Source organism: Helianthus annuus, chromosome 17 (assembly GCF_002127325.2).
Source record: "Helianthus annuus cultivar XRQ/B chromosome 17, HanXRQr2.0-SUNRISE, whole genome shotgun sequence".
NCBI classification, from domain to species: Eukaryota; Viridiplantae; Streptophyta; class Magnoliopsida; order Asterales; family Asteraceae; genus Helianthus; species Helianthus annuus.
In genome coordinates this window covers 90,896,358-91,040,536 of record NC_035449.2, presented here as the reverse complement: position 1 = coordinate 91,040,536, position 144,179 = coordinate 90,896,358, and the positions used below count along the sequence as shown (strand labels likewise).

Genomic DNA, 144,179 nt, shown 5'->3' with positions numbered 1-144,179 from the left:
ATTTTATTAAAAATCATTTTCCAGACTGCAATCAGATTGATTATTTTCTGACTGCAGCCCACGAAATAATTCACTAAAAAATTCATTGTAAGTCGGATTGACGAAATTCCAGTGGGACAATTACTACGACATCAGTATCCATCTACAGTACCAGTTACATGATCTAACTCTACACAGAACTCAAGTTACGACAGAAAACAGAACGTATATTTTCAGCAGAAAAATGCAGCTCTAGCTGCTGTTACGGAATGACACTTTAAAAATAGTAAACGAAGTCCAAAAATTACGATTCCAGTGCCATTAGAACCGTATTTCATAATACATAAATCTAGGCTTCAGAAAATGCATTTTTCGTTAAGTTATGATCTGGTTACAGCCAGTTAAAGGCGGCTGGAAATGCAGATCAGCAAGCTGTTTTCAGACTTTTAACATTATAAAATGTGTTCGATTGATCCCATAAACATGTTTAGCGGTCACAATAATACTTACAGCAGATTATCGCTTATATACTTCAGATTTATCATGCATTAACATATTTCATCATCCTTTTTAACACTACTTTACCATATGCTAGATGATGTTCAAGATTTGTTTATGTTCATTAGAGTTCTACCTTTTTGATCTTTAAACATCATTAACCACACAACAATCATGTAAAATGCAAGGATCTAAGTGCTTACCACTAGCACAAGGCTAGGGGAGTTCGAGTGTAGAAAAGTGGTGGATAAAAGAAAACGAGAGCAGTCCTTCAACTTGCGAGTGCACCAAGCTTCGTTGTTCACCTTCTTGCACCTTTGAGTATATGAAAAATGGCTTGAAGGGAACTTGATGGTGGGTGTATGGTGGTGTGTGATGGCTGCCGAAAATGGGGAAGAGGGGAGAGGAAGATGGTTGTTTGGTGTTGTGTTGGAAGTGAGAGATTGGTTAACTTGTTAACTTATGAACTTACTTATAGACCAACTAATCACTATGAACCATCATGTAATATGCTTTCAAGATATTAGACAAAGCTCAATAAAAAAATCAAGAAATTAGAGGTGTGTCCCCCCACATGTAACCGTAATGGGGGGGGGGGTAGGTCTAGTTGGGTTCTAACTAGATACTTAGTGATTTGGTTGGATTTCATAGGTTTAGTTAGTGTGATATGTTGTGTAATATAATGTAAGGTGTGTTAGGGTGTTCGGGGACCATAACTAGCCAGAAATAATAAAATAATGTGTGTGGTAAAATTTCAGTGTCCCGGGTAATGTCCGGTTGAACACCGTTCCGTTAAAGTGTTTAATTAATCCGTAAAGTGTCTTTTATGTATATTTTTGTAACACTTTTAATTTTTAACACTTAGGAAATTATAACGAACTATTTAGTGATTTTTCTGCATACTACTAGTATGTTAACAAGCACATGTAAGCATAACACAGATATCAGAAAGCAGTTAAGTAATTCCACACAGTCGTCAAGCACTTTCATTATCAATAATAAATTGTACAGAATACATGGAATTTTGAGGGTTGTCACAGATATGACAGGTATTTCAAAGGATATTATAACACACAAGCTTGGTATTGACAGGTCATTCAATCCTGTCCAACAGAAAAGAAGGAAATTCGCTCCAGAACGAAATATGATTATTCAAGAAGAAGTAGAAAGGTTATTGAAGTCCAAAATGATCAGAGAGGTCAAGTTTCCAAGGTGGCTAGCAAATGTAGTGGTGGTACAGAAGAAAAATGGGAAATGGAGAGTCTGTGTAGACTACACAGACTTTAATAAAGCTTGTCCTAAGGACCCATTTCCTCTTCCTCATATTGATTCAATGGTGGATGCTACTGCCGGCCATGAGATGTTAACCTTTATGGATGCATCCTCAGGATTCCAGCAGATCCAGATGGATCCTTCAGACCAGGAGGATACTGTCTTCATGACACCAACAGGTATTTATTGTTACACAGCTATTCCCTTTGGTTTGAAAAATGCAGGTGCAACATATCAAAGATTGGTAAACATGATGTTCAAAGATAAACTGGGGGACACTATGGAGGTGTACATAGATACATGGTAGTAAAATCTAAGAAGGCTGAGGATCATCTCCAGGATATCAACGGAGCATTTGATATCCTGGATCAGTATAACATGAAGCTAAATCCTGCCAAGTGCCATTTTGGAGTGGGGGCAGGAAGGTTTCTAGGTTATATGGTGACTAAAAGAGGGATAGAAGCAAGCCCAAAATAGATCAAAGCCATCCTGGACATCAAATCACCTTCCAACATGAAAGATGTACAAAGATTGACAGGCAGAGTAGCAGCATTAAGCAGATTTATTCAAAGATCCTCGGAAAAATGCAAGGAGTTTTATGATATCCTGAAGAAGAATAAGAAGTTCGAATGGGGGGAGAAGCATGAAGCAACCTTGCAGGATTTGAAGTAGTATCTCTCAACCGCACCTCTACTAATGAAGCCTGAGGATGGTGAACCATTATCCCTATATCTTGCAGTATCATACAATGCAGTAAGTGATGTCCTAGTAAAGGATCATGAAGGTCAGCAATATCCTGTCTACTATGTCAGCAAAAGTTTGTTAGATGCTGAAACTAGATATTCTCATCTAGAAAAAATAATATTAGCCTTAGTTATGGCACAAACAAAGCTTAGACATTACTTTGAAATACATAGGATTCATGTTAAAACCAACTATACTGTTAAAAATGTGCTTAGAAAACTTGAGATGTCAGGAAGAATGGCTAAGTGGTCGGTAAAGTTAAGTGCCTATGATCTAGTATATGAACCTAGAAATGCCATAAAGTCTCAGGCTTTAGCTGACTTTGTGGTTTCAGTAGTGATATTCAAAATGAAGTAGACCTAGAAGTTCAACAACTAGGACAAACCTCATAATCCTGGACATTATATACTGATGGTGCATCTAATGTTAGAGGAGTAGGATTGGGTATACTACTAAAATCGCCACAGGGGGACATATTACCCCAGGCTATTAGATGTGAATTTCCTGCCACTAATAATGAAGCAGAATATGAGGCTTTGATTGCAGGATTAGAATTGGCTAAAAACATGAATATTAAAAGTTTGCAAGTATATGTTGATTCCTTGTTAAATACTAATCATTTTAATGGCTCCTATGCAGTTAAAGGTGAGAAGTTAATTGAATATCTCGATATTCTCAAAAAATTAGCAGGATATTTCGATGTTTTTACACTTGAACAGGTACCAAGGGAAGATAATGCTGAAGCAGATGCTTTGGCAAACCTAGGATCATCAGTCAGAATACCTAAGGGAATCCAAGTACCGATACTTCACATCCTATATCCTGTCGTGGATCTGTACAACGCTCAGGATAAGGAGGTAACCAACTTTCAGGATCATGGTCATGATCCTGACGAGAATATCAAATCCTGGATGACTCCAATCATAAGATATCTCAAGGAAGGACACATCCCTAAAGATAAAAATCCTAAGGCATTTAGAATGAATGTATCACGATTCACCATTATAAATAATATTTTGTACAAGAAATCTCTTGCAGGACCATACCTGAGATGCTTGGAAGATCCTGAAGCTACAACAGTGCTCCAGGATATTCATGAAGGGGATTGCGGTAATCACACTGGGGGCAGGTCATTATTCTCAAAGGTATTGAGAACAGGATACTATTGGCCAACAATGAAGAAAGATGCTGCAGAATACGCTCGAAGATGTGATGCATGCCAAAGGCACAACAACATATTGCATCAACCAGCTGAACCATTATATCCTATAGCTTCCCCTTGGCCATTCATGAAGCGGGGGATGGACATAGTAGGAAAGTTGCCAAAAGCTCAAGGAGGAAATGACCTTATGCTAGCAATGACTGACTATTTTTCTAAATGGGTTGAAGCTGAAGCATTTGTCCAAGTTAGAGACCAAGAAGCAGTATCCTTCATAAAGAGGAATATCCTGACCAGATTTGGAGTACCAGCTGAGATAATCTGTGACAATGGTTCTTAGTTCATATGTAAGAGGACTACTGACTTTTGCAAGAGTTGGGGAATCAAAATGATCACATATACTCCAGTACATCCTCAAGCAAATGGACAGGCTGAATCCTCAAACAAGATAATTGTCAACAACTTGAAGAAGAGGTTAGGAGCTAAGAAAGGAAGATGGGCAGAAGAATTACCCTTTGTTTTGTGGGCTGATAGAACAACGGTAAAAAATGCAACTGGCCAAACCCCGTTTTCCTTGGTATTCGGAACAGAAGCAGTGATCCCAACAGAAATGGTGATACCTACGGCGAGATCTATCCTCTAGGATCCTGAGCAGAATCCTAAAGCTTTATGCCAGGAATTAGACACTGTAGACGAAACAAGAGATGTAGCAAGGCTAAGGATGGCAGCATATCAACAGAGGATATCCAGAGCATATAACAAGAATATAAGGACTAGAAGGTTTCAGGTTGGAGATTGGGTATTAAGGAAGGCTTTTCAAAATACTACTAACCCTGCCAATGGAAAGTTAGCCCCAAAGTGGGAAGGACCCTATGAGATTGAATCAGAATCGGGAAAAGGAGCATACCGACTCAAGAATATGGAGGGGGATATGCTACCAAGATCCTGGAATGCTATACACCTAAAGCTCTATTTCAAGTGAGTTTAGAATTTAATTTCTAACTCAGGATGGCATGAATTCTATCTCTTTTAAATATGTTTGAATTTATTCTTTTGAATCCAATACTGACTTAAGCATCGGAGGGGTGTTAGCCAGGCTAACAACTACCTTAGTTTAAGGTTGTTTTGCAGAATATGTTTCAGGATATACCTCCAGGATATACACTCAGGATAATCCGAAAGATTAAAGGAATGGCCCCCTCTCTCACGTTTAAGGGATCCTGATCCCTTCATAGGTTTAAAGGTATTCACCTTTCTCTCGAATTGGGTTTAAACACCCCGCCTGGAGCGCAAGTTATCCAGGGATAGTTCAAGATAGCGGGACCAGTCCATGTAAAAGTGGCTGACAATTTCGTTATTGTTGGCTATATCCTGGATCCTAAAGGTATATGAGGATTAATCACCCTCTCTCACGAAAGGGTATTTTCATACTCTCTAAGGTTTAAGGGTTTTCACCTTTCTACGTCTTGGAGTTTATACACTCCCGCCTGTAGCGCATGAAAATCAGGGTTTATCCCCAGGATATTAAGGGTTTATCCCCAGGATATTCAGGATTTGTCTACGGAAAAACTAGAGTATAACTATGTTTGCATATGATGAACACAGGGGACATACGTCATACAATTTAAAGGATGGATTCAAACTTATGCATGTGCACTAGGGACATTCTTATGATGGGAAATTGGAGTTAACTCTTTAGGAACCTCTGGTATGATCTCTCCTTTTTATTTCGATAACTTGAGTTTTATAAGTTGTGTGGCAGTATCCTGAGCAGGATATCTCTCAGGATACTCTTACAATATGTTCCCAAGAATGTTCAGACAAAACTGTTTTTGTAAATAAAATTTATGCAGCAAAGGTACAACAACAGAAATAAAGCCAAAAGAAGGTTATATTATTAACATATCAAAAGTTGTGCTTTTGGTTTCACCTCAAACCAAGGTCCATCCACCAAAAGCATGATTAGTTCCTTACCATATTTACTTAACAGTTGAAGGTTTTGTCTCAAACCAAGACCCATCCACCTCCAATTGTTATATTGTCAAAAAATAAAGCATACTAACATTGATGACCAAGGGTTTCATCCTGAAACTCAGGATCCCTCCACCTTTGGCCATCATATTGTTCAAGTGCAGAAAACTAAAATGTAGGAAAAATAAATTGTTTTGGGGATTACAAACCAACATTCAAATTTAAAAAAGTGGGCTCCGGCCTAGGCATCAACATCCATCATCGCCCACTTGAATGCCCTCACACAGCGGCATCTTCACCAGCCTTCTCCACCTTCTCCACCTTCTCAGCTTCAGCATCCTGAGCAGCATCCTCACCAGCATCCGCCCCAGCATTCTTCTTCTCTTCAGCCTTGTCCACCACCTCTGCTGACTTAGAGGATTCACCAGGCTCAGCAGGATCTGGCACAACTTTGCCTCCGAGCTCCATCAGCTTTGCCACCCAGGATTCAACCGGCCAGGCTGGGCATTCAAGGCCTGTCTCCTTGGCCTCATAAGCCATCTTAATACAAGCTTGTAGCAGGGAGACGACGGCAGAGGCTTTGATCCCTTCCCGGAAAGAGACCATGGCCTGTTCATGCTCCATTTGGATGGTAGCCAGCTTAATCTCAGCGTCCTGGGTGACCTTCTTCAGCTTGTCCTCGTAATACCGTGTCTTCGCTTCAGCAATGGCGCCTTGGTCAGCAACGGTAGTTTCAAGCTGTTTGATCCTGGCTTCATGGAATGCGGCTGTACCACAAGCTTCAGTGTAGAGATGAAGCAGATGCTGGAGACCCTATAAGTCAAAATTCAGATATGAGTCAATATTTACTAACCAGGATATCCTGTCAGGATATTCTATCAAGATATGTGTACAAGATATAGTATCAGGATATTACCTTGTAGAGGAAGGATGTCATCGGCTCTAAGGAGTCATTGAAGCTGAGTTCATCATAGGAGAACCCTTCAGAACCTAGGGTGCTAACTTCAGAACCTTTCCTCTTCTTGGCGGTGGAAGTATGAGCCCTCAGGTTGGGCTTAGGAGCCGGGAGCGGTTTGGAGCTGGTAGTAGCATGAGCCTCTTTCTTGACGTTGACTGGAGTAGGGTAGCTGTCAAGCTCATCAAGATCCAAGAGGATTGGAACTTTGCTAGAATCTGCATACAGGGAGTAAAACTCTTTCCTAAATACTTCAAATAAAAACATGTATGTAGGATATCGTACAGGATCCTTACCAAACATGTTTGCACTGGAAAGTGGACTTGGAGATGGTGGAAATGGATTGAAACTTCTTTCAGCTTTTGGTGGTAGTCTGATAGCGTCAATTCAACCATTTCACCAGATAATCCGCTCCACCAGGGATTGAATCTCTTTTTACAAAGAAGAACTTGGATTTCCATTCCTCTTCGTTCATGCTGGCTCGGAGAATCAGTGGGTCGCTGGAAGTGGAATAAAACAAGAATCGACAAGAGCCGTGACATCTAAGCCGGTATGCTAAAGGGAGGTCATGGACGGAAAGATCAGGGATATGGTTCTTCTTGATTTGATCAAGAACAGACAGGACCCGCCAAAGCATCGCCATTGTTGACTAAAAGAGATTTTGGTAAGGTTTAAAAACTCGGTGATAAAGTCCGAGAAAGGAAACTGCAATCCTAAGGTAAAGGGAAAGGCATTAAAACATAACCACTCGTCGGAAACCATGTCCGACCGGATTTCCCGGTCAAACGGCTAGAACACCGTCCTTTTCAGGAAGATGCCGGAGGATTTGAGAGCCGACAAGTGGGCACTATCGAAGGTGCACATTTCCTTCTCCGGATCTTGGAGAATATTCTGGTTGATGAACGTGGGAGCAGAGTCACCGGAGCTCGATCTTGTTTGTCTTGCCATATGGTGCCGGAATATGGAACAGGTGGGAGGATGAAGATGAAGATGAGAGAGAAAATATTTACCTTTTTTCTCTTCGGTAATGGTTAAAAGAGGATGAGGATGAGAAGTTATAGGGAGGTAATGAGTAATTATAGACTAAGCGGTTACAAGCGGTCACATCAACGTCTAATCTCTTAATTGCCTCGTTATTCGTAAAAAATATAACCGTTAGTACCAGGATACTAAATGGTAACATTTTTTGGGGACAATAGTTATGGGTGAAATTCTGAGCCCATATCCTGGGTAATATCTTAAGTTATATCTTGGTTGTATGATATATGCTCATGTCCGGGATGCTCATTCAGGATATTGGTAACATCCTGGATGGTATCCTGAGGATCACTAATGGATTATGTGCAGGAATATGAGTCCAAGCTCGTAACGTTCATGAGGACCCTTTCCCGGGAAGACTCGGACTAAGTCGTTCAAAAGAAGACGTTGAAGCCGCTTTACTCGGTCCATAATGTTAACTATGGAATATTCGGAGGCATCCCCCGTTTCTAGGAATTTTTGTTTGTATTTCTTAGTTATAAATAGGTGGATAAATCAGATCGAATAGGACACAACAACACTCACTGCTCTCTCACACTTTAACTCTCTCGCAAATCACACTTTCACAAAAAGCATTATAACACTTAGCGATCTGAACAATATCCTGCACTGTATCCTGACGTTTGAAGTAATAAGAAGAACAAGGCAGATGCGATTGTCAGCTCCTAAGGTTTTGTGCCGACGATCTAGATTGATCAAGGGCTTTCCTCGTATATCTCGTGTCACCCCCTTTACTTTTCGCTCATTGTTTAATCATAGATATAGCTCGATATCCTGAGCTATATCCTAAAACTGTTTTTACAAACAAGTTAACAATCATATTTCCGATACACTTTCTTAGCACACTACCTCACTTAACTAATTTGTTCACTAAACTGCTGTTAGGGGAGGATTTTCCAAAGATCAGTGATCCTTAATTGCTGTTGGGTTTAGTGATCCTCACTTCTGTCTGAATTAGTGATCCTCAGAAGTATTGCAGGATCAGGATCATGGATCATCATAAGGATCCTTATACTAACGATTGTCTACTTTAAATATGATGTTGTTTTGAAGGAGTACGAGCTTGGACTTGGTCTTGGCGATATTCCTGGAGCATATTCCATATTTATTCCGCACGTGCATGGCTGAAATGGACGTTGTGGAGGTCGTGGAAGACTTGCACCAAATGCGGCATGTTTGTTAGCTTAGATATTTTCCATTTTTAATGGGGATAGCGAGCTAAATAGAAACACTTGGCTATTTTTAGCTTAACGCACACACTCGTAACTGCTCTCACCAGCTCTTAACAATTCACTTGGCGATTACACACTTTTGTGCACATTACACTATAGTGATCCTTGTAATTAGCTCGCTATCATCCGAAGTTGTAATAGACTTCTTTTTTAATCTGAGTTGGATCGGTAGTTTCCATCACCCGAGGTTTTTTATGCCGGAGATCATTCATTGATCAAGGGCTTTTTCCTCGTATAAATCTCTGTGTCACTTGTTCATTATATGTCAGAGTGATCCTTAATATTGTTCATTGATTCAAGCATCATACCTCACAACAGAAAGTTTGGTTGCATTATCGTTGCTTGATTTTTGACAAAAACAGTTTAGCGCCCACCGTGGGGCAATTGGTGCTTCATTCCTAAGGAATTCTTGTTTTTGTGATCATTTCGGTTCGTTACAACCAAGCGGATGGCTTCTTCAGCGAAGAACACTTCAAGTGCAATGTCTGCGGTCAATTCATCCCAGGGCATTCCACCTTTGCCTCCACCACCTTCTAGATCCCAGAAGAATGCTGAGAAGAAACCGACTCCTATTTTCTCAAAACCTCCAACTTCTTCTGCATCTTATACTCCTACTACTAGTGATCTTTTTATTTTAATTTTGCAGATGAAGGATCACATTCAGCAGCAGGATAAGACTAACGAAAGGATTCTCAGAGAAATTGGAGATATCAAGAAACAGAAGAGATCGACAGAGGATCATTCCCCGTTGATGCCCAGATCTTTGAATTTCGACACTCCGGTCATTACATCTCAGCACTCTGCAGCTCCAGATGTCCAATACTTCGGTGGAAAAAGAGGAATGCACTACGGATCCTCAGCAACATCTCAGACCTTAGGATCCTGTTTTCAACCAGCAGGATCCTTCTCTCAGCATCAAGGATCCTTCGTCAGCTCAGGAGGATACGTGGGGACGCAGCAGGTTCAAGGATCCTCTCAGGTTCAAGGATCCTCTCAGGTTCAAGGATCCTCCTTTCAGCCTCAAGGATCCTCTCAGGTTTTCGGATCCATGGAAGTTCTGATGTCCATCAAGAAGACTTCATCCCAATGCAAACCATTGCTTCTTCTGGTCCTTCAATCATACTAGAACCTCGACAATATGGATTCACATCCGGGATTCCAAGCTTGAATCCACTGGGAGGTAACACTTTCAATAATTCTTATACCACTAACCATGGCCTTATGCAGGATACAGGTATCAATCAAGCTATAGCTAGAGAGTTACAAAAGCTTAAGGATATGATTTCCAGTGTTCCAGGGGTGGTTAAGCCTATTCCTAAAATTGCAGATGGGAGCCATAAGATATCCCGTTTTGCACCACCTATTTGTGATGCTGAGATACCCAAGAGGTTCCAAATACCAACCATGAAGTTATACGATGGCTCCACAGATCCTGAAGAACACATAGCTCAATACAGAGAAAGGATTGAGATTAACCCCATCCCAGAAAGGTTAAAGGAAGCATGTCTATGCAAAGGATTTGGATCCACACTCACAGGATCAGCTCTTAAATGGCTGCTAAGTCTTCCCCCTACTCTATTACTTCATTTGCTAATCTAGTTAACTTGTTTAATAACCAATTCTTGTAGTAGAAAGTTTGAACGATTAACTACTGATTTGTATAGGATAACACATGGTCAAAATGAATCACTTAGAGATTATATCACTAAGTTTAGTAAGGAATCCTTAGATATCCCTAACTTGGATATAGCTACGGCTGTAGAAGCCTTTAAAATGGGTTTGCTTAGGGATTCATTATTCTATGATGATCTAGTTATAACCCCATGCAGGAATCTCGGTGAAGTAAGAACCAGGGCCCTTAGGTTCATCCGATTAGAGGATGACAAAAGGATCCTGGAAAGATTAGCAGGATCCTCAAAACAGGAAAAGCAAGGATCCTCTTTCAAGAACAACAAGTTCGAATCCTACAACAAGTCTGATAACCAGAATGTGCATGTAGTGGAACAGGAAGAGGATGATGAGGATTATCCTCCAATCTCTGAATACTATTTTTCTGTTGATAATAATGAATTGATTCTTGCAATACAGAATTTAGGTGAGAAAGTTAGGTGGCCAAGAAAAAGTGATAAACCAGTTGCTACAAAAGACAAGTCAAAATGGTGTGCTTATCACGAGGATTTTGGGCATCTCACTGAAGAGTGTATTGCACTTAGAAAAGAAATTGGTTACTTGTTAAGCAAGGGGCACTTAAAGGAACTTTTGGGACGAAAGAAGTCGAGAACCCAGGATCCTGAAAGGATCCCGGAGAAAGCTCCAACTCCTCCAGTAGATGCACAAGTTATAAACTTCATATCTGGAGGATCAGACATTTGTGGTACTTCCTTTTCAGCAGCTAAAAGACATGCCAAAGAAACCAAGATGGACAATGGAGACAGACCCATTCGAACATCCAGTGTTACCAAGGATAAAGTCATAAATTTTGATGAGGATGATCGTGTTGACATTTAGGATCCTCATCATGACGGTCTTGTTATTACTCTTTTTATTTCTAACCATTTTGTTCGCAGGATCCTTATAGATGGAGGAAGCTCTGTGAACATAATCCAGCTTGATGTCCATAAGAAGATGAATATTCCTGAATCCGATATCATACGAAGATCCTCAGTGCTTGTGGGATTCAGTGGGGAGACCAAGAATACTCTGGGGGACATCAAACTCCCAATCTATATTGAAGGATTACATTCATGTCAAAAATTTTGTGTTATAGGTTGCTTATCATGTTGTAACGTTATCCTTGGCAGGCCATGGATACATGACATGAAGGCAGTCCCATCTACCTATCATCAGTGTGTAAAGCTTCTTAGTCCATGGGGGGTGGTAAAAATTGAGAGTGATCAGCAAGAGGCTAAGAACTGCTACACATCATCAATGAAGCCAGCCTCAAGACCAAGGGAGCAATAGCAATTAAAGTATCCTTCAAGAGATGTCTTGGAGGCAAGTGAACAGGATTTGAAAGAAATCCTCATGGATACTGATGATCTTGAATCCAAGATCTTCATAGGATCAGGGATCCTTAGCGACATTAAACAGGAGTTGATATCCTTCCTTAAAAGAAGAAAAACTACCTTTGCCTGGAAACATGAGGATATGATAGGTATATCTAAAGATATAATTACTCATAAACTTGGCATTAACAGGTCATTCAAGCCAATTCATCAAAAAAGGAGGAAATTTGCACCAGAAGAAATGCCATTATCCAGGAAGAGGTAGATAAACTACTTCGGGCATGTATGATAAGAGAGGTTAAGTATCCAAGATGGTTAGCCAATGTGGTTGTTGTTCAAAAGAAAAATGGAAAGTGGAGGGTATGTGTCGATTTTACTGATTTAAACAAGGCATGTCCCAAGGATCCTTTCCCATTACCCCACATTGACTCCATGGTGGATGCTACCGCGGGTCATGAACTGTTAACTTTTATGAATGCTTCATCTGGATTTCAACAAATTCAGATGGAACCATCTGATCAAGAGGATACAGCCTTTATGACCCCAACGGGTATATATTGGTATATTGTTATGCCATTTGGACTAAGAAATGCAGGTGCTATTTATCAAAGGCTAGTCAATATGATGTTCAAGGATCAAATTGGACACACTATGGAAGTCTATATAGATGACATGGTGGTTAAGTTTAAAAAAGCTGAGGATCACCTTAGAGACTTGGAGGAAGCATTCAATATCCTTGATAAATTTAATATGAAACTAAATCCTTCCAAGTGTCATTTTGGTGTTAAAGCAGGTAAATTCTTAGGCTATATGGTGACTAAAAGGGGCATTGAAGCAAGTCCAGAGCAAATCAAGGCTATTGTGAATATCAAATCTCCTGCCAATGCTAAGGATGTGCAAAGATTGACAGGAAGGATCGCAGCCTTAAACAGGTTCATATCCAAGTCCTCAGAAAAGTGCAAGGAATTTTATGACATTCTGAGGAAAAACAAGAAATTCGAATGGACTGAGAAGCATGAAAGTGCCCTTAAAGCTCTTAAGGATTACCTATCCTCAGCCCCCGCCTAGATGAAACCAGAAAAAGGGGATGTATTATCCTTATACTTAGCGGTATCCTCAAAAGCAGTAAGTGCGGTCCTTGTTAAGGATCACCAAGGTACACAACATCCTGTTTATTATGTAAGTAAGAGTTTGCTTGATGCTGAATCCAGGTATTCACATTTAGAAAAACTTATCCTTACTTTGATTATGGCATCCACTAAATTAAGACATTATTTTGAAACTCATGCTATTATTGTTAAGACTAATTTTCCAATTAAGAATGTTCTCAGGAAACCTAAAATGTCAGGAAGGATGGCTAAGTGGGCAGTGAAACTCATTGCTTATGATATAAGATATGAGCCTAGAACAGCCATTAAATCCCAAGCCTTAGCTGACTTTGTGGCAGATTTCAGTAGTGACTTGCAAAGGGAGGCTGAATTAGAAGTTCAACAGCTAGAGGAAACTAAGGATCCTTGGATACTCTACACTGATGGAGCATCTAATGTTAAAGGAACAGGACTTGGAATACTACTAAATCGCCACAGGGGGACATAATACCCCACTCTATAGCTTGTGAGTTTCAAACTACTAACAATGAGGCTGAATATGAAGCCTTGATAGCTGGTTTGCAAATTGCTAAGCATATGAGGATCAGGTTTCTTGAGGTACATGTAGATTCATTATTAATCACTAATCACTTTAATGGATCCTATGCTGTTAAAGGTGAAAAACTAATCAAATACTTAGAGATAGTCAAAGAATTGGCACTCTCTTTTGTTTCCTTTAGTTTGACACAGGTACCAAGGGAAGAGAATGCAGAGGCTGATGCATTGGCTAATCTAGGATCATCCTTGAAGATCCCGGAGGATATAAGGATTCCTATTATCCATATCCTGACCCCTGCTATCGAGGATCATGTAGTTATAGAGATAGGAGAGGATTCTGCAATCATCCTAGTGATGATACTTAATCTCATTCAGGATCATGGATCCTCCCAATCATGAGATACATACAACGTGGAGATATTCCTACAGGAGAAAACCCTAGTTAAGGTATCTCAATTTACAATATTGAATGATATGTTGTATAAACGATCTCTTGCAGGACCATATCTAAGATGCATTGAGGATCCTGAAATCCAAGAAGTCCTAAAGGATTTCCATGAAGGAGATTGTGGAAATCACACTGGGGGCAGGGCATTATTCTCAAGGATCCTGAGGACAGGATACTATTGGCCAAGTTTGAAGAAGGATGCTGTGGAATATGCCAAGAAGTGTGATTCTTGCCAGAGACATAGTAATATCCTTCACCATCCAGCAGAGCTTTTGCATCCTATATCCTCTTCTTGGCCATTTATGAGATGGGGAATGGATATAGTTGGTAAGCTTCCTAAGGCACCCGGTGGAAAAGTATTCATGCTTGCTATGACTGATTACTTCTCCAAGTGGATAGAGGCTGAAGCCTTTGCTCAAGTCAGAGAAAAGGAAGTTATATCCTTTATTAAAAGAAACATTATTACTTGATTTGGTATTCCTTCTGGAATTGTTTGTGATAATGGATCCCAATTTATTGGGAACAGAACTACTAACTTTTGTGACAGCTGGGGGATTAAGATGATAACATCAACACTAGTCCACCCACAAGCTAATGGTCAAGCAGAATCATCCAACAAGATCATCATCAACAACTTGAAAACGAAGCTTGGATCCAAGAAAGGAAAATGGGCAGAAGAACTACCTTATGTATTATGGGCTGATAGGACAACTCCCAAGAATGCTACTGGCCAAATGTGACACCTGTGTCACTGTGACCGTCAAACAAATGCCAAACCAATGAAATTTTGTATTTCATACTTGGGAATTGTGAAAATATGTGTATCATTTGCACATATCAATTCTTGTTCGATTTCGGGCTTTAAGTCGCTTTCTGGAAGGTTATACACGATCTGATGCGTAAATATAACCAGTTTAATGCAACAAACACTCTGGAATAGTGACATAGGCTTAACATACCTTAAATAACCTTTACATAACTTAGAAATAAGTTTTGGATGGTTTGGTATGCCGAAATCAAGTTTATTCGATCGCAGGGACTATTTGTGTCAAACTGCGAAACTATACCGATTCGTATGGTGTCGAACAGTCCGGAACTTGATCATAAGTTAAACATACCATATATAACCTAAATATGGCTTAGAAATAAGCTTTGATAGGTTCGGTGTGTGAAAACATGCTTATATGATCTTACAGGGACTAAAAGTGTCATAAACGGCGTAAGTTTGCATTTTCGCGCATATCTTACGTTCTGGACACATCTGGACATCCAAATTTTTTGTAAACACTAAAATATTTTTGTTTTAGTGATCGCCATGCAAAAATTCTATTCGTCGCTTAATTTGGATCGTTTTCGCGTCCGTTCGAGTTTCGTCGTAAATAACCGAACAACGTGACCGTACGACCAAACGAACCGACATCCGAGATATTTTTGAGCATGTTTTGAGTCCCCTATGCTTTAACTTCATTTTAGAGCCTTGAAATGAGGTTAACGGGGTTTAAACACATCGAAAAAGGCTTTAAACACGTGCAGGGACCATTTCTGTCAATTTTGAAACTTTGCTGAACCAAATACATGCTAGCGTAGCGCGAGCCCTAAGGCCTATGCCCTAGCGCTACGCGAGCGCCTCATCTGGGCAGAAAGTGTGTTTTCAGCATCTGTTTGCAAATTCAGGGGCTGTTTTGGTAAATTCTTGGTGTGTTGAGCAAGTTTAAGTGTTCTCCAAGGCTTTGCACCTGCTCCTAACACTTGTATGGATGAGATTTATTCCTTAATGGCTAAACAAAACACTTGTTGTGATCCTATGAACTTCCCTCAAGTATAAATAGCCAACACTTTCATTGTTTCATTTGCTCATTCCTCATTTCCTCTCTTCACATCTGCTTTGGAGCTCTCTCTCAAGCATTTGGGACTTGTCTTCTTTGTAGAAAAGATAGCAAGGACTATTGTGAGCCTTCTTTCATTCTTTTTCTTGCTTTTTCCTTATATAGTGCAGAAAGTCAAACAGTTTGGCCAACAGTTTGACTTTCGGTTTTGACCATCAATTGGTCAAGTCAAAGTTCAATTGAACTTTGAAACGTGATTGTAATCACGATAGTTATAATCCTTCGCAGTTATAGCTGCTGATTACCACGTTAGCTAGTTGTAGTGTCGAGTCAAAGTTTCGGTCAAAATGCGTTTTAGCACGCATTTTGCCTCGGAACTATTTTAGGGTATCAAAACACTTTGTTTTGATACCAAATCAGTAGGTTAGACATGTTTTGACATGTCTAACACGACACTATTAGTTTGTGCTTGTTTAGGGTCGTGAGGTAAGCGGTCTAAACCACCGATTAGCCTTTCGAACCCGACCCGTTTGGTCGATCTTTAGGATCCGACCAAGCTTAGTTAGTGATCATAGTTGCATAGGGAATAACCACTGAGGTTATACCTTATGATCACATAGGATTGGTTAGTCATTTGCTTGTTAGCTTGTATGCCCATAGGAAATGACCAAAATGCCCTTTTGAAGCTAAAATCCGTATTTTTGCCTATGTGAACATATTTTTGACAAGTAATCTGATTTAGTAACATGTTTAGGGATAATTGGGCATGTAAGACTTGGCATAGCACATAGTTAACCATCCGAACATAGTTTTACGCTAACGACGCCTTATAGTAGCTTATGTTACCATAACGTGTCGAAACGGGTCAAAAGCACTTAGATAGGCCTTTCAATCAGAATGTAGGGTCTATTAAATCATACCATATGAGTTCAATTACTGATTTGATTTATAGAACCTCATTCTATCCTATCTCCCGATTTAGGTCCGGTTATTTATATAGTTACCTATATAGGGTGCCGTTTGATTCCCTAATCACTCTAGCTTTGCTTGGTTGTTGTTCAAGACTTCTAAGCACCCTCAGGTGAGTACATAGTCCCCTCTTTTACTGTTTTCAAACTGTTTTGGGGTGGAACACATGTGCCTACTTGATACTTTCATGTTTCCCATGTTTTTATATCATATACTTACTATGTTCAATAGTACATTATTAGTACACGATTTCATTGTGTTTTGCTATGTATGTTCACGTAACATGCTAGCACATTGATTTCCATATACTACATTTTGTCGCATATGCTCATCCAGCATATGGACACATTGTTTTACATTTTGAACCTTTGTAACCATATGATCATTTGAACCGTTGTAACCATTTGATCATATGAACCGTTGGTAACCATTTGACTATGTGAACCGTTAGTAACCATTGATTATGTGAACCGTTTATAACCGTTGACTAGATGATCCGTTGGATTATGTGAACCGTTTGTAACCATTTGACTATGTGAACCGTTAGTGACTATTTGACTATGTGAACCGTTTGTAACCGTTGATTGACACGAACTGTTTGAATCTGTTTGAACCGTTGGGTTAGGGAAGTGATTAGGTAACGGGGCGGGTATAATGTGTTAAAAGCATGGTGGATACGCCGCTGGTACTTCCTATATATAAGTGCTTTTAATACATTATATATCGTTGCGTTATCTAGATCACTTGGGCAATGGTAAACAAAACAAAGTTGTAATACAAGGTTTTCCAACAATATATTATACTATTCGAGTTTTATTCCATAAACGATTTACAAATCTGGATTTAATTAAACAAATGTTTTGGGGTTAAGAATCATGGCTACGAGATTTTTATAAAATATAACCAATTTGATTTGAGTTGGTTATTTATGTCGCAATACTATACTTTTCAAAACAAGGTTTTTAAATAAGTATTGCAATATGTAAAACGAGCCATGAATCTGAAACTCATACAAAACCTATGTACTCGCCGGCATTTTTATGCTGACGTACCTATTTTCACATGTGTTTCAGGTACATTAGTTGATGGCATTTGATGATGATATTGGTGTATTCTCACATAGGAATGGACAAGGCCTTAGCGACTTTAAAACTTGGAGGATAATAGTTGTATTTATCTAATTTGTATCAAAACATTTAGTTCAATAATTCAATAAAACGAAACTATTTATTCCATGGTTGTGAAACAATGATTCTGTTACAACACTCCCCGACGTTTTCGCCACGTTTTGTTGTTTTACATGGTCGGGGTGTGACAGAAAAGTTGGTATCAGAGCCAATGGTTATAGGGAATTAGGTTATTAGTAATGCTTTGACCTAGACTATAACCTTCCTAGGACCCTAACGCGAGTTTACTTGCGTTAGTCATAAAACAATACCGTCACTTATCCTTAAGTGACAACCACAATAAGAACATAAATTGATCTGCCTTGAAAACTAATCATCTGTTCTAGGATGATTTATTATAAGGTTTTGAACCCTTCCAGTTTGACTCAAATTTGGCTTAGTGCCTTTTGAGTTTTCAAACTCGTCAAAGTTTGGGTCTAAATAATGTGAACACGTGCAAACTGGAAGAGTGGATGCTTGTACCCTGGGTCTTCTGTCTAAGGCTAGAGTGTTCGTACAAATCCGCAGTATCGGACCAGTCACTCTTACCTGGGAACTCTTGGGGTGAGTGTCCACTTATAGGCGAGCATGTCTTCGCGATACATTATATTGACCCGCTTACTTTGATTAGTCACTGTCTCATTTGTTTGCCTTTGGTAACAAACAAATGGTCACAATCTTCATGTGTTGTCATTCTCTTTTGGCTATCTTTTGCTTGTTTCCTCCTATGCCTTCCATTGTCTTCAAGATGCCTCTTCATCGCAACAACACCCAAATGTCCGAACCAGGTGCTGCAACTACCCAGTAAGTAGGCGTCGTACTCCAGAGGACCGTTGTTTTAGCTATCACCATGACTCGCCTCAGGGATGAAGCCGTATAAGGGAACTGCTCCTTGGTGCAATCAATGCTACCGTCATCACCCAAACCAAATACCTTGTTTCAAGTGTACCCACGGTGGACGATGGGGACATTTGGTTAACATCTGCCGCTTTGCGATCCAAAGCAAAGTTGTTACCAATCCTGCTGCTACTCAACCTTCAAATTCTGCTTCATATGTCGCCTTGGCATATCTAGTGCCTCAACCTCATGAACTTTCTACCTTGTGTATCGACGTAAGCACGCCTAGTGCAAGGTGTCGGAACACCTCTCGTTACACAAATTCCAAAATCCATGTAGGATCTTTCTATCCTCATAATTAGATCCTTGTGGATGGGTATCGTTCATCGGAGCCCTTAATTGAATTCTTTGTATGATTCAATACGTACATTACAATTCAATAAGGACAAAGCCGAATTCCTATTAAGATTTTCCTATCTTCATAGATAGATTCTTGAAAATGATTAAAGTGCCAAATGAAATCCACGGATTGGATTCCTGGTATGCTTTAAGTATCCGCGTTCAAAGATAACAATTTAAAGGCCAAATTAAACAATTATGTGATTATATGCTTATGTTCTCCCTTTTATGTTTTTGTGATCCAATTTTGTTATCCAAATCCTCGTAGAATCTTCCATATCTTCGTATAAGGGATTCATAGTAGGATATCCAAAGGTACTGTCTTAAATCCTTAATGGACTTCTACGTTGGAGTTGAGTCCCTTGGGTTATGAAGTACTATTCCATAATTAGACCCCTTGAGTGGTCTAGTTAAACAGATTGATCCAAAATTCTGGTTAGGAATATCATGTGATGATATAGCTGAAAAGACTCCTTGAGTGGTCTAATTAAAGAGATCTTTTGTTGATCTAATTAAAAGGACCCTATGGTAGTCTAGCCACACTCATCACAAGTTTGATTTTTCTTCCCCTACACATTATGAAATGAACTGTGCAGACTGTGCAAGGAATTACGTAATTATGGAGGCCTACATAATTATGGAATTTAGTGCACAGAAACCACAGCGAGTTTTGTCATGTGCCTTGAGTGAACCTTGTTCATTTCCAATTCTGATGAAGCACCCGTTGAAGAAAAATGAACTAGCTACTCATTTTTCACTTCTGAAAGAATATCCGTTGATGGAAATGAATATCCGTTTGTTTAATCCTTCATTTCCGTTCTGATGAAGAATCCGTTGAAGAAAATGGATCAACCATTCATTTTCGCTTCTGAAGAATATCCGTTGATGGAAATGAATATCCGTTTGTTTAATCCTTCATTTCCGTTCTGATGAAGAATCCGTTGAAGAAAATGGATCAACCATTCATTTTCGCTTCTGAAGAATATCCGTTGATGGAAATGAATATCAGTTTGTTTAATCCTTCATTTCCGTTCTGATGAAGAATCCGTTGAGGAAAATGGATCATCCATTCATTTTCGCTTCTGAAGAATATCCGTTGAAGGAAATGAATATCCGTTTGAATATCCTTTTCATTTCTGTTCTGATGAAGAATCCGTTGAGGAAAATGGATCATCCATTCATTTTCGCTTCTGAAGAATATCCGTTGAAGGAAATGAATATCCGTTTGAATATCCTTTTCATTTCTGAATCTGAGGAAGCATCTGTTGAAAATGGATCATCCATTCATTTTCGCTTCTGAAGAATATCCGTTGAAGGAAATGAATATCCGTCTGATTATCCTTTTCATTTCCGTTTCTGAGGAAACATCTGTTGAAAATGACTCCGTCTGTTCATTTTCGTTTCTGAAGAATGTCCGTTAAGGAAATGATAGGATTATGCTTTGCATATCTCTAGGGGTTATTTGACACAAAGTCACAGACAGACTCCTACGAATAAATTTCGGGACGAAATTTCCTAAAGTAGGGGAGACTGTGACACCTGTGTCACTGTGACCGTCAAACAAATGCCAAACCAATGAAATTTTGTATTTCATACTTGGGAATTGTGAAAATATGTGTATCATTTGCACATATCAATTCTTGTTCGATTTCGGGCTTTAAGTCGCTTTCTGGAAGGTTATACACGATCTGATGCGTAAATATAACCAGTTTAATGCAACAAACACTCCGGAATAGTGACATAGGCTTAACATACCTTAAATAACCTTTACATAACTTAGAAATAAGTTTTGGATGGTTTGGTATGCCGAAATCAAGTTTATTCGATCGTAGGGACTATTTGTGTCAAACTGCGAAACTATACCGATTCGTATGGTGTCGAACAGTCCGGAACTTGATCATAAGTTAAACATACCATATATAACCTAAATATGGCTTAGAAATAAGCTTTGATAGGTTCGGTGTGTGAAAACATGCTTATATGATCTTACAGGGACTAAAAGTGTCATAAACGGCGTAAGTTTGCATTTTCGCGCATATCTTACGTTCTGGACACATCTGGACATCCAAATTTTTTGTACACACTAAAATATTTTTGTTTTAGTGATCGCCATGCAAAAATTCCATTCGTCGCTTAATTTGGATCGTTTTCGCGTCCGTTCGAGTTTTGTCGTAAATAACCGAACAACGTGACCGTACGACCAAACGAACCGACATCCGAGATATTTTTGAGCATGTTTTGAGTCCCCTATGCTTTAACTTCATTTTAGAGCCTTGAAATGAGGTTAACGGGGTTTAAACGCATCGAAAAAGGCTTTAAACACGTGCAGGGACCATTTCTGTCAATTTTGAAACTTTGCTGAACCTAATACATGCTAGCGTAGCGCGAGCCCTAAGGCCTATGCCCTAGCGCTACGCGAGCGCCTCATCTGGGCAGAAAGTGTGTTTTCAGCATCTGTTTGCAAATTCAGGGGCTGTTTTGGTAAATTCTTGGTGTGTTGAGCAAGTTTAAGTGTTCTCCAAGGCTTTGCACCTGCTCCTAACACTTGTATGGATGAGATTTATTCCTTAATGGCTAAACAAAACACTTGTTGTGATCCTATGAACTTCCCTCAAGTATAAATAGCCAACACTTTCATTGTTTCATTTGCTCATTCCTCATTTCCTCTCTTCACATCTGCTTTGGAGCTCTCTCTCAAGCATTTGGGACTTGTCTTCTTTGTAGAAAAGATAGCAAGGACTATTGTGAGCCTTCTTTCATTCTTTTTCTTGCTTTTTCCTTATATAGTGCAGAAAGTCAAACAGTTTGGCCAACAGTTTGACTTTCGGTTTTGACCATCAATTGGTCAAGTCAAAGTTCAATTGAACTTTGAAACGTGATTGTAATCACGATAGTTATAATCCTTCGCGGTTATAGCTGCTGATTACCACGTTAGCTAGTTGTAGTGTCGAGTCAAAGTTTCGGTCAAAATGCGTTTTAGCACGCATTTTGCCTCGGAACTATTTTAGGGTATCAAAACACTTTGTTTTGATACCAAATCAGTAGGTTAGACATGTTTTGACATGTCTAACACGACACTATTAGTTTGTGCTTGTTTAGGGTCGTGAGGTAAGCGGTCTAAACCACCGCTTAGCCTTTCGAACCCGACCCGTTTGGTCGATCTTTAGGATCCGACCAAGCTTAGTTAGTGATCATAGTTGCATAGGGAATAACCACTGAGGTTATACCTTATGATCACATAGGATTGGTTAGTCATTTGCTTGTTAGCTTGTATGCCCATAGGAAATGACCAAAATGCCCTTTTGAAGCTAAAATCCGTATTTTTGCCTATGTGAACATATTTTTGACAAGTAATCTGATTTAGTAACATGTTTAGGGATAATTGGGCATGTAAGACTTGGCATAGCACATAGTTAACCATCCGAACATAGTTTTACGCTAACGACGCCTTATAGTAGCTTATGTTACCATAACGTGTCGAAACGGGTCAAAAGCACTTAGATAGGCCTTTCAATCAGAATGTAGGGTCTATTAAATCATACCATATGAGTTCAATTACTGATTTGATTTATAGAACCTCATTCTATCCTATCTCCCGATTTAGGTCCGGTTATTTATATAGTTACCTATATAGGGTGCCGTTTGATTCCCTAATCACTCTAGCTTTGCTTGGTTGTTGTTCAAGACTTCTAAGCACCCTCAGGTGAGTACATAGTCCCCTCTTTTACTGTTTTCAAACTGTTTTGGGGTGGAACACATGTGCCTACTTGATACTTTCATGTTTCCCATGTTTTTATATCATATACTTACTATGTTCAATAGTACATTATTAGTACACGATTTCATTGTGTTTTGCTATGTATGTTCACGTAACATGCTAGCACATTGATTTCCATATACTACATTTTGTCGCATATGCTCATCCAGCATATGGACACATTGTTTTACATTTTGAACCTTTGTAACCATATGATCATTTGAACCGTTGTAACCATTTGATCATATGAACCGTTGGTAACCATTTGACTATGTGAACCGTTAGTAACCATTGATTATGTGAACCGTTTATAACCGTTGACTAGATGATCCGTTGGATTATGTGAACCGTTTGTAACCATTTGACTATGTGAACCGTTAGTGACTATTTTGTCACACCCCCAAAATCCACACGCGGAGTATCACCGCTTGGGAGCGTGACTGACCAGGACCAAGCCACCAATCATATAGAACATTGTATAAAGTAAAAGTAATTGCAGTATAATTCAGAACAAATCCATATGAAAGGTGTTTCCAAAACATAAGCCAGTTATCAATGTTTAGCGGAAGCGTATATATAAAAATATCCAATGTAAAAGTGTATCAAGTATCATATGGGTTCCATATGATGTTCACGATCCAAGTCCACAACGACCGCGCCTCCAGTGCAAGCTCCCAGTACCTAACGATCTGCGAGGCATGTAAAGGAAAGGATCAACAAAATAGTTGAGCGAGTTCACAGTACGTAAATGCGTAATAGTAAGTAACGGGTGGCTCTACCGGGCCAATAGTAAGTTATACAGGTGGGGGCTTCCCATGTTAAGTGACCACTAGACTATTCGTATTATGACCACGTAGGTGTTATCCCAACCTACGGAAGAAGTAAGTAATGCGTACACGTATGTCTTACGTGCGTATCCTTTGTATCGAGGATAGTAATTTGCATATGACCACGTAGGTGTTATCCCAACCTACGGAAGAAGTAAGTAATGCGTACACGTATGTCTTACGTGCGTATCCTTTGTATCGAGGATAGTAATTGGCATCTGACCACGTAGGTGTTATCCCAACCTACGGAACCACGTAGGTGTTTTCCAACCTACGGAACCGTCCTGACATCCGAGGACTATGATAGGTGATAGTCTAGGAAAAGCGTAGTGTATGTACGTTATTAGTTTATCATCAAGCCTTTAACCCATTCCCACAACCCGGGAATCCCATGCCTTAGTAAGAGTGTGAACTCACCTTGGTTTGCTCGGTATGCTAGGTTATGTACTCACAAGTAATTAATCACGTCCGAGATTAAGGATGATCAACAAAAGGGATTTGGCTTCGGATGTGAGGGTCTGCCGTCACACACACAAGGAGCTAGGGTTGAAGAATGACAGCCGGTTACGTGCTTTTACGTATAAATACGTATTACAGAAATGGGCCAAGCCCATCTGAAAGACTGGGCCGAAGGATAAAGTCCCTGGGTCGAAGGATATGTTTCGGGATCCTTCGAACCGACAGTTGATCCTTCGAATCGAAGGATATCCTTCGTGATCCTTCGATCTGCATGTCAAGTTTCGAGTTCTATACTAAGTGTTTTTAATAATAATAATTCTAATATTATATTCTACCAAGTAATCACATATAGGCAACATGACAATACGTTTCATTAAAAACACCACGCGTACAATTCAAGTTCCCAACCCAAGCAACTAAGCAGTCAAAGTCAACGCGCATTTAATGCGAAAGCGAAAGTCAGAAACTCGAGTTGTCACATTATCCCCAACTAATTGGAAATTTCGTCCCGAAATTTGGTATGCACTCACTGAGGAAGCTAGGTAAGCTGTATCGTTTACTGGTTTTCCTGGGGTGTCACATCATCCCCCCGTTGATTTGGAATTTCGTCCCGAAATTCAGTAGTAGTAGCTTCAGCCTCAGTAGTGGTTGTATTGGTTTCGAATAACTGGGGTACTTTTCTGTCATCTAATCCTCGCGTTCCCAGGTGTACTCTGGGCCACGTCGGGAGTTCCAACGAACTCGAACAAGAGGGATTCTCTTGTGTTTGAGGACCTTCACATCCCGGTCCGTGATTTCAAGTGGTTCCTCGACGAACTGCAACCGCTCGTCGATAGTGAGTTCCTTAAAAGGAACTATAAGGGTCTCATCTGATAGGCATTTCTTCAGATTCGACACGTGAAATACATTGTGAACTGCACCGAGTTCAGGAGGTAGGTTCAACTTGTAGGCTACCTTGCCAATCTTTTCTGTAATTTCGAATGGTCCGACGTACCGCGGATTTAGTTTGCCCCGTTTGCCAAAACGTACCACACCCTTCCAGGGTGAAACTTTCAATAAAACCCGGTCCCCGACCTCAAATTCCAATGGCTTTCTACGCTTGTCCGCGTAGGCTTTCTGACGGTCGCGTGCTGCCGCCATGCGTTGTCGTATCTGTGCAATCTTTTCTGTGGCGTCCACTACAATCTCTGGACCCGTAATTTGACTATCCCCCACCTCTGCCCAACAGAGAGGTGACCGGCATTTACGTCCGTACAATGCCTCAAATGGAGCGGCTTGAATGCTGGTATGGTAACTGTTATTGTACGAGAACTCCACCAAAGGGAGATGCTTTTCCCAGCCGTTGCCGAAATCGATAACACACGCCCTAAGCATGTCTTCAAGTGTTTGGATCGTACGCTCAGACTGTCCATCCGTCTGAGGGTGATAGGTTGTGCTCATGTCTAGCCGTGAGCCAAAAGATTTATGCATTGCTTGCCATAGTTCCGACGTGAATCGTGCATCGCGATCCGAAATGATAGAATTTGACACTCCGTGCCTTGAAACAACTTCTTTCATGTAGATGTCTGCTAGGGTAGAAAACTTATCCGTTTCTTTGATTGCCAAGAAGTGAGCAGACTTTGTGAGTCGATCAACTATGACCCATATTGTATCGTTTCCATGCTGAGATCTGGGTAAACCCGTGACGAAATCCATGGAAATTTCTTCCCATTTCCATTGAGGTATCTTAGGCTGCTGAAGTAAGCCAGCTGGTTTCTGATATTCAACCTTGACTCTCGCACCGGTCAAGCATTTTCCACGTACGTAGCGATGTGGGCCTTCATGCTAGGCCAGCAATAAGTAGTTCTGATGTAGTGATACATCTTGTCCGACCCTAGATGTACCGAGTAGCGAGACTTGTGAGCTTCATCCGTTACAAGTTCGCGTAGACCGTCGTAAAGTGGGACCCAAATACGCCCCGTTAGATGGTAGGCGCCGTCTGCCTTCTGTTCCATCTGTTGTCGTGAGTCGCGTAAGGCTTCAGCCTTGACGTTTTCAGGCTTCAGTGCTTCTATCTGAGCAGCTCGTATCTGTGCTGGAGGACTAGACTGAATCGTAAGCTGTAGCGCTCGCACGCGCTTAGGTAGAGTGTCCTTCCGACTGAGGGCGTCTGCCACAACATTGACTTTGTCTGGATGGTACATGATGGCGTATTCGTAGTCGCTAAGTAGTTCAACCCATCGTCGTTGACGCATGTTCAAATCCTTCTGCTTAAGGATATGCTCGAGACTCCTGTGATCGGTGTAAATCGTGCACCTGGTACCGTACAGGTAGTGTCGCCATATCTTAAGCGCGAAAACAATAGCTCCCAGCTCTAAATCGTGCGTCGTATAGTTCCGTTCATGAACCTTGAGTTGTCGCGAAGCGTAGGCAATAACCTTATCACGCTGCATGGCGTCACAATAAACCACGAAGTCATCTGTGCCCTCTGGCAATGAGAGAATAGGTGCGTTGCAAAGCCTATCCTTTAAGTACTGAAAAGCGGTTTCCTGAGAATCTCCCCAACGGTAGGTGACACCTTCCTGTGTCAGCATTGTAAGCGGCTGCGCGATCTTGAAGAAGTCTTTGATAAATCACCTGTAGTAACCCGCCAAACCCAAGAATTGGCGTACCTCTGTTGGTGTACGCGGTGCTGGTCTGTTCCTGATCGAATCTATCTTGGATGGATCGACATGGATCGCATCCCTGTTCACTACATGGCCTAAGGAGTGGACTTCACGTATCCAGAAGTCGCATTTAGAAAACTTGGCGTACGTTTGCTCCTTCCGAAAAGTTCCAAGATAAGACGTAAGTGTTGCTCATGTTCTTCCTGACTCTTGGAGTAGATCAGAATGTCGTCGATGGAGACAAGGACAATTTGTCCAGGTAGGGTTTGCACACCCTGTTCATAAGGTCCATAAATACGGCAGGTGCGCTCAATAATATCAAACCATTCATCATATCAAACATAAAGTATAGTAGTTAGAATAGTTCATAAAACCCAACATGATTAATGTTCAAACCAAACTTTGTTTGAGTAGCGTAAACATAATAATAAAAATCCAAGACAAGTTATGAGTTCAATTAGCGTTCATTGCGTCTCCTCCTCCTAACATGAAAACTCGACCTCTTGCCTCGTTGCCATTGTTATTGTTGTTTCCCCCGTTGTTGTTGTTATTGTTCCCGTTGCCCTGATTGTTGTTGTTGTTGTTCTGGTTCCTGTTTAGCTGCGGGCAGTGTCTCTTGATGTGACCTTCAGCACCACAATTATAGCACCCCTTGTTGCCCTGTTGCTGATTCTGCTGAGCGTGTGGCTGCTGCTGACCCTGGTTCTGGTTCGCAGGACGAGGGCTCCTGCAGTCTTTGGCCTCATGACCCATCTTGAGGCATCTTTGACAACGACCTCTGTTACACTGGCCGCTGTGGTGCCTGTTGCAGTTGTTACATTTCGGAAGATTTCCCCGATATCCTCCCTGTTTGTGACTACCCGAAGAGTGCTGACTGGGGCTTTGATAACCTTCAGTCTTTCGTTGCTGAGCCTGGGACTGGACTGACGCTGATGCTTTACTTGAATCCCCCTCCCATTTTCGCTTATTGTCACTGGGAGTAGCAGTAGTAGCAGACGTAGTAGCAGTAGCAGTAGCGCTGATGCGCTTAGGCAGGCGATTCTGATCCACGGCCTGATCTGTGATGCGATGAGCGAGACGCTGGATCTCCTGGATGTTGTCGAGGTTAGCTGAGGTAACATGGCTCTGAATTTCTGGAGCCAAACCTTTGAGATACAACTCGATACGCTTGTATGGAGGGTCCACCATAGTTGGACACAGCACGGCCAGCTCATTTGACCGTTTAGTATACGCTTCAATCTCTGATCCAACCATTTTCAGATTATACAGCTCGTCTTCCAACTTGTGAATATCTTCACGTGTACAATACTCTCTCTTGATAAGTTCTTTGAATTCGTTCCAGGGTGTGGCGTTAGCAGCTGCCAACCCGAATATCTGCACTTGCGCGTTCCACCAAGTTAACGCGATTCCCTCTAGGGTACCGGTAGCGTATTTCACCCTGCGTTCCTCAGGGCATTCACACATTTCGAATACTGATTCTAGCTTCTCGAACCAGTGAAGGAGTCCAACTGCTCCTTCTGTGCCGCTAAACGTGCTGGGACGGCATTCCATAAAGTTCTTGAATGTGCAGGCAGGTTGTTGCTGAGCGGGTTGACCTATTGTGTACGAATAGGGCAAAGTTAAATACAAGAATTAATGTAGGATCTAAAGATCCTAGTGCCTATACTGCAGGGTATACTACCTGCTTGGGCGGCTGCAACTGCCGCAGCAACGAGAGCCTCTAGCTGGGCTTGAGTCATGGTAATTCGTGCGGCCATTGATCTTCAAATCAAAGGCAACGTAAGTAAGAAAAAGGGTTCGCGAGTAGTGCGATGACAGAAGAGTGTAGGCACGTAAGTGTTCTCAAGCAATAACAAGTTGTGAGCAAGGTAATGTAAGCATACTACGAGCAAAGTTCTATGCAAATTCTAGCATGTAGGCAATAAACATAAACCTTATTACCTAGGAAGTTGAGTCTTGCACGTGGAGCGAAGCGTCGTTGTGGATCGTTGAGAGCACTGTTCTGGTTATAGTCTGGTTTTAATAAAAACGTTTTTCCATATTAAAACCAAGTTCTCTATAACCAATGGCTCTGATACCAATCTGTCACACCCCCAAAATCCACACGCGGAGTATCACCGCTTGGGAGCGTGACTGACCAGGACCAAGCCACCAATCATATAGAACATTGTATAAAGTAAAAGTAATTGCAGTATAATTCAGAACAAATCCATATGAAAGGTGTTTCCAAAACATAAGCCAGTTATCAATGTTTAGCGGAAGCGTATATATAAAAATATCCAATGTAAAAGTGTATCAAGTATCATATGGGTTCCATATGATGTTCACGATCCAAGTCCACAACGACCGCGCCTCCAGTGCAAGCTCCCAGTACCTAACGATCTGCGAGGCATGTAAAGGAAAGGATCAACAAAATAGTTGAGCGAGTTCACAGTACGTAAATGCGTAATAGTAAGTAACGGGTGGCTCTACCGGGCCAATAGTAAGTTATACAGGTGGGGGCTTCCCATGTTAAGTGACCACTAGACTATTCGTATTATGACCACGTAGGTGTTATCCCAACCTACGGAAGAAGTAAGTAATGCGTACACGTATGTCTTACGTGCGTATCCTTTGTATCGAGGATAGTAATTTGCATATGACCACGTAGGTGTTATCCCAACCTACGGAAGAAGTAAGTAATGCGTACACGTATGTCTTACGTGCGTATCCTTTGTATCGAGGATAGTAATTGGCATCTGACCACGTAGGTGTTATCCCAACCTACGGAACCACGTAGGTGTTTTCCAACCTACGGAACCGTCCTGACATCCGAGGACTATGATAGGTGATAGTCTAGGAAAAGCGTAGTGTATGTACGTTATTAGTTTATCATCAAGCCTTTAACCCATTCCCACAACCCGGGAATCCCATGCCTTAGTAAGAGTGTGAACTCACCTTGGTTTGCTCGGTATGCTAGGTTATGTACTCACAAGTAATTAATCACGTCCGAGATTAAGGATGATCAACAAAAGGGATTTGGCTTCGGATGTGAGGGTCTGCCGTCACACACACAAGGAGCTAGGGTTGAAGAATGACAGCCGGTTACGTGCTTTTACGTATAAATACGTATTACAGAAATGGGCCAAGCCCATCTGAAAGACTGGGCCGAAGGATAAAGTCCCTGGGTCGAAGGATATGTTTCGGGATCCTTCGAACCGACAGTTGATCCTTCGAATCGAAGGATATCCTTCGTGATCCTTCGATCTGCATGTCAAGTTTCGAGTTCTATACTAAGTGTTTTTAATAATAATAATTCTAATATTATATTCTACCAAGTAATCACATATAGGCAACATGACAATACGTTTCATTAAAAACACCACGCGTACAATTCAAGTTCCCAACCCAAGCAACTAAGCAGTCAAAGTCAACGCGCATTTAATGCGAAAGCGAAAGTCAGAAACTCGAGTTGTCACATTATCCCCAACTAATTGGAAATTTCGTCCCGAAATTTGGTATGCACTCACTGAGGAAGCTAGGTAAGCTGTATCGTTTACTGGTTCTCCTGGGGTGTCACATATTTGACTATGTGAACCGTTTGTAACCGTTGATTGACACGAACTGTTTGAATCTGTTTGAACCGTTGGGTTAGGGAAGTGATTAGGTAACGGGGCGGGTATAATGTGTTAAAAGCATGGTGGATACGCCGCTGGTACTTCCTATATATAAGTGCTTTTAATACATTATATATCGTTGCGTTATCTAGATCACTTGGGCAATGGTAAACAAAACAAAGTTGTAATACAAGGTTTTCCAACAATATATTATACTATTCGAGTTTTATTCCATAAACGATTTACAAATCTGGATTTAATTAAACAAATGTTTTGGGGTTAAGAATCATGGCTACGAGATTTTTATAAAATATAACCAATTTGATTTGAGTTGGTTATTTATGTCGCAATACTATACTTTTCAAAACAAGGTTTTTAAATAAGTATTGCAATATGTAAAACGAGCCATGAATCTGAAACTCATACAAAACCTATGTACTCGCCGGCATTTTTATGCTGACGTACCTATTTTCACATGTGTTTCAGGTACATTAGTTGATGGCATTTGATGATGATATTGGTGTATTCTCACATAGGAATGGACAAGGCCTTAGCGACTTTAAAACTTGGAGGATAATAGTTGTATTTATCTAATTTGTATCAAAACATTTAGTTCAATAATTCAATAAAACGAAACTATTTATTCCATGGTTGTGAAACAATGATTCTGTTACAACACTCCCCGACGTTTCCGCCACGTTTTGTTGTTTTACGTGGTCGGGGTGTGACACCAAACTCCATGTTCCTTGGTATTTGGGGGCAGAATCAGTGATCCCTACAGAGATGGTGGTTCCAACTGCAAGAACAAGCATTCGTGATCCTGAAGAGAATGCTGAAAACTTGGTTCAAGACTTGGATACTATAGAAGAAATCAGGGATTTGGCAAGGATAAGGATGGCCAGTTATCAACAAAGGATGGCTGGAGCTTACAACAAAAATGTCAGGATCAGGAAATTCCAAGTTGGTGATATGGTGCTAAGGAAAGCATTTCAGAATACCACCAATCCTACTGATGGAAAGTTGGCACCAAAGTGGGAAGGCCCTTATTTGATTGAAGCTGAGGCAGGAAATGGGGCATATCGATTGCTAACAATGGAAGGTGATTTGCTACCAAGAGCTTGGAATGCTGTCCATTTGAAGAAATACTTCATGTGACAAGGATCCATAATCCTCACATGACAAGTATCCTTGAAGGATCCTTACAGAACAGATGATCCTCATTTTGGTAACATTCTAATCTCAAACTATTTCATTCTTTTATTCTCTTATATAAGGATAAGGATCCTGCATCCTTTATCATCCTTTCACTTGATTCTGAGTTTTGAAGGTTCAGGTATCCTTAACAAAGGACTGATTATCCACAGAAGTATCCAGTTATTTGGGCTTGACCCCAGTTATTTGGGCTTGACCCAAGTTATTTGGGCTTGACCCCAGTTTGGGCATGTCCCTAGTATCGCTAGTAGCGCACGATAATCCTGCTATAGTTCATGGCAATGGGACCAGTACTCGCTTTAGGGGCTGACAATTTCATTGTACTGGCTGTATCCGGGATCCTACGTATAATGGTAGACGTACCATACATCCGTTCCTAAGGTTTCTAACGTTTTCACGTTAGCTAAGGTTTTGGCATTTTCATGTCACTAAGTTTGGATAGTCGCCAGTGAGGGCCATACTCCAGTTTCCACACGATCCTTTGGGCTTGTCCCTAGTTATCCTTTGGGCTTGTCCCCAGTTATTCTTTGGGCTTGTCCCCAGTTATCCTTTGGGCTTGTCCCCAGTTATCCTTTGGGCTTATCCCCAGTATATTGGGCTTATCCCCAGAATTGTTGGGCTTGTCCCCAGTTACTAACTCTTATCTTATATTGGCTTTGTCCCAAGTTATATCCTATTTCTGGTGTTTGGAGACAAACGACCAAGGATCCTTGATCCTCATCTTCTAATAAGGTTTGTCTTTTGGTTATCCTGATTATAATGTTAAAGGTTAGGATCCTAACTTGGATTCTCAGGTATGATCCTTAACTATTTTGATTTTATTCATTATTCATTTAAATAACCCTTATACTTTGACAACTGAACTTATGATCCTTAACATATACTACTTTTCGGAACTTTTCGATTATAGGATATTTGATCCTGGATCATATCCTAAAATTCTTAATCTTAATTTGTTTAACTTTTCTTATTCAAACAAATGTATATCACAACAATTGAAAACGAAAGGATACATAAGGATAACAACACAGGATAAGCTAAAAAGTTAAAGTTATTTTATTCACAAAACGTTAAACCCTTTAAGGTTGTCAAAATTGCCAACCCACGTTTCTACCAGCAAAACGTGGCCTGTCCACATGGGTTAGCAAAGGGTGTCCATTGTTTACGGGTCTTTGTAGTGCAGGAAATAAAAGATGGAAGGGTAACGAGTGGCTTCATCCCCCAAACAGAGGATCCATCCACCACCCATTATCCTGCCTATTGTTCAAGGATCCATGATCCTTCACCCTAGCAACTATTGTCTAAAGTTATTACAGACCAACCATTGTTCAATGAAAACATCATAACCAAAAAATCACTACCAACTTAAAAAATGGGCTCCAGCTATGTCTAGAAGTGTCCATCATCGCCCATCCTTGCAGCTTACACCTTTGCCAGCTCCACTTGCCTCTCCACCCTGATCCTTGCCACTGCCACCAGCCTCGATTGCTAAAACCTCTTCAGCCTCTTCTTCATCATCCAGCTCAGCCAGCCTAGCCTTCCAGCCCTCAATGTCCCAGTTGCTTATGTCAAAGTCAGGATCCCGAGCTTCTTGGGCCATCTGCAGCTTGATCTTATACATAGCAATGGCAGCGGAGACTTTAGCACCCTCCATGAGCTCGTGTTTCTCATAGTCAGCATTGATCAGAACTTTAGCCGTCTGGGTTTTGGCATCATTGAGGTCTTTTTCAAGAGAAGCAATCTTGTGATCCTTGAGCACCGCAACTTGTTGAAGGTCCGAGTATTTCTCTTCCAGCTCTTCAACATTCCCAACGTAGTCCTCGATTTCTGCAAAGGAGACAGTGCAAAGTTCAGGATCACGTGATCCTCAAGTGAGCTGGATAATTAAGCTAAGTCAATGATGCTTACCTCATTAAAGTACTCAAGGAACTGATGATGGAGCAGAGGCAAGCCTTGTAGATTGTCAGCCTCAGAGGTCTTCCTTTTCTTGCCACCCTTGCCTTTAGAACTGGTTGCCTTGGGGATCGCGACAGTTGGGCTGGCAGCAAGCTTCTTTTTTGAGGATCGGACAGTGTCAAGGTCAGTGACCCTAAATTTGGAGGCAGATCTTGAAGATTTTCCAGCACCTACACATTCAAAACAGATAAGTATCCTTATTCTATTCTTATTTAAGCATTTAATTACATATAAACACGGATACTTACTCGACATAGTGACAGAACCTGAGGATACTTCTTGAGAATCCTGGGTGTTTGCTTTGAATGATCCTATTGCAGGATCAAGTCTTCGGAAAGCAGCAAGCCTTTCCTTTGTTGCAGGTGTCTTGAAGAGATGTGAAACAGAAACAGCTACACAAAAGAAATTGAAACGTGTTAGTGATCCTGATCAGAAGCAAACTCATCCGGTGATCCTTCTAAGGATCCTCTATCCTACCATGAGTGGTCCATTTTCTAGGCAGATCCTTTCCATCAGGGATAGAATCCCTGCTGACAAAGAAGAATCGCCGTTTCCAGTTGGTGTCATTCTTAGTGTCTTTGAAGATGGGATGTTCTTCACCAGGTTTATGTTTGAGTAGATATCGGTGAGACCCATGGCTTACGAGGTCGTACATCTCTACAAGCTCCGACATTCCCAGATCAATACCTTGTTGCTTAATGATCCTTTCAAGGGTTATCAAGACCCTTCAGATCATAGGCATTACCTGGATGTAGGAGATGCCAGTGAGAGAGAAGAAGGATTGGGTGAAATCTGGAAAGGGGTATGTGTATCCTATTGTGAATGGGGTGACCGGAAAAGGTACCCAGGTTTCAGAAACGAGATTACTTAGAACGGTGGGATCAAATGGTTTGAAAATGGTATTCGCCGGAAAACAATGGCGGATTCTGTCTATCTGTGGATCGGTGAAGCAGCAACGTTTTTTTGCAGAATCTTTTATGATCCCTTGGCTTTTCAAGGGGCTGTCCTTCTTGTGATCCTTAGCCGGTGAGGATCTTAGCATCATCTTGATTAATGACGGTGGTGAAGAAGAGAAACAGAGTGAGAAGATGAAGAGAGAAAGGAAAGAGAAGTACCTGATCAAGTCTTCAAATGAGGATTTAAAGAGGAAACGCACGAATTTAAATGTTCTCTAACCCTTATCTCTAACTTCAATTTATAATGATGATTTTGCAAGATAGTCACCTCAGTGATCCTCAATTGTTGTTGGGTTTAGTGATCCTCACTTCTGTCTGAATTAGTGATCCTCAGAAGTATTGCAGGATCAGGATCATGGATCATCAGAAGGATCCTTATACTAACGATTGTCTGCTTTGAATATGATGTTGTTTTGCAGGAGTACGAGCTTGGACTTGGTCTTGGCGATATTCCTGGAGCATATTCCATATTTATTCCGCACGTGCATGGCTGAAATGGACATTGTGGAGGTCGTGGAAGACTTGCACCAAATGCGGAATGTTTGTTAGCTTAAATATTTTCCATTTTTAAAGGGGATAGCGAGCTAAATAGAAACACTTGGCTATTTTTAGCTTAACACACACACTCGTAACTGCTCTCACCAGCTCTTGACAATTCACTTAGTGATTACACACTTTTGTGCACATTACACTATGGTGATCCTAGTAATTAGCTCGCTATCATCCGAAGTTGTAATACATTTCTTGTTTAATCTGAGTTGGTGATCGGTAGTTTCCATCACCCGAGGTTTTTTATGCCGGAGATCATTCATTGATCAAGGGCTTTTTCCTCGTATAAATCTCTATGTCACTTGTTCATTATATTTCAGAGTGATCCTTAATATTGTTCATTGATTCAAGCATCATACCTCACAACAGAAAGTTTGGTTGCATTATCATTGCTTGATTTTAGACCAAAACCATTGCTTAGGTAATTTTTGACCAAAACACTTAGGATTCGGGATGCTTGGGCTTGCAGTCAGCTCCTTTTTGAGAGACCTTGAGGAGGCGAATTCATTAAGATCACTTACGCTGAACCTGGAAGCAGACTTTGAGGATTTGCCAGCACCTACAGATACAAAACATAGATAAGTATTCATACCTTATATCTATTTAAACATTTATTTACACATAGATATGGATACTTACTTGACATCATGTAGGAACCGGAGGAGATTTCTTGAGAATCCTTTGTTTTGGCTTGAAATGTTATGATTGCAGGGTCAAGCTTCCAAAAAGCTTTAATCCTCTCTTGGGTAGCAGGTGATTCTTGAATATGTGACAGAGTTATTGCTGCAAAGACAAAGAGAAGGGTCAGTTATCCTTAACAGAAAAAGAATCCTACTATGGTCCTGGTCCAAGGATCCCATATCCTACCCTGGGTGATCCACTTTTTAGGGAGGCCATTCCCGTTCGGGATGGAGTTCCTCTTTACAAAGAAGAACTGGTTTCTCCATTTGGAGTCATTTTTGGTGGTTTTCAGAATTGGATTAGCCTTACCAGGTTTGTGCTTGAAAAGAAAATGATGAGAACCATGGCTGACAAGATTATACAACTGACTCAACTTAGATAGGCCTATTTCAACACCCTCCTGCTCAATGATGTTTTCAAGTGTGTAGAAGACTCTCCACATCATGGGCATGGCTTGTATATAGCACATATCGGTGAGTGTGAAGAATGCTTGTGTTAGAACAGGAAAAGGATAATTGAACCCTATCAGAAAAGGGGTTGCCGGGAAAGTGATCCAGGCATCAGAGACGCAATCACTCTTCATGGAAGAGTCAAAGGGTCTAAAGATGGTTCCTTCCGGGAAGCAATGACGTATCCGATCAATCTCGGGATCGGTGAAACGACAAAGTTCCAGTGAAGGATTTTTTGTTACACCCTGGCTCTTTAGGGGGCTCTCCTTCTTAGGATCCTTAGCATGGGAGGATCGAAGATTCATCTTGGCCATGGGATTTTGAAGAAGCAGAGAATCGGAAGAAGAAAATTTAGAGAGAAGGAAAAAGAGATACCAGTTGAGGTCTTCGAATAAAGATTTAAAGGAAGAAAGTCTAGAATTTAAATGCAAAATATCATTCCTATCTCTATCCTATTTATAATCATTGTTTGTTGCAGGGATGACCCTCGCTGACGTAAGCCTCGCAACGGCTATATCTCCAAGTAACGACTAGTCCGAATTTCATTCAAACATTACTATCTAATTGGATATCAACTAGTCATGTTTGGGGGCAATTGTTAGGGATAGAATTTTATAGCCTATGGATCACGGATCCTCAAGTGTAGCATGGATCACGGATCCTCAGTTCAGTTTGAATTAAGGATCCTCAGGAGACGCTGCGGGAATAAGGATCCATGATCCTCATTATTATTCTAACTTAACAATTGTTTCCATCACCTTTTGGGTTGTTTTGCAGGTATGTTTCGAAGAAGACTTATTCCATGTGAGATTCCAGGGGAATATGCTCTACATTTTTAACGTGTGCACGAGCTAGTGACCGTTAGTGGTGATCGTGGGTGATGGGCTGATTTTTTGGATAGTTAGTTAGGATATTTTTAGCTAAGATTAAAGGGGTATTGAGCTTATTTTTAAAAACACTTTTGCACTCTGATTTACGTACAGCACTTCTGCTACTCCCTCTCGAACGCACACACTAGAACTCATTATATCAAACTCAATACTTCCGAAGTTGTAAACTTGTTTGATTAATATACTTGATAGTTATAGTTTTCACTATCCGAGGTTTTTTATGCTGGAGATCATTCTTTGATCAAGGGCTTTTTCCTCGTATAAATCCTCGTGTTCATCGTTTATTCCATTCATACATTGCTCACACATTTGATCATTTAACCAAGCATCACACCTCACAAAATCGGATTTGGTTGCATTATCCTTGTGTGATTTTTGACCAAAACACTTACCAGAAACAAATTAGTGGCAATCCATACGTGTCTTTATTCATGCTTTATTTCTTAAATTGAACCTACAAGTATTGATGTTGCTCTTAAGGAACAAGGATGGGTGGATTCTATGCATGAGGAGCTAAATCAGTTTGAGAAGCTAGGAGTGTGGAAGTGACGTGCAGTCGTAGGTACACGCAAATTTAATCCGAATAACAACTATAGATAGTGGTAAGAGGGTATCGAACTCAGGGAGTATGTGGAAAGTATGTCGATTGTATAGCTTTGTAATTAAACTACAATTACCTAAAATGCAGAAATTAAAATTCAAGATTTGATTGTTTTGGTTTTAATAACTAAAATTAACTAATTAAATTGCAAATCAAAGACCGTAGTTTGTAAACAGATTAGGAACAAGCGACCATCCTAAATTTCCAGTTTGCTATGGACAATTGTGTTTAAATTCACTAGAAAGAATCACATAGACATGATTCTTGTGTAATTGTTTGTTGTGATAAAAGGGAACTAAGTACTCGGATTATGACAATGCGAGGTTGTTACCCGATAACCAATTGACTAATATCCAACCCTAATCCCTCCCGTGATATCTCGATTGTCAACGACACCAAGAACGTACGGTTTAGAATATGAGTATAAGATCAATCAACAATTTACAATCAAACATCCACACACCATAATAAACAAACAAACATTGCAAGTCTATTATTCTAGAAATACGAATCCAAACACAAAAGTCTTAAACAAACCTTCAATTCAGGATGATCACCATGAGTTTAGCCACACATAGCTCGGTGAATCATCACAGCACAAAGTTCAATGTTCATACGGATCGAAAACACAAACGAAATGTTTAGATAATGTTTACAACCAAGCAAGATCACCAAAAACCGCCCCTAGCAAGTTCCAAAAACGTCCAATGATGAGAATAATGAAAAGACACCCTCAAAACTGCATAAATGATGGCAGTTACATTTTTTCCGTCAGTTCCACCGTAAATTACGGTATCACCGTAATTTACGGTGATCTTCAAATTGTTACGGCACGAACAGACTGCTTTACGGTGGAAGCAAAAGTGGATTTCGGGTCCACCGTAAATTACGGTGGGACCGTAATTTACGGTGGCAGCCTGAGTTTGGTGCTTTGTTCATCCTTTGCTCCGCATCCTCAACCCGTTCAACTTGTAAGCCTTCAAAGCTGCACTTTTCCTCCATTTGAACTGCCAAACCGTACCTGAGACAAAGACAACAGTAGTTATCTAATTCAAGATAATTACACACATAAATGAGGGATAAACTTGTCTTTTAGCCTCGCAATGGGTTGTCCAATGGACCACCCGTCACATCCCCACACTTAACCGTTGCTTGTCCCAAAGCAACTCATCAAATCAGTTTCTAAACAAGTGATCAATGTAAACCAAGCAAAACAAGCAATCTTTTTACTAACCCCTTTTTAACACCCAACCAATGCACCCCTCTCTAAATCTCTCCTCTCGGCTACAATTGAATACTAGCAAAGATAAGCTAGACACACAATAGGCAAACGGGTGGTTGCACAATCATAGGCTTGTACCTAAATCAATCATTCTCCTAACAAGTGCCAAACATGAATGCAAATCAAAGGGACTTCAAGGTTGTAACGTGGCTAGGTGTATAGGTAGGAATTGGGATATATATGAAGTAGCGAAAATTTGGCCCGGTCTTTTTGTTACACAAATAAACAAAATAACAACTACCAAACTAACTACTAAATACAAGACAACTAACATCCTTTCTTTTCATTTTTCATATATTTTTTTTTCTTTTTTTTTCTATTTTTTCTTTTCTGATTTTTCTGTTTTTTTTTTTTTTTTAGCAATAACCATGCAATAAAGCATCACATATCTACATCACATCACTACAACTACTACTAAAACTAAAAGACCGGGTCAAATTGGGCAAATTTTTAGGTAAGTAGCTAGGGGTAGCAAATGATAGGCTTTTAGGCACAAAATTGGGCAACTAAATGTCCAAACCCCCGCCCCTCTCACTACCATGCTCATATATAAAACTTATGAGGTCCAACCCCCCAAATCCCACATTCGCTCACACCAACGACGAGGCTACCTAAATGACCTTATCCTTTCTACATTCATGTCTAACTAAGGACTCAAATCGCATTCAAGCACAAGTTCTAACGCACCCCCACCCGTAGCCACTCTCATCAAAGATAAGCATTATTTATATACAAATGTGGCTACAATTCTCACCAAGAATGAAAAAGGTATCAAGGGTTGCCGGTGCACCATTTGGGGTTAATTTAGGGTGTTCAAATTTTCACATCGTTTCGCTTGGCTCACAATTTTTCAAAAATCTTCAAAAAATTCCCCCCATCCCCACACTTGGGATACATTGACCCCAAAGTATGGCTTTAGGAGGCTTTGATCACTAAAATCATTCAACATCACAAAAAGCTTCTTCACTCAAACCCCAAATTTCTTTTTGGATTTTTTCATTTTATAATTTTTTTTTATGTTTTTCTTCTCTTTTAAAAAAAAAAAAAAAAAAACATGACACCACCAACAAACACCAACCCAATAAAACAACACAATCATACACCACCCAACCGAAAACAAAAGAAAACAAACTAACACATATGCATAAAAATATACAAAAGAGGAACACAACCTTACTAATAGTAGCGCGGTCCTGGAGGTCCAAAGATGGAAGACATCATGTCGTTCCATTCTCCAAATGCAAAAGAGCCGCTACTACTACTTCCTCCTTGTTGTTGTTGGGCTCCCTCTTGTTGCCTTGGGTCAATCCATTGTGAGTGGTGGATCAGCGGGGTTGGATACGAAACACTACCGTCATACGGTGGTAGAGACGCATAATCCACATGTTGTGGATCCACAACCACCGGCCGCCCGGCATGATAAGCAGCGTGCATCCTCCTCTCTTGATCGTCAAAATACCGATTATTCGTTTCCACCTCTTGGGAATACGCAAAGGTGCGGTTCCATGCCTAATTACGATCAAAATTTTGCTTCAAAGAACGCTCAATACTTGCACTATTCCTCGTATTTTGATCATACAACGTCCTCTCCGCCCCCGACCACGTATCAAACACGGATGCCGGAGGCCGTTGATTCGCAATCACTTCTTGCATTGTGCCTTCGTAAGCCCATCCCGGCACATAAGATTGCTGCGTATAATCATAGAACGCACCACCAAAACCTCCACCATGACCCCCTTGGCCCACATTCAAATTCACACCGCCTTGCGGTTGCTCCTCATAATCTTCATCCCCACTTGGGATTTCCGCTTCACTCTCGGGTTCATCCTCTTCACCCGGTAACAAATCTCTCGCATTCGCCTTAAGAGCTCTCCATCTTTGACCCTCGGATTTTAACTTGTGATACCGCTCCGATTGGGTATATGTCCAACCACTTCCCACTTTGTCTAACGTAAACGGTTGGTGCCTCTTCGTTACCCCTCGATCCTCCGACGTAAGAGCTTTCTGTTGTTTCATCAACCCCGTGATGATCCTACAATATGGGACAATGTCCCTGCCATATTTGTTTCGGCTGATCCACAGGTGGTGCATGATGAGATAGCGTATCGGAAAACGTGGAGACCCATGCATTAGCGAATAGAGAACAGGTACCTCCGGGAATCTCACCTGTTCCTTATCTCCTCTGCGCGGTATCACATTCAACAAACAAATAGCTAGCAACAGCTTTGCTTCGATTCTCAAATTTTTCCGGTACAAAATACCACTGTATGTACCGGGTAAAAATATTGCTGCCAACATATCATTCCATCGAACATGTTTCTCCGGTTTAAGCAGGAGGTCATTGAGAGTGGGAACCATGTAATCACGAGCCGGGAGACTGTCATACTTCCCGAGCTTCTTCAATGTGTCAAATGACATCTCCACCGGTACCCCGTGCACCTCACCAATCAACTTCATCTGTGATGGCTTGTTAAAATTGTGACATTTCAAGGTCGCCATCCATTCTTATTGTGACATTTCAAGGTCGCCATCCATTCTTGTATCTCAGTCATAAACAAGTTGCTTTTGTCTTAATCAAAACATTTAAGCGCCGATTCCCATCCTAGCGCTCGAACTTTATCAAACACCCCAAATTGTTGGAACTCCACTTCCCGAACCTCTCGTTCACAAATGAAGGCCGCTGCCTTGTTCTTGAGCTTATTCATTCTATCATGATATAATGTTGGCTGCCACTCCTCGGGTTGATCATCCAGAGGACCCGAATCCCATATCGGCTTATCATGTGGATCCAACTCCATTTCTTCTTCACTCCCACTCTCACTTTCACTTATCCGACCCACATATCGCCTTTTTCGCGGTTGTTTTTCCACTTGTTTGCCTTTCCCTTTCGATGATGACGAACTGGATCCCGCTTTTTCTTTTGTCTTAACCATTTTCCTACACACATGAGAACAAACAACACAAGCAAACAAAACAAAATCAGGCTCCTTTCTCCAAAACATCCCCACACTTGCTTGTTACTATGGTTGTAGATGTTAGTGAACTACAATGTATAAGTTTTTCAAAAATTTGGGCATGGTGTCTCTACAATGTAGAGATCCTCACAAGTTCACTACTTTACTAACCATCCTACATCTACAACCATAATCATGTCCAAGAACAGGTAACAAATAACGCTATGAACAAGCAAGTGGGTATGAACAAACATCAACAATAACCTCAATCTTCACAATGCATCATCAAAATACACAAATTAAACTTCCATACCTTGTTTTGAAGATGCACAAGTGCTTGTGAAACAAAAACTCCAAAAACCCCCAAAAATTTTCGGACTAGGGTTTGGAATTCGGACTCAAAAACAGCGTTTTCTTGTAAATCTCTTGTCAAAATCAGAAACTACGTGAAAAATTAGTCAAGATAGACTCCGATTTCATTTAGTTTGGACAAGAATTGATGGAGCTATGGAGGTTTGAAGGTTGGGGAAGAAGATGGCTTGTGGGTCTTGAGAGAGATGAAGATGGATGGTGATAGATAGAATAGAATTGTGTGGTTAGGGTAAGATTCACGTGACCAGATATGTTTGCGTTTTATTATATTTTTTTATATATATATATGCGAAACCCCGAACGACTGATCAAACTTTTCTGCGCACCGTAACTTACGGTCCCACCGCAAGTTACGGTGGACCCTGAACCTCAATTCTTTCACCGTAAAACAGTAGTGAAATACCGTAAAGCTCAAAAAATTTCAACACTCACCGTAAATTATGGCCATACCGTAATTTACGGTACACACTGTAATTTACAGTACACACTGGGCATCTGAGGTTTCACAAAAATTAAATTTTTGAGGTGAATTTTTTTATATTTTTTAATTTTTTCGATTTTTTTATGTTTTTTAATTTTTTCAAAAACTTGTAAAAATCACCCTACCCCCTCAAAAAGTCCCGTGTTGTCCTCAACACAATGTTAGAGTAGTTCGTGACCCGAACGTCCCCACACTTGTTTCAAACACGGATTTCGAGGAAATTCGGCAATTGTGCAAACTATACAAAACAAACAAAACAAAACACTACTATGTACACTACCAAACCTGGGCCTCTCATGGTTGTTCCTCATCGACCGGGCGCAAGATGTAGCCCGCTTTGTCAAGCTCCAAGTTGTTGATGTCGTTCCCCTCCAAGTATGGTTTAAGCGGCGACCGTTCACCGTTTGTTGTTTCAACGTTTGCTCGTCTTGGATGTCTACATCACCAAATCTCCCAACTCTCCGAATGACATACGGGCCCATCCATTTGCTTTTGAGCTTGCCCGCGAACATCTTCAATCTTGAGTTATACAACCAAACTTTTTGCCCCACTTCAAATGTTTTCTTTCTCAATTTCGCATCATGCACCTTCTTGAGTTTATCTTTATAGGCCGATGCACATTCGTACGCCTCATCCCGAATCTCTTCTATTTCGCTTAATTGCAACTTCCTCAACTTCCCCACCTCGTCATAATCCACGTTAAGCGTCTTAATTGTCTAATGTGCTCTATGCGCCAACTCCATTGGCAAGTGACAACCCTTACCATACACCATCCGGTAAGGCGTTGTGCCAATAGGAGTCTTGTAGGACGTTCGGTATGCCCATAACGCATCATCTAACTTACTCGACCAATCCTTCCTATCTGTTCTTACCGTCTTCATGAGGATCTCTTTGATTTGACGGTTGGACACTTCAACTTGTCCACTTGTTTGCGGATGGTAAGGTGTGGCAATTCGGTGATTCACGCTATATCTCTTCAATAGTTTCCCAAAGTTGAAGTTCTTGAAATGCGAACCACCATCACTTATAATAACCCGCGGGATTCCAAAGCGAGAAAAGATGTTGGATTGAACAAATTTACAAATAACCGAATGGTCGTTTGTTCGTGTTGCAATAGCTTCAATCCACTTCGAGACATAATCCACCGCTACCAAAATGTATAGGAAGCCATTCGAATTCGGGAAGGGACCCATAAAATCTATACCCCATACATCAAATATCTCAACAACCAAGATTGGTTGTAACGGCATCTCATCCCTCTTCGATATACTCCCCATTTTTTGACAATTTATACAATTTCTAGCAAACTCACATGCATCCTTGAAAATGGTGGGCCAATAAAACCCACATGAAAGAACCCGATAGCCTGTTTTGTGCCCACTAAAATGACCCCCACATGCGGACGAATGGGCATGGGTCAAAATTTCCAACACTTCCGTTTCAGGCACACACCTTCGTATAACTTGATCCGGTCCAATCTTGAAGAGATCCGGTTCATCCCAAATGTATTGCTTTACTTGGACCATGAATTGTTGTCGACGCTTTTTGGTCCAATGACTTGGAATGGCACCCGTGGCTAAATAGTTGACATAATGAGCATACCACGGTGCAACGAAAGTGGAAACGGCTAAAAGTTGCTCGTCGGGAAAACTTTCATTGATTTCACTCACATCATCGGTTCCTTCCACCGGAATCCGAGACAAATGATCCGCAACTACATTCTCACTACCCTTTTTGTCTCGGATTTCTAGATCGAACTCTTGTAACAATAAGACCCACCGAATCGAACAAGGCTTCGCGTCCTTTTTCTCCATCAAGTACCGGACCGCGCTATGATCCGAATAAACCACCACTTTGCTTCCCCAAATATACGAGCGAAACTTATCCAAAGCATACACCACCACTAATAATTCCTTCTCGGTGGTGGTGTAGTTAAGTTGCGCTTCGGATAATGTTTTGCTTGCATAGTAAATAACCACCGGTTTCTTGTCAACCCGTTGACCCAAAACTGCACCAATAGTGATGTCGCTCGCATCACACATTATCTCGAGCGGCTTTGACCAATCTGGTGGTTGCAAAATAGGAGCCTTGACCAAGTGTTCCTTCAAAACAGTGAAAGCTTGCATACATTCGTTAGTAAAATCAAACGGGACATCTTTTAATAACATGTTGCATAAGGGTTTTGTGATAACACTAAAACCCTTAATGAAACGTCTATAAAATCCCGCGTGTCCCAAGAACGACCTTACACCTTTAACATTTTTCGGAGGTGGCAAAGATGATATTACCCGTATTTTTGCCTTATCCACCTCCATCCCCCTTTCAGAAATCACATGACCCAACACAATGCCCTCTTGCACCATGAAATGACTTTTCTCCCAACTTAGCACTAAATTTTTCTCAACACATCTTTTTAACACTTTTTGTAATTCGTTGAGACAAGCATCAAAACTAGTGCCAAAAATGGAGAAGTCATCCATGAATACTTCGAGCGACTCTCCAACCATGTCCAAGAAAATGCTCATCATACATCGTTGGAAGGTTGCCGGAGCATTGCACAAGCCAAATGGCATTCGCCTAAAGGCAAAGGTGCCATATGGACAAGTGAAGGTGGTCTTGTGTTGGTCATCCGGGTGTATGGCGATTTGATTGTAACCCGAATACCCATCTAAAACACAATAGTATTTTTGACCCGATAGTTTTTCAATAATTTGATCAATGAATGGTAGCGGGAAATGATCCTTAGAAGTGGCGGCATTCAATTTTCGGTAGTCAATAAATACACGCCACCCGGTAACCGGTCGGGTGGCAATTTGTTCACCACTTTCATCCTTGACTACTTGAATGCCGGCCTTCTTAGGCACAACTTGGGTGGGACTCACCCAAGCACTATCCGAAATCGGATAAATAATTCCCGCATCCAACCATTTAATTACCTCTTTTTTAACTACCTCCCGTAGGTTCGGATTCAATCGCCTTTGAGCCTCTCGTGTCGGCTTTGCATCTTCAGTGGTAATGATCTTATGCATGACAATGGATGGACTAATTCCTTTGAGGTCGGCAATCGTCCATCCAATAGCTCCCTTGTTCTCTTTTAAAACCGCCAACAATGCTTGCTCTTGTGCTAACTCCAAATTAGAGGAAATAATGACCGGTAAAGTGTCATTATCCCCTAAAAACACATACTTCAAGTGGCTAGGCAAGTCTTTGAGCTCCAACTTTGGCGGTTCCTCTAATGATGGTTTCGTACCCGAATCGATCTCCACCGGTAAACCTTCGAACTGGTGGGTCCATGGCGGTCTACCTTCTTTCAACGCCATCGCATCTTGCTTTTCCTCTTCAACCCGGAGTGCATAAGCATGTACCTGTTCAGAAAAATCACACAGGCAAATATCCAAACCATCCTCCTCCTACTCATGCGGGTTGCATCCATCAACTATATCTGCCATGAAACACTCATCAACACCATTAGCATTAGAATTGTTAGTAAAAACTTTCAAACGCATTTTTCTATTTCCAAAAGCCATGTCAACTGTACCAAATCTACAATCGATAATAGCATGTGCGGTGCTCAAAAATGGCCGACCCAAAATTATATTTTGTTGTTGCTTAGGGTCCGCCGATGAGTAATCCAAGACTAAAAAGTCAACCGGGTAATAAAACTCATCAATTTTTACAATTACATTTTGAACCATACCCCGAGGTAGCTTATGAGACAAATCGGCCAAAACAACCGTTGTCTCCACCCTTGCCAACGGACCAAAGTCATATTGGTCATATAAGCCCCCCGGTAGAATGCTAACCCCGGCTCCAAGATCTAGCAATGCCTTAGCCATTTGAAAATTACCAACTTGTATATTAATCAATAGCGTGCCCGGATCTTGGAGCTTAGGAGGAAGCTCCCCATTCAAAACCGCACTCACTTGCCCGGTTAAATCCACCCGCTTAGGCACTTTCTTCTTATTTTGCCTTTTTTGTGTACATAATTCTTTTAAAAATTTTGCATAGGCGGGGACTTGTTTTATTGCATCGAGGAGTGGGAGACTTATTTTCACTTGTTTAAACATGTACCACATCTCTTCTTTTTGAGGACCTCTTGACACAATAAAATTTTTCTTTCTCGGGTCAAGTAAGGCCGATGGAAACGGGACTTGACTCGGTTCACCTTCAACTTTTTCATTCTTTTCGTTTTCACCCAACCCCGGTTTTTTAACAATTGTTTCTTTTGGTTTAACTGGTGAAACTTCATCATCACTTTCATTACCCGTGACATCCTCAACTACCCCCTCAACCAATTCGGGTGACAAATTGGCTTTGAACTCTTTTCCACTTCTTAAAACACTAACATGATTAATATTAACATTACCTCGTGACGAACCATGTGAAGGGTTTACCTTAATGTCGCTTGGAAGTTGACCCTTACTTTTCTTCAATTCGGCCACGTCGGTTGCTAATTGACCCATTTGGGTTGTTAGTGATTGGATGCTTTTGTCACGAACCTCATCCTTTTGCATTCGAACTTCATCGAGTTGGTTCCGTTTTTGCATCTCCATTTGCATGCTCTTTAGCATCTCCATCATCTCGTTTCCACCCGAAGACCCCCCTTGTTCTTGACCCGTTTGGTATTGTTTTTGATAGCCTTGGTTGTTTCCGCCTCGGTATCCACCTTGGTTATTGTAAGATTGGCGTGACCCAAAGTTACCTTGGCTACCTTGAAAGTTCGGGTTGGCTTGATTTGAATGGTTCCCATACTGAAAATTCGGGTGATTCCTCAACCCGGGGTGGTAGGTATTAGAGTTCATGTTGTTGTAATTCCTACCACCTCCTCCTTGACCTTGACCTTGAACCGCATGGACCTCTTCGTATTGCCCTTCCAACATCCCTTGGCAATTTTCAGCCGCGTGACCTATTTCATTACACAAAGCACAAACATCATAAATTTGGTTAGTAGTTTGAACATTGCCGTCATCTATGGCGTGCACTTGAGGTCGGGCAATGGCCGGTCGGGCTCTTCTTGAGGCTTGAGCTTTCCTCTTTGATGTAGTTGCCATGCTTTCCAAGAACTCCCAATCATCGTTCTCATAATTTGTACCAAAAGTCCCACCGGTAATGGACATAAGATCACGTGCATCTTCGGCACTTAACCCCTCGTGAAAGGCATTCATCAACTCCCACAATTCAATTCCATGGTGAGGGCAATTCTTTATCATCATATTGAAGCGTTCAAACGCCTCGTGAAACATCTCACCATGTTGTTGTTGGAAGCTTCTCAACCCCTTTCTTGCATCGTTGGTCTTTTGGGCGGTGTAAAACTCATCCAAGAAAGTTTGTTGCATCTCCCCCCATGTATATATGGATGCCGAGGGTAACGTGTAAAACCATTTCTTCGCCTTATCTTCCAAAGAAAATTGGAACAAAACCAATTTAATATCGTCGGCCGAAAACCCTTGACTCCCAAGAGTGTTGCAAATCGAGTCATAAGCCTCTATATGAAAGTAAGGCTCCTCCGTTGCCAACCCCTTGTACTTTGGTAAACTTTGCAAAGAGTTGGTCCTTACTTTAAATGTTCGCCCTTGATCATTATGAGGAATGACTACCGGTGAAGGGTTTTGAGTGATTACCGGCCGAAAATGTGCTTCGATGCCCCTCACATTTTCTCTAAGGTGTCTCCTTGGTACACCAAACCTACCCCTTGGGCGAATAGGACCCATTGGCCTTGGTATATGCCCTTGTGGTGCATTTGGTTGTTGAAATTGCTGTTACAGCATCGGTGGGCGTTCAATTGGCCTTTGAAATTGTTGGACATTTGGTTGTACATTTTGTGGCCGAATTTGTTGCAACGGGATAGGATGTTGCATTGGTGGCCCTTGTGGTCTTGGCCGAATGTGTTGTGGTACGAGTTGTTGTTGTTGTGCCATTCCACCAACACTTGCCATCCCTTGAGATTGACTTTGAACATATCCAACTTCTCCTTGATCACCATAACCCCCGTAAAAATACCCATCCTCATCATAACCCTCAAATTCTTCAAACCCTTCATCATACCCATCTCCTTGAATTCCTGACGATTGCCCAAATGGAATGTTTGAATATTGAAAACCCGCTTGATTCGATGGTCTAAATGTTGAAGCATGAACAATCGTTGAGTTTGGTCCTATGGTATGACCTGAATATGATGGACCCGCACCCGGAAAGAAATGGGATAATGGTGGTATAGTAGTAGAAGGGTTAAATGTGATGGTTGGTTCTTCTTGGGTAGTAATGAGTTGTGTGGTGTTGGTTGATGTAACATTTTGGATTGTAATGGGTTCGGTAATGTTTGGTGGAAGGGTGGTATTTGGTGATGGTTGTGTAGAAGTAGGTATAAATGATGAGGTTGTTTGACCCGTTGTAGGTGGAATTTGTGAATCGGCCATGATGTTTCTTGGTGTAATGGGTGAAGTGGGTGAACCAATGATTCGGTTTTCTCGTAATAAAACCCTGTTTTGCTTTAGCGTTCTTTCGATTTCCGGATCAAATGACAATGGTGACGCTTTGTGAGAGCCTCTAGTATGCATGCACCTGTAGAACCTACACACTAAACACACCAGTGTAAACCCGAAAATAACAAAACAAAACTAATAAACTGACACACGTTGCGCACTACTCCCCGGCAAAGGCGCCAAAATTTGACGTGCAGTCGTAGGTACACGCAAATTTAATCCCAAAAACAACTATAGATAGTGGTAAGAGGGTATCGAACTCAGGGAGTATGTGGAAAGTATGTCGATTGTATAGCTTTGTAATTAAACTACAATTACCTAAAATGCAGAAATTAAAATATAAGATTTGATTGTTTTGGTTTTAATAACTAAAATTAACTAATTAAATTGCAAATCAAAGACCGTAGTTTGTAAACAGATTAGGAACAAGCGACCATCCTAAATTTCCAGTTTGCTATGGACAATTGTGTTTAAATTCACTAGAAAGAATCACATAGACATGATTCTTGTGTAATTGTTTGTTGTGATAAAAGGGAACTAAGTACTCGGATTATGACAATGCGAGGTTGTTACCCGATGGTACGTGCGCGACTGTACATATTTTTACAACGAAATTACACACGAATTGGTTTTAAATTTATAAAAGTGATTATTACTTTTACATCAAAACACACACGAAAGGGCAAGTGTACCCCGTCATATATGTAGTAAAGTATCGGTAAGAACCAAGTATCGATCCACGGAAATGGGCGGAGAAATAATACTAGACCTTTGTCACTAAATTACCAGTAAAAACATACGTTGTTTTGGTTTTAATTAATCTAAAGTAAGCATAAATAAATACTTATAAAACATAGTAGATTATATATAAATAGCCTTGCTTAATACACAACCAAAGCATGTCAACTAAGTCAGTTTTGGCACTAGAAGCATTCGGTCAATTTTCCATTTTAAGACAATTAGTATCCCTTTCGGGAATCCTAACATGACAATCATTCGGAAAGTTAAAACGATAAACACACTTTAACCACCTAAAATTGTTCTTTAACGTGCAATTGATAAATGTCTACAAAAATCTCCTAAAAATAAGTTAGTCATCCATTAGGAGTTTTCTAACCTCACATAATCAAGGAAAGCAACACCGATAAACACAATGCAACCACCGAGACAAGCATAAACTAGATTAAATCACAACCGAGTTCATTTTACAAATCTTGCACATAAATTCACCAAGATAGCAATTTTGGCCGAAACTACTAACTAAGCTAACAAATCATGGCAAGAATTCGTAACAACACCATCTAACCCGTTAGAGTCCTTCCGTGAAGGCAAGCTTTCTTGATTAACAATAATTACATTTTATTAAACCACTAACCCGTTAGAGTATCATGGTGCCCACATTTTAACCAAGTTAAGCTAGTTAACCAAATTAAAAGTTTACTAATACATGATTAAATAAGCTTCATTTTTCAACTATCTTACCTAACCAAGCACCAATCATCCAACACAATTACTTATAATCAAGAAATCAATATCAATAACAAGGTTGCAAACTAATCATCAAAGATAATCATAGAAAACACTTCAAAATGTCATTAGAAACATAGATTGACATACTATAGCTATAATCAAGCAAGGGATTGTTGTGTTTTTGCCCAAAGGCTTACATTAATACATAATAATCAGTCTAGATGCTTGAAACATAACAAAATTATGGAAAGATTTGAGAAACCAAACCATAAACAAGCATAAGAATGAGAATCTGGATAGTAAATGAGCAAAACCGGGCAATGTGGCTTGAATCCGAGTGAAAGCAGCAGCCTTCGGAGCCTCAAAATCGCCTGCAGAGCTCCCAAAATGTCCAGAGTTACTACTAAAATGGTTCTGTTCTGTTTAAATGCTTTTCCGAAGTTGCACGGCCGTTCTCCCGATCGCACGACCGTGCACTTTAAGCATTATTGGTGGTGGGCCACCGTACTGCATGACGTCACGGGCATTCCACATTTGGCACGAGCGTTCCACACCGGCATTTTGTTGCACGCCTTGACTTGTGGTCGTTCAGCTCCGAGGTGTTCCTGGGATGTCGGATACGCACGATCGTTCTTGATCGGGAACGGTCGTTCCCGATATCGGGCTTGCCTTCAGTGCCTTGCACGGTGAGTTGCACGCCTGGTTCACTGCCGGGTCTTCTTGGTTTGTCGGATATGCACGGTCGTGCATATGGCCGCATGACCGTGCCAAACGCCCAGGTCAGTTTACTTCACAGAATCTTCGCAGCCTTGTCGTTTTGTCCGGAAAGTCCTCGTTTTCGCTATCATCTTGTCTGGTATGCTGTTTTAGGCCTATAAACAAAAATGACTAAGTATCCGAATGACGGTTTTACGGCCGAAAACGCATAAAATGGGGGTAAAACGGGGGACTAAAATATGTGTAAATTAGCGAATATCAAATCTCCCCACACTTGAACCTTGCTTGTCCTCAAGCAAGCAGAACTAAAAAGCAATAAAAGACGGAAAGAAACAAGTACGATAATTTACACACTATTTTATTGAAAACTACTATAAACGGTTAGCCGGTTTGTCGAAAGACATCATCAAAAGACTCAAACCCAACAAGCATATGCAATTAACAAGCGACAACCAAAAAGCCGTGACTTCACATTTAATTGACTCACATGCTAATCTTCACACGACTCACAATGTTCACACACTCGGTTTTATTTATGAAACATACATAAAATGTGTATGTGTAAACACTCAACGCCTAGTCAATGAAACATGCAATATCATAAGCTTGTCATAAGATCTCGTCTCCACCAACTAACATGCAAATAAGTGTAAATCAAGAGGTCTTTACGGGTTGTAACGTTAGGCTTGGGCGAAGGGTATGGAAGTAGACATTTAAAGTGGCGAAAATGGTTAAAACTCGGTTTTAGCGTTTAACTAGCAAGAACATAATACAACTATACATACAAACGCCTTAAAAAGGCGACTAAAGCGCAATCGAGCTTATCAATGAAATTTTAACATTTAAGCATTCAAAATTGCTCGATTTCTATCAACTTCACCCTATTTTAGGGTGTTTTATTTTCTGGGTTGTGTTTGTTTGTTTGTTTTTTTTTATATATATATAAATAATTATACAATAAACCGAAACAAATGCTAGTTAAATGATTATTTTGTCCGAGTTTCAACACTAAAAAGGGTTTAAAAACATACAAAGGCTAAATTTGGCTAAGTGGGCGATAATGTGGGTAAACAAAGGTAAACGGGAAGGCTCGACATGGTTAATCCTAAAGGGTAATATAAGGTGAACGGAAAGCACAACACAAAGAACAATGCTTACAACAAAAGGGGTAATCTAAGTGCCTCTATCACTTTTACACAAATTCACAAGTTCATGGTTTTAACAAGCATACTAGTGACAAGTTCTATATTACACATAACATCCGGCTCACTCCTATATCCGAAATGAACAAATATATAACAATAGGCTCAAATATGCTCACGTAACGGATGGAATGGGTAAAAGTGTGAAAACTATCATGCAAGTCTTTCTTTGTTTGTCACGCTTTCCGGTTTCTTTTTTCAAAAATATTTTGCTTGTCGAGTTTTTATCAAGTCCGATGCTTTCTAAAACACAATCAACCTGATTATTTACTAAAATATATACAAAATACAGGTATTTTTGAATGATTTTTCTGATTTTTGATTTTTTTTTTATGAGGACAAACAAAGTTAACAAAGTTAACCCCCTCCCCACACTTGAACTTCGCATTGTCCCCAATGCGAAACCCGAAATATAGAGAAAAAGGATAATAATACTCCCCTCAAGATGATATCTGATGAATCGAGGCTTCCAAAGCTGCGTCTGTCATGTGCCCCGGTCAAAGACTTGATAGCCACAATCTGCAAATATGTCATATGGTACAGCGCAATAGAACAGTAACAGAATAAACCCAAATAAACCATAATGTACATAAATACTACTAGTCCAAACAAAGACACAACATAAAGTAAAGAGTTTTAAAATACAATACAATCCGAGGGTGTTCGAAATAGTATGCAAAAAGAACACCCGAAATAACAAGTACTAATAATAACCATAAAAACCACCAAGGGAAATCACCACCAACTCCTACTCGTCATCGCCGTCATCGTCTCTCGTGAAGGATGGGCCCGCACCACCATAACCAGGTGGGTTCCACGGTGGGAACTGTGGAGGGTGCTGGAAGTAGTCGGGATATGCATGGTGCATCTCCCCGAATAAGTACGAAAACCCGGCACTCACCCCCTGGTATAAGCTCTCCTGGCTCTGCCTCAACTGATCCTGCGTGGCCCTGAGCTGATCCTGACTAGCCCGGATCTGGTCCTGGCTGGTCCTAATCTGATCGATGTACGCACCATGTTGTTCCTGCGTGACACGCATCTGCTGGAACTGCTGATAAAACTCAGGCCAGTCCTGGTGCTGATAGAACTCATGGTGCTGCGGCTGGTGTGGCGGTGTGTGTGGTTGGTGTTGTTCATGCATCTCTACATCTTCTTCCTCTTCCTCTGCTGGGAGCGGGGGTAACGGGTCCCAGACCTCGTTATTCAGCCCCCTCAACCTATCCCCGTGATCAGTCTCGACAATAACCCCCATCGCCTTCAGCGACCTGATGTCAACATGCACTCTCTCAGTAATCAGGGTGAGACTCTGAAGTACCTCGTCAGTCATGAGGTGTTCGTTGTATGCAAGTTCGGTCACATATTGACCGCCATGTATCTGACTGTTAGGGGTCCTTCCTGAGCTCTTCACAAAGTATTCAGCCATACGCGCCGCTAAATTAATTGGCGCCTTCTCCACCAATGCATACAAAAAAATCAAATCAGGTGTTGGACAGTTACCAAGACTGTCCATGCGCCCGCATATGGTGTGGCTAAACACATGGTGCATCACTCGCACCAGAGGGTCTCTAAGTCGTGAGGCCTTTGACATCCTTGGGTTGTATGGGTCCCCAACAGCATTTGCAGCCCAAAACTCATCCCTTGCTGCATCAGACGGGAAAGTGAACTACTCTGTGAAGACACTGGCATCATCCATGTCTTCCCTAGTGTAAATACCGAGTCTCCTTCCCAGACGACCAACCGACCACCGGTGCCATTTACCACACAATCGGAAAGCTATCCGCTCCTTGTGGCGGAATTTGGGTCTTCGCGCAGCAACTGGTTTTTCATAAGCATATGATGCAAAGAACTCTATGGTAAGCTCCAAGTACACGGGTCGGTTGCAACCGACCAGATTTATAAGTGGACGACTCATCATATTTTCTAAACGGTCGTATTGATTAAGTTCTTGCATAACTTCCCAATCAAGCCATCTAGGGACTCCGAATTGCCCCCTCCGGGCCCATAACTCGTCTCTTTTAGGAATGCACAAAGCTTCACGCTCGTTGTTAGGATCGAACTGTAGGAAGGGATGATCCATCTGTAACGGGAAACATTGTTAGAAAGACAGAAACAGGAGAAAATGGAATTGAAAACAGCCGAGCAGCAAATTATGAAGCTTCTGTCCAACTGATCTGGGCATCCGGCACGGGCGTGCGGCGACATGCACGGTCGTGCATCACCGACGAAGTGCACCATCTGCCCAGCAAACTCGGAATCGCATGGCGTGCGAACATCGGAACGACCGTGCAATTCCGAACCAACATCAGAAACAGTGAACACCCGGAAAGGCACGACCGTTCCATACACGAACGACCGTGCAACGCCGATTCTGCAGTATTTCGAACCCCTGATCTAATAACAGCCTGATTTTTCGCAAATTTCAACAAGTATTGGGCTAACAGGGGTCGGAATCACAATCGGGTGTTCACGATACTTGGATTCAACAAAGGTTAGGGTTTCGATTTGTTTATGAAGAGAACCCTAATAAATCCCTTGTTGAATCGGAGGAAATCTACCTAGAAAGCGAGAAAACAAGAAATCTAACACTAGAGACGTACCGTGCGAAGTTGGGTGCGAGACCGTGCGAAAAATCGTGCGATTTGGTGTAAAACCCGCTCTGGAACGGCTGCAGTTGCTAGGGTTCGCGAATGAGGGGTTTTGCAGCAGATGAAGGTATATATAATGTGCAAAATGACAAAAATGCCCTCAGCCTGCCGCACGGTCGTTCGCCGTTTGGCACGGTCGTGCGAATCCGATGACTCTCATTTTCCTCGGTGATGCACCGAGGGTGCGACCCACCGTGCCGGAACCTCGAAAACGCACGGTCGTGCGAATCCTGGCACGGGCGTGCATCAGCTGCAGATCAGAATTTTCTGCAGAAGCTATTTCAGAAGCTATTTCCAGCAACTGTTTTGGCCGTTTTTCGCCATTTTTTCGACACACCAACTGTTCTAACAATGTTGCAACATAGAACCCTCGCTCGGCACGAATAGAAACTGTACAAACTATCGGAAACTACCTAACTAACCTAAATTACGCTAAAACTATAAAAACATAAAAATGGACAATTTTGCCCCTATAGCGCCAAAGACGCTCCTGCTACATTTTTGTCGGCGAGTCAGTAGCGTAGACTCATGCTAAATTTTTGTCGACGAGTCGATAGCAAGACTCCAAGCTAAAACTAGAAAATAAATCCTAAATGACTAAACTACCCCTAAAGCGCAAAATACGCTCTTGCTGCATTTTTGATCCACGAGTCAGCAGCGTAGACTCTCTCCTCCCCACACTTATGATGTGTGCGGGGTTTGGAGCTCAATGACCTCCATCACCGACTCTGTCGGCCCGGCAACGTATAACTTCAAACGGTGCCCATTTACTTTGAAAATAACGCCGTCCGCGTTCTCTATTGCAACAGTCCCATACGGAAATACCTCTTTAACCGTGTATGGGCCTGTCCAACGTGAATGGAGCTTTCCGGGAAATAAGCTTCTTGCCGTCAGCCATGATGATGTGTCCTTCGTCGGCTGGGCCCTCTGTCTTAGCGGATACCACCTGCTCGTCCACAGCTGTTGCGAGTTGCAGCGCAACCGCACGGGATCTCTAATGAAGACGTCTCCTCAGATCACACTCGGGTTCGTCTGAAGGCTCAGCAGCGTCGGGAGCGGGGGTTGAGGACACGAAAAATTGATCGACAAGAATATTATATTATTATTATAATAAGGCTGTTTTTTTTTTTTTTGCTGAAATGAAACAGAATATTTGTAAAAATGGGCTGAAAATTTTATAAAAATCTGAAAATGGGCCGAAATTTTTATAAAAATTAAAGCAATGAAAAATAATCGAATCGGCTAGTTTAAAAACGATTTTTAAGAGCCGAAAATTCAACGAATAAATGAATAAATAAATCCGGATTAGAACAAATAAAAAGAATAAAAATTTACAAGTGTACAAAAGAATCACGAAAATGAATAAATTGAATTAAAAGCAAGAAATATTAACAAATAAATCAACAAATAAACAATCACGAAAATATACACAAATATTAACAAGTATATACACCGATAACACAATGACTCGGGTCGTTCCTAAAACTCGCCATTCCCCGGCAGCGGCGCCAAAAACTTGGTACGTGCGCGACTGTACATATTTTTACAATGAAATTACACACGAATTGGTTTTAAATTTATAAAAGTGATTATTACTTTTACATCAAAACACACACGAAAGGGCAAGTGTACCCCGTCATATATGTAGTAAAGTATCGGTAAGAACCAAGTATCGATCCACGGAAATGGGCGGAGAAATAATACTAGACCTTTGTCACTAAATTACCGGTAAAAACATACGTTGTTTTGGTTTTAATTAATCTAAAGTAAGCATAAATAAATACTTATAAAACATAGTAGATTATATATAAATAGCCTTGCTTAATACACAACCAAAGCATGTCAACTAAGTCAGTTTTGGCACTAGAAGCATTCGGTCAATTTTCCATTTTAAGACAATTAGTATCCCTTTCGGGAATCCTAACATGACAATCATTCGGAAAGTTAAAACGATAAACACACTTTAACCACCTAAAATTGTTCTTTAACGTGCAATTGATAAATGTCTACAAAAATCTCCTAAAAATAAGTTAGTCATCCGTTAGGAGTTTTCTAACCTCACTTAATCAAGGAAAGCAACACCGATAAACACAATGCAACCACCGAGACAAGCATAAACTAGATTAAATCACAACCGAGTTCATTTTACAAATCTTGCACATAAATTCACCAAGATAGCAATTTTGGCCGAAACTACTAACTAAGCTAACAAATCATGGCAAGAATTCGTAACAACACCATCTAACCCGTTAGAGTCCTTCCGTGAAGGCAAGCTTTCTTGATTAACAATAATTACATTTTATTAAACCACTAACCCGTTAGAGTATCATGGTGCCCACATTTTAACCAAGTTAAGCTAGTTAACCAAATTAAAAGTTTACTAATACATGATTAAATAAGCTTCATTTTTCAACTATCTTACCTAACCAAGCACCAATCATCCAACACAATTACTTATAATCAAGAAATCAATATCAATAACAAGGTTGCAAACTAATCATCAAAGATAATCATAGAAAACACTTCAAAATGTCATTAGAAACATAGATTGACATACTATAGCTATAATCAAGCAAGGGATTGTTGTGTTTTTGCCCAAAGGCTTACATTAATACATAATAATCAGTCTAGATGCTTGAAACATAACAAAATTATGGAAAGATTTGAGAAACCAAACCATAAACAAGCATAAGAATGAGAATCTGGATAGTAAATGAGCAAAACCGGGCAATGTGGCTTGAATCCGAGTGAAAGCAGCAGCCTTCGGAGCCTCAAAATCGCCTGCAGAGCTCCCAAAATGTCCAGAGTTACTACTAAAATGGTTCTGTTCTGTTTAAATGCTTTTCCGAAGTTGCACGGCCGTTCTCCCGATCGCACGACCGTGCACTTTAAGCATTATTGGTGGTGGGCCACCGTACTGCATGACGTCACAGATCGTTGACTAGTCTTCGGTCACGCACGGGCATTCCACATTTGGCACGAGCGTTCCACACCGGCATTTTGTTGCACGCCTTGACTTGTGGTCGTTCAGCTCCGAGGTGTTCCTGGGATGTCGGATACGCACGATCGTTCTTGATCGGGAACGGTCGTTCCCGATATCGGGCTTGCCTTCAGTGCCTTGCACGGTGAGTTGCACGCCTGGTTCACTGCCGGGTCTTCTTGGTTTGTCGGATATGCACGGTCGTGCATATGGCCGCATGACCGTGCCAAACGCCCAGGTTAGTTTACTTCACAGAATCTTCGCAGCCTTGTCGTTTTATCCGGAAAGTCCTCGTTTTCGCTATCATCTTGTCTGGTATGCTGTTTTAGGCCTGTAAACAAAAATGTAGATAACTAAGTATCCGAATGACGGTTTTACGGCTGAAAACGCATAAAATGGGGGTAAAACGGGGGACTAAAATATGTGTAAATTAGCGAATATCACCCGATAACCAATTGACTAATATCCAACCCTAATCCCTCCCGTGATATCTCGATTGTCAACGACACCAAGAACGTACGGTTTAGAATATGAGTATAACATCAATCAACAATTTACAATCAAACATCCACACACCATAATAAACAAACAAACATTGCAAGTCTATTATTCTAGAAATACGAATCCAAACACAAAAGTCTTAAACAAACCTTCAATTCAGGATGATCACCATGAGTTTAGCCACACATAGCTCGGTGAATCATCATAGCAAAAAGTTCAATGTTCATACGGATCGAAAACACAAACGAAATGTTTAGATAATGTTTACAACCAATCAAGATCACCAAAACCGCCCCTAGCAAGTTCCAAAAACGTCCAATGATGAGAATAATGAAAAGACACCCTCAAAACTGCAGAAATGATGGCAGATACATTTTTTCCGTCAGTTCCACCGTAAATTACGGTATCACCGTAATTTACGGTGATCTTCAAATTGTTACGGCACGAACAGACTGCTTTACAGTGGAAGCAAAAGTGGATTTCATGTCCACCGTAAATTACGGTGGGACCGTAATTTACGGTGGCAGCCTGAGTTTGGTGCTTTGTTCATCCTTTGCTCCGCATCCTCAACCCGTTCAACTTGTAAGCCTTCAAAGCTGCACTTTTCCTCCATTTGAACTGCCAAACCGTACCTGAGACATAGACAACAGTAGTTATCTAATTCAAGATAATTACACACATAAATGAGGGATAAACTTGTCTTTTAGCCTCGCAAAGGGTTGTCCAATGGACCACCCGTCAGGAAGCTGGTGTCGTTGCCTAAAGGAAAACGATCTTTGGGAACTCGTTGGGCATATCGAAATAAACAAGATGATACGAGAATTATTGTTCGAAATAAGGCTCGATTGGTGGTTCAAGGGTTCAGACAAATTGAAGGGTTGGATTATGATGAAGTGTATGCTCCTGTTGCACGTCTTGAAGCCATTCACATTTTTCTAGCATATGCATCCTACATGGGATTCACCGTATATCAAATGGATGTCAAGACTACATTCTTATACGGAATGGTGAAAGAGGAAATCTATGTTGAACAACCCCCAGGTTTCGTGGATCATGAGAAAGAGGGATATGCCTACAAGCTGGACAAGACATTGTGTGGGTTGCACCAAGCTCCACGTGCTTGGTATGCCACCTTCACATAGCATCTGTTAGCTCACGGTTATACTCGGGGTAACATTAATCAGAGGCTATTTATTAAAAGAGTTGCATAGGATTTTATCCTTGTTTAAATCTATGTTGATGACATCATCTTTGGATTGAAAAATGAGTTCATGTGTAACGAATTTGAAGAGATAATGAAAAAGAAGTTTGAGATGAGTTTTTTTGGAGAGATGACAATGTTTCTAGGTTTGCAAGTTCGTTAAAGCTTAAAAGGAATTTTGATCCATCAAGGAAAATATGTGACTGATGTTCTTGCTAAATTCAAGCTTTCAGATTCAAAGCTAATGGATTCACCAATTGTAGAAAAACCACTGTTAAAATCTTTTTGAAAAAAGAGAGTAGGTTTTGTGGTTGTCTCGGTCCTTTTTTCACATAGAAAACAAATGGCTTTTCAATGTGTCGGTTAAAATTATGTTGATTGTCAGGTTTATGAGTCTAGATCATATGTTTCTTTAAGTTGCGGGATAGTAGGCTTGACTGAGTTGTTTTTTTTTTTTAATAAAATGGTTAGGGTGCCTAGGATAGTGGATCAAGATGGATAGCTCATTGATTGTGCATTTTTCAGTATTGGTAGCCTTTATTTTCAAATGATAGTGAGTTTTGAGCCTTGAGGTACTATAAAGATATTCACGGTTTTGTTTCATACGTGATTGCACGACTTTCTTCCATGATTTTAGACTTGTGCGTTTTGATACATTTTGAGACCTTGGGCTAGGATTTTACATAGATATGATAGAGGCATTAGGATTACCGAATTTGGTTTAGCCTTTTTATGTGTTTTGTTTTGACCCGTTTCACCTATTTCCCTTAGAAACCACTTTAATCGAATTGTGTTAGTTATGTGTATAGTATGTGTTTATTGTGAAAAATCTGCATAAAAAGTTAGCAGACGTGAAAAAACAATGAAGAGAAAAAAAAATAAAAGTTTTGGGTCAAATGACCAAAGTGTTTGAGTTATTGACTGTTTATCCGGTTTATCATATATATTTTTTTCTTTTTAACCAACTATTCCCAACAAAACAACCTACCTTTACCCATACCTACCCGTTAAAGCCCTCTTGATCAGTATTGAGTTTTAAGCAATTAGGTGGAGATTTAATTGACGTACTAGTTTATAATAATTTTGTTTCATAGTTCGGTTTTGAGAGACTCACTCCATATATTCAACCGAGAGATGAGTGATATTGTGAGAGGTGTTGGCATTGCATATTTGATTGCTTGATTAGGTAGGCATTGTTTTTAAAATTGCAATATTTTGATTGGTCAACCTTTTGAATGATGTAACTCTTCTGAAACGCTGTGCTTAATGATTTTGTAACCGACTTTTGATTGTGTTTGAGACCTTGCATTTTTTATAAGTGTTGGAGTTGGATATGTTGCTTTGGATTTTGCTTAGGGACAAGCAAAAGGTTAGGTGTGGGGATATTTGATGTGTTGCAAAACACCATCATTTATCTATGTATTTTGTATAATAATTCAATTGTTTTTGAGTCGTTTTACTAGGTTTCATTGTATATTTGATTTGTTTATGTAAATGCAGGTCCTGGAAAGAAAATAAACCAAGAACGAGTTGAAATAATCAAGATTTGAAGAAGTCACGGGATAGCATGTTGAAAAGGATTTTTTTTTAAAAGAACTGCAGTTCAAGACCCTTTGCGGACCGCAAGGGGGGGAGCCATACGGTCTGCAAGGACCTTGGCGGTGAAAAAAGAAACGAGGTCCCTTGCGGACCGCAAGGCCTTCACCATACGATCCGCAAGACATGTGAAAATAGGAAAAAAATATGTTTTAAACCCTATCAGCTGTAGGGCTTCATATATTTGCAAACTAGATTAACCACAATAGTTCTAAGGCTATTTTGGAGCTTTTCTTGAAGATCACAAGGCATAGGATTGAAGCTTGGAGCGCTAAGTGTTTGGTTTTACACTTGTTTATCCATTGTTTCACCATATAATTTATGTTTTTCAGTCTTTTGATTACTTTCTTTGACATGTTTTATGAATTGTTGAACTTGAAACTTGGGTTTGATTCGTTAATGAACATGATTAGCTAAACCTTTATGCTACCTAGGTCATATAGATGATTATTTTGTGATTTATGACTTTCGGTTATAAGTTTAGCTTAATATTTTGGTAAAATATCTTTGTGTTGATGATGATGATGATGATGAGTATGAATACTACTAGTACTCGAATTGCATAATTGTTACGTTTCGTGTTTTCTGTAATTTGTCAATCTGGTAGTTTAAAATGTATGGGTTTACATGATTTTTCCATGGACTTCGTGTTAATGGTTTAATCTAGAGGTGTCTTGTCTTAGATAACCCTATTAGCAACCGTGTGAGTCTTTGAATTTAGTGTTTAGCCACTCTTGAGACCGGGAGGAGATTGAGTGTCAGTTTGTCTAGCTAGGTCTGAGGTTTTGGGTAAAGGTGAGATCGGGAGGTGATCCTTGCTTATTTGCCTTAGTTTCCCTAGCAAACTCGAGTAATTGTCAACAACCTTAGATTATGCCTTCATACTTTAGGGTGTGTTGTGATTAGCGAGACCGGGAGAGAGCGAGTCATTTGAGTACCTTAACATTCCCTAGTGAGGTGAGACCGGGGGTGATCCAAACTAGTAACCGGTATTTTATACGTCCCTTAGGATTGTCCGATAGGTGTTAGTGAGATCAGAAGGTGATCTGTTACTCTTTAGGGCTTTCTTAAGTCAATCGTATTTAAGGAACCCGGTAGCCATTCTATTGTCCAATTCCAAGAGTTGTTTTCCATCATATTTGTTTTTCTTTCCATTAGTCCAAGTTTGTTGTTTTGCTTTGGTTGTCTAGTTGTTTTATTTACTTTTTAGTTTAAAAACCATTTTTCTCAAAACAAAACAAAATTATTAGGCTAGGGGTCGATAGAGGTCTAGTATCAAAAGTCGTTTTTGTTATGTCCACGGTTCGATACTCGGACTTACTTGTTTTACTACTTACGTCCGGTACACTTCCGTGTGGTTTAACGAGTTTTTTCTATTTTTAAAATTTGTTTGAATTTAATTAATATATATTTCACACATCAAAGGCTCCAACGCCGGATCGTCTCACCTAGCACTAATGCCTAGCAACACAAGAAGCACGAAGCTTTAGCAATAATTCCTACACAAGCTCGGAGGATTCAGGCTCCTTATCATTAAGGGTTTCATCAAATTTACGACAGGAAGTTTCGAAAAGGATAAGCATTTAAGAGACAAAAAAGAACCTATCTTTCCAGGCAATGGTACGACCAACGGTGCCATTTATTAAAGCAATTTCACACAGGTTTTCCTAACCGTAAACCAGTTCCCTTTCTTGGAAAGATAAAAGAAACGACAAAACATTTTCAAAGAGCACGACAAGTGATCTCAAAATGCATAATACGAGTGACACATACGGGGACTAACTAACCAAGAGATAATTAGTAATATCTAAGAACCTCTAAGAAAAAGTTGGTAAATGGATAGCGCATACTAGATCGTTCTAAAATACAGGTATAGAGGACAATCTTACTTGAAGGACACTTGTTTGCAGTAACTCTTTCAGGGACAATCGGTTCAAAAGACGAATCGATCCTATGATTAGTGCAAAACTAATCGACATCCGATTGTGGAAGTTTTGAAATTTAATCGCAATATCATCCTTAGCATTGGTAGCCATAACAAGCTAAAAGGAGGAAAGACTTACCGATTTATAAGATGCAAAAGTATCGCCAGAAAAATAAAGACCATCGGATTGACCATAGGGTTTTGAAGAGAAAATTGGGAGAAGATGAATGATTTAGGGCAGTTACACGGTTATATAGAAGTGCCTTTAAATTCAAATTTTGAATCCCCACATTTTTAGGGACATGTGGAAGGATGGGATTAAATCGTCGACAACTGGAAGCATAGGGCAATGATACCACTCCCTACTGCAACGTCCCATCAGTTATGTCACAGCTATCCAACGCAAGTTGCATGTGAAAGTGGCATGGGAAAACAAGGACAACGAAGATACAAGGGGCACAATGATAAAATATGAAAACTTTTTACACTACACTTTTTACACCTATACGGCTCCAAGCTAGTAACTTCTCACAACAAGCTTCTAGCTGCTCTGGCAGACAAAAAAATGCTCCTAGCTTATATATTCCCCATATTTATCTAACAGCTTCTAGTATCACCAAGAAAGCCGCTAGAATAAATATGCTATAGCTCCAAGCTAGGCAAAGATGCTTATAACTTCTTCATATGGTCCTAAACATTTCTTCCAACAAGAGAAAGGCAGGACACATACTCCGAACCAACTAAGCCTCTTTCAAAACTAGAATTTACTGAGTCACAAACACCTATTCTTACACCATAGATACTTATGACTATGAGGCTGATGACGTGGGTGGCCGAAAACTCCCACTCAGCGAAGTTGGAAGCAGTTACCCGAATGACCAGCAAGCAACTGGAAGCTCGGTTATTGTGCACTTAACAAGTCCCAAGGGTACAAAGTCAAACCGATGAGACTTTATCCAATAGTGTGCAAAAGCAATCTAGAGACACACAATGTAGACTTTCGCCAAAGAGGCAAGACAACCCACACAAACAACATCTCAAAGGATAAGACTTACCTAATCTGGAAGATATGTTATCGAGGAAGCTTCCTCAAAGGCTGAGAACTATGCCTATATAAAGGAGTCTTCCCACAAATCAAAAGGTATTTTGATCACTACTCTCTCTCTCTCTCTCTCTCTCTCTCTCTCTCTAAACTACACACACTCTCTTATTCTCTTTAAGCTTTTTAAATACCGAGAACTCTTTACTTATTCTCACGCCGGAGTCCAAACGTCGGAGGCCACCTCCTGCATTAAGACTAACATGCTTCTTTGTCCGTAGATATATACCATACTATTGTTGTTTAACACCCGTAAACCAATGAAGAAGGGGGAAGAGCGTGGAGATTGAAGAGGAGTGTTTGTGTTATGTCCACACTTTTGGAATATTCTTATACGTGACACTTTGAAGAAGTGAGTCCATGACAATATTTTCATAAGATATTACGGTGGCGGCCATGTTATATCAATAAGGAGAGGACTAAAGAGCGACTCTTTTCTTTTTATCAACTTTAAAAAAAGGGATTTTTACATATTTCCCCCTATTAAGAAGCCTTATTACATATTTACCCAAACCATAATATCAATTACATATTTCCCCTTTTTAAGAGATATTACCTCTTTACCCTTTGTAACTCATTTTCTAAAATAAAAAAGCATCAGACCCTTCCTTCTCCCCTTCGACTGATCTGTTTCACAACGCCAATGACAAGACAATCTGGATCCCCTTCGAGGCAATCCGGTTCACAACGGCAATCAACGAAATAAATAATTGAAAGACGATGGAAGACAAGGCAACCCCTTCGACGCAATCCGGTTCATGACGGCCGCCACATAAAACCAAATCAGCGATTTTCATTCAACACTAATAGTTTAATGCTAATGTGGAATTTACTAATGAGCAGGTTAAGTTTGTTGCTATCCTCTGTTATTCAAATCAATTAATACTTGACATCAATTTCATGGTGGCCGATGAACAAGTCAAAATCAAAATTCTTATGTACATGGCCAACATAAACCCAGCTTCCATTTTTCGTCAACTTATACTTGGAAACCACAGTTTGAAATCAATTTCTTTTGCAGTATTGTTTTAGTTGCCGGCGGTTGTGAGTCGTGGTAGGCTCCGGCAAAATTGAAGAAGAAACACAATTTATAATTTTAAATAAGTTGAGTAAGGGTAAAATAGTAATAAATGAGAACAATTTTAATGAAATGGGTAAAGATGTAATATATATAGTTTAATAAGGGGAAATATGTAATATATATAGTTTAGCTAGGGGAAATATGTAATTGATTTTAAGAATTGGGTATATATGTAATAATTGATCTTAAGAAGGGGATATATGTAAATGACCCTTAAAAAAAAAAGCAATGTTAACTCTACGAAAACATAAATCTAATTGGGTTTATATAACACCCGCATACTATTCAATCTCAATGCTCCTATTCGAATTTTAAACATATTAAAATAAACTAGATAAACTTAAACTTGAACATATAAATTTAGGTTCAAACTCTAATAATTAGTTTCACTATTATCTAGATCGCCCCTCGAGATCGATCTAACCACCCAAGGCTCAATTTGATGATGCTTATTACTTTTAACATTACAATTGTGATTAAAAATTGTGAATATTAACTTTAACATAGGATTCAAAATCTACACATATCACAAGGATCATTCTTGTATTAATTTTTATAATACTATACTATTGTAATGATCAATCTAATTGTTGTTATACAGCTATAAAAAGTTATATTTCTTTTTTGAATGGCAAACGGAACCTTCATTAAAAAAAACGTAGTCCACAAAAACAAAACAAAAAACAGAAAGTTCCCAGCCAGGAGCTGGATATTCACAAAACAGAAAATAGAAAAATACAACTCAACCCAGCTTTAAAAGATTACGTTGAAATCCCACCATTCCTGTTTTGTTATCGAGCCGTGTTTTGACCTCAGCTTGACTCCAAGATAAGTATAAAAAGTTATATACTTTAGAAATATGCTATGGACACCACCCATTTCACACACTATCGTTTTACAATTTGAAATTAAGTTATAAGAATCTATCGAATCTGGAGAAAAGTAATATATATATATATATTTTTTAAAAGCAGACAGTTAAGAACACTGATAAAGGAACGAGTAAATGTAATCTTTCAATCGGGTATTAAATGTTTCCATGGAACGGTAAATGTATTGCTTTTATTGGGCGGCACCTACTACCCATGTGCCACTAATAACTGTTATCCTTTGCCATAACAAATTAATTTTTGTCATACACAATCTATAAGCTTAATGTACAGGCCATTATAACATACAGCTTTAAATCTCACAAATTTTGATGTTAAGAAGCCACAAGTGTGGGGACACTAAATTATACAACTACTTATTAAGCTGGTCTCAAGTAGAACACACTACTAAAGTGTTTAGCAGCAAAACACATAGAGATAGTGAGAAAATATGGAGTTGAAAGTGGAGGTAGGATGTGTGGAGGATGTGACCATGTCCGAGCCGGTGAGCCCAACCGGGCAGTACTTCAACAGTTCGGTACTTTCGATTTCGATCATTTGCATCTTGGAGTTTGAGAACCCCATTGATGACTCTTCAAGCCTTGCACTCATTAACAATGTCTTTCTTCCCATCAACCCTCGTTTCTCTTCCATTATGGTAATCTAAACTTTCTACTACTAACACTACTCTAGCATATGTTTGCAGACATTTCTATTATAAATAGCTAAAGAATCTGTAAAGATATGACCCAAAATGTTTTTGTTGTGAAGATTTTTGATAACTTATTGATCTTGATTTCAAACCCATTTTCAGCTTACGCGTGTCTCGTTTTCCAGGAGATTAAGCTTATAATCTCTCTTTCCTTTTCCATGTTTATTTTGTGGTGCATGGGTTGTGTTTTTTGGTAGGCATGAGAGAAGTACCAGTTAGTGACCAACAAAATAAAAAAAAAAAATTGTAATTAATTGAAATATATCCATATATGGTTTATTATTACTTTTAAATCCATGTGATAGTGGAATGACTTCATGATTATCCCTTTTGCATTTAGTAAACTACAAAAATGATTTTCATTAAGTAATGCTATAGGTACAGTTCTCCTCCGAGCACACTAGCATGCTTGTAACATTATACGGACCCGTATAAGGTTATATGGCTTTCTTAACTTTTGTAGTCTACGAACTTGTCACATCTGTTAGCGTTCATAAAGTTATACAACCCGTATAACCTTTTATGACTCATATGCTAGGTCAGTCATAAGGCCATATGATGTGTCAGTATAACACTCACACGGCCGCATAAACACCTCATACAACTCGTATGAGTTATATGTCCTATATGATATGTTAGTATATATTGATAATTTGTCATTCGTATGTGTATAGGCTCTTATTATTTATTTTGTGCCTCTTGCTTAATCATTTAAAATGAAAATAACATATATGATATTGTTGATTGTATGAACAGGTTAAAGATGGGGAAGGGGGCAAGCTCTGGAAGAGAGTTGAAGTGAAGGGGGAAGACCATATCAAAGTCCCAGTTTTTCCAGAAGGATTATCACCAGAATCTTATGATCATTATTTCAATGATTACCTATCAAAAATAGCAATGGATCCACTCCCACAAACAAGGCCATTGTGGGAAATTCATGTTTTCAAGTACCCAACAAGCAATGCATCTGGAAGCCTTATTTTCAAGCTTCACCATGCACTTGGTGATGGTTTCTCTCTTATGGGTGCTCTTCTGTCATGTCTACAAAGAGCAGATAACCCTTCTCTCCCCTTAACTTTCCCAAACTTCCAAAAATCCCCTAAGCAAGATAGCGAAATTAAGAGCTTAATGAGTGTTGTACCACATGCCTTATGTGGTGCGTTAAACACCGTTTTGGATTTCGGTTGGAGCCTTTTGAAAAGTAGTTTCTTGGAAGATAATCAGACGCCAATACGATCCGGCAAAGAAGGGGTCGAGTTTCGGCCAATAAATATAATGACAATGACATTCTCTTTAGATCAAATTAAGAAAATCAAGACCAGCCTTCAAGTGGTATGAATCTACTACCTTTGCAATTATTTTTATAGATGTTGAGTCCTTTTCACTCAATGAAAAAAAAATTTCCACAACATTTAAATTTTTTTTTTTATTTGGTTACTATTCTACAAAGTTACCCTATTTAGACATAGGTTTGGGTATTCTATGTTTTTTTATTTCAAAGTTAATCTAATCTAAGGGATACCTTATCATTTAATGTAATGAAGACATCCTTCACTGAATAGTGGAACACTAACATATAATTTTAATTAACAACTTTCTTATAGTGTCATTATAAACAGCAATGGGAAAAGTTTATTTAAGATCGTTCTCATCATATCCGATCAGTAGCTATCAGATGATATATTGAAAAGTATTAAAACGACCATTATTAGGTGTTCTTCGGATTTGGTCTCTGACACATATTAACAGTTCCTGTATCATATCCAACCTATATGCAGATGATATATATATGTGTGTCAGTGTGTGTGTGTTTATGCATCGCGTATTTATCTTTTATTCTGTGTTTGTAGATGAGTAATTATACATGTTACAGCATGTATATAAATATATGCCTATTACATTACAACTAATGTTTAATACATAACTAATGTTCGTTTAATCTAGCTTATAGCTTTAATTTTGTCATGTATATTTTCATTTATTTGCTTGGCATATATATATTTCATGGTATTGATCAATCATATGTCTTAAGTCTGTAGTTACTAGATTCGATATAACAAAACAAATAAGGAGTTGAGATTGATATTAGATTGGATGATTATATGATCTTTCAGATACGAATTTGTATGAAAACTAAGGCAGGTTTGAAATGGAGGGTTACACGTTAGAGCGGTAGATGGGTGACAAAATCGAAAGAATGCTCAAAAGTGATAACTTAGATAAGTGACAAAAACTTAAATATAGGTTTACAAAGTTCGAACACACCAACCATATTTTGATAAGACATACTATGTAGGGTTTGAGTTATGTCATGTTTGTTCTATAAATGTTAATGTTCGAAGTAGTGTGTTTTATTTCATAGTTAGTTGTTTTCTTATATAAGTGTATTTAGTTGTTTTCTTATATAAGTAAGTAAAATACATGGTATGTAGAGTTTCTGAGGTTATCTTTTGACCAAGAGTCTCTGTCTCACTGTTTCAGCTGTCTCATTGTTTTATCTATCTGTGAATTATTACATTAAAAAAAGCCAAACCAACAAAATATCAGGCCCAGATCATTAAATGCAATTTATTGCCATCTACCACATTATTTAGTGCATGGCCAATACTGCACCATACCACGGAGCATTTTTATAGGAAATTAAGAAAATAGTACCTTAAGAAAGAAATCTAAGACAATATTATCTAGGTATATTTCAAAAGCAATCTATTAGGACAGGGGTGGATCTAGGTCACTTTTGTGGGTTCTCAGAAACCCATTCGGTTTAGAAAAAACGGGAAAATTTAGTGAGAACCTCAGTATGATTTAGAAGAAAATAGTGAAAATCTACCAAAAGAAACCTAGTGAAAAAAGTTCTTAGATCCGCATCCGCCACTGTATTTGTATTAGGAAATTTAATATGATTTAAACGCTGAATGGTTTAATACATTAGCATATTCTTGGTATCGGTGGGAGCCACGGTGATCGTACGTTTGTACCAATTCAATGATGGCATAAATGTTTATTGGTTGTGTGCATATATTCACGCACCTACCAAATTGATAATATATGTACGTGCTTAGATTAGAGGACAAGGGGCGGTGCGTGATAGCACCCTTATACATGCCGAATTCTCCTCTTGAACGCGTTATACCTACCGCCACTCCAAGTGTCACGCGTGATAACATAACGTAAACCCGATTTCGTTATTTTCTTCACGCGGCGTGACGGTTTTTTTTGAGGGTAATTGTTGGTTGGGGGGAAATTGTTGGGTGTGGTGGTGAGTGATGACCATTGCCACTAAAAAAGGTTGTGGGTGATGGAAAAATGGTTGATGAGATGACGGAACTTTATTGGGTGCTTGTGAGTGATAGAATTTTATTACTAGTGACCACCCCCACCCCCTTATATATAAATATATATATATATTTTTTTTTTCTAGAATGGCATCGATTTACAAGGGCTAATAGGGGCTGGACCAAAGTCCAACAAGTCCGTTGGAGCCCATGTGTAGATTATACATATAACACGAATGCTAAAAGTTGTTCAATATAATAATACTTATCTATATGTATACATAAATACTTGTGAATCAAATTTTCATGGTGAATCAAGTTCTGTTTTAACCTTAGTTACAACACCGCGTAAATGATTTTCGTCCATATCCAAACGATTCTAATCACTAATTCGTTGTTCAACAGACGATAAACGATGTAATTACTGGAATAATTTTCCTGGGGACCAGATTATATATGGAAGAAACATGTGAAGAAGCAAAAAATGCAACGTCCACAGCATTGGTGTTGCTCAACACAAGATCTATTGGTGGTTACAAGTCGGTGAATGAGATGGTTCAAAATCAGGAAGCTCAAATTCAGTGGGGAAACCAGTTTGGTTTCTTGCATGTCTCATTGCCCAAGCTACACCAATACGATCAGCGTTTAAATCCTCTAAAATTTGTTCAAGAAACACAAAATATCATCAAGAAAAAGAGAAATTCATCGGCTGTTTATCTCACTGGAATGCTACTTGAATCTGTGAGAAAATATAGAGGTCCAGAGGTAATCATATACTTTATTACAAATTTATAGTTAACCCTCTCTAATTGAAATTCAGTTAGACTAAAATATTGTGATGATTCATATATAGGCAACAGCTGAATACATTCACAACACGTTGAGGAATTCAAGCATGACCGTGTCAAACTTGATCGGGCCAGTTGAAAAGATGACCCTCGCGAATCAACCCGTTAAAGGCTTGTATTTTATGGTGGTCAATGTTCCACAGGTATCATTGTTTACTATGAACTAATAACAGACAGATACACAAACCCTATTTGCTTGATAATTAGGGGTCACCATGTTGCATTACTCAAACTAACACGACTAGAACAAATATTCACAAAATTTGCAACCGCTTAGTTTCTATCACAAATCAGTGGAAAAAATGTACGAGATAATAGAGTAAATGTTTTTTGATGCTAACTATTTTACAGAGTCTTACGGTGACTATAATGAGTTACATGGACCAGCTGAGGGTTGCTGTTGGAAGTGAGAAAGGGCTCATAGATCCAGCAAAGTTCAGGAAATGTACTGAGAAGGCTTTCAATATAATGTACACTACTGCAGTTATGGCTAAATGACGTGAAAGTTCATATAATAGTCCTCATCCTTGCATCACACAATTCAAACCGAACAAGACAGCATAAACCATAATGAATTTAGCCAATAAAACAATGACATGTCTTGTAGATGTCAGTATAATTAATAATTTTACTTACAACTTACCCCTTTGATGATCTATATCATTTTTACCAGACGATCAAGTCTAGATTATTTACAACTTATTGTTTGATGATCTTGTATCATTTTACTAGATGATCTTAGCTAGATTATTTCAGTAATCATTTATCATTGATTGTAAAAGCTTCATCCAGATTGATGATTTTGCTTATCTTTGAAGTAATAAACTATATTTTGTGATTCTTTCTGGAACGTACTTTATGTTTCTCTATATAGAAATAAATTAGCAAATGCAAGAATGGCATCGCAGAAGCTAACTTTTTTACTATATATTCTTTTCCTACCAACAAATTTATTTATTTATTACATATATATTTATGACCAGACAGTACTCAGTACCATTTTGTACTAATAGTTGTACATAAAATAAATTATTTTATAAAGGATAATTTTTTAATATTGATGTTTTTTTTAACAATACAATTTTAGGACTCCTTAAGTAAACATGTCAACTATCATCTTTGCAACCAACTTTCAAAACTAAGGGCGTTTGGTTCGCTGGAATTCAATGGAATTGAAGGGAATTGGAATTTGAATTCTATCTCTTAAGATGTTTGGTTTATAGAATTTGATGGAATTGAAATCCCAATTCCAATCTTCATGTGTTTGGTTGACAATGTAATTGGAATTGGAATTAGGCATGAATTCCTTTAAATTCCTTTAACTAAAGGAATTCAAAATCCTTCCTATATGTGAAGGAATTAAAGTAATTCATTGGAATCTTTGACCGTTTCGACCCATACTTGTTTCGATCCAAACCGTATCGACCCGTACCGTTTCGACGCGTACAGTTTTGACTCGTACCGTTTCGACGCGAACGTTTTTGACCCGTAACGCTTCGACGCGAACGGTTTTGACCTGTACCGTTTCGAATCGAACCGTTTCGACCCGTATCGACCTGTACCGTTTCGACCCGTACCGTTTCGACCCGAACTGGTGGTTGTGGGTGCCGGGGTGATGGATTCCAATTCATTTCACTAGTACAAAAATGAACAAAGGATGCTATGGGTGTTTTCAAAAGATGCGGTTGGTAAGTTGAAACCGCATCTTTTGATTCATCTAACAAAGTCATGTATTCTTTTAAAAAAAAACATGGCCCAAAAGATGCGGTTCTAATGTAACCGCATCTTTTACATCTTTTAATTTCGCAAAAGATGCGGTTCTAATTTAATCGTATTTTTAGCATCTTTCAATTTCGCCCATAAAATGCGGTTTTAATGTAACCGCATTTTTTACATTCTAGTGAATGAATCTACATCCACTGACTCATTCAAAATTAATTCAATCTATAAAGTCTCCATGACAACTTGACTTTTATATACATAAACTCTAACTACCATTTTAACCTTAATATAAACTAGGACAATGTTAGACAGAAAACCCTTATTTAGGTAGAAAACTCTGGAAACCCAAATCTCCCCCCATTTTTACCCAACCTCCCGACATTTTTTTTTATTTTTTTGAAAAAAATTACACATGTAATATACATGTTTTAGAGTGTTTTGGGCCAAAAAAAAACAAAAAAGTGCCGAAGGGATTTTTTTAAAAAAAATAAACAAATTTCAGTGCCTAACATGTGTTAGGCAAAAAAGACAGAAATTGCTGAATTTTTTTTTCTTAAATTATACCTTCGGCGCTTTTTTGATTTTTTTGGCCCAAAAGTCTTAAAAACATGTATATTACATGTGTTATTTTTTTCAAAAAAAAAAATGTCGGGAGGTTGGGTTTTATAGGGTTTTTTATATAGATAGGGTTTTCTATATAGCCCAACCCATATAAACTATTTATAATATATACAAATAGAGTGACATATATCTTAAATATTTATTTTTAAAAAATAAGATATTGATAATATTTTGGCTACACACATAGTCAAAGGGATAGGAGAAAGAATTCAAAATTTTGAAAATCATCATCTTCTTCCATCTTCTTCCTTTAATATCTGAAACAAACATTTCATATTTTTCATATCTTTTTTCTTTAATACTTGAAGAAACGAAGGCTCGTCAAATTTTTATCATCTTCTTCGTTTTATCTTATGTATACATTAAACTAAAGGTATTATTTCATTTATTGAAATTTTATTTTAGTTTTATTGAATATATTTTGTTATATTTAGGTGAAGGTCGAATTTTACAAGTTTTTTTAGACATCTCATTCAATCATCAAGCAACGGTACGAAATTTTAACTTTATGTGGTTATTTGTTATGTGTATATATATTTGTGTGAATACCTTAGATGGGTCGTAAGTCGTGTTGCATGTTAGGTCAAACGACTCATCTATAGAGCAACAGGAGCCTACACTGATACCAAATAATGTTGCCAGGAAACCAAACACTAGAGCTACATGTGAAATAAAACAAACATTTCATATTTTTCATAAGTCGTGTTGCCAGGGATGAGATAGATGACATGTCAATTTTTATTGGGTATGATAACGTCTCTAATTCTCTTAACTTGGTGTGGTTCTTATAGGAAAGTAACCCTAATAAGATAAACAAAAAGTATTTGTAAAGCGTAACTAAGAATCCAAAATAGTATATAAAATTATGATTGGAATAACAGGAAAAAGTTTTAAACATCTGTGAAGCATGATAAAGAAACCAAAATAGTCAATAAAGTTATCATAAGAGAATAATATCCCCGCAAACTAAAAGCGAGAACAGCTTTAGTATAGCTTCAAATTGAACCGTTTCGACTCGAACCATTTCGACCAGTACCGTTTCGAATCGAACCGCTTCGACCAGAACCGTTTCGACCCGAACTGGTGGTTGTGGGTGTCGGGATGATGGATTCCAATTCATTTGATAACCAAACACAACAAAAATGGAATTGAGATTACAATTCCATCAATTTCCAATTCCAATTGGAATGTTTAAATTCCAAATCCAATTCCTTCAAATTCTAATTACTATACAAATTCCAATTCCAATGTCAAATCAATCCGCGAACCAAACGCCCCCTAACACCTTTAATATTTGTACCATCACTTTGACTTTTCAATACTACAAAATCTCGTTCCATATACCGACCACAACGTCATTTGAATACTACAAATCTCCTTCCAAATATCGACGGCAACACCATTTACATATATTAAGTGCCAGTGTTTAGGAACAATGAAAATACACCATTTTGAACCAATGAAAATACGTCATTAGTCCATAACCGCTTGTATCTCTAAAACACTGTCGCCTCTAGTACTGTTTTGGCTATGTAACAATGAGAACTCTCTCTTGAATATTATGAGAGGAATGTATTGATTATATACCAAATTACATTACAATGAAATACGAAAGATAATAACAATATTTTGACTATACATAAATGAGGGAGATATTATAGGCATGATAGTTGTAATTCTAATATTAGCTTTTATCCCCCCGCAAGCGCACAGGCGGTGGACATACACGAAGCAGGTCTCGAAAATGTTCGAACTGTGGACGTGGTAAACTCTTAGTGAAAATGTCCACGACTTGAAGCTTGGTAGGAACAAACTTAGTGTGGAGCTTCCCTGACAGAACTAGCTCTCGAACAAAATAGTAGTATGAATCAATATCCTTTGCTCTTTTATGAGACACCGGATTGAGACATGAATAATGCACTTCGATTGTCACATAAGAGAGTTAGACGTGAAGCAGGTAAAGCATGAAGTTCCTTCAAAAGATGAGTTATCCAAACAATCTCAGCTGCAGCATTAGCCATTGCACGATACTCTGACTCACATCTCGATCTGGAAACCGTTGGTTGTTTCTTTGCACTCCATGATACAAGGTTGCCGCCTAAAAAATAGAATAAGCGTATGTTGACCTCCGAGTTTCAATGCATCGCGCCCAATCCGTATCAGAATACCCCAATATAGTTGATGACTTAGGACGAGTGAACACATGACCATGAGAAAGAGTTCCCTTAACATAGCGAAGGATCCGTTTAACCAATTGGAAACGATGTTCAGTCGGAGCATGAAGGTGTTGACAAGCTTGGTTTACGGCATAGGTGAGGTCCGATCTAGTGATTGTGAGGTATTGAAGAGCGCCGACTAAGGAACGGTAATGGGTAGGATCGGAGTAGGGAGGACCAATAGAAGTGAAGGTATCTGTGGTCGACAAAGGAGTTGGGACAGGTTTAGCATGGTTCAAACCGGCTCGAGTGAGAATGCCGTTGGCATATTGTCACACCCCTTTCTAAGGCGTAAGTACGAGGTGTGATCTGAAAGGTTCTCATTGCATACGAATAGTAAATATACTACATGATTGTAAAATAACTCCATATTGCTATATTGCTATTGATAGTTTATCAACCAAATCAAAAGTTAAGTTTAAGTTTACAACATGACATAAGATAATTGTTTGAAAAAGTCTACAACATCATTTCAAAAACAAATATCGAGGTTTGTTCATTATATCTCCGTAGAAGTACGAGGTGTGATCTGAAAGGTTCTCATTGCATACGAATAGTAAATATACTACATGATTGTAAAATAACTCCATATTGCTATATTGCTATTGATAGTTTATCAACCAAATCAAAAGTTAAGTTTAAGTTTACAACATGACATAAGATAATTGTTTTGAAAAAGTCTACAAACAAATCCTACAAAAGTGGCAACGGAGCATCGACACATAAATTCTTGAAAAAAAAGACCATCTTGAGTAAGGAGACCGCGCATACATCCATTTAGTTACCTACCTGAAATACATGTAAGTTTTGTAAAATCGTCAACAAAAGTTGGTGTGAATTCATGCAGTTTTCATATAGAATGTTTGTATACTTGGATGGAAACATGGTATGTAATTTGTAAAACGTATCTATCTGTAAACTGTGCCCTGTAAATGTAAATGTATGGAATACGTGATCGCTAATGTTTCGCGAGGAAATTAACATATGTCACGACATAGGAATCATCCAAACCATAGGCATTTTTCGGTCGATTTACGACTCGAGACACAAAAGAACTCTAGGTAATTTTGATAAATTTGAAGAGTAATTTTGATTCACTTTTAAAATAATTTTGTTACAGAGTAATTTTGATACATTTGTAAACTAATTTTGATAATTACTCTACAAGATCAAAATTACTATATAATAAGAACATTTTATAAAATTACTCTACAAGATCAAAATTACTCTACAGGATTATTTGTAGAGTAATTTTGATAATTACTAGTAATTTGAAAATGTCATCGCGTTTTTTCAGCAAAACCTTCAGTTTGTACGTTTTGTATGTTAAAATTGTTTGTATTTTATCTTTTGTCAAAAACTTAAACGAGTGTGACAGTATCCATGGTCCATGGGTTTAAATGAGAATACAAATCAAACCCCACATGGTGTGGTCCAATTCTAGAAATAGGTTGCGGCATTAACCACTTATTAATATTGGTATTTAATTAAAGTGTATAAGATTGATATAGATAGTTGAAGTAATTGTTTTGCAACAGTTGAAAATAGTTCTGAAAGGACTTTTTTTAACTCTAAAATTCAAATATCGATACCAAGCTAACTAAAAACAAAGAAATGTTTACACAAGGATCGTGTTACTTGCATGGTGTCCCGCATTTATAATATTCTTGCGAAAGTAACAAAACTTCAAAAGTTTGAATATGGGTAAATTTACATATGAGTAAAATGCTCGGATAGTTAGTGACGGAGTTTAACCAAAAGTTTCGAGGGGGCATAAAGTGACGGGACCCAATTTTTTTTTCCTTCGGGTCAGGTCAGGTTGGCTATTCGATTCAAGTCGGGTCAAATAATAATAATTTCAAATAAAACAAAGTGTATATTTACCAAACTACCCATTAGGGGTGTGCAATAACCGAACCGTTAACCAAAACAGAACCGAAAACCGACAAAACCGAACCGAAATTAACGGAAACCGAATTAACCGAAAGTCGGTTAACGGATATTTTTTAACCATCGGTTAACCGAAATTAACCGAACCGAATCATTTATTTTTTTATATATTTCTAGCTTTTATACCTCTATTTCATGTATTTCATGTAATAATACATCTATTTCAATTATTTATGTATTCATTTTATTTATTTATACCTTCATTTTATTTATTTATACCTCCATTTTATGTATTTAAACATCTATTCATGCATTTATACCTCCATTTCATTTATTTATACGTTCATTTCATGTATTAATACATCATTTTCATGTATTTATACCTCTATTACATGTATTTCTAAGCAAAAAATTTTGCCCTTGTTTGAATTGGTTATTAACCGAAAATAATATTTTGGATATACAATTTAGGGAAAATAATTGGGGGGGGGGGGGGATCCTATATAATTTTAAAGTTTTCGGACAAAAAATCGAAAGTTATACACTTCTAACCAAAACATTGGGCTGGGCGGGTGCACCCCCGGGCACCCACTATACTTTGCCCCTGCGGATCGTCCCTGTGATTTTGTAGAATAACACCTACAGTCCCTAACTTTTGGAAATTACACCGGTGCTCCCTGGGGTTTGGCAGTTGTTACTCGGATAGTCACTAGAGAGGATGTCCGTTAGTTTTCTTCGTTAACTACATATAAATTGACCAACATGCCCTTAGTATTAAACTAAGTGGGCCCCACCTTTATTTACATATAAACACCCCAACCCCACCCCACCCTTTCCCTTCTCTTCTTCTTCCTTAGATATGACCTGGCCAATCAAAAACCCAAACAAAAAAACTACTAGCAATGTTATTATCAAAATCCAAACACAAAAACTACTAACAATACTTAATCATTAATTAAAATCCAAACGATAAATCAAAATCGAATGGAGACATTATAGAATTAGGTTCAAACATCGTAACCAAAAGGCATTTTGAAGCCATTTAAAGTTGATATTCAACACTATTAATAGTTCAATTTGAAACACAAAAGACGATGACCCACGATGATGACTGGTTAAAAGGAAATCAGGGGGTGAAATCAAGAGACTTTGACGGTGGCTTTCGCAGCCATCCACGTTGTTCATTACTCTCACAGCTGTGACGCCTGCAACCACTGATTACAATAGGTTGGTTTTGGTTGAAGTTCCGGACTACAATCGATTGAAACTCACCATAAAATCTGGATTATAGAATCTGGATTATAGACATTATTGAAACCCACCATAAAGCCAACGAGGACATCTCAAGGTTTATTTCGGCACACTCGATGTAAGTCGATCAACGCTTGTTTTGTGGATTCACCTTAGATCGGAGATAGTAGCGCAAACGCACGACGACACATTCAGCCTCCGGTGAATATCTAGCGAGGATGGTGGTTATGGTGAAGGATCCAGCGCACGGTGCACGACAGTGGTTGTGGTGGAGGGTGAGTGATGGTGCAGCGGTATTGTGTTCAGACTTCAAAGAGAAAGAAGAGAGAAGGGGGAAGGGGTTTCGACATTGGGGCCCACTTAATTTAATACTAAGGGCATGTTGGTCATTTTACATAGAGTTAACAGAGAAAACTAACGGACATTTACCCTAAGCAGTGGCGGAGCTTGACTAAAATTTTCGAGGGGGCGTAAAGTGATGAGACCCAAATTTTTTTTTCCTATCGTTATGTTTCGGGTCGGGTCGGTTATCGATTCGGGTCAGGTCAAATAATAATAGTTCCAAATAAAATTAAAAAAATTCATTCATTCAAAGGACCCGCTCTTACACATAAAAACTTGCGATTAAGTTTATTGTGTGGTGGATAATTTATGGTTAAACAAATAAGAGTTAAAATATATTTACAAAACTACCTATCACTTATATACAAAGTGGTAACAAACTTTACTTTAATTTATATATTGTATAAATATTTAGGATATATAAAGTGGTAACAAACTTTACTTTAATTTATATATCATATAAATATTTAGGAAAAATAATTGTGGGAAGCGATCCTATATAATTTTTAAAATTTCTGGACGAAAAATCGGAACATATACACTTCTAACCGAAACATTGGGGTAGGCGAGTACACCCTCGGGCACCAACTAACCTTCGCCTCTGACCCTAAGGACTATCGGAGTAACAAACTGTCAAACCACAGGGAGCACCGATGTATTTCCAAAGTTGGGGACTATAGGTGTTATTTTACAAAACCACAAGGACTATTGAGCAAAAATATATAGAAACATAGATAAAAACAAGAATGTCGTAAGTGCTTTAGTAATCAACTAGTGAAATTCCCACATGAGTTGAGGCAAGAATTCATTCGATATCAATTCGTTATAGTTGGTATAACAATTGAAGAGAAAACACAAAAAATATAGTTATGATCATTTGTCAAAAAGGATGTAAATATGTGTTTTACATCGATCCTATTGAGTAAAAATATATTGGAACATAGATAAAAATAAGAATGTCGTAAGTGCATATATACTCAGAGTTTTACAAAACATTTTATTTTAAAAGTTATAAAAGAAACATAAAATATGCTGAAAAGTAATTATGATAAAAAAATAACATGTTTGTGTTTCGTCCACATGTACATTACTATTCACAACATGGTTTTGAATAAAAATTGTATCAAGATGCACGTAAATTAAAATAAGCACGCCACAACATTGTTGTAGTTTAAAAACTATAACCAAAACTAAAATGCATAACAAAATAATACGTTTATGGTTTGATTACTTATGTATTGTGAGTTTACATTTTAGGTATACATAGTATTTTACGACATAAGGTATTTTTGTTTTCTGTATGATGTGATAATATTGTCAAAGGGGGCAAACTTGATATACAAAGTTCCCGCATGCGTGAAATCCATATATGTTGTGGTAACTTGGACATGATATTCTTGCACTGAATTTATGTAAAAGTCTCTTTTCACCACTTGTACCCGTGACCTCTATAACACAAGGATCATAAAACGAAATTACAAAATATGGAGAATTATAAAACGTCTAGACAGCATGTAATATTAATGACAGCATTAGTCAAAGTTTTAAATGGTTATCTAGACTCTAGAGAACGGAATAATTTTATATAAACTCATACATTCACAATGTGAAAATGAAAAAGCTAAGGGCATTGCAAGAAAGGACCGAAATGGAGTTGAAGATCAAGAAACTTGGGCCAGAAGAAGTAGACATGTCGGAGCCGGTTAGCCCGACTGGCCAGTATTTCAGCATTCCTCCTTCGGTCTGTATCATCGCGGTGTTTGAGTTTGAGAATCCAGTTGATGACTCGATCAACTTCGAAGGTTTAATTATGGACACCATTCCCCGCGTCAATCCTCGATTCACTTCAATTATGGTAAACTTTATCTAGTCCCATTACAATCATCTCTCTCTGTAATCAGGATAAGCATAGTGCTCTCCTCTTCTGGTGAGGCTACAAAACGAGCCACTAACCAAAAGATTGAGTAACATCGTGTATGGATACTGCTATAATTGAATGGCACTAAAAAACTGATTTCAGGAACATATATCATATATGGACGATCTTCTGAATCTATATTCTTCCCACCTTAATCATGTTTGGCATTAAAAAGCCACATTGATGAATGATAGATACAGGGGCAAGTATTGGAGATTTGAAAACAAGAATTTCTGTCTAGTATATATGGAAAAAAATAGAGCCAAATATACGAAAATTCTTAACTATATTATCTTTCATAATTATTTTATAACTCTTTGTTTTTTAGTAGACATAATATCTAACCTATTTAATTTCTTATAATTTCTTATATGATTTTTTAACAATCTTCTGTAAATTTTACTGATCGTAGTAATTTTACATAAGTTTTAGTAATTCACTACTAGAAAACTGGGTATTTGCGACCGCATTTTTTGTCGCAAAACGATCGCAGTTGCCCTATTGCGACTGTTTTTCGACCGGAAATGTGATCGGAAATACACCCGTCGCAATTGCTCTAATGCGACTAAGTTACGACCGCTACTTCCTTTTGCGACTGCGGTTTTGCGACTATAAGAGCGGTCGCAAATATTGCGACTGTTTCTGGTTTTGTGGGACTTTGTTTGCGACAGTCTAGTTGCGACCGTTTTGCGACTGCTAACCTTTTACAAACTGCGACTGTTTTGCGACTGCTAACCTTTTACAAACTGCGACTGTTTTGCGACTGCTAACCTTTTACAAACTTCGACCGTTTTGCGACCGCTTGCTATGCGACCTTCTTGCGATCGTTTGCTTTTTACAAACTTGCGACTGTTTTGCGGTCGCAAAATGATCTGTATTTATTTTTTTAGCTTTTTTAGCTCTTTCTATTTGTACCTGCTTATAATATCATATTTTTTAAAATTTAAGCATTTCTAGAATTTTCAAAATTATATAAAGCATTCCACTTAAAACATCAAATTAAATACATGAGTTCTCCGAACAAAATACATATCCAAAATAAAGTGCTTATAACCAACTCGATGATTAGACGTTTTGATACCTAATTTTTAGCATCGTTCAACATTTGTCATCCTTCCGTTCAACCTTTCTTTCTCTTCTTTTTCTTTCACCATCTCTTGTATGATCATGTTCAACCTTTCCATCTAAATACAACCAATGCAAAGTGTTAAGATTCAATAAAACCACACACAACCTTTAAAACAAAAGTCAAATTGCTCTTTCAGAGATGGATCACCTATTTAATTAAAAATAAATAAATCATAAACCCACACACAACCTTTAAACAAAAGTGTTTTGAAATAAACAAGATTCACTAAACTAAATTCCTTTTATAAATTGAATTAAAAAATAGATGACAAGCTGCATAGGCAAAATACGTGATGTATAACCATTACAATCCGAAACTCTAGTTGTAAGTTTTGTGGACAACAATCCATTCCTAATATCTCCGACTACTATCCTATTGACTTTCATTCTATTCTTTTTCATCACTTGAGCCTGCCCGACATTCGAATAGCCTGTCAAGGGCTAGATTTATTTAATTAGGCCTGCTTTTGAGTCCAATATCTACTATTCACTAAACCACACAAATTCTGGGCCCAGGCTTGTCTACACACCCCGATACATGTAGATGACCACTTTATATTATTTATCAATTAAACAATAAAAAGTTATTTAATTTTTGAAGTTAAACCTTGAAGTCGCAGCTATGAGTGCATCATTTTATGATCTAAAGTTGATCCTCTCAACAACCTGCATGCATAACCAAATATATAATTAATGTCAAATAAGACTAAAAAGTAAATATTAATCAAATAATTATCCATATATGCTGAAAAAAAATTAGGAGATTTAATCCATTAGAAATACACTTTGAGCAACTTTTGGTCCGTGACCCGTTTGACCCGTTCTGCCCATATCCATTATAACTAACCTTTTTGTTTGACCCATTAGTGACAAGCGTCACCTATATTACCCCATACATCACTATACACACTATGAAAATGCATATCCATATATAACCATTAATGACAAGGGGGTGTGCAGTATTGTTGTTTTAGTCGTGAACCCCAAAGGAACCACATCCTATATGTCTCTTGCTTTAACTTCATGACTATAATATTTTAAAATACTTTACTATTTATCAATCCATCTTTTAATGTTAAAATAAAGCCGCAAAGAAAACATCATCTATGCTCCTTGAAAACAATTGTTGCCAAAGAAAACATCTTTTAATAGTGATTTATTTACTCGTGCTTAGATGATTAAACTACAATTGTTGCCAAAAAGAAAACAAAAAAAAAAAACACTTATGCACCTTGAAAAATGGAATCAAGCCTGAGGATCTTATTTCATAATTTTATTGAAACTTTATATATGATTGAAATATAAAGATGGACCAAATGCTTGATATATAAGGAAAAAAAGTGCAATGTGCAAAGTAAACTGTCTCCACTAGTTCTAGAAAATAAAGCATGAGATTGAAGCATTAAAAGTAACCAAATAACCAACCCTATATATGAGATTGAGCTGTATAAAAGTTTAGTATTGAAAGTTAAATCTGAGCTGTAAAGGTTGCAGTTATCTAAGTTCATTAGTGTATTGTGTATGTTATGATCTTAACTTGTTGTAAATTAAAGGTTTCAAGCATCTTCAATGTTCAATATCATTATGATTTGATTATTCTAAAAGAAACACCTCATAACTCATACTACATAGTATAGAATTAGGTCAAATCTTCATAAAGAAAATAAATCATATCAAATCCAAACATCTCAAAACATAACTTCCTAATCCTCTATCTAAACAGAACTAGTAACTATTTGTTCAGCAATTTAAGTGTAACACTTTAATTAAAGCATAAACCCCAATCTCAGCTCAAATTACATCAATTTCCTATAATCTTCAACTTCATACTAATGAAATGAACAACAATCACCAAAATTAGGTCAAACTTGAGTTATCTACAGCTAAACCTCACAAAAAGTGTAACGAAATCATATAAAAGCAGAGTAAAACAATCATAAATAAAATGACGGTGAAATCATACCTCATCCTTTCGATGTTCCATGCTAATCAAATCTTATCAATTGCAACCACTCGCTGAATTCAAATTGACCTAACCGGAATCCTAATCAATCCAAAATTCATCAAATCAAAATGCAGCAGCATTCACAACAACATGATTCCGAACTAAATTGGCTCTAAAATCGCAGAATTAACTATAGTGTCGGCTTCAATCACGTATTCGGATTCTTCATCCATACATTAAACCTAATTTTAATATCGTACTGGCACTATTTATTAAAGGATATGAAGAGAAAAATTGACCTAATCGAATGTCGCCGGAATCCTGCACTTGTGATCAGGTCGATCGGTGAGAGGAGCGGCTACAACATTTGTGATCAAACTGAAATCGAGAAAATGGGAACGAGGTGAACGACGGAAATCGCTGATCTAGGGTTTATGTAGAACGACGGAGTCGCTGATCTGTTTTTATTGCTGTTATATTGGATTAAGCAAAGGGTTTTGTGGATTTCAATTATTCTTCCTGTTTTATTATTATTATTATTATTATTATTATTATTATTATTATTATTATTATTATTATTATTATTAATTATTAATTGATTTAAAACGCATCCGCTTTTTTTATTGTTGATCGATTAAGGTGCAAAACTATTTTCTATCATTCAACTAAAAAAATTGAAAAAAAACCTTAATCGAAGTAAATAACTTTTTATGTTTTATTTATTATTAGTTGGAAGTCCGCGCATTGTTGCGGGAAAAAACACTTTTAGGCTAACTGGAATGTATTTGGTGTTGACTTGATTAGACTATGCATCAAGTCAATTAGAAGGATAAGAAAGCAAGCCAGATTGCTTGTTAAACTATGCATCAAGTCGGATTTTTACTAAATAGAATCCACAAATCAGTGTTATTGTAGGAAATCCATGGGTTCAAGTTTAGGTTTAGTCTAAACGGTTTCTGGACTTGGGTCAATTTTTGGGCCAACCATGTACACATTTTGATAAATGGGACGTGCTCGGGTTAACTTGGCGGGTTAGCAGTGATCCGTTTGTTTATATAAACTTTTAAATATGTGTGTATATATATATTTCTTGTATATGCGACTGCTTTAGACAGTCGCAACTTTTGTTTTTTTATCTATATCTTCTATTTGTGACCGTTTTAAATAGTTGCAACTTATGTATATCTCTTTAGACGGTCACAAATTTTGCTTTTTACTATCTATTTCTTGTATTTGCGGCCTTAGATGATCGCAACTTTTGCTTTTTTATATATCTCTTACTTGCGACCGCTTAAACGGTTGCAACTTTTACCGTTTTATATATTTCTCGTATTCGCGACTGCTTTATACAGTCGCAACATTTGTTTGTTTAGTTTTCTCGCATTTGCGACTGCTAAACGGTCGTAACTTTCGTTTTTTTTTATTTTTGCTAGTATTTGCGACCGTTTTCCGACCATTATTAACTTATTTGCGACTTCAAAATGTTGTCGCAAATTTGCGACGTTTTTGCGACTGAGTCTGGGTTTGTCTGTAATTTTGCAACAATTTTGATTTTGGTCGCAAACTGGTTGCTAATTTTCCGACCGTCTTAGGTAGGTCACAAACTTTAGTCGCAATTGCCTAATTTTCTAGTAGTGATTTTACAGTGATTCTATCTCATTATTATAAACTAGTTGTAAGACCCGTGTGAATACACGGGTATGTTTAATAACGATCGAAATCAAATACTAAAAAACATATTATAATATATCATTTAAATTCTTTGCGTTTAGTTAGATATCTTTATAAAACGATATTAAAGACGGTATGTGTTAGTGTACATGTTTAATATAGAAATAAACTAAGTAGTTTATAATGCGCAAAGTTTTTAGCTACATCTATATGTAAAATATGATGTGAAATTATTTAATGAATTCACATTCGCATTATAGTTATGAATTGACAACAACATCAGGCATATAAGTCATAAGTTGAGCTACAAAACATTCAGAAACAAAAGTCCTCTGTCACTGTTTCAAGCCAAATATTGACCTTGAAAACATATCTGCAAGTGGCGCTGAATTTTTTGATCTCAATACCCAACCTACCTGAAATTGACAATTATTATCCCGTAAGTTTCAAAACCACATTGAAAAATCATATATAACAACCTAAGTTTCGAGATGTATTAAGGAAAACCGTTACCTGAAATGTAAACGGAAAGAATGTGATGGCTCAATGATGGTTGCTGTCATTAGGTGCATTGAGACCTAACGTCAAGAATTTAATGGCTTAAGTATAATTATAAGCTTATTAACCGAATGAGACCAAATTAATTTAAAATTTAACCTTATGATAACCAAAAGGCAATCTTTGTATAATCTGAAACATAAGTCATCCTTGAAGATGGGTCATCAGCCAAATCAAATAATAAAAAACAGATTATATCCGTGCATGAAAAACAAAATGGATAAATTTAGGGAAAATGGGTTTGAAAAATGATAACCCAACAGTAGAGGATCTCATTCTACATCTCCGATAAATGCAAGGTTGTTCTCAAATAATGGTTCCAAGATATTTGAAAACCAACAAAGATTGACAAATGTTAACAGTACTGCTTCTGTGGACATTTGTCGGTCTTCAAACATCTAGGAAGCATTATTTCAAAACACCCCTGAATTTATCGAGGCTGTAGAATGAGATCCTCAAATACTGGGTTATCATCTTTCAATCACATTTTCACTAAATTAATCAAACTTGTTTTTCATACCTCATCGAGTCAACCTATTCGCCTGCAAACAGATGGAGCTTGAAGTATAAGATGTACTTAATTATATGGCACCGGATTTTCACTGATTCAAGAATCTCAACATCAGCTGACAACTTTGAACCAATTTACAAACATCTTAATACCAATCCATAATTCAGATTATTAACTTTTGAATGCACTAACCAGTTTTTCCTGAAGAATTGTTGTTTGGTCTGTGTGATGTGGTGTCAATTGTACTGTTATTCCGCTTCTTGGTTGTATTAACACGTTAAAATCTTAAAACATAAAAGCAAACAAAATGCTCCAAAAAAAAAAAAACAAAACACAAGTAGCTAGTTATATGCTTACCAAACTTGAAATGTTACACTCTTGCCTCCACATGTGTACACCGGTTTGCTGCTTATCAAACTAACCATCATCGTAATCAGCAAATTGCTATTATCATCAAAACACGTTTAAGTGAGAAGTAAACTGAATGAAAAACAAACAAAGATCATTGAATCTATATACAATCCATCCAGACTTGCCTGTGTGTTGAATTAACCAGTGATTGTTTATGTAAGCTGTTGCTGTTGGCTTCATGATCATCGTTTTTGACATGCCCTATGGTTCTGGTGGTGAGTTCTACGGGTGATTCTCGTGTATCAGCCAACCAAAATAATTAAAAAACAAATCAAACACTACAACAAAACGAAAATCATTACCACAAACAAAACGAATAAAAAAAGATGAAACCTTTATCAAACTACAAATTCTTGAAATTCCCAATCACGACTAAAAACAAACATACCAAGAGCATCTTCAGGGATGGAAAAAGTACCTTATCTTTCTGATTGAACAACAATCGAGAATTGAGAGTAACCACCTGATCTGTAGGAGACAGTTACTTCGAACTTAACATCTTCACAGTCACTTTGTATCAATGGCCACATGAACCAAGTTACAAACGATGATTCAACCAAATTCACAGTAAACTGGCCACACAAACACCTGTAAAACAAAACATATAAATTGGTTACAAACGTCAATTTATATAACCGATCTACAAATGAATATTTGGAAAACTTACCAGCGTCATCACATACAGCTAAATAGGCATCTCAGACCAACCAAACTCCATTTTCTTGTATAGATGTAACAACAATTATACACGATCCCTTTTCAAGAAATAGAGAGTTGATAAGATTACTTCTGATGTGCATTAAATGGCCAAACAACTCCCCATGCATTTTTCAAATTAATAACAAATAAAAAACAGATTATATATACATAATATTATAAAAAATTCGCAATTATGACATCAGCGGAACCAATGTGGCATACCTAATATAATGACACGTAGGCAAATTACCAGTCGCTTCTAAGCTCCTTCAATGTGGCATAGCTAATATATATCACCACTCTGGGAGCAGCGCCAACCATAGAATTCTTGGAAAACAACATAGTTTTAGTCTCAGGTGAGAACCATCTCATCAACATCATTGACTGAATATCACTTGCAATCTAAAAAACGTTGTCTTATGTGACAGCGATGGTATAATCATCGACCAAACATGGATTACAGTGAAATCTACCTAGCACAGCCGCCAACGGCAGCCGGCAACGATGCTTTATATGTTGCAACAATAGGCCAGATCTCACCATCGTAACCTCAGATGACAAAATCATCTTCATCGATCTGAGTAGAGACGTTTAAGTTGTTTTGTGCATTAAATGTACCTGTGAGAAGTAATAAAATATCCATCTCTCTCTTTCTTCTTGACACTTTAATCTACAAAATCATTATATACAATATTATGCCACATAGTCCATGCTGATCATATTATAAATACAATTTAATCAAAATAATATTGTATATAATAACAGTACCTCGGTAGTAACATCACATGCAATGGATCTAATTGACCAAGAACTGTTGGTAAAATCACCAGAGCCACACGACCACATGTAAAACAAAACACAGGAATCAGGTCTAAACGTCAATTTATATGACCAATATACAAACAAAAAATTGAAAATCTTACCGGCGTCCTCACCGTGTCGGCGAAGGTCATTCATGGTGAAGTTGCAAAACATTTATATTGTCAGAATGCCAAGCTCAGATTGTGCATAAAGATGACAACACCATGGCTGCAAGAGAGGTTGCATGAACAACTGCCAACCTACGACCTTGTCATACCATAATGCTATCTTCATTCAATTTTTACTCAGATCTACAAAATCATCATAGCCTCGCGTATATTCGGGCAGACGTTTCCTTCATCATAGTTTTAGACTTAGGTGAGAAGCATCTCATCAACATCATTGACTGAATATCCGTTAGGTGACATCGATCTAATTATCATCAACCAAACATCGATTACACCCAACGCTACCTAGAACAGCCGCGAACGGCAGCCAGCAACGATTAAGGCATGTTGCAACAACACGCCAGATCTCGCCATCATAGCCTCAAATGACAAAAGCATCTAAGGTGATCAAAACTGTACCGATCAATTTTCAAAATAAAAAAAAATCCTAATTGAATCTTAATGTAACAACACATACAGGTTCAATCAAAACAGTTCAAAATTCAGATGATACAGCTTCAGGTAATAATCTGTTTTTTTAGGAGGCAAAATTTGAAATGCATAGGGAGTTGTTTTGGCCATTTAATGCACTCAGAGGTAATCATATCTCCTTCCAACTCTCTCTTTCTTCTCTATTCAAGGTGAAGTTGCAAAACATTTATATTGTCAGACTGTGAGGCTCAGATTATGCATAAAGATGACAACACCATGGCTGCAACAGAGGTTGCATGAACAACTGCCATCCTACAACATTGCCATACCATAATGCTATCTTCATTCAATTTTCACACAGTTTGCAAAATCATCATAGCCTCATGTTGAAAGCACAAGAAAAATGCACTTTATATTCATTTTTATTCATCATCACAGTCAACACTAAATGATTTGCTAAAGTAATACAAATGATTTGAAAATGTCAGACCTCGCTTATATTCGGGCAGACGTTTGCTTCATCATAGTTTTAGTCTCAGGTGAGAAGCATCTCATCAACATCATTGACTAAATATCCCTTAGGTGACATCGATCTAATTATCATTAACCAAACATCGATTACACCCAATGCTACCTAGAACAGCCACGAACGACAGCCGGCAACGATTAGGGCATGTTGCAACAACATGCCAGATCTCGCCATCATAGCCTGAGATGACGAAAGCATATAAGGTGATCAAAAACTGAACCGATCAGTTTTCACCATCAAAAAAATCTTAATTGAATCTTAATGTAACAACACATACAGGGTTAGTCAACACAATTGAGATGATACAGGTTCAGGTAATAAAAAGAAACCCTTTGTTGTAGAAGCAACCAGTGAGAGTGTTTTGATGGAATTTTTAGGAGGGGTCGGTGACATTGTCGAGGGTTGTCAGGAAATGTTATCACTTAGCATTTCCTGACAACCCTCGACAACGTCACCGACCCCTCCAAGTTTTCAACCAAAACACTCTCACTGGTTGGTTCTTCAACAGAGGTCATCCTCTAATCTCCCTTAATAGCTAAGAACGTGACACGTAGGAAAATCGAGGTCATCCTCTAATCTCCCTTAATAGAATCCTGAATTCAAACCGTTACATAATAAAATTTGATAAATTAAATTTGATCAATTTAATTGATTTGAGATAAAGCAAAACCAAAACTGATGCTTTATTTACTAAATGATTTAAACTTCCAACTGATGTTAAAAGCGACCATTTTTATGCAGTGAAAACGGGCTGCGGTTGAAATGCACAATTTTTTGTATAGTAAAAGTCAAACATATTGGACAGGAATAGCTTATTAGCAACAACATTTCAAACAACGTCACCTCTGCAAGTGACTTCAACTAATTAGCAACAACATTTCAAACAATGTTACCTCTAACCTGATGTAATTTAAAGGGCAACAAGAGTTATCTCAAACCTACCGATATCAATTGCTTATGGATAAAATCCATTAACTGTTGGCTTGACATGCAATCCCTAAACACATGAAAGTAAAATAATTTAATAATGATCCAAAAGATTAAGAAAGAATAATTGCATGGCATAAATTATAGTGCCATTTCAAGCACATAATCGCGAGACGGAAGGCAGGTGTTATTAGCACTCGATTCATCATCTTCCTTCACGGTGGCTGCAATATCACGGTTGCCCTTCAATGGTAGAAACATCAATTTTTGCCATCAGCCCTCTGGATTTTACCCCGCCAAAAGTTCGATGATATTGTAGATTAACAACACATAATCTCTGATTCTTTTTCCTTTTGGATCCACAAATCCAACTTAACTTTAGAGGTAAAATCAGTTTGGATCCTAAGCAATTCAGCTTAAAAAACCTTTAATTCCAAAAAAAACCCTTAAGCATTTCAAGCACATAATGACCGATTTCACCTTAAACCTTACCAAATCATATTAAAAATCAAAACTTCAGGATCAAGATTGGTCAAGAACCCTTAATTCCAAAAACCCACCAACAATTTCTCCAAATAAACCTAAATTCAAAAAAGTTATATAAAAAATTAAAAAGATATCTGGTAAAAATACATAATCTCTGATTCTTTTTCCTTTTGGATCCATAAATCCAAATCCAACTTAACTTTAGAGGTAAAATCAGTTTGGATCCTAGGTAATTCAGCTTAAAAAAACCCTTAATTCCAAAAACCCACCAAAAAAACAATCCAAATTCAAACTCTAATGACTGATTTCACCTAAAACCTTTCCAAATCATATTAAAAATCAAAACTTGAGGATCAAGATTTGTCAAGAACCCTTAATTCCAAAAACCCACCAACAATTTCTCAAAATAAACCTAAATTCACAAAAGTTATATAAAAATTAAAAAGATATCTGGTAAAAAGACTCACCTTTATAACTACATTTTCTGAGCACAGCAGTAATAATCTGGCGAGTTGATTCATCACCTTCAACCAACAGCCCCTAAACACCTATCAATTAAACACATGTGATGGTGATGAAGATTTTTAAGTGAATAACAACTCAGTGGTGTGAATTTGTTCTAACTCGAAGCTAAATCAGATTCAACTAAAGGTTTATGCAAGAGCAAAACATTATAACTGCGACCGATGCCTGAACTTACCTGGGGACGGAACCTTACCCGCCGCCACCCATGTTCACCGCTTAATAACCTACTGCACCAAAACAATAGATGGAGGATCTGGTAGTTTAGGGTTTGGAATAATGGATTTTAATAATCCAAACTTTTAGTTATTGGCCGGAAACGGTCCCAACTTCAAAAATAACCGGTGGTGGCCCCAACTTTTCATATATTGTAAACTAATGGACTTTTACTAAAAAAAACCTTAATTTCTTTTTGTCTGCTTATCCTTTTTGGAAACTTTTTCGTATAATGTAAATCAATGGACCTTTACTAAACCGAAAAGGATAAAGAGACAAAAAGAAATTAAGGTTCTTTTTAGTAAAAGTCCATTTGTTTACAATATGTAAAAAGTTGGGACTACCACCAGTTATTTTTAAAGTTGGGACCGTTGCCGGCCAACGACTAAAAGTTTGGATTATTAAAATCCATTATTTGGGTTTTAATGCAAAGATGGATGTTTTTATGGAGATACTTGTGTCTGCAAATCAGGGATTGAACAACTAAGAAATAAGGCTTGATGGAGGATCTGGTAGTTTAGGTGATTCACTGGCGGATTTCTTCTCCGCTGACATTCTTGGTGACGAAGCTTTGTAAGAGAAACCCTAGAATTTGAAAAGAAATCCCCTGTGATGAAGAAGAATAGAGAAGAAAGAGAGAAATAGAGAAGAAAGAGAGAAATGTGTGCTATAAATTTGAATCGAGAAGAAAGAGAGTTGATCTGATGTGCATTAAATGGCCAAACAACTCCCAATGCATTTTCAAATTGGCTTCCTAAAAAAAAGAAATTTTTTTCAATTTAACAACAAATAAAAAACAGATTCTATATAAAAAAATTCGGAATTATGACATCAGCGGAGTCTATATGACATACCTAATATGATGACACGTAGGCAATTTTAGGTCAGCTTCTAAGCTCCCTTAATATATAGTATAGATTACAAAAGTTTTAATAGTTTTAGTAATTTTACAAGAGAAAAATGTCTAGATAACCCCTGTGTTTTGCTCCATTTTCATCTACGTGCCTACATTTTTTAAATGACAGCTATGGTCTCTAACTTTTACACATTCGTTCTCGGATAATCTCTACCGTGGATGGATATTAGTTTTTATGTTAAGTGGGTACGAAATAAACTAAATACCCTTACTCATCTTAAGACAAACATATGGGACCCACCAACCTATGTCATCTTCATCACCCCAACCCCCCCCCCCACCCTGGTCGCATACCAACTTCTTCTCCGTCAAGTACCGTCTCAAAAACTCCGGCCACCACCTTTGTCTACTTCATCCAACCTCCACTGTCACCGCCTATGTTAATATTTATCGATTGAATTAAGTTTTAAACTCTGATGTAACTCTGAATTTAACATTTTTAACCAAACAAATTGTCAAAATCCAGAACACTCAGATTAAGAAACAAGATCAGAAACTCAAATCTTCATGAAGAACCAAACTTTAAACATAAAAGTTAAGAATTATGAACACCCAAATCAAGAAACACAAACATATTAGCGTATATCTTTGTTGACAAAGCATGGGGGCTGATGCATGTATACGGTCTCCTTAAGGTCACCATGTAACTAGGCGTTCATGACATCAAGCTGATGAATCTGGCAGGAAAGACAGACCGCAAGAGACAAAACGGTCCGGATAGTGTCCGGTTTAACAACTGGGCTAAATGTGTCCTGACAATCAATTCCAACCGTTTGAGATTTTCCATTAACTACCAACCGAGCTTTATAGCGTTCCAACGATCCATCGGATTTAAACTTGTGGCTCAAAAGCCACATACAACGAATAACCGGACTATTTGTGGGACGTCGTACAAGCTCCCATGTACCATTACTCCCTAAAGCACTATATTCTGTATGCATAGACGCAAGCCAATTTGGATCCGATAAAGCTTTAGCGTATGAGTGAGGGATAGGAGATATAGGTGAGGAGGTAGTAGTCAGTAGGTTGAGGCGGGTTTGGGATCTAGGATTACCCGCTTTAGCGCGGGTGGTCATGGTTCGGTCGTGGGCTGTTCGGGAACAGGTGGGCTCGGTGTTGGAGATGGTTGGGTCATGGGCTGTGGGGAAAAGGTTGGGCCATGGGCTGTTGGGGAACAGATGGTTGGGCCGGCGAAGTGAATGGATAGATGGTTGGGGAACATATGGTTGGGCCGGCAAAGTGAATGCTCAAATCTTTAGTGGGTTATACACAAGATCAAGAACCCATCTCAGTTTGTGAGAAATCCTCAAGTAATTCAACTCTTCTCTAATAATCATACTAGTTTCAAATTCTTGATAACCCGGGTGAGGATTCTCATGTATCTTCCTTCTAATCCCTACCATCCACTCAAATTCTTGAAACCCATTCAACTATGACCCACCAAACTCCATCATCATCAATATCACTACGACGTCATTCAACTGTGACCCATTACATAACCTTAACCGGTCTCCCTCATAACCACTCAAAGTTGACCCGCACAGGTGCAGCATCGCTCGTTTTTTACACCGTCAACCAGAACCCACACCCCTTCTAAGAACGAGAACGTGACCTGCCGGTGGTTCCTTTTTTCTGGCAGAGAGCCGCCAGCCAGAACCCACACAGGTGCAGCATTGTATACATGATGATGCCATCGTGAACCGCCGATGATCCGTTTTCCAGCAGAGAAGAACGAGAAAGATAGAGAAGATGTGAAGGTTTAATGGTGGTGGTGGTTTGGTGGTGCAGAGAATAAGAAGAAAGAGAGAGGGAAAAGGGAGAGAGGCCCGACCCACCTGACAACTAGCTCACCATTCCTCATTTCTTCGCATTCTTCCACAAGAATGGAACATTAAAATTGAAACTCAAAAACAAACCTCACAAAAGATAAAAATGAGAAAAAAATATTACATCATCATAAAAAAAACATAAAAAAATGACTATTGCTTTTATGTGAGAGCCGGCTAAAAGGATTTAGAGCTTCATGTGTGATATATATAGAGTTAAAAAAGGAATAAGTTTTTTGTGATTTTGTGTCATTGTGTGGTTATTGCACAGTGGAACACAACATAACCTGCCACGTAGGGATTACTGCCCTACTGCATCAATGACATGCCTAGCAGTGAAAAATAGAAATTCTGGAGTCAAAGTCACATTCAAGGAGAGACAAAACCACTTTACCAAAGACACTAAATCATATATACACTATAAAAAAAGGGGGAAAAGGGAAAAGGAACGAATTATGAGGTGCCACGTGTCAATGGTTTTTTTTTTTAACGGTTATAATTTTTAACTTGTTGTGAGAGAGATCTCACACCCTTCTAAACAGAGGTGCCTAACCCTACTCTGACCAGACTATATTATCTTAACCGAATCCATGCTGGCGTCAGAGTTTGGCTAACGTGTCAATGGTTACTAGTCCCAAGATTTGTGAATTAATAGGTTCATTATTATTTATATTATTATTATTATTAATGTATTATATATATTATAGTTATTGTTATTATTTTTATATTTATATTTTTATTATATTATAATTATAATATAAAACTATAATGTAGAATTTTGTTGGCTGATAGAATACTTTGATTTGAAGTGTTAAAAATAAATATATAAAAATAGTTTTGTGATTTCTTTTTCCTTAAACAACATGAAATTGAAACTACTCAGTATTATTCATTTATAAATCATAGTATACTTATCACATAAACTGTGATATCTAAGTTAAGCTGATACAAAAGCTTAAATTTGTATGGGGTTCTGAAGTGAACACTAATTTATTAATAAACTGAGTGAATAAATTCTAACCATTGATTTAAATAATTAAAACATCATCAAAAGCGTAAAATACACTAGTGTATTTTCATCATAAAATCATGTCTATTGATTTACACTTATATATTGACAAACAAATGCAAAAATTAGTTCAATAGTGTTTACAATCAAAAGAGTTGTTTACAAAGGAACCTAACCCTATATACAAAAGCTTAAATTCAAGAAACAGATTAATGCAGAAAAGGGATAAAAAGAGAAAAAAAAAAGTCAGTTTACATAATGGATTGTTTATTTATCTATCTTAAAATTCTATATCCTTTCATTTTTAAAGGAGATGTACAGTAACCTCATACATTGATTAGTTTGGATGGTGGATCCAATATTTGGATGCCACATGTAATCCATTAGCCTATTATTATTATTATTATTATTATTATTATTATTATTATTATTATTATTTTTCACAGCTTACTTTGTATAAATGTAAAATAAAACATAGAATATTAAGGAAACATAAAGTATTTCAAATGGTTCTGGCGTTTAACCTTAATACGTGCTTAAGAAGTTCAATACTGACGTTTACTTTTTGCCCTCTTTGTTTTTATTTTGGTGTAACCAATTGCAAGGGCTTCCCATAATATTATTTTTTAGATTGTTATTTTACTATAATCTTAAATTATATTTTTAAAGTGTTATTTTACTATGATATTAAATTTATGATAATTTGCTATTTCTATATTATTTATATTTTAATGATTATTATAATTATTATTACATAATTTATTTTTTATTCAATACAATTTTAACATTTTAACATTTTAATCCCTTTAATTTTTAATGTTTTATACTCTCTAAATAGTATACACTTTTAATTTATTTAATTTGATTTTATTTCAATAGTTTGCGTTCGTTAACTTTAAAAAATGAATCCCGACTATGTTTAGATCGGTATAAAATTTGTTGGTAATAGAGTTGTAATAAAAATAAAGTGTTTTTCTTGAGTGTCGGAACCATGTCGTTACCCTAACAAACGACACAAATTGCGACCGAACCACATCGACACTGGTATCGGTATAATCTGAACCACTAAGCGTTTTTAAGAATTTCAATCGACGTAAAACATTGTGTCGATATTATTCTGGGCACACTACTGAGTTTATGTTTTTTGATTTCTTTCGGTTGATATAGCGAATACCGGTATTGTAATTAGCCGTAACAACACATACCGAATTTCCGCCAACCCGCGGCGGAGCGCGGGTATTCCCCTAGTTAAAAACAACAATAATTTATTTATACACCCTACACATGTATGTAGGAGTTTTTATGTATATAGCTTACACATTAGTATATATATATATATATATATATATATATTGAAAGTGTAAAATACAATATTCCTTAACGTACAATATGTACGATATAGTAAAATTGCATGTTATAAAATAGCATGGATGAAATCGCATGTGATAATTTTGATGAAATCGCATGTTGGTTTTTATTAACAATTTCGCATGTGCTAATTTTGATGAAATCGCATGTTGGTTTTTTGTAACAATTTCGCATGTGGTAATTTTGATGAAATCGCATGTGAAAAAACCAACATGCGAAATTGTTACAAAAAACCAACATGCGATTCAATGTGGGATAAACATCTGACGGTTGAGATGATCGCGTACGTAATGTAGGATAAGGGCTCTTGTACGTTAACCTAACCATATATATATATATATATATATATATATATATATATATATATATGTATGTATATATATCGGTACGAGATCAGGAGAAAACGCCCTAAAGTGTGAGAACGATGAGAACGGATCCTGGCCTAACACGTGGCACGCGACATAGTGAAGGGCGGAGGGGCTTTTTTGTCCTTTTATATTATTTTTTTAAACGCGTCTCAAAACACCTCTCCATTTTTGGCGTTTAACAAATATATGGCGTTTTTATTGTTTTTTTAGATCAGGAGCATAGTAAATATTTTGGCGTTATATGTGCGCCCCCAAATTTAATAAAATCATTAGTAATTATATGTTATTTTCCTCCATGGTGCTTCCCAAATTCATTAGGCGTTTTTCTAGATTTCAACAGTTTTTATATAGGTTATGATGGTAAATTTCTTCACGTTCCTGGCGTTTTTAAATTCATTAGAAATTTAAAAGAGTACAGCTAAGAAGAAATCAAACAAAAACTAATAGTCTTCTGTGGATGGTATTACATCTGAGATCTAACCATCGCTTTGCTCATCACTCTTCTCAGACTCATTATCATCATCTTGTTCATTGGCGTATAACGCCATAATCTCGTCTTTTCTTTGTTCCATCCTATACTTGAATGTATTCGCAAAGCTGGATCTAGCATTGTTCGAAGGTGACAAATCACAGAGCTGTTCGATAAGATGTAGTCTATCTGTGTTCAGCAGTTCGTCAATTGTAAATGAATAATCCATCCCGTGTTGAAAGCTCACCCTCACCCTTCTTGCTTGTTCATCCAGAATCCAACTCCAACTGGTAACTTTTTGTAGATTAGTATCTTCAACATCATCATCATCATTTCCTGGAAATTTTCTCTCTAATCTTTTTATTACCCTTCGATTTCTCTCACAATCGTAGGCCACTGGGACCCCAGGGCTAAAATATCCCTTTGAACGGATTCATCCATACTAAGTATGACTTTGTGTTTTGACTTTCACCCTTCTCCTGTCAGAGAACTTAATGACGAAACGTCCCTCTGACCTCTCAAACCTCCTTGCAATAACATGTGCCATTTTTTTAAATTATATGGCGTTTTAGACAAGATGTGGCGTTTTTAGTGAATGTGTGGAGTGTGAAGCCTTTGTTTAGCTGTTGTACTTATATAATGAGATTTTTTTTGGCACCAGGTAGATATTTGTTTTTGGCGGTAAAAAACATCAGTAATTTTCTTGATGTGTATTTTTTTATTAATTGTTGTGCCATGTAGGATGCAAGCCTATAATGTGACAGACAATTATGGCATTTTGAAAAGACAAAATAAACTCAATTTACCATGTAGTGGCTTTTAATATAATAAATGTTTAGCAATAATGTTCCCGTCTCTTCATTTTACTGTTTGCATTTACTGTTTTGTTCAGTTTCATCTGTTAAGGCTATAACACTTTTTTAGGTTTCGTTTAGATAAAGATGGCACATTGTTTTATACATTGTTTTAATGGCGTTTAGTCAATTAGTGTTGTTTATAATAATACATTGTTTGGCATTTTTCGGCGTTTTATATGGCAACAACGTGCTTTGCTAGCATCCGTTCTCATAGTTTTCATACTATAAGGCGTTTTGGTGTTTGTAGTTTTTGGCATTTTATACTCAATTTATTTTATTAGTAGAGAATTAGATAATAAACAATAGAGAATTAGATAACAAAAAATAGAAAATGAAAAAAAAAATAAAAATGCTAATCTAGTTTCTCATCAAAATCTTCACTGTCATCAGCTTCTTCTTCTTGAATTTCTTTTGGCGTTTTGAACCTTTTTTAATACCTTAGCTAGATGCCAATTTTCCTACATAACGCATGTCTTTAGAAGAAGCTTATTTTTAGTGGCATCCTGTATTTTGGTTTGATATATTCTTGTTTGGTGACATGTTGAAGATCAACGCCTGCTCGAATGCTATTATAATAATGGAGTCCAAAATAGCATTTTTACACTGGTATTGATCCCTTCATGCCACCAATATATATACAAAGAACAAAGCTTACATGATGACATATCAGGGTCATCTGTCTCTTTTTCTTGAATCTTTGTCCATCTCACTCAGCAAAAGCTTATAGAGATACCCATCTTAGAAAAGAATCCATTATGTGAAACTTCATTTAGAACAATACTCAATATAGAAGAAACGAGGTTTCCCATCTGTGGGGTTTTTAACTATTTTTTTGGTGTTTTAAAGTGAGTGGTTTCTAGGAAACATGGCGTTGTTTTTGGGTGTGATCAATTGATTGTGCATAGACGTCTCTCTTATAGGGTGTTTTTGCTGCGTAGTTTAGGCAGAATTTTATTATAATAAATGATATTAATAAAGTAACAGTCTTTTCAGTTACTGTGTGTATTTTACTTTTTTTTCAGCTTTTATGAGTTTAGGGTGATATACGTCTCATCTTCCAAGTTTGGCGTTTTTTAATGGCGTTATGTAGTTTTTGGCGTTTTGTATTTTTAATGGCGTTACGTAGTTTTTGGAGTTTTTAATAATACTTGTCAAAAGTAATTTTATTATAGTTTGGGAGTTTTGGGTGTTTTATGGCATGATGGCGTTTCACAAGCATTTTGTCTGTGTGGCTTTCTATTAAAATAATGTATTTGTTCTTAGCTGAAAAATACTGAAAAAGAAAATTAAAAAAATAAAAATAGAAACAATTTATCTTCCAAATCTTCACTCTTCACCGTCACCAGTCTCTTTCTTCTTTGAAACATCTTCACTGGCGGTTGGACTTTGGTATGCTTCATTTTGTAATTGTTGTTGAAGTAGCCTTTTTGTCGCCGTTGGAAGCACAAATGACGTGAGTTTTTTATTTGAAGTTCATATTTATCTTCGTTTAAATCCTCAACCCACTCATCAGTGTCATCCGTCTGTTCATGCCATTCAAATATTCATCAAGAACAAAGCACAGAAAATGACATAAGTCTGACATCAACATCTTTTTCTTGAAGATTTGTCCATCTCATGCAGCAAAATGTTATTGAGTTACACCCCTCAGCTAAGAATGCATTCTGTGAAACTTCACGTAGAAAAATATTGAATATACAAGAAATGATGTTTGCCATTTTTGGCGTTTTACTGAGAAAATAGTGTATCTAAAAGTAACGTCGATTGGAATCTTTAATGTTTGGGGTTTTTGGGTGTTTTCTAAGATGATTGGTATATAGTAAAATATGGTGTTTTTGAGTTGGTGTGTTTGATGTTTGGGTTTTTTGGCGTTTCTAAGATGAATGGTATATAGTAGTAAGTACGGCGTTTGTGGTTCGGTGTGTTTAATGAATGTCTGAGATGTTGTTTATATAGGATGTGTTTTGGCGCGTAATGGCGTTTTATTCATGAGTTTGGCATTTTGGGTAGAGAAGTCTAAAGACCCTTTTACCCTTAATGAAGCGCGTCCACTTAATAGCATTGGTGTTATTTACGAAAACGCCACCACGCCAATCTAGTCCATAGATTGTTTTGATCGGACGATCCAAAACCGTTCTCACTGTTCTCACACTTTTCGCCGTTTTCTCTAAATCCTGACCCTATATATACACATATATATATATATATATATATATAATCATTTGAGAAGAAACTTAATTTGAGAAGAAAAAGAAGAAAATGCATCATGGTAAAACAATAAATAGTTTATAACTCCTCCTTTTAATTATTTTCCCTCTCATTAACTATTTAAAAACACTTTATCCTACACATATCGAAAATTGCCATTCACCATAATTAGGTATCCTTGAAAGAATACATTTAAAAAGTAAGTTACAAGTTTAATTAGTTAGTTAATTTAATAGAATACAACAAATTAATTAAAACTGTCAAATTACCATAAACTGTTAAATTAATAACTCATTTTCAAAATATACCTTTTCAATGCAAATCTAATTTATGGAAAATGATAAATTTTGATATGTGTAGGATAAATGAGGATAAGTTTCGATGTGCGTAGGATATATGTGATGAATTTCGATACGTGTAAGATAAATTTTGATATGTGTGAGATAAATTATTTTTGATTAATTAACTAGAGAGATAAATCATGGTTACAATCAATGTCACAATATAAGCCTCATTATAATTAATTAGTCTCCTACACCAAAATGTCCAAAATATCTGTTTCATGTAAAGATATACATAAAATGGGTATCTGTTTACGTAATTGTCATCATTATTTACGACCCTTGATGATATTCATATACGGTGTGCATTAATTATTTATTTTCTCTCTAAAACAAGTTTTCTTAAAAGATTTCACCCGGCATATATAATTGCTTCATTGGCGTATTTAAACTACATACTGGTTTTGTATAAAAGACCAACCATGGAATTGGTAATGGAATGGAAACAAATAATAAGTTAAACTTTTCATTTTTGTTTATATAGTATAGAAGTGAGTTTTAGCTTTAAAAAATTATATACTTTGTACTAAAATTGATTCTTAGATCTACTTAACTTGTTCGGATTTCCAACACAGAAAAAGTATAGCCTTAATTTTCACTAGTTGTGGTTTAAAAATTATGTGCACTGGAATAGATCATTTTATAAATTATTCCTTGCATATCTTAAAGCTTTAGTTTATGCCAAGAATATAATAGAAGATCTTTCGGTTAATATGAAAACTACTATATGTGAATAGGTTGAAGATGAAAAAGGAGAGAAGTATTGGAAGCGTGTTGAATTAAAGGCCGAAGACCATATAATAGTCCCACACTTTCCTGATGGGTTATCAACAGAAGCTTATGATGACATTTTTGCTGATTACATTTCCGATACAGGAATGGAACCATTCCTAAGCACAAGACCATTGTGGGAACTCCATGTATTTAAGTATCCTACAAGCAATGCACCTGGAACTGTCTTTTTCAAGCTTCACCATGCACTCGGTGATGGTTACTCTTTAATGGGCGTCCTTTTGTCCTGTCTACAAAGAGCTGACAATCCTTCTATGCCATTAACATTTCCCAAATTCCGATTATCACCCAAACCTAATATTGGCTTGAAGAGCTTAATCTATAATGTCACACAGGTTTTAAATGGTTTGCAAAACACGGTTTTGGATTTCTCTATGAGTATCCTAAAGAATACTTTCTTTGAAGATCCTCAAACACCAATACGACATGGGAAAGAGGGGGTGGAATTCCAACCAATCAATGTAACAACTATGACATTCTCGCTGGATCAAGTTAAGAAAATTAAGGACAGGCTTGAAGTGGTATGCATAATTTATTTCTCATTGACGTCACCCATTTATATTTTCTATTTCAGAAATTCATTTATCTACCCTACTAATGAAAATCCGCACAACTAACTGATGGATCATCGATGGATCTATGATAAAACCTTTAATGATGGATGCATGATAACATGCCACTGACAGATCATCGAAGGTGGTTTCACAGACAATCTGTCTTCGACTAATTTCAATGGGTTATCCGTCAATAATGGTTGTTTCTAAAGTATTTACAGTAAGCTGTTAATTAATGCTATATATGAAATCTATAGTATTTATCTTTAAATTAAATGGATAATATATAATATCTCCTCTTACAGTAACTGTGAGATTAAATATATTAACATTATAATATTTAAACTTGTAGCCATTATAATCATTTATAATATATAGATCAAAATATATTAATAACCTATTAATAATTAGTTGGTAATTGTTGATGGACCATATTACCCTTATTAACTAATTAGGTTTACTCTTGGGTGTATATATAAGGAGATTATTAGAGAGTTTAAGGGTTAGACAATTAAACAATTCACACAACCCTCGTAACATCTATTTCGGCTCTCTCTCCCAACCGATTCTTCCCTAGTCTCGGTTTCATCATCATCATAACTTTACACCCTAAGGAGGAACCAGATCATCCTGACAATCATGTCGAACTCGATGGCTACATCTTTGATTGGATTCTCTGCTGGCCTGTCTGCTGTAACAGGTATGTTATTCATGTTTTCCATTATGTTTAAACAGAACTGATCCAACATGTGGTATCAGAGCATATATTGATAAATCAGTTCTGTTTTCGTATCCATTATTCTGGGACCAAAAATCTGGAAAACGGAATTTTTAAAGCCTTTTAAATGTCTCGTCTGATTTCGAGTACCATGTGCCGAAGTCACTGTTTTTCGGAAGAATGTTAAATATTTGACTCGAAATCATAAAGGGTTAAACTTGTTGTTACGAAATCCATTACAAAACCATTAAAATTCAGGTTTCGGATTTCCAGAATTATGTTTATATTTTTAGGGTTCATCATATTGTTCTAAGAAAACTCGAAAATTCATTAAGTTTTGGAATATAATCCGGATTAGTGGGTGTTTTTACTGATTTTGATCTGAATTTTATCTATTAAAATTTTCGAAAACTGTTAATAGATTTTCAGTTATTATTTTCAAAATCTTTTGATAATTTCGATCAGCAATAAAACAGGAAACACTATCTCACAATCCCTAAAAGTTCGAGTTTTCAGTTATCATCACAAAACAGCTGTTAACAGGGATTCGAGACCATCAGACTGCGACTCGAGACCATCAGTCTCAACTCGAGACCATAAGGTCTCGACTCGAAATCATCAGGTTCTCAAAACTTTATAACTCGAGACAATAGTCTCGACTCGAGACCACTGAGATCTCGACAAAGGGCCTAAAATCTTTACAACTCGAGACCATCAGATCTCGACTCGAGACGAAGGTCTCGACTCGAGACCATAAGGTCACAACTCGAGACCATAAGGTTGCGACTCGAGACCATAAGGTTACAACTCGAGACTAAGGTTACGACTCGAGACCTCATAATCGACTCGAGATCTTATAACGCAGTCGAGACCTAACTCGAGACCTGACTCGAGACCCCATTACCTTAGTTCGATCCGCGCTAACAGGTGGTTTGCTATTAAATACTTGGTTTTGTTAAACATTTAATTAACTAATCAGAATCAGATAATTTTTTACAAAACCAAAATAGCTTAACTTGAATGAGCTTCTGATGTATTAATTCTGGCCAAAGCTGATTTAATACATCTATTTATTGTTCAAGTATTATAAAAGCTATGTTGAGTATGCATTACAAACGTGAAATGTCTTAATTCTGGCCAAAGCTGATTTAATTCATTTATGTTTAGCATGCTTGACAAGTGCATAACTAAAGTGATTGTCTCATTTCTGGCCAAAGCTGATTTGTCACGATTACTTTGCACACATGCTTAAATGATTACACTTCTGGCCAAAGCTGATTTGTCTTCGTTTAAGTAGAATTTTACTAAGTCTATTATTTTGATGTTAGTAATAGACATTATCACAGCTTCATAATTAAAATGGTCATTATTTATGCCTGCCTTAGTATAACATGCCCTTAGATCACATTAGGACTTCTTTCTTAGTATCATAACTTGCTCATCTTATTTCCACTATCAGCACCCAATTACGGGATTCCACCTTTGACTGGTGATAACTTTGCTGAATGGAAGGATTCCCTCATGCTTACACTAGGATTGCTAGACTTCGATTATGCTCTTAGAGAGAATAAGCCAGCAGATCTTACTACTCAAAGTACTGCTGCTGATCAGATAGTTCATGAAAAATGGACTAGATGTAACCGCATGTCTCTCATATTCATGAAGCAATCCATTCACAATGCTATTAGAGGCGCCATTCCTGATTCTAAAGATGCTAAAACCTACCTGGCTTCTGTGGAGGCTCAATTCAAAGGAACATCAAAAGCACACGCTAGCACTCTTATCCTCAAGCTGGTGACGACTAAGTATGATGGGAGGAGCGGCATTCGCGAGCACATCATGATGATGCATGACATGGCCAATAAGCTGAAAGGCTAGAGATGGAAATCAGTGATGGTTTTCTTGTTCACTTCATCATCACTTCGCTTCCTTCGTCCTATGAAGCATTCAAGATCAATTACAACACTCAGAAGGAGAAATGGACGATGAGTGAGCTGGTCGCTATGTGCGTACATGAGGAAGAGCGTATGAAGATGGATCGCACTACTGATGTTGCTAACTTCACAACCTCCAACTCTAAGAAGAGGAAGCACAATCATCAAAGAAAGGATGCTTCCAAAGTCCAAAAGCCCAATCCTAATACAAGTGCACCTTCCAGCTCTAAGAGCTCCTTAGGCAAACCCTATTGCAAGTTCTGTAAGAAAACAGGACATAAGCAAAAGGAATGCACTGATTTCAAGGAGTGGCTGGCTAAGAAAGGTAACGATTTTTCATGATACTTGAGTCCTTTAATTTAAATGTTCCTGCTAATTCTTGGTGGTTTGATTCTGGTTCTATGGTTCATGTGACTAACTCAACTCAGGGATTCCTTTCAATCCGGAAGCTGGGAAGAAACCAAAGAACACTTAAAGTTGGGAATGATCGGGAATTAGAGGTGAATGCCATAGGAACATTACAATTATTTTTGAAAACTGGTTTATGTATTAAACTTTATGAAACCTTATATGTTCCTGAGGTAACTCGGAACCTTGTATCAGGACCAAAGTTAGACATGGACGATTTTGTCGTTTCTCATGGTCATCGCAAACTCTCTATTCTCTATGATTCCGTTGTTTATGGTACTGGCATTCTGGAAGGTGGTCTCTATAGATTAGAACTAGATGATAATTTTTCCAAATCTTTGTTGTCATATAATATCAATGATTCACTCACCAAGATGAAACAAATTCGAGACTTAGAGACTTCATCTATGTTGTGGCATCAACGTTTAGGCCACATCTCAAGAGAATGATTAAGTCGTCTCGTAAAGGATGAAGTCTTACCTCCTCTCGATTTCACTGATTTTGGAACATGTGTCAAATGTCTTAAAGGCAAAATGACATCAGCAAATAAGAAAGGTGCCACTAGGAGTTCTAATTTATTAGAACTTATTCACACTGACATTAGTGGTCCTTACCAAATCGCTGGCATAACAGGACATACTTCATTTATCACTTTCATTGATGATTATTCTCGTTACATGTACTTGTATCTTATTAAGGAAAAGTCTGAATCTCTTACAACTTTTAAAGATTATAAAGCTGAAGTTGAAAAGCAATTAGATCGTCAGATTAAAGTTGTGAGATCAGATAGAGGCGGTGAATATTATGGAAGACATACTGATGTGGGTCAAGCTCCTGGTCCATTTTATGAGTTTTGTAAGTGCCAGGGGATTGTGAACCCATACACCATGCCTGGTACACCTCAGCAGAATGGTGTCGCTGAACGAAGAAATCGTACCCTTATGAACATGGTGCGCAGTATGTTAGCCAACACTAATTTACCATTATTCCTCTGGACTGAAGCGTTAAAAGCAGCTGTTCATATACTCAATAGAGTTCCTTCTAAGTCTGTCCCTAAAACTCCTTATGAACTTTGGACAGGAAGGAAACCGAGTCTTAAATATATGAAAGTATGGGGCTGCATTGCTGAAGCAAAACTCTATAATCCTTTCCAAAAGAAACTTGACCCTAAAATAGTTACCTGTTTCTTTATCGGGTATCCTGATCATTCGAAGGGTTATCGTTTTTATTGTCCTTCCCATGTCACCCGTATTGTTGAAACCAAGCGTGCTGCGTTCCTGGAGGATTTCAAGGTCAGTGGGAGCAGTACCAACCCTTACGAAGAATTGCAAGAAGTACAAGACGCGGGGGGGGGGGGGGAGACTCGTCGCTTACCATTACTCCGTTTACTCCTCTTGTACCCCATGCAACTGCACCTGAAGTCACTGCACAAATTCCATCTCCACAACCAGAACCCATTATACCTCATAACGAAGGCACATCAAACGCTCAAAACCAAGATAACGCTGAACCCGATAATCAACTCAGGAGGTCATCTAGGCAAAGAAGGCCTACCAATTGGGATGATTATGTTACCTACCTGACTGAAATGGATGCTGGAAAGCTCAATGATCCTATCTCTTATAATGAAGCCATTAGCAGTGATCAGTCTTCTGAATGGAATAAAGCAATGATTGATGAGCTTGAATCCATGAAGAAAAATGACGTTTGGGATTTGGTAGAATTACCCAACGGTGTCAAACCTGTAGGTTGTAAATGGGTGTTCAAAACAAAACTGGATCCGAATGGGAACGTTGAACGCTACAAAGCGAGATTGGTTGCAAAGGGCTACACTCAGAAAGAGGGAATTGACTATCAAGAGACGTTTTCACCTGTCTCTCGTATAGATTCATTAAGGATTTTTATGGCCCTAGTAGCTCATTTTGATTTAGAGCTGCATCAGATGGACGTCAAAACCGCTTTCCTTAATGGAGGCTTAGACGAAGATGTTTACATGAAACAACCTGAAGGCTTTAAACCTGAAGGTCAGGAGCATCTAGTCTGTAAGTTGAAGAAATCCATTTATGGGTTAAAACAAGCATCACGTCAATGGTACCTCAAGTTTGATGAAGTCATGAAGAGGCAAGGTTTTATGAAGAATCAAGTGGATCAATGCACCTACCTCAAGATGAGTGGGAGTAACTTTACTATACTTGTCCTTTACGTAGATGATATTCTATTGGCAAGTAATAGTTTAGACATGTTGCATGAGTCGAAGCGGTTACTCTCGCATAACTTCGACATGAAGGATCTCGGAGATGCTTCTTACGTCATTGACATCGAAATTCACCGAGATAGACACAAAGGGATCTTAGGATTGTCTTAAAAGACTTACATAGATCGTGTCCTTACACGTTACAAGATGCAATAGTGCAAACCCTCCGTCGCTCCAGTAGTTAAGGGAGATGTTTTCGGTTCATTCCAGTGTCCGACAACAGAGGTTGAAAAGGAGCAAATGAGCCAGATACCTTATGCGTCAGTAGTCGGGAGCCTGATGTATGCTCAAGTCTGTACTCGCCCACATATCGCTTATATTGCTGGAATGCTAGGCCGTTATCAGACTAATCCTGGTCTAGATCACTGGAAAGCAGCTAAGAAGGTCCTTAGATATCTGCAAGGGACGAAAGACTATAAACTGACTTATAGAAGAAGTGATCACTTAGAAGTGGTAGGTTATTCTGATTCTGACTTTGCCAAATGCAAAGATGACAAGAAATCCATTTCGGGCTACATCTTTATGTTAGCAGGCGGACCTATCTCATGGAAGAGTCATAAACAACAGTTAACTACAACTTCCACAATGATGGCAGAATACATTGTTGTTTACAACGCAACCTGTCATGGAATGTTGCTTAGAAATCTGATCACTGGACTCAAAATCGTTAATTCCATTTCTAGACCATTGAAGCTTTACTGTGATAACTCAGCTGCCGTTAGTTTCTCGAACAGTAACAGTTCGACTGGAGCTGGTTTATATCTTGATACAAAATATTTGTTCGTACGTGAACGAGTTGAGGAAAATAATCTTTGTATTGAGTATATTAGTACTAAAGATATGCTTGCGGATCCGATGACTAAAGGTCTCCCACCTAAAGTTTTCGAAGAACATGTATCGAATATGGGACTTACTAAAGACCTTATTTAATGGCATATTGTACTAGCTTATGTTTTAATTAATAAAATTTCCCCAGTTTGATTTTGTATGTCTCTAACATATGTTCTGCCGGTGTAATGACATATAGACAAATATAAATACAAATCAGGCGCTAAAGGGCTTATACATATTTTGATCGTAACTATTAGGTTTTAAATTGAGGCTATAGTATGATTAATGGGGCTCCTGAGTCGAATGATGATTCAACGGCTGTATTTCTCTGCTATAGTTCTTGGTTTATGGCTAAAATGAGTGTTAACTCCTAGCCAGGCTCATCTAATACTCATGATAAATGATTACTCGGCTAAGTGGGAGAATGTGAGATTAAATATATTAACATTATAATATTTAATCTTGTAGCCATTATAATCATTATATTATATAGATCAAAATATATTAATAACCTATTAATAATTAGTTGGTAATTGTTGATGGACCATATTACCCTTATTAACTAATTAGGTTTCCTCTTGGGTGTATATATAAGAAGATTATTAGAGAGTTTAAGGGTTAGACAATTACACAATTCACACAACCCTCATAACATCTATTTCGGCTCTCTCTCCCAACCGATTCTTCCCTAGTCTCGGTTTCATCACCATCATAACTTTACACCCGAAGGAGGAACCAGATCATCCTGACAATCATGTCAAACTCGATGGCTGCATCTCGGACTGGATTCTCTGCTGGCCTGTTTGCTGTAACAGGTATGTTATTCATGTTTTCCATTATGTTTAAACAGAACTGATCCAACAGTAACAACCTATCTATCTAAAAAGGGAAGGGGTGAGGTTGGAAGCTCTTGATGGTACTAGCGCACATGTGAAACTCGTCACACACTAAAGCCTAATCAACCATCTTCATGACTAACTCCGCATGCCATCCTGATACTCGGTCTATTATGCTTGAAACCTAGTGTGGTGCACCTTGGGGTCCACATCATGCTTTCGTTCAACCTTCGCATACACTAGCAGTTCATTCTCTTACGCTTCCTACTCTTGCATCATGCCTCCTCAATTTTCTTAAAATAATTTGTTTTTTCAAAGCATTGACACTCATAATGCTAACAAATATGTTAAGTAATTCTAATGTCCTTCCTACAGTGGCCTGACACACTTATTGTATAATTACAATTAATCTAAATACTCTATCCAATCTTAATAAACCAGGTATGTAATTTTGAAACTTAAAGTCATCTGGCCTCCTTCAAAGTAACGTACTATGGAGGATAAGTGAGCGGTGTTAAGTCTTTTGCATGAGGACTCATGTTCGTGTTGTGGATTAGGGGTGTCTCCGCATTTGCGCTTCCTACTCTTGCATCATGCCCCCTCAAGTTTCTTAAAATAATTTGTTTTTTCAAAGCACTAACACTCATAATGCCAACAAATATGTTAATAATTCTAATGTCCTTCCTCCAGTGGCCAGACACACTTATTGTATAATTACAATTAATCTAAATACTCTATCCAGTCTTAATGAACCAGGAATGTAATTTTGAAACTTACCGTCATTTGGCCTCCTTCAAAATAACGTACTATGGAGGATAAGTGAGCGGTGTTAAGTCTTTTGCATGAGGACTCATGTTCGTGTTGTGGATTAGGGGTGTCTCCCTACTAGTTGGTGCATAACAAGATGTTACCCTTTTAGTTATTAATAAATATATATGTCAGTAGACTTACCATTTGTTATCAAGGTTAAGTAGCACTAATGAAATCCTTAAACGGAAGTCATCTTGACATAGACAACCCCCAATTCGAACTTCCATATTTGTTTCCTTCCTCTTTTTATGCTTAAGCAAACACGTACATGGGAGTTCTCTCGATATAGAACACCTCAAATTCGAACTTCTATATATGTTTCCTTCCTCTTTCTTCTTCTTATGCAAATGCTTACATAGGAATCCTCTCGACATAGACAACCTCCAATCCGAACTTCCGTATTTGTTTCCTTCAAAGTTTTCTGTTTAACTAAATTCAAAAAGCCATGTCTCTTATTGACTCCACAATCTATTAAAATCTATGAGATTACTACTTTTGAATGTCAGGAAATTTTCTAGTCACACGGTAATGATAATAAAATAGTAAGGATATATATATATATATCCTATATCGTACATGTTAGTGACCCCAGTTTATTGACAGCGGTTATTCCAAAATAATATTTGTGTTGGTGATTGCATAAGTTCAAATATGGTTTAAATTGAAAACATGATCTTTGGTGTAGCTTACTACTTTGCATGATCACAATTAACATATCACGATCACGTAATTTCTGTGGTTTTCACAATTCAAGTCGTTTTGTTGGTTTAATATGGACGACTTCATTCTTTTATTTTTAGTTAAGTTTCTAGTTTTGTATATTCAGTTACAAAAATAAAATTTATGGGGAGAAATAATACAAAATCCATAAAGATTTTAAATTTGATAAAATTTGCAATAGTCCAAAATGATTTTACTTTGTGTTTGAGAAAATGAGAAACTGTGTGAGAAATGAGAGAAAGGCCATTTCTTACACTCCGCACATGAATAAAGTCAATCTATGAAAGGTAGGTTTATATGATATGTTAATATGTTTAACATTAAGTTTTGATGACATGCAAATATGATAGAAACATAATTACTAACTTACAAGTAGTATTTCCATATTAGAGCATATGATTGTAAATCTTTATCTCGTTTGATTAAAATGCCATATTCAAATGTACTAAGTCCTTATAATGTTATCATTTGGGATATCAAGTTCCCTCTACTCACTACAAGAAATTTCCGCTTTAGTGGCGACAAAAATCGTCGCTAAAACTAGAAAAAGTCGTCACTAAAGCTAGATGGTTGGATTTCAGTGGATGTTACCGGAGGTGGTAGAAATTGAGTGGAGGGGGCCAGAATCTTCAGTGTTTTGAGTGAGGTGACAGAGCACAGCTTGGAACGGGGCTCACAGACACCAGAAACCCTAATTTGGAACCATATTAGGGCTCTAGAGATGGTGAGTGGAGATGTGCAGGGTAGAATGGAGGGAAAGGGAATGGATAAGGACTTTATCCCGCTTAAAACTCTTTGGTGGCGACTCAAATGAGATATTTCCCTGATCGTTGGATCAGGTCTTCATCCAACGACCAATAAGCGATTAATGGTCCCATGACACGGATCCACCTTTAGCGGCGACATATTAGCAGTCGCCACTAATAATGTCGCCAGTAAAGCTTAAAATTCTTGTAGTGACTGTTATATGTAAGTATCGACCTAAAAGAACTTTGATCTCTACAACTATACCGAGTATAAACATATATGCCTTACCGTTATCCATTAATGTGGATATTAGTGTTTGTTAATCTTCCATCTTTACGCAAGTATAGACCTGAGGACTGAAATTTAAATTCCGAATTCTTTTTAACCTCATATGACAACATTATACTTACTTGTATAATGAAAAGTATGTGCACGCCTTGATACGAGAATATGTTTCCGAGTGTAGGATACATAAGTTTTTACTTAAATCTTACCTAAATGCATGTCACCAAGCATTGACCTTATACAACAATGCATGCCTTTAAGAGGACAAAAATATTGACAATCGTCATCTACTTCTTCACATATTTAAAACTGAAATGTGATTCAGTGTGATAAACTAGTATGATCTCTTGTCCGATCGTTTCTCACAAAAAGATTATTGATTTATTGATATATTCATGTGTTTCTGACAATTTTAAAATCCCAAAAAATCTTCATTTGTTGATTTGTTTTTTGCTTTCATTCAAATTTTGAAAAGCACAAAAGGATTTATATTTTAATTTTTTTAATGTCTTCCATAACAAATTAACAAAATCGTACACATGCACGGTGGAATGCATAGATAAACACAAGTTTTTTTAGTAATGTGAAAAAATCTAACATAACTTTAGACATATTATATGTGATTATGAATAGATTGTTGTTGACAACCACATGAGGTGAAACATTTGAGAATGCGACCACACACTTCAACACCTCACAACAACAAGACATGTGTAAAAGTGAAAGTGAAAGTAGAGGATCTGGTGGGTTTGGACAAAAGTTTGGATAGAATAAAGCTAATTCGGTAGAAGTCTCGTAAGAATAGTCATAAGTAGAAAACTTACATTATACCGAAAGAGCATACATCGTTGACCGGCTAGAGAGAGCATCAGCAATCTCTCTAGCCAAACTCCCAAAACTTAACAACTAACGAACACACGACAGTATATATACATCTGAGATTGGGACGTACGAGTACTTCTGTGCGGATTTGCTTATCTGTGCGGATGTAGTTACATACAAATGAGTTGCATCTGTACAAAAGTGTTACATCCACACGAATGAGTTACAACCGTACAGATGCGTTACATCCGTACGAACCTCTCTCGTTCTCTCCAAAGTCATGTGTTCATATCTTAACTATATAATATTCAACACACGCTCTATCTAGTCTATTCACACAGTGGCGGACATACATAATATGCACTAACAAAAAGATTTCTCATCAATGAATTACGATATTTTGCTAACATTATGGCCAATCATCATGAGCAAACATTCATTAACCTTGAGTTCTTCTGAGTAGAACCAAGTTTTTATATATTGCAAAGAACATGTCCTTCATATGCACAAAAGATAACGAGATAGGAAACATCCGCCTACATCTTCTGAATCACTCAACAAAAAGAGAGTTAGAAATTATTCTTGATTATTCATTAAGTTACTATTACTCTACCCTAGAGAACATCTGCTTCATAAGGGGAGTATGAGATGTGATGATCAAGCATGTCCACACCGAGTTGACTTGTCAAAACTTCAACAAGATCAATCTATCCTCAACATACTTTTGTTATTGAAGATTTTAAGAAAATGATGCAATCATAAAGGGCGGGAGATTGATGAAGACTGAGAAATATCAGAAAAAGATGAGAAAATATCAGACAAAGAATAAAGTATCAGTCAAGGGGGGAGTTTGTAGGACTAAATTTAGTGACAGATAAACAACAATCAAGGGGAATATCATAAGGAATTAAACTATGTAACTAATGCTTGTCAACTCGTAAAGTTAAGGTTAAAGTGGGAAGGTCTGTGCATACAAGTGAACAGAAGTGCAAAGTGAAGGATTCTCATGGCCAACAACAATGGGGACATTGCTCTTGAAGGTACAAAGTACATTGCACATGAGGTGCAAAGCCATGTGCTAAGTTAAGATTACCCAATATCATGTATTATGGAGAATAAAAGGGTTTGCACGAGGATATTCTAGAGAGAGAAAATGTGGGTTTTCATGTAAACAACATTCTCTCAATATAAAATTTAGTTGATATTTAGATTGTTTGTTCTTGATTTCTCCAATAAATCAAGTGATTCTACATCTTGATTCATGTTCGAACAAATCCGTTTAGATCCTTACGGTTTTTCTATTTATCTAGAAGTACTCCATTAGTGATTAGTGATTAAAACCATTGGGTGTCAGCCCAATGGCCACCAGCCCGCATTCTAACCCGGAGGTGGCGGGTTCGAGTCTTGCTCGTTCCCAATGCCCCTACGGTAGCGGATTTACCCCCAGACTCAAGCTTGCTGGGTGGCGGTCTGCGAGGTGGGATCACCTCGGCGGTTGAGAGGACCGTGGAATATCCCCCCTACTCCATTAGTGATTAACTTAGTTATTTCCTTTTAAGTCTATATATAGGCACGTATATGTAATGTTTTAGGGAATCAGAATTAAGAAAATTGTTCCACAAGTTCTCTTCTCCTTCGTGTTTTTCTTTTTTAGATATAGTTATATCAAATTTAACTGTATCATTTGGTGCTTTCATTAACTTACACGATACCTCCCCCACCGCAAAACTCCGGCCCATGAAGAATCAACCGCCACCATGGCCCATAATCTGCCAAAACATCTACCATGTACAATCTATCCTCCAAAGCTTGAGATTGTCGTTAAAAGGGTTAGCCGCTCATTTTGAACAAACCTAAACTCTAATCGCTTCAATTAACAAAACTGATCCAAAACACAACGTCCATGTAGTCGCCCCTCCCCCACAACCCATCCACAACCTCACAATCTGACCGCCGAAATAAAATGAAGTGGTGTAAATTGACCCATTCTTGAGACAAATAGATCTTTAATGAATGAAGCAAATCTACCCAAAAGATTTTGGGGAGAACGTATTCTAGCTGCTATATACATAGTTAATTGACCACCATTAACAATGATTGATAACAAAGCCCTGTTTGAAATTATTTTCTATCAAAAGCCGAAATAAGATCACCTGAAAGTTTTGGGATATTTGGTATATTACTAGAGCATAGACACAGAAGGAGATAAGTTTGAAGTAATGGGGAGGCTTGGTGTGGTTTTAGGGTACTCCAAGGCACCGAAGGCTACAAGATACTCGACATTGACATGAAAAATTATTGGTTTGGAGAGACATGAAATTTGCAGAGAACGTTGTTCCTTTTGCTAAGCTCAAGGTCGATAGCAAATATAAAAGTATGTTTGATGTTTCTATTCAATATGAAGACGATTTTTATGTTCTAAAAACCAAAGTAAACTTAACAAAGAAGATGTTATTAGCCTAAAAATTCTAACCCTAATCTCGACTTGGAACAAGATTAAGGGGAGATCAATACATCTGATAATGAGGATCATGATCACTCCTATGCTATTAATGTTGGAGACAGGCAAAATGTAAACAACATGGCAGCAAGTGTCAAGGCTAAAGAAATCTAACATATCGAGAACCAAAGAGAAAGAAGAAACAAGGTTCAAACTAAATACTTTAATGATTTTGAAATTCAACAACCACCATCCATAGACAATACACAACCCACATGCGGATAAAGTTCCATGACGGTATTCCTCTTATTCATTATGTGTTATGATAAATTTTCTAGAATCACATAAAGTGTTTTTGGCTGCCATGTAAGATAAAAACTGGAAATAAACAATGAAGCGAGAGATCCAAGCCATTGAACAAAACAAGACATAGACTCTCGAAACTTTGCCGGAAGGAAAATGTGCAATCAATTACAAATCGGTTTCAAAGTAAAATATAAACCAATGGATAAATAGAAAGATACAAGGCATGACTCGTGAGAAAAGGTTTCAATCAAACGGAAAGGGTTGATTTCCATGACACTTTTGCTCCAACATCTAAACTTGAAACTGTGAGAACTCTTCTTCTTGTTGTTGTTATGTAAAGAGAATATTTAATCTATCAACTTGATGTCAATAATGTACTTACATATATATTTCAAAAAAGAAGTTTATATAAAAATTCCACAAGTTTTTCCAAGGAAAAAGTGACAAGAGTTTGCAAACTTGAAAAATCTCTATATGGCTTCAATATACTTCTCGTAACCGGCATAAAAATTTGACAGCTTTTCTTCAACAAATAGGTTCAAATAGTCAAATGTTGATCATTCATTTATTTACTTTCAGAAAGGTAAATTATTTATTTTTATTCTAATATATGTTGATGATGTTATCATGACAGGATATTACATTGACAAGATTCGCCAGGCAAAAAAAACCATCTTAACAAATAATTTAGCACTAAAGTTCATGTGGTCTTAGAATATTTAATGGGTATTGAAGTCACAGGGCTGTTCATAAAGCTCGCGACTCGTAGCTCGGCTCGTAGCTCGCTCGAAAGAAGCTCGAGAAAAACTAGCTAAAAAAACTCAATTTGAGATGACGTGAACCAAGCTGGCTCATTTTGTAACAAAGCCTAGCTCGAGCTAAGCTCGGCTCGGCCCATGGCTCGGCTCGTTGGCTCGTTCTTAGGCTCGTTTAACTCCGACGTAAAGCTCAAGCCAAGTTTAACCGCCTGAATTAATTTCGAGCTTCAGCTCGACCCCACACTGGCTCGACTCGGCTCGACTCGTTGACAGTGGCAAGAAAATTGGATAGCTTAGTTCTTAGCCAAAAGAAATACACCATGGACGTTCTTGAAGACACTAGAATGTTAGGGTACCGACTAATGCTTTTCCCATTGAAAGTTTAAAACCTGCTCAATGTTGTGAAAGTACTAAGGTTGATGCTACTTAGTATATGTGTTTTATTGGAAGGCTTCTAAATCTTCAAGCAACTAGACCGACCATTGCATCTTTGGACAACATTTTATGTTGGTTTGTTTCCGACCCTAGACAAGATATAAGGTTGCTACCACACATATCCTACGGTATCTCAAGTACACTATAGGACACGGAATTCGTTTGTCAAAACAATGCAACATGGATCGTTGCTTATTGTGATGTAGAGCAGTTAGGTTGTTCTTCCCTTATATGGTCTCAAACCGGTTATTTACTCCTTCTAGGAGGATCATTAGCTTCGTTTCAAAATCTTCATCAGAAGTTGACTACCGTGCCATGGCTTCCATCGTTAGTGAGATTATTTGGATAAGGTTGTTACTAAAGGAATTACAAACTTCTACCACCGGTCCGACACCTTTATTTTGCGACAACTTAGCCGCCCAACACTTCGCTAATAACCTAGTCTTTCCTGAATATACAAAGCAGGTTGAGATGGATTGTCATTTTGTTAGAGAGAGGGATGAATCGAAGGAAATGTTGCCTATACACATTGATACCAAGAAGCAAATTGTAGATCTATCTACCAATTAAAGCTTTAGGAGCACAACATCTTTGTTCACTACTTGACAAGTTGGGTATTTGTGACCTTCATACGCTAACTTAAGGGCGAGTAAAGAATTTTGCTTTATTTTTGGTTTGCTTGTTTTCTTTTATCCATATCTTGTTCCTTTAATTATTCAATTTCTCCTATTCTATTGGCTCTTTTCAATGAAAATTATAAGAACTTTTGGTTTCATAAATCTTTAGTTTATTCAGATTTTCCATTGCTCTTGGGCTGTGGGATGTGGGGATGGTGGTTCGTGTCATGAATTGCCACATGGGACATGATTCAGGTGGTGCACCACCCCCCTCTCAATCCATGCACGGTGAGCATGGATATTTCCATGCCGACCATGAGCCTGCTTGAATTAATTGGTGTAATTTGATTGGTGGTGGAGGATGGTGAATGATGGTGGAGTCATGGACCACACCATATAGGGTGGTGGATGAGGATGGAGTGATGTGGCACCTATGTGGAGGGTGGTAGCGGTGATTAAGAACATCACACCACATAGCCTTATGTAAATCTTAATTACTTAAAATAACTTGATGATAGTAAGTCTCTAGTTAAGCCCTCTATTAACATTATTCTAGTGTTTTTCAAATTATGCATATAGTTTCCACTAATGTTATAAAAATACTACTATCTTGCTTATTTATTCTATTGCTTTTGGTTTTGCTGTCCTCTTGATTAGAATACATTCTTTGTGGAACAGACGCTAAATGATGTAATTGCTGGAGTGGTCTTCCTTGGAACTAGATTATATATGGAATCAACAACTAGTGAGTCGGGTAATTCAAGTTCCACGTCGTTGGTGTTGCTTAATACTAGATCAATTGACGGATACAAATCGGTAGAGGAAATGCTCCACAACCCCGATACTCAACATCTGTGGGGAAACCAATTTGGTTTCATTCAGGTCTCCATTCCTAAACTATACAAATCAGATCATACATTCAATCCACTAAAATTTGTTTATGAAGTCCATGCAACTGTTAAAAGAAACAGAAATTCGTGGGCAATTCATCTAACTGGAATGTTACTAGAATGCCTTCGAAAATATCGTGGCACACAGGTATATTCTGAATATCTCTCCCTCTTTTTAAACTTGATGTAAAGATAAATCATTTGTTATCTTACATATATATATACTTTTCATTTTAACTGATAAGTTATAATTTGAATGTATTTAGCGTGTTCTAACGGTACTCGCGATATTTTGAGTTCTCATTTGATCCTCCTATATTTCTTTGTGTCACCCTGGTTTTCTTTCTTTGAAATTGTTAAAATGTTGTTAAGTTATTTTGAAGGTTGCAGCTAAATTTCTTCATCGCATACAAAAGAATGCAAGCATGGGGTTGACAAATATGATGGGGCCAGTTGAAAAAATGGCTGCTAGCAATCAACCGATTAAAGGTCTTTACGTCATGATATTCAATGTTCCACAGGTATCATCCCTCCATTTTCTACTATTAAATAATCTGTTTAAACCAAAAGGCTTGTAGCCCAATGATACCAAAATGTTTGTTAATAAGATGTAGTGTCTAATAAGGGGAAGTTTAAATTACATTTTGGTAAAATGAAGAATTTAGATGTAGGTTAGCTTTTATGTGCAACAAAGTTAATGTGTTCAGTGGGATAAACATAGGAAAACAATATCTAAATTAATGATTACTTTTTACATTTTTTTTTTAATTTTTTTTGCAGAGTTATAAAGTAACAGTAATGAGTTACATGAACCAGTTGAGGGTTGTTCTAGGTACTGAGAAAGGCGTCATTGATCCTCAGAAGCTAAAGAAATGCATTCTACAGGCTTATGATATGATAAATAAGGCATCACTATAATCTAAATGACATGAAATTCATAATGTAATAAGATATAAGGTTAATACTTCGAACAAAATAATATTTCACTCTAAAGATTCCGACCATTTATATCTTCTTCATTTTAAAAGTGGCTATATAAAATTGTTTATTGTAATTTTAACTCTTTAATTACCAATACATACTGTTTTGGTCAAAAAAATCTGATTAAGAGGTAGAATGCTTGATGTGTTGAACAATTGAGTGAACAAATATGAAATGTAAACAACGATGAACACATGGATTTATACGAGGAAAAAACACTTGATCAGTGATTGATCTCCGACACAAAAAAACCTTGGGTGATGGAAACAACCGATCACCAACTATATTGCACAAAAATGATTACAACTTTGGATGATATCGAGCTTGTTACAAGAGAATTCTAGTGTGAGTGAGAGTAGTTCGGAGAGTATTCAGTATGCGAGTGTGTGTGTGTGTGTGATGTTATGTTATGTGTTCTAATCAAGCTCAATATCCCGTTCAAATAACTAGCATATCCTAGCTAACTTTTTTTTTGAAAGGAATATCCTAGCTAACTAACTATCCGATTTTCATGCAAGCCACCCACGTTCACCACTAACGGCCATTAGCTTCCTGCACGTGCTTGAATAAGAGCATATACTCCGATATTCCAGCTTAAAATAAGTCCACCTCGTATTGTACCTGCGAAATGAAGCTAATAAAACAGGAAACAATTGTTGCGAAATAAGTCTTCCTGTACCATTCGTTGAAGATCAATGATCCAGGCTGACCTAAGGATACGTGATCCACAGTTATTAAAAATTTAGCCCTAACACCTACATATATATACCGATAGTTGTTAAGGCTTAGATTGAGAAATGTTATTATTTAAGAATTAATCATGATTGTGGTGGTGAGAGAGAAGTGAGAGGAAGATGAAGACTTGAACACAAACAATGTCATCAGAGAGAAAGAAGTAATAAAATTTAAATAGTTACTTTTCTGTGAACCAATTTTTAGACGTAAACAACTTATAATCATCGCTTAACACTTCATTTGTAAAATCCTTTTCATCTCACACTATTGTTTTATTTCTCCCTCAAATCCAAATCTTTTTTTTCCAAATTTGATGTGTGATCATTTGATGTTTTCTTCTATATTTTCAGATTAATTTATAAAATTCCAACCAGTTTCTCTTACTTTCAGTTTCAATTCTCTTTTACGATCCTTTCTCATCAATCTATTTAGTATTGAAATCTCCAACCGATCTCCAAATTTGCACGTGGTGAGTTTTTATTAGTTTGGACACTCCAAGTCTACTAAACCCAGTGAACAAATTCTGATATTCCACTTCTTCTAACTTTGTAAATAGCCGATTTTTTCCTTTTAAATGATGAATATTTAACTATACTATCTTAAAATGTAACTGTTTGGGATAAAAAAAGTAATTTCTACACAATATGTAACGCCTCCTGTAACTCGGAAAAGCTCAACCTATGGCTTGTTAATTCATAGATTGTGTTTTGTAAAGTTGGAGGGTTCTTTTTGTCATTTAGATTGTTCATTTAATTAACTTTGGGAACTAGGGAACCACCTAACCTAAGGGACCTACACACCAATTATTACACCACTACAAAAAAAGTGAGACCATATGCCTTCTGCCACACAAATTTGTTTCAACTCATGTGTGACCATAGGTCAAGTTATCGTAGGTATCATACGACCACATTAACATTTAGTAGTCGTAGCTACTTGAAAGTGTGTCTAAAGGATATCCATGCTTTTTACTAGAATCAGGGATTCAGTCCATTAAGCACATTAAGCGTGGCTAAAGGGTATGTGAGTTTTGAAAGCGAACGATCCTACAGATTTTTCTACAAGTTATCTAGGATGCTTTAATATTATGAGATAACCGATGATTCTTACTGCTTTTAATTTCATGTGGCATGACAAGTGAAGAGTTTAAAGGAATAAAAATTTGGGAGTTTCTTGTTGTGCTTGAACGCAGGTAGTTGGGTAGATGCAAATTATCTAGTTTTCTATGTATGGATGATGTTGGGTGGTGTATCAAAATCGTTTAGAAACTAAAGAAAGCCAGCATAGTTAGTGTGGTTGAATAATGGGTAGAACAACAAACGACCGTCACACAGGATAACTAAAATAGTCGTTCAAAAAAGAGGGATGACTTCATATATGGTGCAATCAACTTTAACACGTATTCCTAATGGTATGAACACTACTAGAAAATTGTCAAGTTTGTGACAACCAAATTTGTAGCAAATTTGCCTGAAATTGGCATTACCCACAAATTTCCTACAAAAAAATTCATAAGAAATAAACTTGTGGGTAACCGAATTAGCGACAAAAATACGACAAAATCTGCTACAAAATTCCTACAAAATCTCTCGTCGCAAAATTTGCTACAAAATACTCACAAATCGCTCTTCTTGCCAAATTCCGACAATTCTTCCACGTTTTTGCCTTTTTTGTTTATTATTTTATGATAATTTATTTTTAAAATTAATAACATTATTAAAAAAAATATTCATAATTTTTTATTTTCCCGATAAAATTCCTACAAATTATAAAACGTTCTTGCGACAAAATTCCTACAAATTATAAAACTTTTCTGCGACAAAATTCCTACAAATTATAAAACTTTCTTTCGACAAAATTTTCTACAAATCATAAAACATTCCACAAGTTTCCTAGAAATTTAATAAATTTTCTCTAAACAATTTGCTACAAATTATCTACAAAACTAACTAACGGTTTCCAACACACATACATATTAAAAAATGAAATCTCATATTAAAATGTGGTTATTTATTTGTACTTAATTATTTTAATAAATTATTAAAAAGTATTATAAGTACGCAATTTGTTATGTTTCTTGCAATTTTACTTTTATTAAACATATTTATACATGAGTGGTAAAAATCATCTCGACTCGTGCTTATTTTGTAAAAACTCCTGATACAAACCAAATAAACCTTGAAAATGAACCCTTCTGACCCAAATCAAAATTGACGTGAACCCGTTCTAATCCGAATTAAATTAACCCTGTTTAAAAATAACCTATTCTGACCCGATCCATTTTGACCCGCACGGCTGAACCCATTCTGACTGGTGACCCAAACCCGCCCATAACAAACCAATTCAACCAGCAATGTACTCAATCAATCACAAACAAGCTACCTTCAATACCGCCATATGAAAACCATATCAGCAAACTCATTCTTCCATTTTAAAGCCTAAACTATTACCTTCACTAATGTGACTATCTTACAAATGTTTATGCTATCTAAATAACAAGAATAAATAATGATACCTCTTGCGAGTGTCGGGCATCATCGTTAGAACCACAAACTGTAGATGATTTTTTTTCCGGTCACCAGAAAATCAGGATAAGAAGATCCTATTCCGAACATCTTGCGGCCCTTATACTTAGGATGCAAACTTTTCCACATGGCTAAATCATCACAATCCACGTCCCTATACAAATCTTTAAGTTGTTGTGAGTACGCGACCTGTAATTTTATTAAGTGAAAGTTATCAACCGGAAAAAGTGACACCATAATTCATATATGTTATATTGTCACAAAGGATATGGAACCATAATTCGTTTATAGGTTTCGATTGATGTAAAATATGTATCAGTGTCTTTTTGAGAATTTTGGTTTTCTCTTTAGACAGTTATAGCAAGTGTCAGTACTATAAAGAATCAAACCGATATCAATCGAATACCCGCCGCGAAGCGCGAAGGAATTCCACTAGTTATAAATAAATGATAGAAGAGAGCTTACATACGAACGCTTTGCATGGTCGGTAACAAACTCCAATGATTCAAAATTGATGCGTGTGGGTGTGTATATATTTTAGGTGTATATTTTAAGCCCTTTTTACACTTTTTAGCCAAGTTTTAAATTTATAAAACACGATATTTACTAACACTACACACACATATGGGCAAGTGCACCCATCGTGGACGTAGTATAGTGCTGGTAAGATACCGAGGTCTTCCAAGGACACAAGAGCTTTTAGTACCGGTTTATCCTCAACGTTTAACCAAATCAACATGTTAGAAAAGATTTTTAAAACTAAGAAAATAAAACTAAATGCTGAAAAATAAAAATAAAAGTAAAACAGATAGACAAGATGAATCACTTGGATCTGACTCGTGTATAGTGTAACCTTTGATTATTTTCGCACTTTCGCACTTGTTTAAGAGATTATCTTAGTTATTGTAGTAGGCCTCTCTTTTGAAGGTGACGTTACCCTCAACCCAGTAGTTTGATTCAGCAAGGATACAATCCTAAAGGGTCGGATTATTGAAAGATAATTAATTAAGTTATTAATGCAAATTATGGTAGGCCCCTCTTTTGAAGGTGACGTTACCCTCGACTAAGTAGTCTGAGTCAGCAGGGATACAGTCCTAAATAGCCGGGTTATAGTATTAATAGTAGTTAACTTATGAGGGGGTCAAAGAGTTTGGATCCCCGCCATCCAATACCTTTGGGTATTGAAGGAGATCTTACTAAATTTGACCCAGGTCCCTTGCAGGACCTCTAAACGCTGAACAAGGGCAAGACCCTTACCAAACCGTTCCCTTAACCCCCGACCAGGTAGCCAACATACCTCTATATATACCGTGGAGATATGAATGGTGAAAATATTTTATTTTGTATAAACAGTAAAATAATTTCAAGACACCACGGACAAACGATAAGGAAGAATCACCTTCAACATAAGAAACTAGTTATTAAAGTCATTAATACAAAACCAAATAAAAAGTGCAAAAGATTAAAAATAAAAAGTATTACACTAGACACTTGTCTTCACCAAGTGATGTAAGAGACTTAGGCAAACATGGCCTTTGATTGTCAAGAACTCTTATGATCAATCTTGGATCCCGAGACGACTCACACACTCTATGATGGACAATGGATGATGGTGTTATGGTGGTGGTGGGTGGTGGGTGATGTGTGAGAGAGGTGGTGTGCCAAGGGATGAGTTGAAATGGCTCCAAGCACTCCTATTTATAGGCTGAACAGAAGCCTGGGCACGGCCCCGTGTCCGTCTAACACTCTCTCTCTTCATTAATTGTAATTCGCAATTACAATAAATGCGCCTGCAGTACTCTGACCATGCCCCTGCGTCCGCTGGGCACGGCCCCGTGATGGGCAATAGAAGCTTCTACAAGTTTGTCTTTTCTGTTGCTTCTTGGGCACAGCCCCGTGCTCGCTGAGCACGGGGGGTGTTCAGTCTTCTGCCTTCTCTGTTTTGCTTGGGAGGATGTTGTCGAGGGGTCGGGCAATCCACTTTTGTCCCTTTTCTTGTATTTATGTTAGATTTTGCTGCCTTTTTGCTTCTTTTGTTAATTTGAGCTCATTTAATCCTGAAAATACAAAAGGAAGACAAAAACACACTTTTTCCAACATTAGTACTAAAAAAGGGTTAGTTTTATGCCACAATTGATATATTTTATATGTTGCATTTTTCGCGTATCAAATACCCCCACACTTGAATCTTTGCTTGTCCTCAAGCAAAACTCTTTATAATGTGGCTTTATTCACTCCCAAATGGAATGGGTCGAAGAGAAGGTTTTTGGGCTTGTCATAGAGTGTCAGGATTTTCCAAGATTGTTTAGGTTTTTTTTTTATTTATTTACAATCCTATTCGTCATGATTTATTAAAAACATTTCATAAGATAAATTATTTATTAAGGCGTAACATACCTTTTTAAAATTCTATTTATATGCAAGTTCACATACCTCACGGGGGAAATCACTCGCACTCGGCCGAAGGTGTATTTTTAGTGAATCACTCGAGAGCAGCGTGGAACTTATTTCTACCATAAGCTTGCCAAGCAATCAATCATCCTCCTTTTTAACTTTATACCTTTGTAAATATCAAGAGGACTTTTTGGGTGAAGGATTAGGCTTGGGCTAAAGGTGGGTGGTTGGGTTAGTGGTTAGTTGAAAAGGGCGAAAGGCGTAAAAAGCGTTGGTTTTCGTAAAACATTTTGTTTTTGTGACTTTTTATTTTTAATGAAGTATTTATTCAAAAAAGCTTTTGTTTGAGGAGCTTTGTTTCTTTATTTCCAACTTCATCATCATTCATCATATATATATATATATATATATATATATATATATATATATATATGGAGAAGATCATGCGAGAACCACCTCTTATTGTGAGAACGCGAGAACCAATGTGAACACACCAAAAATAGCTAAAAATCACACAAAAAAATTTTTTTTTGAATTTTTTAATATTTTTTATAAAAAAATCGCTACTTTTCGAAGCAAAAAAAAAATTTAATTTAAAAAAAAAAAAAATTTTTTTGGCTTCTAAAAGTAGCAATTTTAACATGAAAAATATTAAAAAATTCAAAAAAAAATTTTTAGATTTTTTTTTTTTTAGATTTTTTTTAAGTTTTTTGGGGGTTTAGTTTTTAGCATTTTAGCTTGGGGGGAGGGGTTTAGGTTTTTGGGCGGTAGGGGAGGGGGGTTTAGGTTTTTTTTTGGGGGGGGGGGGGGGTTAGGTTTTTTTTAGGTTTTTCTTAGGTTTTTTTTAGCATTTAGCTTGGGGAGGGGGGGGGGGGTGGGGGTTAGGATTTTTTTAGGTTTTTTTAGCTATTTTAGGTTGTGTTCACATTGTTTCTCAAGGTTCTCACAATAAGGGTGGTTTTCGCATGAGCCCCTCTATATATATATTCAAGAGTCACACGAAAACCAAGCTTTGTTACTAAAATAAGGGGTAAAAATGAAAAAGGGATTTTGGTGGGTAAAAAGGGTTTTGGGTTAAGAAATGAAAAGGTTTAGGCTCAAAGGGGTTAACTAGGGGAAATTTTTGGGTAGGTAAAAAGAAAAATGAAAATAATGGTGTTGAAAGAAAAAGGATTAGTCCTAATGCCTCCATCATTTACTTACATGGGTTTAAGTTGGTAAGGACCGGGAATGAATTATCGTGGCAAGTTCTAGAGTCGTAAGAACCAAGCAGCTATTCACACAAGAAACGAAAAATGAGCATTTAGTGTAAAGATATGTATTTGTATGCTCTATAAAGGCTCAAAACTCACTTTTGTGAGAATAGGTTTTTACGCGCTCAAGTATATATAATCAAATTTTAACTAAGTTTGTCATGCCATTTCATAATTTTCTTATGTTGGTTCTCTTTATCACGACGCTATCGGTTGTAAATTTGTAAATATATAACCTTGTTAGAGTTAGAATTCTCAACTTAAACTTAGACAAGTAAAAAAAATGCAAAATTTTTGAAAAAATTTGGGGTGATTAACGATTCCAAATAGAGTTTTGTGTAAGGCTTGTTATTAGGACTTGCGAAATTCAAGGTTTTAGCATCCCCCCCCCCCACACTTAAATTACACATTGTCCTCAATGTGTCCCAAAAATAAGTTTTTAGGTTGATTGAATGTGTAAAATGGTGTTAAAAGCAAAATTTTATGTTACTGGCAGTCTGGACACTGCCCCGTGGGGACCGGGCACGGCCCCGTGTTCAGGTGCCAGTGACAAAAATTAAAGAAAAGAAACAGAAGCCTGGACACGGGGGCGTGTTCAGTGAACACGGTCCGTGTCCAGTTACCTGAACTGGGTAATTTTCTGCAGGATGTTCAGCATGGGGCCGTGTTGGGTGGACACGGCCCGTGCTGAGCTTGCTGTAATGAAGGAATTGTTGTCGGATGGCCCTGTTTTCGTGCATGGGCCATGTTTCTCGTTTCCCTTATTATCCTTCACCATCCCGAGTGTGTTTTATTTCTTATAACACCATTCAAACCTTAAAACCATCCATTCATTCATAGAGAGAATTACATAATCCTAAATATTACTAAGTTAGATAAGAAAACACAAGAAGCATAAACCATGGAGTTCTAGCCTACAAGTTATTTTAATTAGCAAAATTTCCAAGAAGCAAATAGTCTTGGTTAGTTGTGGCTTTACAGAACTCCTTCTTCCGGGCATGGCCTCCTCATATGTCGGCGAGCCACTCCTCTATCTCCCTTGGGAGGAGAAAAGGGGGCTCGTTAGCGTTAGTTTGAGGAGTTGCGACTTCCACCGGGATTTCTTGTAGATGCTCAAGAGGAGGTTCCGCCGGAATGTCGTCCCACCCGGTAGGGTTGTTAACTTCAAGCGCTAGGTTCCAGTCCTCTTGAGGGAGGACGGGTTCCATCGGAGGTGTTACAAGAATATTTAACCTCTGGTGTAAGAGGTTAATTTCTTGAAAGCTATTCTCCAGCCCTACCATAAGATAGTTGATACGGTCAATTAGGACCTCCTCTACTGAAGTCATTTCATCGAGAGCCTCCCTTAATGCTATGACATAGTGCAGAAGTGTAGCCTCAATGGAAGGCCTTCTCCCTCTTCGTCTGTTTGATGAATGCACGGAAGATGTCTCGCTGTTTTCACTCGACATTCTACGAAAACAAACTGAAAATAGCTTATTTTGCTGAAACAGTGGTCTGGACACGGCCCCGTGCTCAATGAGCACGGCCCCGTGTTCATCTTTCTACAGAGTTTTGAAACAAGGAATCTTGAAGTTCTAAGTTATTTTCTGAACTTGTGAAGTCTTTTTGAACATTAGTAACTTAAAACAATGTTATACAACTTATTTTTAACAAGATTCTTTGAACAAAACTCTATAATCCCTTCCTCAAAGCTTGAAATTTCAAACTTTAATGGAGGGTTTTGGAGAAAGATGAAGAAAAAGGAAATGGATAAAAGAGGAAAGGACAAGATGGTTTGTTGGAACCTTCTTTTAGAACATACCTAGGATAGTTGAGAGAAGATTCCTTCAAATTTCTGTCCCAAGATGGTCCAAATGTGCAGAATTCTTGGCTGCATTTATAGAAAACGACAGCGTGCTGGACACGGCCCGTGTCGGCTGGACACGGCCCCGTGTGCAGGTAGGATCCTGACACAGTTTGTCCATATTCTGACGTAAAAGTCAGAAAGGAATCTTTTGGTGGACACGTGGGCGTGTTGGCTGGACACGGCCCCGTGTCGAAGGGCTGTTTATGAAGTTTGTCTATTTCTAAGGAACCTATCCGGATCGGGTGGTTCCTTACTGGATGGAACAACCCCAAAGTGCCTAAGATACCTTAATTGCTCTAGATTAAGACAAGAACGCAAGAGGTTGTCGGTGAGGGTAATTCCTATGTTTATTTTAGGTGGACAAGTCCAACCCTTTTCCGGGCTCTCGTTAAAGAAGGTATATGCCGAATCGCTCAGGTCTATGTATGCACCGAACGAAGTCGATGGAGAGTCCTTCATGGCACAATCGGCACAGAGAAGACTATCGTCCATGTCTTTGCTAGAGTCGAAGGTATTATCGGGAACAACGAGGTTATTTTGAATGCGATCCCAACACTTCTTCTTGGTTATGGTCTTGAGATGAATTTAGAAAATTCATCCCAAGTTCTTTTAACCAATCAAGAATCAGATCTTCTAGTTGAAATAGTTCATCAAGAAGCATTTCTCCTAAAATATCTGGTTGGGCGCTTTCGAGGGAGAGATAAGGATTATTTTTACTTTCGCCCCTCTTAAGGGTACAGGGAAACGATGGGTCTATATAGTGGGGCTTATAGTTTAGAAAATAACATTCTAACTCTTTATGTCCGCCTCCACATAATTGACACCATGTACCATAAGAGTGCCGAAAGTAAAAAAAATCATCATCACTCATGTTTGTGTCAGAATTTACCAACCGTCGAGATCTTACGGTTCTGTTTACAGCAACTGAATCTTGGGCACGGGGGCGTGTTGAATGGACATGGCCCCGTGTTCAGCTTACTGTCTGACTTAAAACAGGATTGCCAGTTCCAAAGATTGGGCACGGGGCGTGTTCAGCGGGCGCGGCCCGTGTTGAGCTCTGCAGAAGCTGAAAAATAAGAAAATCCTAAAAAAATAAAAAGAAAATAAAAAAATGATTAGGCCGTTGATTCCTAACTTTCTTAAAATCCTTGTGGCCCCGGCAACGGCGCCAAAAACTTGATGCGTGTGGGTGTGTATATATTTTAGGTGTATATTTTAAGCCCTTTTTACACTTTTTAGCCAAGTTTTAAATTTATAAAACACGATATTTACTAACACTACACACACATATGGGCAAGTGCACCCATCGTGGACGTAGTATAGTGTTGGTAAGATACCGAGGTCGTCCAAGGACACAAGAGATTTTAGTACCGGTTTATCCTCAACGTCTAACCAAATCAAAATGTTAGAAAAGATTTTTAAAACTAAGAAAATAAAACTAAATGATGAAAAATAAAAATAAAAGTAAAACAGATAGACAAGATGAATCACTTGGATCCGACTCGTGTATAGTGTAACCTTTGATTATTTTCGCACTTTTGCACTTGTTTAAGAGATTATCTTAGTTATTGTAGTAGGCCTCTCTTTTGAAGGTGACTTTACCCTCAACCCAGTAGTTTGAGTCAGCAAGGATACAATCCTAAAGGGTCGGATTATTGAAAGATAATTAATTAAGTTATTAATGCAAATTATGGTAGGCCCCTCTTTTGAAGGTGACGTTACCCTCGACTAAATAGTCTGAGTCAGCAGGGATACAGTCCTAAATAGCCGGGTTATAGTATTAATAGTAGTTAACTTATGAGGGGGTCAAAGAGTTTGGATCCCCGCCATCCAATACCTTTGGGTATTGAAGGAGATCCTACTAAATTTGACCCAGGTCCCTTGCAGGACCTCTAAACGCTGAACAAGGGCAAGACCTTTACCAAACCGTTCCCTTAACCCTCGACCAGGTAGCCAACATACCTCCATATAGACCGTGAAGATATGAATGGTGTAAATCTTTTATTTTATATAGACAGTAAAATAATGTCAAGAAACCACGGACAAACGATAAGGAAGAATCACCTTCAACATAAGAAACTAGTTATTAAAGTCATTAATACAAAACCAAATAAAAAGTGCAAAAGATTAAAAATAAAAAGTATTACGCTAGACACTTGTCTTCACCAAGTGATGTAAGAGACTTAGGCAAACATGGCCTTTTGATTGTCAAGAACTCTTACGATCAATCTTGGATCCCGAGACGACTCACACACTCTATGATGGACAATGGATGATGGTGGTGGATGATGGTGTTATGGTGGTGGTGGGTGGTGGGTGAAGTGTGAGAGAGATGGTGTGCCAAGGGATGAGTTGAAATGGCTCCAAGCACTCCTATTTATTGGCTGAACAGAAGCCTGGGCACGGCCCCGTGCCCGCTGGGCACGGCCCCGTGTCCGTTTGACACACTCTCTCTTCATTAATTGTAATTCGCAATTACAATAAATGCGCCTGCAGTACTCTGACCACGCCCCCGTGTCCGCTGGGCATGGCCCCGTGGTGGGCACTAGAAGCTTTTACAGGTTTGTCTTTTCTGCTGCTTCTTGGGCACGGCCCCGTGCTCGCTGAGCACGGGGCGTGTTCAGTCTTCTGCCTTCTCTGTTTTGCTTGGGATGATGCTGTCGAGGGGTCGAGCAATCCACTTTTGTCCCTTTTCTTCTATGTATGTTAGATTTTGCTGCCTTTTTGCTTCTTTTGTTAATTTGAACTCATTTAATTCTGAAAATACAAAAGGAAGATAAAAACACACTTTTTCCAACATTAGTACTAAAAAGGGTTAGTTTTATGCCACAATTGATATAATTTATATGTTGCATTTTGCGCGTATCAAAAATAATTTTCACTTATCTCCCCATCTTGTAACATTTTTTTGCACCTCTTAGTGGCGTGGGTTTGTAACAATACTTTCTTGTATCCCACTGTTTTACCCTCTTATTTGTCCTACACAAAAAGGAGTATTGTAAATTATAAGTGTTAAATATAGAGATGGTTAATAATATTTAGCTTACCAAGCTCATACGATGTTGATCAAATCGTATTGACCCGCCTGTATGACAACACAAGTCATTTTTGCGGTTTGCTCTCCCGGCTATTGACTTTTTTTGTCATTTCTCGGTTTTCCAATGCTGTAATGATAAAAATTAGGGTGAGTCTGGAAAAAAAATAATTTGCATCTAATAAGTGAAGTGGAAGTTTAAATACCGTTTTGGTAAAATGAAGAATTAAGATGTAGGTTAGCTTTTATGTGCAAAAAAGTTAATGTGTTCAATGGGATAAACAAAGGAAAACAATATCTATATTAATGATTACATTTTACACTTTTTTTTTAGCAGAGTTATAAAGTAATAACAGTTGAGGGTTGTTCTAGGTACTGAGAAAGGCGTTATTGATCCTCAGAAGCTAAAGAGATGCATTCTAGAGGCTTATGATATGATACATAAGGCATCACTATAATCTAAATGACATGAAATTCATAATGTAATAAGATAATAAGGTTAATACTTCGAACAAAATAATATTTCACTCTAAAGATTCCGACCATGTATATCTTCTTCATTTTAAAAGTGGCTCTATAAAATTGTTTATTGTAATTTTAACTATTTAATTTCGTCCCACCGTGTGTTACGCCAGAGAGTTCTGCTCTTGTGATGGCACAACTATCGTCAAGTGTCAGCCGGCGGTATGGTTTCCTAGGGGAACGCCCAAAAAAGGCAAACTTTGAAGCTAGTGTGAGCCCGGTTAATATAACATAGTCTCGTCAAAGTGGGACAATACGAAACTCTCCAATTAAAGAGTGGTAACCTTATATATGAGGTTCACCTTTAAAAAAAACATATATATACAGATAGTTGTTAAGGCTTATATTGAGAAATGTTATTATTTAAGAATTAATGATGATTGTGGTGTTGAGAGAGAAGAGAGAGACGATGAAGACTTGAACCAAAAAAAAAAGTAATTAAATTTAAATAGTTGCGAGTTACTTTTCTATGAACCATTTTTTAGACGTTAACAACTTAGACCAGAGGATATGGAGAGCCTCATCTCTAAGGGGATGGGCTGCCACGTCAGCGCCACGTAGGCTCGGCTTGGAGGGGATGGACCTAGGGGGTGGGGGATGAACCCCTTTTATGTATGTATGTATGTATGTATGTATGTATGTATGTATGTATGTATGTATGTATGTATGTATGTATGTATGTATGTATGTATGTATGTATGTATGTATGTATGTATGTATGTATGTATGTATGTATGTATGTATGTATGTATGTATGTATGTATGTATGTATGTATGTATGTATGTATGTATGTATGTATGTATGTATGTATGTATGTATGTATAGATGTGTGTGTATGTTAGGAGAGAGGAGAGAGACCTATGAAGATCGGCTGGTGGGAGCCGAAGTTGTCGAGCCGGAGGAGTGGGGGGCGGTGTGGGGGACCGGCGCCGGGCCAAGCCGGGCCTCAACCGGCCCCCATACCCGCTAGTCTTATAAATCATCGCTTAACACTGCATTTGTAAAATCGTTTTCATCTCACACTATTGTTGTATTTTCTACCCTCAAATCCAAATCTTTTTTTTTTCCAAATTTGATGTGTGATCATTTGATGATTTCTTCTATATTTTCAGATTTATTTATAAAATTCCAACCAGTTTTTCTTACTTTCAGTTTGAATTCTCTTTTAGGATCTATTATCATCAACCTATTTAGTATTGAAATCTCCAACCGATCTCCAGATTTGCACGCTGTGAGTTTTTATTATTTTGGGCACTCCAAGTCTACTAAACTCAGTGAACAAATTCTGTTATTCCACTTCTTCTAACTTTGTAAGTAGTCGATTTTTTACATTTAAATCATGAATATTTAACTATTCTATATTAAAATATAACTGTTTGGGATAAAAACGTAATTTCCCCCGTAACTTGAAAAAGCTCAACCTATAGCTTGTTAATTCATAGATTGGGTTTTATAAAGTTGGAGGCTTCTTTTTGTCATTTAGATTGTTCATATAAGTAACTTTGGGAACAAGGGGAACCACCGAAACCAGACCTAAGGGACCTAATGTTAAAACCTTGCAATGCTTGAAACCCTAACCCCCCCTTCCCCCCAAACCACACCCATTACTACATCACGACAAAAAGAGCGAGACCATATGCATTCTGCCGCACAAATTTGTTTCAACTCATGTGTGACTATAGGTCAAGTTATGGTAGGTATCATACGACCACATTAACATTTAGTAGTCGTAGCTACTTGAAAGTGTGTCTAAAGAATATCAATGCTTTTTACTAGAATCAGGGATTCAGTCCATTAAGCGTGGCTAAAGGGTATGTGTGTTTTGAAAGCGAACGATCCTACGGATTTTTATACAAGTTATCTAGGATGCTTTAATATTATGAGATAATCGATGATTCTTACTGCTTTTAATTTCATGTGGCATGATAAGTGAAGAGTTTAAAGGAATAAAAATTTGGGAGTTTCTTGTTGTGCTTGAACGCGGGTAGTTGGGTAGATGCAAATTATCTAGTTTTCTATGTATGGATGATGTTGGGTGGTGTATCAAAATCGTTTAGAAACTAAAGAAAGCCAGCATAATTAGTGTGGTTGAATAATGGGTAGAACAACAAACGACCGTCACACAGGATAACTAAAATAGTCGTTCAAAAAAGAGGGATGACTTCATATATGGTGCAATCAACTTTCACTACTAGAAAACTACATTTTTTCCTACAAATTTCCTACAACTCAACTTTTTTTACAATTTTCCTACAATTTTTTGACAAAAAAGAAAAATAAAAAAAGACCCAAAACTTTTCCACAAATTTCCTACAAAATTGCCACACAACAAGCATTTGTAGCAATTTCGTCACAAAATTCATAACCTTTGCGACAAAATTCCGACAAAAATTATAAAATTTTATATTATTTGTAACTACAACAAAATAAATAATTTAAAAAATATAAAATATTAAACTTGTCGGAAATTTGTAGCAAATTTACACCAGTTGCTACAAATTTCCTACAAAAAAAAAGTTATTTTATTTGTTATTTATCAATTGTAGAAAAATAGATAATGTTAAAAAATAAAATGATAAATTTGTCGGAAATTTGTAGCAAATTGACAGCAGTTGCTACAAATTTCCTACAAAAAAAGCCTATTATTCAACAAATTAAAAGAAAAAACATAATTTTAAAAATAAAATATTAGATTTGTCGGAAATTTGTAGCAAATTACACTAGTCGCTACATATTTCCTACAAAAAAAGTTATGTTATTTGTTATTTATCAAGTTTAGAAAAGTAGATATTTTTAAAAAATAAAATAATAAGTTTGTCGGAAATTTGAAGCAAATTGACAGCAGTTGCTACAAATTTCCTACAAAAAAGGCTATTATTCAACAAATTAAAAAGAAAACATAATTCTAAAAAATAAAATATTAGATTTGTCGGAAAATTGTCAGGTTTGTGACAACCAAATTTGTAGCAAATTTGTCTGAAATTGGCCTTACCCACAAATTTCCTACAAAAAAATTCATAGGAAATAAACTTATAGGTAACCGGATTAGCTACAAAAATACGACAAAATCTGCTATAAAATTCCTACAAAATCTCTCGTCGCAAAATTTGCTACAAAATACTGACAAATCGCTCTTCTTGCAAAATTCCGACAATTCTTCCACGTTTTTGCCTTTTTTGTTTATTATTTTTTGATATTTTATTTTTAATATTAATAAAATTATTAAAAAAATATTCATAATTTTTTTTTTCCGACAAAATTCCTACAAATTATAAAACGTTCTTGCGACAAAATTCCTACAAATTATAAAACTTTCTTTCGACAAAATTTCCTACAAATCATAAAACTTTCCACAAGTTTCCTACAAATTTAATAAATTTTCTCTAAACAATTTGCTACGAATTATCTACAAAACTAACGGTTTCCAACACACATACATATTAAAAAAATGAAATATCATACTAAAATGTTGTTATTTATTTGTACTTAATTATTTGTGGAATTGGCCTGTAATAATCCCACCTAGACCTTATTGGCCATTAATAATCCCACCTCAGAATATTTCCCCCACCAGTCCCACCTTTCACCTATTTTTCCTACAATGGTCCCCCGTTAAAATAACTTAACGGAGTTAAGCTTTTTTCCAAACTACAAACAGATTTTTTAGGGCTTTTGATTAGAACGATGATACGAGTCCATTGATTTAAAACATCCTTCGAAATTGTGCTCCAAGTGACTTGATTTTGGTTAATTGGAAATTTAAACACCCGAATTGAAGCGCCGTTTTCATCGTTTGGAGCACCGTTTCGAGGCAAGTTTTACATCAATGGACTCGTAGCGCCGTTCTAATCAAAAGCCCTAAAAAATCTGTTTGTAATTTGGAAAAAAGCTTAACTCCGTTAAGTTTTTTTAACGGGGGACCATTGTAGGAAAAATAGGTGAAAGGTGGGACTGGTGGGGGGAATATTCTGAGGTGGGATTATTAATGGCCAACAAGTTCTAGGTGGGATTATTACAGGCCAATTTCCCTAATTATTTTAATAAATTATTAAAAAGTATTATAAGTACGCAATTCCTTATGTTTCTTGCAATTTTACTTTTATTAAACATATTTATACATGAGTGGTAAAAATCATCTCGACTCGTGCTTATTTTGTAAAAACTCCTGATACAAACCAAATAAACCTTGAAAATGAACCCTTCTGACCCAAATCAAAATTGACGTGAACCCGTTCTAAGCCGAATTAAATTAACCCTGTTTAAAAATAACCTATTCTGACCCGATCCATTTTGACCCGCAAGGCTGAACCCATTCTGACTGGTGACCCAAACCCGCCCATAACAAACCAATTCAACCAGCAATGTACTCAATCAATCACAAACAAGCTACCTTCAATACCGCCATATGAAAACCATATCAGCAAACTCATTCTTCCATTTTAAAGCCTAAACTATTACCTTCACTAATGTGACTATCTTACAAATGTTTATGCTATCTAAATAACAAGAATAAATAATGATACCTCTTGCGAGTGTCGGGCATCATCGTTAGAACCACAAACTCTAGATGATTTTTTTTCCGGTCACCTGAAAATCAGGATCACAAGATCCTATCCCGAACATCTTGCGGCCCTTACACTTAGGATGCAAACTTTTCCACAAAGCTAAATCATCGCAATCCACGTCCCTATACAAATCTCTAAGTTGTTGTGAGTACGCGACCTATAATTTTATCAAGTGAAAGTTATCAGCCGGAAAAAGTGACACCATAATTCATATATGTTATATTGTCACAAAGGATATGGAACCATAATTCGTTTATAGGTTTCGATTGATGTAAAATATGTATCAGTGTCTTTTTGAGAATTTTGGTTTTCTATTTAGACAGTTATAGCAAGTGTCAGTACTATAAAGAATCAAACTGATATCAATCGAATACCCGCCGCGAAGCGCGAAGGAATTCCACTAGTTATAAATAAATGATAGAAGAGAGCTTACATATGATCGCTTGGCATGGTCGGTAACAAACTCCAACGATTCAAAATCATTTTCACTTATCTCCCCATCTTGTAACATTTTTTTGCACCTCTTAGTGGCGTGGGTCTGTAACAATACTTTCTTGTATCCAACTATTTTACCTTCTTCTTTATCCTACATAAAAAGGAGTATTGTAAATTATAAGTGTTAAATATAGAGATGGTTAATAATATTTTGCTTACCAAGTTGATACGATGTTGATCAAATCGTATTGACCCGCCTGTATGACAGCACAAGTCATTTTTGCGGTTTGCTCTCCCGGCTATTGACTTTTTTTGCCATTTTTCGGTGTTCCAATGCTGTAATGACAAAAATTAGGGTGAGTCTGGAAAAAAAATTAATTTGCATCAAATCGAGCACCATATCACTCATTTTAACTCGCTACCCAACCCACTAATGTTTTCATCCATAATTAAGGGGAAAATGTTAAGGCCATGTGAAGTTTCGCGCGTTCATAATATAAAATGTAAAACGTACCAATAAGACGTGTCACTTTGACACATTTTATTTGCTAATTCAGAATATATATATATATATATATATATATATATATATATATATATATATATATATATATATATATATATATATAGGGTGGGGATCAAGAGTGAACATTGTTAATTTTGTGAACAAAACGAACAGATCCTAGACGTTGGATGAGGAGACCATGAGCTTAGGTTTTAAAGGATTTTTTTAATTATAAAAACCTAAAACCTGATTTAAAATAACTGCTCAAGGGCAGTATCGTAATTATTTGTTCTTAAAAATTATGTTCAGTTACCGGAAAAAATAACCACCCCATCATGTTCAGTTCGTAATTCAATTTTAATTCATCATGGAAAAAAAACCGCCTCCATATTCAAGAAATACACATGTGTATTTAAGTTGGACAAAGTGAATTGTACATATATGTAGGTGATGCAATATATTGCTTTGTACAGTTAAGTGTGTTGGGTAAAACGAACCGATGAGAGGTGTATTTGTTCAAACTTCATCATGAAACATTGTGATATGTTGTGTATTTCTGTTGATTTTAAAATGGTGTAATTTGTGAACTTAACGATTGTAATAATACACATGTGTAAGTGACAAAGTACACATGTGTACTACAGTTGGGCAAACTGAGATATACATATATGTATGTGTAGCAATAGATTGATATGTTTTTCATAATATTTTTTATTAGTTTCTCATATAATATGGAAGAAGACAATGAAAGGCAATTGAAAATAAAGATTTACGTGTTTTTTTTTTTTTTTGGAAAAGATGAATTCAAATTTTAGAATGCAAGATTGAAGGGGAAGTTATATATATTTGGTAACTGCCCTTGGTTATTCAAAATGAAATCTATATTAAATTTAATTAATAAATAATTCTTAAATGTCTAATGACAATCCTACCCTTATAAATATTAAACTAGATTAAGGGCCAAGATGTGTTCGTTTTGTTCACAAATAGGGTAAGGTTCACAAATGAACCTAACCCTATATATATATATATATATATATATATATATATATATATATATATAATTGCACTAAAATAAGAACCACCTGGAGTTGTTGGAACTGCGAGAACTTTTTCTGGTAAGATTTACGGTACCCTTAACAACAACCTTGTGGTGCTCAAAACTACACACACAACATTTTTTTTGAATTTTTTTTACAAATGTGTTTATAATACACGCATCTACGTTTATGAAAAAAAATTTTGGTCCACCTCGCCCCGTACAGTGTAGTTCTCACAGTTCTTATAACTCGAGGTGGTTCTCATTTTAGCGGTCCCCTATATATATATATATATATATATATATATATATATATATATATATATATATATATATATATATATAGTAGATAGATAGATAGACAATTAAATTTTAAAAAAAAATATTAAATTCCATACCGCACACATTCTGTGCTATTTCTCAAGGGGAATCCCTTTAGGTGGAAATTCAAGTAGGATACCAATATCGTATCCTTGATCTGGTAGTTCACGATTTGCCTCAATCTCCATCATAACATTGGTCAAATATATCCTTCACACGTTTTTTTACCGTTTTGTATGTAAACCTACTATATTGAAAAAACCATATAAGTATAATACTCTATAATAACAAAGAACATCGATTCTTATCTACAGTAACCACATATGAAATCTGGCAACATGGGCGGCGACGGTTCATAAGGTTTTTATGTCATGTTTGTTGGATTATTCGGGTTCGTTTACGGGTCATCCGGTTCAGCATATGGGTCAGCGGGTCAAAAGCCAGTCAAACGGGTCATATGGGTTGTTGAAGACCTGGAGTAGATGACCGATTAAACTAGAAATGAACGATGGTTTGCCGATAATAAGAACATGGGAATCAAATATTTTTTTTTAAATGTTGGTTACAGGACTTGATAAACAAGTAAGAAGAACTAATCAATTCCCATGTTCTCCTTATTATCAGCAAACCACGGATCCGGGATTTTTTTCATATGGGTTCAACTTTTTCCGATGATCAGATTTCTCATTACTAAACGTCGAAATTTTTGGGTCTGGTCGGTGATGTGTGTGGCGTTATCTATATTTTATGTATATTTTTAGCCCTTTTTACACTTGAGTCAAGTTTTAAATTATAAAACACGATATTTTACTAATACTAAACACACATATGGGCAAGTGCACCCATCGTGAGCGTAGTATAGCGTTTGTAAAATACCGAGGTCGTCCAAGGACACAAGAGCTTTTAGTACCGGTTAATCCTCAACGTCTAATCAAATCAAAATTTTAGAAAAAAGGTTTAAACATGAAAATAAAAACTAAAAATGCTGAAAATAAAAATAAAATAAAAAACAGATAGACAAGATGAATCACTTGGATCCGACTCGCCTTTAGTGGACCTTTGATTATTTCCGCACTTTTGCATATGAGTGGATCAAGAAATTCAGACCCCAGCCATCCAATACCAGTGAGTATTGAAGGAGGTCCTACTAAGCTTGACCCAGGTCCTTGCAGGATCTATACACTGAACAAGGCAAGACGCTTACCAAACCATTCCCTTAACCCCCGACAAGGTAGCCAACATATCGCCATATAGACCGTGGAGATATGAATGGTGTAAATGTTTTATTTTATGTAGACAGTAAAATAACGCCAAGACACCACTGAAAAATGTTAAGGAAGTTTCACCTTCAACATAAGAAACTAGTTATTAAAGTCATTAATACATAACCAAATAAAAAGTCCGAAAAGATTAAAAATAAAAAGTATTACACTAAATGCTTGTCTTCACCAAGTGATGTAAGAGACTTAGGCAAACATGGCCTTTGATTGTCAAGAACTCTTACTATCAATCTTGTATCCCGAGACTACTACACACACTCTATGATGGATGATGGATGATGGATGATGGTGGTGGATGTGGGTTGTGATGGTGGTGGTGGGTGGGTGAAGTGTGAGAGAGGTGGTTTGCCAAGGGATGCTTTTGAAGTGAACCCAGCACCTCTATTTATAGCCTGCACAGAAGCCCGGACACGGCCCCGTGTCCATTGGGCATGGCCCCGTGTCCATCCCTCTTCTGTTTCTTCATTAAATGCAGTTTGTCTGCATTAGTTGACCACGCCCCCGTGTCTGCTGGGCACGGCCCCGTGTGTAGAAGCGTATCTGTACTATCAAGATTTGCCTGGATTCTACGAATCTTAGCGTTGACCACGGCCCCGTATCCGGTGGGCATGCCCCCGTGTTGGGAGATAGAAGCTTCTACAACTTTGTCTTTTCTGCAGACACTTGGGCACGTCACCGTGCTCAATGAACACGGGGCGTGTTCAGCCTTCTCTTATTTTGTTTTTGCTTGGGAAGATGCTGTCGAGGGGTCGGGCATGCCACGTTTATTCATTTTCTTCTATTATTGTTGGATTTGGCTGTATTTTTGATTCTTTTGTTCATCTAAGCTCATTTAACCCTGAAAATACAAAAGGGAAGACAAAAGCACACTTTTTTCCAACATTAGTACTAAAAAAGGGTTAGTTTTATGCCACATTTGATGTAATTTATATGTTGCATTTATCACACATCAAATACCCTCACACTTGAATCTTTGCTTGTCCTCAAGCAAAACTCTTTATAATGTGGCTTACACTCCCAAATGGAACAGGTAGAAGAGAAGGTTTTGGGCTTGTCTTGAGTGTCGGGAATCCAAGATTTTTATTAGGCTTTATTTTTATGTTATTTACAATCCTATTCGTTATCATTTATTTAGAACATTATATAAGAGAAATTATTTATTTGGGCATAACATGCCTCTTTAAAATTCCATTTATATACAAGTTCACATACCTCAAGGGAGATCACTCAATACTCGGCCGAAGATGTATTTTTGTGAAACACTCGGGACCGGCATGGAACTTACTTCTACCATATGCTTGCCAAGCAATCAATCCTCCTCCTTTTTAACTATATAACTTTGTAAATATCAAGAGGACTTTGAGAAAGGGTTAGGCTTAGGTTAAAGGTAGGTGGTTGGGTTAGTGGTTAGTAGAAAAGGGCGAAAGGCGTAAAAGCGTCGGTTTTCATAAGACTTTTTATTTTTATGACTTTTTTATTCGAATGAAGCAATTCTTCAAACAAAGTTCTTTTTGATGAACTTGTTTGTTTATTTCTTGACTTCATCATAATCATATATATATATATATATTAAGGGATGTCATATGAAAAACCGAGCTTTTTACTAAAATAAAGGGTTTAAAAGGGTTTTGGTGGGTAAAGGGTGTTTGTTTTGTAGGTATAGAAATAAAAAGGTTTAGGCTCAAAAGGGTTAACTAGGGGGATTTTGGGTAGGTGTTAAAAAAGGAAAAGAAAAATAATGGTGTTGAAAGAAAAAGGGTTAGTCCTAATGCCTCCATCATTTACTTACTTGGGTTTAAGTTGGTAAGGACCGGGAATGTATCGTCATGGCAAGTTCTAGAGTCGTAAGAAACCAAGCGGCTATTCACACAAGAAACGAAAAATAAGCATTTAGTTTAAAGATGTGTATTTGTTTGCTCAATAAAGGCTCAAAACTCACTTTTTGTGGGAATGGGTTTTTATGTGATCAAGTATATATAATCAAATTTTAACTAGATTTGTCATGCCGTTTCATAATTTTCTTATGTTGTTTCTTTTTATCACGATGCTATCGGTTGTAAATTTGTAAAAATATAACCTTTTTAAAACTTGTAATTCCCAAATTAAACCAAGACAAGTAAAAAAAATGAAAAGTTTTTGAAAAAATTTAGGGTGTTTAGCGGTTCCAATAGAGTTTTGTGCAAGGCTTATAATCAGGACTTGCAAAATTCAAGGTTTTAGCATCCCCCCCTCCCCCCCACACACACACTTAAATTACACATTGTCCTCAATGTGTCTCAAAAATAAGTTTTTAGGTTGATTGAATGTGTAAAAGGTGTGTTAAAAACAATTTTTTATGTTACTAGGCAGCTGGACACGGGCCCGTGGTGTCCGGGCACGGCCCTGTGTTCAGGTTGCCAGTAACAAAAAAAGTATCAGAAAGTAACAGAAGCATGGGCACGGGGGCGTGTTCAGTGAACACGCCCCGTGTCCAGTTACCTGAACTGGGCGATTTTCTACAGATCTTTCAGCACGGGGCCGTGTTGGCTGGGCACGGCCCGTGCCGAACTTGCTGTAATGAAGAAAAATTGTCGGGAGGCTCTGTTTTTGTGCATGGTGTGTTGGTTCAAGTTTCCCTTAGTATCCTTCACCATCCCGAGTGTGTTTTACCCATTACAACATCATCCAAACACCAATACAATTAAAACCATTATTCATTAAAATAACACATTACATAGGGTCCTAGAAAATTAAAAACAAAGCAGAAAAATAAAAACTAAAAAGTCCTAAAATAGGTCAAGTGATACTTAAAATCATCCTAAGGAGTTCTACTCTTACAATAGGAATCAAAATTCCAGAAATAGCTTTCTGGTATTTAAAGGCTTCGTAGAACTCCGAACCGAGGGGTATCCCCTGGACGTTGTTAAAGCCATTCTTCTATCTCTCTTGGGAGGAAGAAGGTTGGCTCATTTTCCTCAACATCTTGTGGAGGGGGAGTGACACCAACCGGAACCCATTGTAGTATGTCTCGAGGGGGCTCCGGGTGTATGATGTACCATTCGGCCGGTATGATGACTTCCGGTACCACATTCCATGCCTTTTGGGTGATGATTGGTACCAAAGGAGGAGAAGCGAGAATGTTCAACCTTTGGTGCAAAAGGTTGACCTCTCGAAGACATCCTTTTAGTCCCACCGTTATTGATACGGTCGACCAATGCTTCTTCTACTCCCGTCATCTCATCAATGGCCTCTCTTAAAGCATATGCGTAGTTTACAAGAGAGTCTTCTACCGTTGATGACCTTCTCCCTTAAAGATGTTCCGCTAGTTCTACTCGCCATTCTGAGAAACAGACCGAAAAGAGTTCAATTTTATTGGAACAGTACCTCGGACACGGCCCTGTGCTTAATGAGCATGGCCCCGTGTTCACCTGTCTGCAGATTTTTGGAACAAGGAATCTTGGAGTTTCAAATTATTTTTCTGATTTTTAAAGCATTTTTAAGCAGAAATAACTTAAAACAATGTTGTAGAACTTATTTTTAACAAGATTCCTTGAATAAAAACCTAACAAACATCACAATAAAGCTTGGAACCATGGTGATTTCAAGCTCTAATGGAGGTGTTGAGGGAAAAATTGAAGAAGAAGGCAATGAACAAAAGTAGAAAAGACAAGATGGTTGTTGAGAACCTTCTTTAGAATATACCTAGAATGGTATGTGTGAAGATCCCACCAGATCTTTGTCTTTAGGGTGGTCCAAATGTGTAGGAATCTTGCTGCCTTTATAGAAAGCGACAGCACGCTGCACACGGCCCCGTGTCGGCTGGACACGGCCCCATGTGCAGACAAGATCCTGATACATTTTGTCCG

At 37.7% G+C, this 144,179-nt stretch overlaps 2 protein-coding genes and 1 long non-coding RNA gene across 3 annotated transcripts; 2 read left to right on the top strand and 1 right to left on the bottom strand.

Annotated features, from left to right (window-relative positions):
- The first annotated feature begins 66,891 nt into the window (after positions 1-66,891).
- On the top strand, positions 66,892-72,254 carry LOC110921238 (O-acyltransferase WSD1). Its single transcript, XM_022165525.2, has 5 exons — positions 66,892-67,236; positions 68,047-68,622; positions 70,971-71,330; positions 71,419-71,556; positions 71,765-72,254. Exons 1-5 carry the CDS (start codon positions 67,030-67,032, stop codon positions 71,909-71,911), a joined length of 1,428 nt encoding a protein of 475 aa, XP_022021217.1. The 5' UTR covers positions 66,892-67,029; the 3' UTR covers positions 71,912-72,254.
- Positions 72,255-81,086: 8,832 nt separating this feature from the next.
- On the top strand, positions 81,087-119,899 carry LOC110921216 (O-acyltransferase WSD1-like). Its single transcript, XM_022165506.2, has 5 exons — positions 81,087-81,310; positions 102,476-103,051; positions 118,684-119,043; positions 119,279-119,416; positions 119,676-119,899. Exons 1-5 carry the CDS (start codon positions 81,104-81,106, stop codon positions 119,811-119,813), a joined length of 1,419 nt encoding a protein of 472 aa, XP_022021198.1. The 5' UTR covers positions 81,087-81,103; the 3' UTR covers positions 119,814-119,899.
- LOC110921217 lies at positions 82,324-84,836 on the bottom strand. Its single transcript, XR_002582261.2, has 4 exons — positions 84,746-84,836; positions 84,465-84,545; positions 83,109-83,167; positions 82,324-82,557 (listed from the first exon to the last, which is right to left on the bottom strand). It is a non-coding gene; the product is annotated as an uncharacterized LOC110921217 (long non-coding RNA).
- Positions 119,900-144,179: the final 24,280 nt, after the last annotated feature.

What these genes read in the sequence shown, in the direction of transcription:
- LOC110921238 (XM_022165525.2), top strand. Translation starts at nt 67,030, where the DNA reads ATGGAGTTGAAAGTGGAGGTAGGATGTGTGGAGGATGTGACCATGTCC. An exon ending in TCAAGACCAGCCTTCAAGTG is followed by an intron (nt 68,623 to 70,970) that starts GTATGAATCTAC and finishes GTTGTTCAACAG; the next exon opens with ACGATAAACGATGTAATTAC. An exon ending in TGGTGGTCAATGTTCCACAG is followed by an intron (nt 71,557 to 71,764) that starts GTATCATTGTTT and finishes ACTATTTTACAG; the next exon opens with AGTCTTACGGTGACTATAAT.
- LOC110921216 (XM_022165506.2), top strand. Translation starts at nt 81,104, where the DNA reads ATGGAGTTGAAGATCAAGAAACTTGGGCCAGAAGAAGTAGACATGTCG. An exon ending in CTCGATTCACTTCAATTATG is followed by an intron (nt 81,311 to 102,475) that starts GTAAACTTTATC and finishes ATATGTGAATAG; the next exon opens with GTTGAAGATGAAAAAGGAGA. An exon ending in TGATATTCAATGTTCCACAG is followed by an intron (nt 119,417 to 119,675) that starts GTATCATCCCTC and finishes TTTTTTTTGCAG; the next exon opens with AGTTATAAAGTAACAGTAAT.